This window comes from Xyrauchen texanus, chromosome 14 (genome assembly GCF_025860055.1).
Source record: "Xyrauchen texanus isolate HMW12.3.18 chromosome 14, RBS_HiC_50CHRs, whole genome shotgun sequence".
NCBI lineage: Eukaryota > Metazoa > Chordata > Actinopteri > Cypriniformes > Catostomidae > Xyrauchen > Xyrauchen texanus.
Window position 1 is genome coordinate 10,578,683 of NC_068289.1, and position 144,179 is coordinate 10,722,861.

A 144,179-nucleotide genomic window follows, 5' to 3' on the forward strand; every position below is an offset into this window, starting at 1 on the left:
GGCTGACGAATCTGATGTGTGTGCAAAATGTTATGAAATTTTAAGCATGCCAAGTGCCTCAAACACCCAACTATAGGAAGAAAGGAATAATAACAATTAATGCATTGCCTTGGCAACAGTATTTCAGATATCAAATATTCATTTACAATTTTACATCAGCAGTGTCTTGTCATAATTCCAAAGACTTAACTTTCAATGCTTGGGCCCTAATGAGATATTGTTATATATTCTCTCTGCGAGTTTCCTTGAAGCTGCTAGAAAATAGGGTTTTCTAAAATAAAGGTTATGAATCAGTTTTTTGTTTTGGAAAACATTTTATTATAAAGTATTTTTGTCCACAGTAGTTAAGACTTTGGCACCTAAAAAAAAACACAAACATAAAAACAGTACACACCCATAATCAGCATTCCATAAAAATGCATACATAAAAATGGATAAATAAAAATAGCAAACAAATGTTTACTTCTTCATTAACACAGTGCTTTCCTTTGTCTCCTGAAAGACACAGAGGCCACAGATTTAAACCAACCAATCAGATTAAAAAGGGGTGGAAATTACATCATACTACAAAAAGGTGCCTACAAGGCACAAAGGTTTTCATTGTGAGACAGTGCTTGTTTTAGAAAAGAACACCAATAAACGTTTTGATCACCGACAAAAAAAGTCACAAAATCATTAAACACATTGTTAACAGACAAAAGGCAATAATACTGAGATGTGAGATGTGTTGATTCTCTGTAGATGTTCCACTGATATGAGTTTAAAGCTGACCTAGAATGTGGCAATTATGTGCAGTTGTATAGATCTTCAGCAAGACTTTGGAATTGAAACAAATCAGTGGAATTTTGATTTATAAGAATGGTGACTCTCCTTTATATGGAAAGACATGAAGAAGCAATCAATTGATTGTCTGAGGACTCAACCAATCAGAAGAGTGAGAAGTTTTGTCTCCAGGCGTGATGTCACAGGTGGGCGGTGGGTGGAAGCAGCAGGACAGAGTTTGCCGTGTGGGTAATATTAGGATGGAGAAACGCTGACGGAGCGAAGTACAGTCTCTGGGGGGCGTGACCTCACCAATATTAGGGGAAAACTGATATACACATTTATTCTGGGCTCTGAGCATCTGCTAACAGGTCTGGTCTGAGGCACTCAATGGGACATTGGATGTTCTGTAGGGAAAAGTAAAAAGTGAATTTCATGGCCAAATCCTAAACATTTGCAAAACACCAAATGTTTTATACCTAAATGAGAACATGAAAACAAAGTTTATTTTCTTAAAGGGATAGTTCACCAAAAAAATGTAAATTCTCTCATTTACTCACCCTCGTGTCATCCCAGATGTGTATGACTTTTTCTTTTGCTGAACACAAACAAAGATTTTTAGAAGAATATCTCAGCTCTGTAGGTCCTCACAATGCAAGTAAATGGGCTGCAAAATTGTGAAGCTCCAAAAGCACATAAAGGCAGCAAAAGTAATCTATAAAACTCCAGTGGTTGAATCCATGACTTCAGAAGCGATATGGATAGGTGTGGGTGAGAAACAGATCAATATTTAAGTCTTTTTGTACTATAAATCTCCACTTTAACAGTAACTTATTTAGTTTTTGGTGATTTACATTCTTTGTGCATATCGCCACCTACTGTGCAGTGAGGAGAATGTATAGTAAGAAAAGGACTTAAATATTGACATGAAGACCAGCGTGGCCAAGTCATACACAGCAATGACCTCACAGAGTCCTTCCCAATAGTCAGTGGTGTAAATCAAGGCTGTGTCCTCGCGCTGACTCTCTTCATGATCTTCTTCAGCATGATGCTCCAAAGGGCCACAGTAGACCTTGATGATGAGGATGGTGTCTACATCCGATACCACACTGATGGCAGCCTGTTCAACCTGAGGTGACTAAAGGCCCAACTCATCTGAGAGTTTCTCTTCACTGACGATGCTGCTCTTGTTTATCATATGGTGACAGCTCTGCAGCATATAACATCCTTCTTCGCAGAGGCTGCCAAGCTCTTCAAACTAGAAGTCAGCTTGAAGAAGACAGAAGTTTTCCACCATCCCGCATCTCAGAAAGATTACCACCATCCCCACATCATCATTGGCAAGTCAGAGCTGAAGACGGTCCACCAGTTCAACTACCTGGAGTGCATCATCTCATCGGACATCAAGGTCGACAGAGATTCACAACAGACTGGCAAAGGCAAATTGTGCATTAAGCAGACTGTACAAAAGAGTCTGGAACAACAAGGACTTGAAGAAAGGAGCAAAGATCAGTGTGTACAGAGCTGTTGTACTGACCACCCTCCTGTACAGCTCTGAGTCGTGGGTCACCTTCAGTCACCACCTGTGACTACTTGAGCGCTTTCACCAGCGCTGCCTCCGCACCATCCTCAACATCCATTGGAATGCCTTCACTACCAACACTGAAGTCCTCAAACTGGTGGAGGTCAACAGCATCGAGGCCATGCTGTTGAAGGCGCAGCTGCGCTGGAAAGTGCACATCTCCAGGATGGGGTATCATCAACTATCCAAGATGGTGCTGTATGACAAACTCACCGGGGGGCACCGAAGAAGAGGTGCAAGGACTCTCTGAAGAAATACCTTGGTTTCATATTGACCAACAGTGGTTTGCTTTAGCCTCTGAACACGAGGCCTGGAGACCATTCACCATTCCTCCTTTGAGAGGTCAAAAGAAGGTGGAAGAAGAACTGTGATACTGCAGCACCAAATCTAGAACAGACATTCCCTTGTAGACGCTGCGGCCAGATCTACCTGTCCCGCATTGGCCTCGTTAGCCACCAGCGAGCCTGCAGCAGACATGGACAACCCCCTTCCTAAATCTTCATTCGCAAAGCCAAGCCATGAATGGATGAATGTGCTTTTTGGAGTTTCAAAATGTTGGTACCCATTTACTTGCATTGTATGGACCAACAGAGCTGAGAAATTCTGCAGAACCTCGGTTTGTGTTCTGAAGAAGAAAGTCAGTCATACATATCCTGGATGGCATGAGGGTGAGTAAATGATGAGAGAATTTTCATTTTTGGGTGACCTATACTATGACCTATGACTTTAATGCATGCTCTTGGTCAATCAGTGCTTGTTATTCTAAATGAAAAACTGTTTGTCTTAATAATCCTCTATCATAATGTATTGTAATAACTCAAAATATAATCCTTTAATAAAATATAATTCCTCTGCCTCTAAAAAAAATGAACGATCAGTTTTACATCTCAAATCCCTTTTACTTTTTCAATCCCTCCCCAAAAAAACAGCTGGCTCCATTCTGGTATGTGACACCACACTTTTCATGATCCAATCAATTCCAAATGGACAATATCAAGTGCTTCCCTATGTTTGTTCAAACTGTGTTTAATGTCGACTTATAGCCACAAGTGCAACCGCTATAACCAAAAATGACTCTTATCTAAGATTAAGTTGAATCTTCTTTTGTACATATTTTTTTTTTGTTATTAATTTGTCTGTCAAATGTTCCATGAAAAACTCACAAGTTTACGTAGGGCATTCTCTCTGTAGCGGTTGAAAGCATCCGTGTGCACTGGAGGCTGAATGAGGTCCATGTCAACTTCAGCACCAGGCCGATGGCAGTTCTCACAACGCCAGCCCTGGGGAAACAGCATGGTTATACATACACTATAAAATCCTCATCCACAGACTAACCCTAAACCAGACTAACCCTAAACCAGATACCAACTAAGACCACCCCCACACACAGGCATAAAAAGGGAAAATAAATCAGTGGAAAGGTTTGCATTACCTGTTGTCCTCCATAACAAGTACAAGTGCAGATGGCTCCAAGATACTCCTTCTGCCATTGGTTCCCAACCTGGTACAACTTCCCCTCATCATAACACGTGGACTCATCTACAACAGAGCATGTTGAACAAGTCAGTGAAGCAACCAATAGAGTGTGATACAAATTTAGACACAACAAAACACTTTCTGACTTACGGGGTTCACACTTGAACTCTCCTTTCCCATTGCCCAGGCAGGTGCAGCTCATCATGTGACCATTCTCAGCATGGCGGTCCCACTTCTCGCCAATTCTGTAGTTGTGGCCATTGTCATTGCACCACTCTGCAGATTGAGAGATGTTTGTTGGTTAGTATTTATACTCAATACCAGAGAATTCCTCCTTCACACACACTCACAGAATCATGAGGTCTTGCTTCATAAAGCTTACATTCAAACAGTGGTTGAAACACATGGTAAGCTGGTCTCAGAGTTTAATAACATCATGTTACAGGATGACAAGACAAATCTAAGACATAAACCACCTTCTCTCAAGCTGTCATGTTTGATTACATCTACAAACATGTCAAGAAAGACTAGCATGGCAACAGTAAGGAGTTTTGTTCAACAATTGTTTCACTCCAGTTTTGTTCTGAAGAGTATTCCTAAAACAAAGATACAGTGGGGTTCAATATGAAAATGCTTCCATTTTGCATTTTTCTTACTGAATACAGTTTCTTTTTATTACAAATTATATTATCAACATAATAATTTGAGTACAAAATTTATGGAATTCTTTATATTTAGTGGTATTTGCTATGTTCCCTTTTTGACAGCTTCCACTCGAGCTGGTCACATATTTTCTTCTTTGTTTAGTGACCTAGAAATAGTGCAGAATCTGTTCTGCTAAATATTTCAAATTAATTTTACATATAATTATCAAATATTTATTTGTAATCCTTAATGGGATAGTTCACCCACAAATATTATTTCTCTCATCATTTACTTACCCTCATGCTATCCCAGATGTGTATGATATTCTTTCTATTGCTGAACACAAACTAAAATATTTAGAAGAATGTCTCAGCTCTGATACCATGCAATTGAATGGTGGCAAGAACTTTGAAGATCCAAAAAGCACATAAAAGGCAGCATGAAAGTAATCCAAAAATTTCAGAAGAGATATTATAGGCGTGGGTGAGAAACAAATCAATATTTACATCATTTTTTCTACTATAAATTCTCCTCCCTGCCCAGTAGGTGGCAATATGCATGAAAAATGTGAATCGCCAAAAACAAAATAAAGTGGAAGTGAAAGTAAAAGTGTAGATATATAGTAAAAAAAGACTTAAATATTGATATATTTCTCATCCACACATATACAGCTTCTGAAGACATGGATTAAACCATTGAAGTTTTATGGATTACTTTGATGCTGCCTTTATGTGCTTTTTGGAGCTTCAATATTCTGGCCACCATTCAATTGCATTGTATGGACTTGTGATATTTTTCTACAAACCTTTGTTTGTATTCAGCAGATGAAAGAAAGTCATACACATCTGCGATGGCACGAGGGAGAGTAAATGATGAGAGAATTTTTCGTTTTGGGTGAACTATCCCTTTAAGAAAGTAAACTTTGTTTTCATATTTACATTTAAGTATAAAACATTTGGAGATTTGGAGACCAATTCTAGATATTCAGTGTGGAATTTTAAACCCAACATGAACATGAAAAATATGAAGCATAAAAATACAATATTTTTAAATATATTGTTGCCCATGCTAGAGTGAGGTGTGGTTTTGCATGTAGCACACTGTCCATTCACTCACTGGATGAATCACATCTGAAATGGCCACTGCCGAGACCAAGACACTTGCACCACAGTTTAAATCCTGTATCCGACATACGCTCCCACTCCGTGCCCACCTCATGGTAGGTGGCAGTGAATGTGTCATGGCATATATCCCTGGCTGTGGGGATCACTCCAGACCCTGGAACTAAAGCACATGAGGGACACATTTAGAGGGGTAAAAAACAAGCATATGGGCATGAAATCAGAGAAGATTATGAACCGTGGTTACAAATTAGTTTGGTTAGCAGAGGCATTACCACTGTTTCCGACAGTCACAACATCTTCTAGGACTTTCTCTTTTTGGTCTCTACTGACAGACTCCACAACAACATTGTAAGAGGCACCAGAAGTGAGACCGATCAGTGTTGCACTAGTAGCAGTTCCAGGCAGACGCATCTGAGTGGGAACAAAAGTTAAGAGGTTGTTGTCTAACTTAATAGTCACTGATAATGCAATGCAATGAAATAAATAATTTAACAATTCACCATCTAGAAGTTCCATTATATACACTGGGGTTAAATGCCGCTATTTGGACTTTTGTTTGTAATTTAATAAGAGTTTTTTCCCCATATTATATTATAACTGAGTGAAATGTTGAATTGAAAAATTAACATGAATTTCAGAATTTCTCAGTATATGGTATGCCCCCTTTTGCTTTAATGACAGCATACACTTAAAGGGACAGTTCACCCCAAAATTAATAATATCAATATTTAAGTATTTTTCTTTTACAATAAATCTCCACTTTCACATAATTTTTCTTTTGTTTTTGGCAATTTGCATTCTATCTATATATTTCTATTCCCCTACTGGGCTGGGAGAAGAATTTATAGTAAAAAAAAGACTGATCTGTTTCTCACCCACACTTATATCGCTTCTAAAAATATGGATTTAAACTACTGGAGACTTATAGATTACTTTTATGCTGTCTTTATTGGCTTTTGGCACTTCAACATTTTGGTACCCATTCACTTACATTGTGAGGACCTACAGAGTTAAGATATTCTTCTAAAAATCTTTGTTTGTGTTCAGCAGAAGAAAAAAAAGTCATCCACATCTGGGATGGCATGAGAGTGAGTATATGATGAGAGAAGTTTCATTTTTGGGTGAACTATCCTTATAAGCTGTCATGGATTCCACAAGCTTGTGCAAAACATGATTTAACCATTTCCAAAGAGTATCTTGTGTGCTTCAATGAAAACAAGGAAATCTGAACTTTGTACAAAGGAGTTAACATGGTCAGTGTCACAAGGTAGAATTTCTTTGCTTTAAACATTTTAAAACACAGTTTAATTCAAGGCTTAAATTCAATTTTGAATCACAGATTTTTAATGTGGACTTTTTGAATGCCACTGTAATTTACATATTTTGGTAGGAAATATGTAACCTACATTTCTAAGCAGGTCAATTTGCAATTGTTGCTTTTGTGTTTTTATAGAGTCTTAAGTTTTGTTTCTGCATGCGTGTGTTTTTTTTTTTGGACACCTATCTGTTCATTTATAGGAGTACCCATGTCAGATATGATACATTTTTGTTCTCACCTGGAAGCTCTTCTCATTGACCTCTGTAACAGGACTGCATGACACCACATACTCAGAAGTGTGCGGCACTGGTTGCCATATAATTGTGGTCTGGGTCTGAGATTCCTGGGGCAGGTTTGTCTCATTGTAAAGGTCTCTGAAGGGGAAGCCAGGTTCAGGGCCCTCATTCACCTTCACCACTGGCACTCTCTGTCCATCTGCTCCTGGCATGGGAATGTACACCAGGGGCTCTCTGTGGTTTGGGGGGTGGGGCTGCTGGCCGTTGTTGCCCAGGCTGAGGCTCTGATATTCAGTGTAGATGTGCTTGCCCTGCTGCCCCAGTGTGTTGTGTCTGTTTGGACCCAGCATATGCACATGATTGTTGAAGTGGTCATTGTTCTCTGGCACATCCAGGACATCAATGTGTGGTCGACTGGGATCGGGGAGCTGGGGGGTCAGCTGGTGACTTTCCATATCTGGTGGGAAAATTGTGTTCAGAGCAAAGAAATTAGTAATGCAATAGCATATTTTTTTCCAGTAGAGGGCACTATATGTTAAGTGCATGTCATTTATTGCGATACAGATGTTCAAAAAGCCATAATATTGCTTTTAAGGAATTTTTAACAAGCACCAGGTTTGATTCATTATATGCTCTGTATTATATGGTGGCCGTGAAGTGCAAAACAATGCAACAAATCTAAACGGCAAATCCAAAGACAAAATACCAATTCAGAAACACATCAGCAAATCAGAAAACACAACGGCAAGACAGAAAACACAACAGAAATTCAGTCGAAACAGAAAGGGTAGGTACTTTAGCTTGATTGATTGGCTGTGTTGAGACTCCATAGTCCTTTCCTCAGAACTGGTTCTCTGTCCACTAGCTCAATAATTTCAAAATGATTTCCAAATGCTCCATTACAGAAAACTGTGTTGAGTTGTTTGTTACTCAGTTAAAACAGTAATGGGACACTTTCTAACACAGCGGGAAACGTTTTAGGTATGACGTTCATCTACAGGGACCGTCTAAAAATTCCACAAACTGTGCTTAAACGTCGGTGTTCAATCGTTCTCATTCTAAATGTTACAGTAGACTGCCGGCGTGATGGCTCACTTTATACATTTGAAGCCAGCATGTCCAATTATGAGTGCAGTGTTTTCTTTTTAGAAAAAAAATAAAATAAAAAATGGCTGAAATTTAAACAAGATTTTATTTTCATATTATAAAGGTTGTAGAAGGATGCTATTAGATATGCTAAATACATATACTTTATTCAATTATTCTTTACAATAATAATAATAATAAACAAAATAAAAATGTTAGTCATTCACACCACTGGCAGCCTGCTACAACCATTGTAATGTAAAATAATTTTAGGGGTGTTTTTCATAAAATAACTGAATACTGTGTCCATATAATTAGACATACATGGAAAATATATCCATTGGCAGCAACCGGAACCTTTATAATTGATTGATTGATTTTAAAACAACAGTGTTTAAAATGATCTAACTTAAAAAGCAAGAAAATGCAAGCTAGAATGAACACTTGGACACAGCCAACGTTTTAGCGCAGTTTGTGGAATTTAAGACGGTCCCTTACGCACTAAATGAACCAAGTAGACCATAGATGAACATCGTACCTAAAACAAACTTTTCCTGCTCGCTGTTTTTACTCTCGGTGTTATAAAGTTTCCTGTTACTGTTTTCCAGAGAGATAAAACACTCCAAATTATTTTATTTTTCTGCCAGTGACCTTTTGGCATGGATTTTGATATAATCAGAGAACCAGTCCTGAGGAAAGGACTAGGTCTCATTCACACAGCCAATCAGCGAGAAGCTATAAAACGTACCCTTTCTGTTTCAACTGATTTACTGTTGTGTTTTCTGAATTGCTTTTGTGCTTTCTAACTTCTTGTTTTGTTTCTGGATTTGGTGTTGTGTTTTATGATTTGTTGATGTGTTTCAGAATAGTTATTTTGTCTTTGGATTTGCTGTTGTGTTTTTAGATTTGTTGTTTTGTTTTGCACTTCACGGCCACCGTAGTATTAACAGCAAACTATTATAATATATAACATATATACATATAAAAAATATAACAGTTCACTGAGAATAGCACCACCAAAGGACTAAAATTGTAGAAAATCAGGCAAAGGACCCTGCTACATATTGCATAAAATGTGCTGGCCAATAAGAATATGTGTATAGTACCATAATAATATATTTACATACTGTTATGTATACATGGCAAAGCCATTAAATTAATCATTATTGATGTAGTTACAGAGTCACCTACTTGCACATTTTAATTTTATTTAATACATTTTAATGTGAGATGGACAGTGAAATATTTTGCTAACTTTATTACTTAAGCTAAACTTTTTTTTTACTTTAGCTTTGATTAATCCTAAAATCCATTGGCTTTTGTAAATGTTATTACATGCCTCGGGTCTTTAGCGGCCCAGCAGTTACAGTATATCTATCACAAATGGATCTATAAAAGCCCAGTGAGTGTAAAACATTTCAAAGCATTTTTAAGACAATTCTAAAATAAAATTACTAGAATATATGCAACAAAGGAAAGAACGGAATTCATTAATTACATGCTAAAATTGTATGACACTCAACTGGCTGTCACACACATACTGTGTACACACACGTGTGTTTTGTCAGGTGCTTACTATGTCCAATTAGACTTACAGAATTTCAGTAGTACACCCAAACAGCAATAGACATATCATACTGTTCATGTGATTTACTTGCTATAGTTTACTTCTTATAAGTTGTGTCTTCTTCAAATAGTAATGTTAAATATAAATCAAGTCAATCACTAAAACAAAAGTGCCACATAGAGTAGTAAATAACATTAATAATATGTACAGTATGTGACACATATATGTAATACTGATAATTCACCACCATTGCTCAGAAAATTGGCATGATATAGTAGTAATTTGTATGAATATGGCTCTCATTTGACTTGTAATAAACAAAGAAATACATATCCTGTGATAGTAAACATAAATAGATATTAAAAAATCATAAAAATATTATTTATATAAGTGGAAAATTTGTATCGGAAATATATATTGTGACACTATTACATATCTCGGTTCACTAAAGACCTCTACGCTATTGGTAATTAAAAAATTTTAAAATATATATTTTTTGCAATTTTCAATTTTATTTTTTTTTATTGTCAGACAGTTCATTAGAGAGAAAGGTTAAGGAATATGAAAGAGGTGGGGGCATAACTAAAAAAATAAAATGGATGAGAAAAAGGAGGCAGAATGAGGTCCCAGGTCACCAAAGACCAGAGGTATGCATTTAAGTGTTAAAGGTAAATTACTATTGACATTTTTCTAATGAATATTTTAATAATAAAAAAATAAATTGGTTTGAGATCAGACTGAACTCTGTTGATAGTTCATCAAGAATGGTGACTGAGGCTAACTTTATGCCTAACTTCTCCCTTTGTGTTGCACAGAAGAAACAAACTCTTCTGGGTTTGAAACAACATAATCTTGAGTAAATGTTGACAGGATTAAACATTTTGTGTGGACTATCCCTTTACATTTGAAAATGTAGTGGAAATATAGAAATGTTCATAAGGATGTACTTACGAGTTCTTGCCTTTCCAAGCAGCGGAGTGCTTCTCTGAGCATTATTTAATGCAACGATCTTGATAACATACTCAGTGTCTGATTTCAAACCTACACGTAAAAACAAAAATGCTTATTAAAAAGGATGATCCAATGGCGAAATCTTGAAGAAGCACGAGTATAAACAAGGAGTATAAAATGAGTGTTACAACAGAAACTTCAATACCAGAGATGGAAGCAAAGGTCCTGCCAGCCTGAGGTCTAGGGGTCAGCTCTTTGGGAATGTCCCCTGGCTCCCCATAGGTGACATAATATCCAGTGATGGTGCTGCGTGGAGGCTCCCAGGTGAAGGACATTGTGGTAGGAGTCAAAGATGTGAATTGGAGATTGGAAGGAGGGCTAATTACTGGTTTTACTGAAAAAACAAGGCATATCATAAAAATATTTATTAAATGGACCTCTGAAATAGTTGATTATGACTGGTCAATCATGGGATTCTTTGGTCAAATATTGCTTGTGTCATTTTCAAACAACTTTGAGTAGTTTTCCATTTCTTTATTTATTGGGTAGGTCTAACCATGAAATTAGCAGGATAATTTACAGTTTCCTGGTGTTTATTTCAAAATGAACTCAAGGTTTATTTTGCAATAATGACTGGCTGTCTGTACATTATTTCTTAAATATGTTTAACATCAATAACCAAACATTTAAACAGTCACCATGAATGGAAGAACAGGCAATCAATATGTACAAGACAAGTTTCAAATTTAAATAGATTTTTGGCATTTGTAGTTTGAAAAAGGTACCTGTAGTGGCTGTAAGGGTGAAAGGCTCACTGCGTGCATTTCCATTCAGTGTATAGATATTGATCTTATAAATGGTTCCTGGCTGCAAACCTATAGGAAACAGATTCATATGATTGAATCTCACTATAGATGCCCTCTTTAAAACATATATTATTCGCTAAGCATGGCTTAAACAAGTGCTTTAAAATAGATATGATACTGCCTTTAGTATAGATTATTATAGCTGAGTGATGTTGTACCAGTAATCGTGTAGGTGCGTGAATCAGGTTCAATTGTCCTCTGAATAGGATTATGGCTGCCAGTGATGGGTGTGGCTTCTACCAGGAAGCCGGAGATAGTCTCTGTCTTAGAGCGCCAAGTGAGAGTGATGGAGGACTCTTTCACATTGGATATACGAACACGTCGCGGTGGGCTGATGTCTGAGAAAATGAGATCTGTAGTGAGTTTTTACCAGCACATTTAATGGAGAATAGTTGGTACGAGTCTGATTCAGAGAAGTTTAAGAAAGATGGCTTACTGTCAGGTGTAGTGACTTGGCCTTTGACACGATGGCTGGTAAGAGAATTCTTCACACCATAAACCTCTACTTCATAATCAGTGCCAGCCTATAAAAACACATACAGGACAAAACTAAAGAAAAGCCAACAGAATCTGCTCCACAAATGCACCATATAATTTTCAGAAACAATCTACGTAAGGCTTAAATCTTTTGATCTACCCACTGAGCAAAATTACAAGGTGTGTTGAACAATCAGTGAATTTTGAGAGAATGGTCTTCGGCTGTTTGAGATGCTTACTCACCATGAGGGAAGTGGCGTGGAACTCAGTGGAGTCCGGGGCAACGATGACCTCTTTAGTGGGGCCACTCTTTCTTTTGGGGGTGATGGCGACACGGTAACCTGTCAGCTTAACGTTGGAAGCAGACCAGGAAACAGTGAATGAAGTTGGACCCACCTTGGAGAAGAGCAGATTGGTAGGCCCAGGAATAGCTACACAGAGAAAAGAGAAGATTAACCAAACATGAATTACTTTACTAGACTTTACTAGAATTTTCTGAGTGGCGAGTTCTGTAAAAGCGAGTGGTGCTTTCCTGTGCAAAACTCGCCTCCATGATGCGAGGGTGTATTGATTTTAAAATGTTATGCACTTTTAAAATGGAAAGCACTCTTGTCAATATTTTCTTTTGTATTTGGTTGACAGCATATTACAATTTTTTTTTCATTAGAATAAAATTACATTTAAATTTATTTGAAATTTATTTGTAGTCTTTAGAAAGCAGAATGAAACACTAATAGTGTCAAATCAAATGTCTAATGATGTAAAATGTTAAAATTAGTTTCTCTGAAATTTTATAGCATCTCCTTGTGGCCCTCTCTGGGGGTTGATTTAAAAATCTGGTAGTTACTGATATCTTGTAGCTTTTTCCCCCAACTGAACTGAGAATTTTAATGCCATTAAAATTCAAATATAATATTTCTTTCGTAATTCGAGCAGTATTATATGATTAATAATCGCAATAGTAACAGACATGGAGGCACCACTAATTATAACTAGTTATTATACATTTTTTGAAAATTTTGAATATGAGCAATTTTGGTGTCCCTGATATTTAAAGAGTAAACGAGCAGTTGCTTAATGTAATACCTGTTGTCTGAGTTCCCACTAGTGGAGGACTGGGTGTCCGGTCATGCAGAGCAATGACTTTAACTGTGTATTCTGTGCCTGGTCTGAGACTATAAAGCACCGCAGACTCGTCATCTCCACGTGGGGCAGGGAATAGCTCTCTCTCTCCCTCTTCTGGACTGTAGTACAACACTCTGTAAGAGGAGACCATGCCATCAGGACTATCCCAGGAGATGCGCATGGAGGTTGAGTCCACGTCACTGAAGGTTAGGTCTTTGGGTTTGTCCACCGCTGAGAGAGAGAAATATTTGAAACTATTGAGTTCATCTATTTCAGGTATACCTGATAATATGAAAAGAACTGAATTGATTTGTGAAATCTAGTAAGTTATCTAGTACCCATGCTAAATATTTGACGTTCTTTCAAGTGTCCATATTATGCAAATGAACAATTGCACCATGTTGTACTGTCTGAAAAACATTTCAAAGAACAGATCTGCTGGATCTGTTCTGTTACCTCTGGGAGGTTTGATTCGATGCTCTCCCTGCTTTTTCCATGCATGGCTGCATGGATGGGCAGGGAGTTTCTGCTGAGAACAGAAACATACCACCAACACCAAGAGATTGCTTTAGAGATAAAGTGTTCATTTGGCGAAAGTGGCTATTTCACATTTTTAATCCAAGTCGGTGTAAAATTGTCTTAACGTTAGGCAGTCCAATAAATCAGGAAAGATGTTTAAAAGTAGAAGCTGATATTACTTGTTTCATAAGTTACACTGGAAACGTAAGGGCTAGTCAAGCACATTGCGTTATTGTGCACAGTATGCCCTGTTGTCAGGGTTGCCAGATTGGGCGGGAATTGGGCGGTTTTGCAATCTTTTTTGCGGGCAAAAATGGGTTTGGGCGGGTGGATAAAAATTGACTATCATGTGTTTGAACGAGAAACCATAGCGAGAAACAAGCCAAAACAAATTTGGGCGGTTTTTTGTGCATTCTCGCAGTTTTTGATGAGGTATTGGGCTGGAAAACCTTGCTGGCATCTGGCAACCCTGCCTGTTGTACACTGCACATTTTGGCAAATGTAGTAGTTCATCTGGATATTCCTCGCAGAAATGCAGAAATTCTGCACATACTGTAGTATTCATTACGTACTATATATAAATTTTTTATAAAAAATAAAATAAAATAAAAAAATAGTACAAGAAGTTTGGAAATGGTAAGATAATAAAATTTTTACACCTACTTGTGACTATAGTTTCGACCAGAGGGGGCTCTCTCCATCCTGACCCAGAGCAAACACACTGACTGTGTACTTTGCTGTCGGCATCAAGCCAGACATAATAATTTCAGTCTGGTCTGCAACACATAAAAGACACACCATCTTAACTCTTGCTTTGACAACATTCCTTATGTACTCTGTCAATAAAAATGTACATTTGATATAAAAATGTTATGCATTACCTGGAGCCACCACTTCAGAGAAGGCAGGTCCCTGTCCATTGAGTGGCATTCCTGTGACACGATATCCTGAGATGGGGCCTGCTGCTGGGCTCCAGCGCACAGTAATTGTGTTGTCTTTAACGTCAGTCACTTCCATCTGTGATGGCGACTCAATATCTATAAAAAAATTATTCCATTATTTATACTCTCCCTTTCCTGTTATGCAGGCATATTTAGCCCAAATCTCTCTTTTTCTCTATTTCCATAAATTATATAAAAGTTTGACTGAGTCAGCAAAGACCTAAAAGGCACATTCAGGTGCATTTGTGGTGTACCTGTTCTGTGTTTAACTTTGATTGGCGTGCTGGAGGCTGGGCTGTCCCCTCTGCCGGTCACAGCGTAAACAGTGATGGTGTAATCAGTGCCTGGACGCAGACCCTCAATGGTGGCAGTTGACTGGGAGCCAGGGACAGTAAATTCCTGAGTAGTGTCAAAACCTCCTGAATGAGAATATTCAGAACAAGATTCAGCAAACATAAGGCAAAAAGAGAAGCATCATGTCACTCAAATACATAAAAATATATTTTTGTTTTATCAAAATGTCAAAGCTGCCATTTTCCATACAGCAAAAATGCATGGGGATGTCTGGCAAATCAACAGTAAAATTCATTGCAATTTTGTTTGGTTTATTAAAAATATCTACATACATAATATACAGTATATTTCATTGGTCAGATTTTGAACCTGGGTCCTCTTGCACACTATATGAATGACTGTTCTGCTAGACTAATGAGTCTTATAATTATTTATTACATGGTTCTCTGGAATACTCAATTCTGACTGATTAAAAAAAAAAAGTTTTTCCCATTCAGGATTGAAGGGGTTGATAATACAGGTTTATTTTGTGATAATAACCGGCTGACTGTAAATCATCCAAAAAGGGATAGTTCACCCCCAAAAATTTATTTACTCACCCTCATGCCATCCCAGATATGTATGACTTTCTTCTGCAGAACACAAACATAGATTTTTAGAAGAATGTCTCAACTCTGTAGGTCCTCAAATAAAATGCAAGTAAATGGTAACCAGATAAAAGTAATCCATTATACTCCAGTGGATATATATAAGTGTGGGTGAGAAACATATCAATATTTAAGTCCTTTTTACCATAAATCTCCACTTTAACTTTCAAATTATAAAACAAAAAAAATTCCTTAAATCTGTTCCACACCTATCATATATCTTCTGAAGACACAGATTTAACCACTGGAGTATAATGGATGTACTTTTATGCTGCCTTCATGTGATTTTTGGTGCTACATAGGTCTGGTTACCATGTACTTGCATTGTGAGGATCTAAAGGGCTGAGAAATTCTTCTAAAAATCTTCTTTGTGTTCAGCAAATTAAAAAGTCATACACATCTGAGATGGCATGAGGTTGAGTAAATAATGAAAGAATTTTCGGGTGAACTATCTCTTTAAAAAACTAATACGTTGTTAAAGTGTTAATTTCTTTATCCTGCCTAGTGAAACAAGTGAGCCAGGACTGCCCCTGGTGATCCATTCACCCACCTGACTCTCCATGTGTGATCCTGTAGTACCTCACAGTGACAGAGGGGGCATCCCAGCGAACGGTAATGCTGGTTGGCGTTGAGGAGATAACCTCCAGATCAGTTGGGGCATCTGAGACTAAAAGAGAAATAGTGATAAGAGACAAGAAGTACTATTAAAACAAAGTGAGCTGTAGATATCCAGGTAATACACTGAGAAGTCAAAAAACAGGAAGTGAGGTTACAGCATGTAGTTATAATGACAAACATACTGGTAGACTGAGTTCCAGTCAATGGCAGACTCTCGCGGGATCCGCTAACGGCATAGATGTTGATGCTGTACTTGGTCTCGGGGGTCAGGCCTGTGAGAGTGAAATGGCTCCTGGATGGAGGCAGTCTCTCATCTTTAGAACGCCCACCACTGGTCATTTGATAGCGGATACGGTATCCTGAGATAACGGCCTGTGGAGCCTGCCAGCGCACGGTGAAGGAGTTGGTACCGATATCAGAGAATTGCAAACCGACAGGAGCATCAAGGACTGTTGAGTAAAAGGATGCATGACTTAGTCAACCACCGCAACTGCAAGTTCAGAGTTAATAGACTTATTTGCAAGGTTGAACTTGCTTATTTTTTCAGTTGGCAGGAAATGAAAATGGTTCTGGAGTTTAGAAAATATGTCCAACTCCTTTTAAACCAATGAATTTTCATAATTTTTCCAATCATTTGTGAATATCACTAGATAAGGGTTCCCAAAAATATTTTTTATAGGGATTGCACTCACAAAGAGCTTTATCTATGCAAAAGTTATTATTCTACAGTTTCAGGCAAAAACTCACCAGTTCTTTTAGTGCCAATTACAGGGGAGCTCTCTCTCTCCTCATAGACACAAAGCACGCTCACCACGTACTCAGTATTGGGCACGAGATCTAAAAATAACACAGAAGGACCACATATTTTAGAGTGGGGAAACCAAATATAATTATTTAATAAACAGTCATTACAAAACCCATATCGGTCCATATCAGACCACTAATCAGAACACTACTCTAAATATTAAGGGGGGCATGACTTCTTCAAAAGCCGCATTTCCACTATCGGGCCAAATGAGGGCCTGTTAGTGCATGCCAGGGCCAGTTGTGTTCCCACTGTCACTTCCGGGGCTTCATCGTGTCTCCTCAGGTCCAACAGCCAAGCGCCCTGGCCCATTGATTACCCTTGGGCCAAAGAAGGCCAACTGGGGATTAAGGCAGGGTTTCGCTGACTCAGGTAAGATGTTTCAGTACACACTAATTTTCCAATGTTTCATATCTTGCCACTAGCCTACCTCAGCAGATTGATCGATAATGGAGAATTGTCAGTACTGTTTAGTAGACTAAATCAGGGCTCTTCTGAATATTTGTGCTGATGAAATTGAGCAACATCAGATTGACGGCATCTGCCGATACGAAGATGTGATTAAGGATATTATTGCCAAACTTGCCAAGTGGTGTATCCAGTGCACAATGGTACAGGTTCGGGGGGAAAAAATTCGAAAAAAGTACAAATCAGTGTTCATTTCAAGGGCTAGCTAGTCTCCGGAGTCTGATACCTCAGCTTGAGTTTCCTTCTTGCCTGTGAAATGGGAGGGATGTGTGACGTTGGCACCATGGCTCCATATTAAGTGCGGGTTTTTGGGCAGCGCTGCGTGGCTATTGGTCTGATGGTGGGAATGCAGATCGATTTAGGTCTTGTGGCACAAGGTCCTGGCTGACCAGCTTATGCTGGTCCGATAGTGGACAAGAAGCTAATATACAGTATATGGTAGTTATGGCCCTACTAATGAGTGTTCATTTGAGACAGTAAAGCTGGGACAGGAAAAATAAATATGGATAAATTCTGCTGTAAGTTACATACTGCGAAGAACGACAAATTCTGAATTTCCATTCAGAATGCGCTCAGTGGTGTCATCGTCGTCATCAACTGGGTGGTAGCGGATGATGTAGCGGTCAATATCAGAGGGTTTGGGCACCTTAGGGGCATTCCAGGTCACCAGCATACTGTCTGCGGTCACGTCCCCAAATGACAGACCAGATGGAGCAGGGACAGCTAAGAGAGGATGACAGACAGGAAAAATTTAATTACATTTGAAAGAAATGCTTAATTTTCTTCAACTGCGATATCAATCTGTGCCACATTTGCTTAAAGAGTTAAATATGTGAGCACAATGAACCTTTGGTTTTACAGCCTGTTTAAACGTAATGGGGTAAATCCACTGGTGGAGAAAAGAGTGAGAAAATGAGCACCATCTTGAAGCATCCGACTAAAAATGTGTTTATGTGCAAAAAGTAAACTTCATAAAGACTTATGCTATGTGAGAGTACATGTCAGTTTTCTTCATCCAAAATAGAGACAGAGTGAGCGCCCTAAATAAGATACAGCTGCTAGTCTTTCCTCAATCAGCATTCAAACGAGGATATGGCTGCCATATGTACTGGGACTACGAAATATTGTAGCAACAAAGAACAGGAATGTTAAACAAGTTATGAAGTCACAGAGTTACTGCAGATACAACTAGGCCAACAGTTCATTAAGTTCACAGATCTTACATATCTAATCCATGTAGATTGTTCAAAAATTTTAAATACAACAAACTTTACAATGTTCGATTTGTGAGGCTGACAAGCACTTAATTTTAGGTACACCAAGTAATTTTATGTTCATGTTTCACTGACTGATACGTCCAAGGTGTTGGACTTTACATTTAAAATTGTAAATTTAGTGTTTACAATCAGCAGAAAAGCAAACATTTTGGTTTCAGGTGCCCCTTTAGAGCGATATAAGTATAAAAGGCAATTTCTATTGTTCTTCAAATATGCTAATATTAATTATTATAGACTAACCTTAATCCTAAAATCATCAGTATCTCCTGTGTATGCGCACAGTCATACGAAGTATACTTTGACAGGCTCGCGCTCGACTGTACGTAGATGCTAGGCGTTTGCGTCAAAATGTAAGTATACTATGGCCTAAAGATGTCCTTAAAGAAGGTTTTATTTTTTAAGGTTTAGGGGAATAGGGATTTTTTCAGCAATGTATGGTTAGTTTATATACAAACACACCCAGGCACACATACACGGTCTTACCTGTTTGCTGGGTGATGGTGATGGGCTCACTCTCTCCATTTTCTGTTACTGTTGTGATGGTGATGTTATAATCGATCCCGGGCTCTAAACCATGCACAGTGTAAAAGCCTGTTGTGGGCTCCACAAATTCAACAAAGATCGGGACACTGTCCCCAGCGGCCAACACAGTGACGCGGTAGCCAGTGACAATGGTAGAGTTAAGAGGACTCCAGGTAAGGCCGATAGTGGAGTCAGTAATGTTGATAAAGTGAAGGTCAGTTATTTTGGGCACATCTAGAGGACAGAAAGTGCCAGAAGCCAAACACAAGACAGAGAGGTGGAGGTTAGTCATCTCTCCAGAGAATAGATCCTTCACGGTTCATATTGTGAATGATACTGAACCAAGGAGATGTTCGTAGAAGACATTTGGGATATGAGAAAAGCATATTGAGCTCTCATGTTCTGGTTGCCAACATTAAAAGCACAGGTAAAAAATATATTGTATATTGAGTTAATCTACTGAATAGGAGGCTGTTAATGTTGACAGCAGAAACATGTTGATTATATTGTTGCTTCACATTTCTTTTTATTGATTAAAAAGCAATGTGTATTCAGTTATATGCACGTTCTTTGAATTTAATGTCTCAAACCAAACAAAAATAGACATTAAAAGCAAGTACTGCAATTTTAATGCACATACTTTCACAGTTTATGCATAATTGTTGATCTTGAACATCAAGCAAAAAAAGGCAAAGGAACCAAGAAATGTTTACTATCATAGATATCAAAGATAGTGCATCTTTACCCCTCATGTACAGTAGATTGAGACCAAACATATTCTCTGACCCCAAACCCTAACATGACTACTGATTGAATCCATTTCCTGTTATAATTAAGAAGCTTCTACACCTACCTGGCATCATGATGGTTGATACAGGGGTGCTCTCCATGTCATCCTTTACTGTAAACACACTAACATTGTACTCCACTCCTGGACTCAGGTTATCTAAAGTGCATGACTTCTGTCCTGCCTTCACAAACTCCTCCACTGAGTTCCCATGCTGTCCTTTGGTGGGGGTGCAAGTCACTCTGTAGCCAGTGATGTCTGAGGAAACAGAAAAAGTGTTGCCAAGTCAAGACCAAGCAGTCCATTTTCATAGTGAATCCTCAAACTTAATCCTTCTCTGCCTTTCTTCGAGTTCACGCTTTGGTTACATAATTATGAAACAAAAGTCAGGTTTTCATCGATGTTGCAAAATTAATTTGTGCAAAATCGAATATCAAAAACACTAAAGTAGAATATCCATTCCATGTGTTCAAGTGAACATAATCGTCACTTTTTGGGAAATTGGCATAAAGGAGAAATGGATATTGTAGCCACTAGGCATGTGACGGTATCAAATTTTCACATTACGATAATTGCTGAATTGCTTTTATCACTTTATACGGTATTGAATTTCATTTAAAAAAACGGGTTGAAAGATAAACAAACTTTTTGGTTGTTCTCTTAATAAGTTTCATTATTTAAACTGGGGTGGCTCAGGTGGTAGAGTGGGTCAGCTGCTAATCGCAGGGTTGGCAGTTTGACTCCCGGCCCACACGACTCCACATGCTGAAGTGTCCTTGGGCAAGACACTGAACTCCAAGTTGCTCCCAATTGCAGGCTAGCGCCTTGCATGGCAACTCTGCCACCATTGGTGTATGAGCGTGTGTGTGTGAATGGGTGATTGGGACACAGTGTAAAGCGCTTTGGTAACCTCTGAGGTTAGAAAAAAAACACACGTATAAACACATTTTTGAAAATAAATATTAAGTCAAATGTCACCGTCTTAAAGAGCAAAGCTGCAAACATCCCATATGAACAACTGCCACATTGCCATTATTAATTACAGGAGTATTAGCTGATTACAACTGTAGTTTAGTTGTTACTACAAGACACAAATGTTACTGTGTAGCTAGCGGAGTTTTAGTGAACTACTCTTCGGCCACTTGAAAGCAAGCTACACATTATCTGCAAATGGCAATAACAGGTGACTTTCTTTGTCATCTCAGTTGTCACTTAGTTAGTTTGACTCTCACTTTGGAAAAACGAGCAGAGCTCTCACTATATACTATTGTCTATCTGAATTGCATGTGATGATTGTCCTGCAGATGAGCGAACACTTTGGAGGTGTTCCCGTGCTTTTTTGCCACATGTTTTAAACAGAGGGGAACATCTTTGACCAACAATCCCTCTGCATTTTTATAGAACTCAAAATACTTCCATAATTCCACCTTAACCCTCTTAGATGGAAGATAAAGTTTCGGCTGTATTCCTCTTTCAGCCATGCTTCTCGTCCATGTTGATTTTGTTTACATCAGAGTGTGCATGTGCCATTTAAGACGAATACATGGGTGTTGTGAATCTCGATTCATTGATGGGGAAAGAAACTAATGTGTGATAAGAAAAATCTAAACAAGTTGGCTAAAAGATTCTCTAGAATTATTTAGAGGATTTTGAAGTGTCCATGATAACAATATTGTGCATGTTAATTACCATGATATACCGTGTACCATCACATGCCTAGTAGCCACTGGGAAAGCCACTATGGCTGTTTATTAAATTTAATAAATTAATTTTTAGTTTAGATGGCTTGTAAAATAACATGGAGTTTTGATGCACATCTAGGAATTTATTTGGTAAATGCATTTTCATCATAGTGTGTACATGTCTTCTTACAGAATAAACATTATTGTTCACCATAGGCAAGTTTATTTTAAAACAAATTTTATCCGCATATTGAAGTTTCCATTTAGCATGTTTTATGCGATAACCCTAAATTCTAGTAAAAATATGTGGATGGAAACCCAACTATAAAATGTCAGGTAGTAGTCCACATCAGTGCAGGCTTAGTAAATTGAGGTTGCATAGCACTTGTGAGCAACCTCCTGAATTATAAAATGATGAATGGGACACCCATTCCAAGTCTGCAAGTACACATCAACTGCATCATTTGGAAAAGGCCTTTGAGAGAGGACTTTGCTTTCATCAAATTAACCGTTAGCAATTTCACAAATTTATGATGAAGTGCATGGTGCTAACCTTGATTTTTGGCATCATTCCATTGAACAGTCACTTCTCCGGTGTTTGGGTTGGACTTCAACTTCAGATCAGTAGGTGGAGAAAGAGCTGTAGACAGATAGTCATAAGACAGCTGCACAACTCTGCCAGCAGTGTGAGAAACCTACCTCTAACACTCCCAAATCTTTATTAAATCAGTTCAATATCAAAAGAACAAAACCAAACTTACGAGTGACCACACGTCGTGTGATGGGTTTGCCGTGCTCATAACCATTTATGATGGGCTGGACGCTGTAGGTGTACTCAACTCCAGGGGTTAGACCTGAGATGACAACATTACCAGACTCAGAGATCACATCCCTAGGGGCTTCTCCACCTTGGCTTGGCCTCACGGTCAACTGCAGATCAGAATTAGAGTGAATACGATTGTGTATAGAGTAGTATAGAGTGATCATGGATGAAAATGTATGAAAAAGAATGTGAAATGGAAGAATGTCAAAAGTCAAACAAGATATAAGGAGAGAGATGGACTGTTCCTCAAGAGTACTTTCACATGTCACGCAAGGCCCATTAAAGCTAAGAGGGATGGCCTGAGCTTCAGTGCTTATGGTATGTTTGAACAGTACCTTGTATCCAGTTCTAGACAGAGGGGACCAGGATATAATGATTGAAGTATCTGTGACATTAGTGCTGAAATGGGGAGCATTTCCTATTGGCTGAACTGAAGGCAGAAAATGCAGTGATCTCACTTTAGTACTTGTGCTTTTCTTTAAACATAAGCAATGCTCAGGACAATTAAATATATTTTAGAACTCCATATTAATTAAGACTATCAAGTATATGGTATTTGTAATGATATAAGTGCAATGTTTTTGACATCACTTGAAAGTAAACTTTTACTTAAAGGTGAAGTGTGTGATTTTTCAGTGTAAAAATACCTTTTACAGCATTATTTGCAGAGACAACTATAAGTAACCCATTCATAGGTTGATTCCCCAGAAGAGTGGAAACACTATGACACTAACATTGCTTATTTGAGCATCCCAACTGGCCTGACACAGTAACATAGGCTACACCAGTGGTGTGTGATTGGGGTGGGGCGACTAATGGCAGAGGTGTTTTTGGGAAAACCCCAAATACTCTTATTTGAGCTATTCCATTGGGTTACTTTAGTGGAGCATAAATTACACACTTCACCTTTATATTCAAATTTAAAGCATGAACTCAAAACCGTCGACGACATGTCATGACTAAGTTTGAAACTTACTTGTGGTGAAGGTGGCAGAAGACCCCTTGCTAAGCACGTTGCCTTTTTCTGCATGCAGAGTGGCAGTGTACTCAGTATCAGGCTGCAAGTTGAGGAGGGTGTACTGAGACAGGCGGGCAGGAATACGCAGCCGTTTAGGGCTAAAGCCCTCAACAGTCAAGAAGAGCCTGTAACCTGTGATCTGAGCCCTTGGAGGGGACCAGATGATCATAGCACTGTCTTCAACAACATTAGTGAAGTGGATATTGGTGGGTGAATCAGGCTCTGTGCAGAGAAAGATTTACAGGGTTAGTGCAAATTGTATGGCCAACAGTAATGGAATAAAGAGCCAAGATGTTTCATATTGTAAAAATTATCAAACTGCTTTGAGAGCATATTGACTGCATATTGATTAGGCAAATATTCTTGCTGTTCCAGACTCTATGATTTACTGCAGTTTTAAACACGGCACTGCAGAATACTTGATTCTGATTGGTTGAAAGACATTCCATGGTGTTGATTAATTTTCTATAAATGAACAGCTATGAAGTAGATCCATGTTACAGTTCCACATTACAGATCAATATCACTACGCCATGTCTTTCTGAATTATTAGAATGTTTCAAATAAACAGGACTTCAAAGAGACATACAGTCTACTATAGCAAAGGAACAAATAAAAGACACCGAACAAGTACAGCTCGGGTAAAGCTTTTTGGCCTGTAATGGTGTCTTGGGCTGTTTCTAAGCAGGAGGGTGAATCAGTGGTGTAAGAAAAAGTTCCACACAAAAGAGCATTTTTGTAATGGAAACCTGAAAAAAGGAATGTCTTACAATAATACATTTATGTGGTAATCGTGGTATAAGCAGAATAATTGAGCCCTGACCATCGAGGCCACGTTACTACTTTGGGTGCGTATTCATTTTCAACTTTGCCTGGCTTGACAAAGCCTTGTCTGAAACTTTAAACTAGTTTTAAAAGTTTGAAGTTTGATGGTTATACAGACATTACCCAGACAGCACACATACATCTCAGAGATGTCTGTTTTAGATCTTTTCATCTGAAAAGCATCACATTTCAATTAGCATCTGCTAAACATCTTAAAATGATCAACTTTACAAACATTCTAAATCATAAACATCACATGCTACAAAAAAACAAAAAAAAAGATTAGGTTAAGATACATTTATCGTTACGATTTGCCAGTGTTGAAGTATTGAATTTGTTGTATTCTTAAGAAAATATTTAAGAACTTCAGAATTTTTCAAGAATTGCACATAGGAACATTCTTAAAAAAACTTCATATAATTTATTGTAAAAAGTTTCCCTTTTTCTTTTTTTTTTTCTACCCTTTTCTCCCCAATTTGGAATGCCCAATTTCCAATGTGCTCTAAGTCTTTGTGGTGGCAGTGAACAAATCCCAATTGCCTCCACCTCTGAGACGGTCAATCCACACATCTTATCACGTGGCTTGTTGAGCGCGTTACCACGTGTGGAGGCTTCAAACTATTCTCCACGGCATCCACGCACAACTCACCACGTGCCCCACCGAGAGCAAGAACCACATTATAGTGACCATGAGGAGGTCCCCCCAGTGACTCTACCCTCCCTTGCAACCAGGCCAAATTGGTTGCTTAGGAGACCTGGCTGGAGTCACTCAGCATGCCCTGGATTTGAACTCCCGACATCAGGGGTGGTAGTCAGCATCAATACTCGCTGAGATACCCAGTCCCCCCACTAAGAAGTTTCTTAATTTTTCTTAAGAACATTTTCATGAATCCAGCCCTTGGTATTGGTTTAGGGGTTTTTAAAAAAGTATGTTGCCAACATAATAATAGTCAGTATATTACTTTTTTCTTGATTGAACACAAAACGGTGAGAGATAAGCATTGTAATCAATAGGTTGTAGTTTTTAATATCTTTGTTCGTACCATTATGCCAAAAGAAATCCAGTTGACCGAAAACTCCACAATACACAGGTTGTGATTACAAGATGCAATTTAGAACATTAAGATAGTACAACCCATTGACCCGACTTTACATCTATCCCTCACAGGTTAGTTTTCAATCATGAAAAAGTACTGTATGGCCTATACCCTAACTAAGGTCAATTTAACAGAACGTCATTGATTATTCCTTATGCGTCTTTGCAAATCATCTTTGGTTATTTCCACTCTTTTCCACTCACTTGTAGCTTGTTCTCCAACCAGTGGCTCGCTCTCCTCCTCTGATTTGAGAGCAAAGATGAAGAAACGGTAAAGGGTTCCAGGCTGGAGGTGTGTTGCCTCAGCGTAGGTGTTGCGGGTTACTGGGAGCTGAATGTCTCTCTCTGTCAGCCCGTCTGAACCTAACTTAGCCACAGACACACGGTATCCAGACAACTCTGTGGATGGACTGGTCCAAGTGATGGTGATCTTAGAGTCAGATACCTCAAAGAACTGCAAATCAGTTGGAGAGGGGACTTCCTCTGTGGGTGGAAAACATTATGTCACCACCAAACAATGTTTTTTATTCTTTCAAGCTTTAATCAGTCCTCAAAGGATTTACGTTTCGATTTGGACTATCCAATAAAACAACCGGCCTGACCAAGCCTGTTAGGATGGATGGTTTTGATGGTTTTAGAGAGATTTTGGGCACTTGTAAAGCTGGGAGACTTACTGACTAATAAAATGTCAGCCTGGGCAGGCTGGAAGATCAACAATTCCAGCTAAAAGACAACTAGGACTACCACACTATCTTAGGTTATTTTTTATTTTTTTCAGCAGGGCACTAGGACATCCCAGGACTTTAAAGAAACATATATTCAAGAAACAGCATGTACTTCTCTACTAAACATAATTTTGACCTTATTCTATCTTCTGAGTCATCAAAAAAGATTTCAGACTACACTAAGCTATATCCAAACAAAGGTTTAACATATCGTAGCTCCTCATGCAAACATGGCAGTTTGGTTGTTTAATATTTTGTAAAACTTGCTCATCTGTGTAACGGAAACCAGAAACCCTACTGGCAAACCAGCCAGCATAACAGGAATAAGAATAACATGATTTCAGACAGATTGTTTGTTTTAGACCAGTCATAATATATCAGCAGACATCAAAAACGTCATTACATGGGAAGCTAGTCATAATAGGAGCTGAACTGCTTGTTAAACAATTTTTGTAGCATTTGCACCATCGATATGATGCAGCGCAGAAGAATTAGAATAAAGGTCAATGTGGGTAAAACCAGATAAACATCTCTTATCATGACTAAGACTAAAGTTTTCTAAAGTGTCTAAATTCTAAGTTCTAAATGTTTGCTGATTTGCTAGATTGCTATGAAACAGACAGACCTCTGATGTTCTCCCAGCCAGTCTCCATAAAATAAAAAAAAAAAACACACACTCTCAACATATTACCCTATAAGGATTCACAGGCAGTTGGACTTCTAATAGCTGACTCAACTAAAATGTGACCTTATCTTTGGACTGCCAGACAAAACACCTAAATCTACTCAAAAGAAACCAATAAAATACATTTATTGCATGATGACATCATCCTATATTTCAGAAATCAAAACTGTTAGAAGCTATTATATTCATATGTGTCCCAACACAATGATAGAGGTAAAGTGATGATAACATTTCCTTACTAACAAAAAAAAAATGTGTGCAAATTTTAAGGTAGCACCCTATGTATCCTTCCCAGTTGTATCAAGAAGGTAACCCCCCTGTAACCTAAAGTCACGCAAGGGCAGCATTGAATATTCCCACAATGTGTTGTTTAAGCTTATTTAGATTCATACAGAAACCATACACCTACACATACCCCTAAACCTAACACTTACCCTAACCCTACCACTTAATCTAATCCTAAACCTATTTTAGTAACAGAGAATGAGACTCTTGCAAGACTTAGGCTGCTGGGAGGTTACCCTCTAGACACAGCCATCCTTCTCTTGGTAGGCGATTCCAGAATGCACCGCAATGAGATCGACAGACAAATAAATCCAAGATATCACAGACAAAGTGAGATACATTTGGATAATAAATATACTTATAATGCAATCAATACTGAAAAGTAGAGTTAGAAAATTGGTTAATATCATAGAAACTGACTAATTTACCTAAAATGTGTGTGTAGTATTCATATTTATGCTGATTAGAGTATTGTGTTGTTCCTCTCGAATCACCTCTATTAAAATAATTTGTTATGAGTTGAGACTCATAAGTGCCAGAAGAGTGCTATTTCAATGATGTGCAAAGCTGCCACCTATGCAGAGCATTCCAAATCACTCTCTTTAGAGGCATCACTTTAATAAATATGCTGCCATAGAAAACTGCTGCCTATGTAGGCAGGAGACAGCAAGGCATCTCACTAAGTTTCGAAACAGACCCATGTTGTATGTGAGTCTCACGAAAGATGTCAAGATGTTAGGGTTGTTTTTCACCTCAAAATTAAAATAAATTATTTTGCTAATAATAAAATTATGCCAATTTTTAAGACCATCTTTAGCATTGTGATATCATTTTCTTGACAATCAAATACACTCCCTACTATTGTAATGTCTTAAAAATGTCTCATTACTGCAATGCAAAAAAAAAAAAAAAGGAAAGTTTGTATATTATGGTAGTATTAGTTTTACTGCCATTAATTTATAATTTACGCCGGTTTAAATAATAATTTTGATGTTAATCATGTGATTTAGACTTGTTTCCATGTAAAACCCATTTAGTGATTCTCTACTCTGCATAGTACCTGTCAGTGGTTTCCCAGCAGTGGTAACCTGAATAAATACAGGCTCACTCTCCAGACTATCTTCCACCGAGTAGATACTGATGTTATAGAGCAGACCAGGGCGAAGATTACCCAGGGTCACTGAAGTGGCAGTATTGGGTAGATTCAGCTCAGTGCTGCCAGAACTACCTTCTTCAGATGGTGTGTAAACCACACGGTAGCCTAAACAAACAAGATTTATACTTGTCAGCATTTGTCTTCAGTGTAAAATTTGTGTATAGGTGAAGGTGACATAATGTGTTGTGTTTCTAAAGTAGGCCGTGTTTACCTGTGATAGAAGCCAGAGGTTTAGACCAGCTGATAAAAATGGCTGTCTCCCGCACATCCTCCACTTCATAGTCAGAAGGGGCATCAGGAGCTATGGAAACAGACCAAACATAATCCAACAAGATTACATCAGAAGATGAAATATGATACAGTCAATTACTGTTTGTAAGAGTAAATGTCAATGGAAGATGCTGTCAATGAGTGTTAAGACAATATGAAATTAAAATGGACCCTTTTTATTTTCTCAATTTATGTAGCTGTTATAATTGTGAATAATCATTGCACGTTATTCCAAAGAATTAATGTGTTTTCATAATCTTTCATCCCAATATTATAACTTTCTACACTTCTGAAGCAACTTCCACTTTAATGCTGGCATACTCAAGGCTGTGTGGGCAGGGAAATATAATATTATACAATAGTATAATAAATAAAAAAAAATCCCTTTGATTTTGATGTAAATTGCATGACCTGGACATGTTTATTGGTATAACACATACAGTGATTGAGTACTGTACCTGTCAGTGGTTTCCCAGCAGTGGTGACCTGAACAAATATAGGCTCACTCTCCAGACTCTCTTCCACCGAGTAGATACTGATGTTATAGAGCAGACCAGGGCGAAGATTACCCAGGGTTACTGAGGTGGCAGTGTTGGGTAGATTCAGCTCAGTGCTGCCAGAACTACCTTCTTCAGATGGTGTGTAAACCACACGATAGCCTAATCAAACAAGATCTATACTTGTCAGCATTTGTCTTCAGTGTATACTTTGTTTATAGGTGAAGGTGACATTATGTTTTATGCTTCTAAAGTAGGCCTTGTTTACCTGTGATAGGAGCCAGAGGTTTAGACCAGCTGATAACAATGGCGGACTCCCGCACATCCTCCACTTCATAGTCAGAAGGGGCATCAGGAGCTATGGAAACATACCAAACATAATCTAACAAGATTACATCAGAAGATGAAATTTGATATAGTAAATTACTGTGTGTAAGTGTATAATTTGTGTATATTTGTCAATGGAAGATGCTGTTAATGAATGTTACGACAACATTAAATTAAAATTGACCCCTTTTATTTTCTCAATTTATGTAGCTGTTATAATTGTGAATGATCATTGCACGTTATTCCAAAGAAATTTGTATTTTCATAATCTTTCATAACAATATTATAACTTTCTACTAATAACTTCTGAAGCAACTTCCACTTTAATGCTGACATAACGTCATGGTTACTGTTGTAACCTCCATTCCCCGATAGAAGGAACAAGATGTTGTGTCGATTGTAGTGACACAAGGGGTCTCTTCTGAGAGCCTCATGTACCTCTGAACTTGAGAAAAGGCCAATTTCAAGTTGGCAAACAAAATTTGCATGCCCCGCCCCTGGACATACGGGTATAAAGGAGAGCGGGCGAGCAAATGTCAGACAGGTTTTCACTGAGGAGCCGAGAATAAGGTTACGGTGAATTACAGTGGTAGGGATAGTGACGTGGCAAGGAGAACACAACGTCTCGTTCCTTCCATCGGGGAACAGAGGTTCCCCGATGACGTTCCCCTTCTGTCACTCACTCGATGTTGTGTCGATTGTAGTGACACAAGGGGTTCCACTTCAAAACATCATGCACTACCAGTGTTACGTGACTGCCGAGCCAGGTGCAAGCAGGCTGCTGCGTGCTAGAAGCAGCAGGCTTGGCTGCACGTAACCCTCCCCAACGCCCCCAATGAAAGGTGTCATATATTGCTCTTAGGTTCCCAGCACCCATACGGGAACAGGCGACATGACTTGTATGGGAGCATGACTTGTAACACCCAGTCGGCTGTTCCGTATTACCAAGTTCTACTGGCTCGGACCTGACAAAACACGGGACGAGACCAACTCAACCCTGAGGTTGTAGAATGTAGCAAAGGTCTTGGGAGTTGCCCAGCCCACTGCTCTGCAGATATCTGCTAGGGAGGTGCCATGGGCCAGTGCCCACGAGGATACCACACTTCTCGTAGAGTGTGCTCGAACCTGCAAGGGGGGTGGCCTGGGTGTGATAGGCTAGGGGATAGCATCAACCACCCAATGAGCTAACCTCTATTTGGAGACGGCGTTCCCTTTCCGCTGTCCGCCAAAGCAGACAAAGAGCTGCCCGCCAAAGCAGACAAAGAGCTGCCCAGAGCATCTGGAGCCCAGCTTGCGGTCCACATGGATACTGCACAGCAAGGAAGAGGCTGGGTCTGCCTCCTCCCGGGGCAGCTTCGCTTGCAGGTTCATGACCTAGACCCTGAAGGGTGTCGTAGGAACCTAGGGCACGTAGCCCGGTCGTGGTCTTAGGATGAGGTGAGCATCTGCCGGACCGAACTTCGTTTGAGGGATGTCTTCAAGGAGAGGGCTTTGAGCTCGACTGAATCAAGTGGCTCGAAGGGGGGTCTCTGAAGGCCTGAGAGGACCACTGAGAACCCTGGCCGGGAAGGGTTCAACCTCCGGGCGCCTCTTAAGGAACCTGATAATGAAGTCATGCTTATAAAAGGGACTTGCCATCCAATGTGTAGTGATGGACTGCGATAGCTGCAACATACACCTTCAAGGTGGAGGGGGACAGCCTCCCCTCCAACCTCTCCTGCAGGGTCTTCAGATCTGGAAGAGGACCAATTTGTGAACAGACGCCACTTGAGGACGTTAATCTGCCTGGGGGAGCTCTGGCTCGGTTGATCGTATCTATGACTGTAGGTGGTAGACTGCTTAAGTCTTCCGCCTCTCATCCAGGGGCCAGACATGAAGGTTCTAGAGGTCTGGGCGTGGTACCAGAGGGTGCCCCGTCCCTGAGAAAGGAGGTCCTTCCTCAGGGGAATTTGCCAGGGAGGTGCTGTCACGAGGAGCATGAGATCTGAGAACCAGGTCCGCGTGGGCAAGTAAGGAGCCACTAAGGTGACCTGTTCCTCGTCCTCCCTGACCTTGCACAGCACCAGTGCAATAAGGCTCACTGGGGGAATGCGTACTTGTACAGCCCCCGGGGCCAGCTGTGTGCCAGCGCGTCTGTACCGAGAGGGGCCTCTGTTAGGGAGTACCAGAGCGGACAGTGGGAGTTGTCTTGGGAGGCAAAGAGATCTATCTGTGCCCTGCTGAATCGGCCCCAAATCAGCTGGACCACCTGGGGGTGGAGCCTCCACCTTGGCAATTTATGTACGCTACCGTGACAGTGCTGTCTGAATGGATCAAGACGTGCTTGCCCCGAATCAGTGGGAGAGACCCCCGCAGGGCAAGGAGTACAGCCAGCAATTCGAGGCAGTTGATGTGCCAACGCAGGTGGGGCCCCGCCCAGGAGCCAGCGGCTGGATGCCGTAGCACACAGCGCACCAACCTAGTTTAGAGGCATCTGTGGTGACAACGACACATCTGGACACCTGCTGTAGGGGGACACCTGTCCACAGAAAACAGAGGTCTGTCCAAGGGTTGAAAGTCTGATGGCAGGAAGGGGTGATAAACACACGGTAGGTGCCGCAGCACCATGCCCATCTCGGGACTCCAGTCTGAAGCCATTGCTGAAGCGGCCTCAAATGCATCTACCCGAGCGGCGTGACTGTGACCGAGGATGCCAAATGCCCCAGGAGCCTCTGGAACTATTTGAGAGGAGCCGCTGTGCCTGGCTTGAAGTGAGTGAGGCACTCAGCTGTGAGGCGCACTGATATTGAGACTGAGTCTAACTCCAAGCCAGGAAAAGAGATGCTCTGAACCGGAGAGAGCTTGCTTTTTTCCCAGTTGACCTGAAGCCCCTAACACCTGCTCCCTGTGGGCGCATAGTAACTCTCGAAAGTGTGCCAGGGTGAGCCAATCATCGAGGTAATCGAGTATGCGGATGCCCACTTCACGTAGCGGGGCAAGGGCTGCCTCTGCGACCTTGGTGAAGATGCGAGGGGACAGGGACGAACAGACAGAGAGGATCTTGTACTGATACATTTGGCCGTCGGACGCAAGCCATAGGGAGGGTCGATGCCGAGGCAGAAGTATGCATCCTTCAGGTCTACCACTGTGAACCAATCTAATGTAAAAGCAGGTTATAATTTGTTTCAGCGTGAGCATTCTGAACGGGAGTTTGTGTAAAGTCCGGTTGAGAACTCGCAGGTCCAATATTGGCCGCAACCCACCGTAGGTACGATGAATTAAGGGCTGTAGAGATCCTTCTCCATCTTGGCTGGAGGGACAGGCACTAACGCATCTCTGAGTGGCAGGGTTGTAACCTCTGTACATTAGGTGCTGGCATTTCCGTCACACATACAGTGCAGCGAATACCGCCTAGAGCTTCACGGGTCCTAGAGGGGTTCCTGAAGACGGGGGGCGTACACCGCCTATGGGGAGCTCGAAGCTGGGGCTGAGAGCTGGGCCCGTTTGAAGTGAAGCTGCCTGGTAAAGTCGCAGGGAGGCTGCGTTCAGGCAGCAGCGCAGCATGTTGTGAGATATAGCTTCCATCTGTCTCTTCATCGCCGAAAACTGCTGGGCGAAGTCATCGGCGGTGTCTCCGAAAAGGCCGAACTGGGAGACGAGGGCGTTGAGAAAGCGTACCTTGTAAATGTCGCGCATCTTGACCAATTCAGCCACAAATGGTGTTCCTGGACCACGAGGGTGGCCATCGCCCACCTGAGTGCTTGCGCTGTGACCCTCGTAGCTCTGAGAGTGAGGTTGGAGGCAGGGCGCAGTTCCTGCAGCACATCAGGATCAGGACTACCCAGGTACAGATCTTTAAGTACCTTGGCTTGGTGAACTTGCGGGAGAGCCACGGGGGGGGGGCGTGGCTATGAGCGGCGCCCTGGCCCAAGGAACCGATCAAGTAACCGTGAGGGGGGTGGAGTTTTCCAGTCCATCTCGAGCTGCCACCGGCCCGGGACAGCATAGCGGACATCCGTGCGTCATGCTTAGACTGGGCGAGCAGACCCGAAGGTGGCAGCCTAGACGAGTCATTAGCATCAGACTCCACTGTAACGCTCTCCGATGCAGCGGCGAAATCGTCATCCAATTCTGGGGGCTTGAAGGAGAATGCCACACTCATCCCGAGTTCAGACGGAAGCAAGTAAGCCTGCCGGGGGGCAGGTGGTTCGTGGAGTTTTACCCGGCGCAACCGAGCCAGTCGTCATCCTCGAATGGCCTTCAACGCCAGCCAGGTCATCCTCAATCCCGTAGGAAGAAGGAACGACACAGGGGGTGGCTGAAGTGGCTTTCTCTCGTGAGAAAAGAAAGCCGCGACCGCAATGTTGCCATGGCTATGTTCTCGCACTGAGAACATGAACCATTCATAAAACGCTGTCTGCGTGTGTTCACAGCCCAGGCACACAAGGCAGATTTTTATGACCGTCAGAAGTGGATAGAAATCGACCGCATCCAGGAACTACACAGAGACGAAAGGGCATCTTGAAAAAGATGCATCCTGAAAAGGACGTTCAACGCCTGCTGTGTATTGCTCTTTTATGAGTGGAAACTCAAACTCTTTTAGAGGAAATAAACTCTTTTAGGAGGAGAAACACTCTTTCGAAAAATGAAAGGGGCGTTGGCTGCACAGCGTGCAGAGAGGAGAAAGCTGTTGGAATGCGCAGTAGATCCAACAGCAGTGCATATAGCCAGTAGAGGTGAGTGGAACAGTGGTGAACTCAGCTTTGCTGTTGCACAACCGCTTGCGCTCGCCCGCTCCCCTTTATACCCGTATGTCTGGGGGTGGGGCATGCAAATTCTGTCTGCCAACTTGACATTGGCCTTTTCTCAAGTTCAGAGGTATGTGAGGCTCTCAGAAGAGACCGCTTGTGTCACTACAATTGACACATCGTAGAGTGGGTTACAGAATGGGAACCAAGGCTGTGTGGGCAGGGAAATATATTATTATACAATAGTATAATATATAAAAAAAAATTCCAATTGTTTTTTTATGTAAACTGCATGACCTGGACATGTTTACATGCATAACCCATATAGAGATTGTGTAAAGTACCTGTCAGTGGTTCCCCAGCAGTGGTGACCTGAAAAAATATCGGCTCACTCTCCAGACTCTCTTCCACCGAGTAGATACTGATGTTATAGAGCAGACCAGGGCGAAGATCACCCAGGGTCACTGAAGTGGCAGTATTGGGTAGATTCAGCTCAGTGCTGCCAGAACTACCTTCTTCAGATGGTCTGTAAACCACACGGTAGCCTAAAAAACAAGATCTATACTTGTCAGGAAATGTTTTCAGTGTATAATGTGTGTATTGGTGAAGGTGACATAATGTTTTGTGTTTCTAAAGTAGGCCTTGTTTACCTGTGATGGGAGCCAGAGGTTTAGACCAGCTGATAACAATGGCGGACTCCCGCACATCCTCCACTTCATAATAAGAAGGAGCATCAGGAGCTATGGAAGCAGACCAAACATAATCAAACAATATTACATCAGAAGGTGAAATATGATAGTCAATTTATGAATATAAGAATATGTGTTAAGACACCACAAAATAAAAATGGACCCTCTTTAGTTTCTCAATATACAGTATATTCCTGTTACTTTTGAGCACGATCATTGTACATTATTCCAAAGAAATAATGTGTTTTCATACATTTTCACTACAATATTGTAACTGAATACACTTTTGAAACAAATTGTGCTTAAACACTGACATAACCAAGGCTGTGTGGGCAGGGAAATATTACATTATACAATAGTATAATATCTAGATTTTTTTCTTTGACTTTTATGTCAATCGTGTGACTTAGACATGTTTCGAAATACAGTTGAAGTCAGATGTTTACATACACATTAGCTAAATACATTTCAACTTAGTTTTTCACAATTTCTGACCCAATCATTGAAACATTCTCTGTCTTAAGTAATTTAGGATCACTACTTTATTTTTAGGATGTGAGATGTCAGAATAATAGAGAGAATTGTTTATTTCAGCTTTTATTTCTTTCATAACATTCCCAGTGGGTAAGAAGTTTACATACACTTTGTTAGTATTTGGTAGCATTGCCTTAAATTGTTTAACTTGGGTCAAACATTTTGGGTAACCTTCCGCAAGCATCTCACGATGAATTTCTGGTATTTTGGCCCATTCCTCCAGACAGAACTGGTGTAACTGAGTCAGAGGCCTTCTTGCTCGCACATGCTTTTCTGTGCTGCCCACAAATGTTCTATCTGACTAAGGTCAAGGCTTTGTGTTGGCCACTCCAATACCTCGACTTTGTTGTCCTTAAGCCATTTTGCCAAAACTTTGGAGATATACTTGGGGGTCATTGTCATTTCAGAAGACACATTTGCGACCGAGCTTTAATTTCTTGGCTGATGTCTTGAGATGTTGCTTCAATATATCCACATCATTTTCCTTCCTCATGATGCCATTTATTTTGTGAAATGCACTAGTCAATACTGGAGCAAAGCACCCCCACAACATATTGCTGCCACCCCCATGCTTCACAGATGGGATGGTGTGCTTTGGCTTGTAAGCCTCACCCTTTTTCCTCCAAACATAATGATTGTCATTATGGCCAAACAGGTCCATTTTTGTTTCATCATACTAGAGGACATTTCTAAAAGAAGTAATAACTTTGTCCCTATGTGCACTTGCAAACTGTAATCTGGCTTTATGGCAGTTTTTGAGAAGTGGCTTCTTCCTTGCTGAGCAGCCTTTCAGGTTATGTCGATATATGACTTGTTTTACTGTGGATATAGATACTTGTCTACCTTTTTCCTCCAGCATCATCAAAAGGTCATTTGCTGTAGTTCTGGGATTGATTTGAACTTTTCACACCAAACTAGGTTCATCTCTAGGAGACAGAATGCGTCTCCTTCATGAGCTGTATGATGGCTGCGTTGTCCCATGGTGTTTATACTTGTGCACTACTGGTTGTACAGATGAACATGGTACCTTCAGGCATTTGGAAATTACACCCAAGGATGAACCAGACTTGTGGAGGTCCACAATTGTTTCTGAGGTCTTGGATTATTTCGTTGGATTTTCACATGATTTCAAGCAAAGAGGCACTGAGTTTGAGGGTAGGCCTAAAAATATATCCACAGGTACACCTCCAATTCAGTACATCTATAAGAAGCTAATTCGCTAATTGTCTAAAGGCTTGACATAATTTTCTGGAATTTTCCAAGCTGCTAAAAGGCACAGTTAACTTAGTGTATGTAAATCTCTGACCCACTGGAATTGTTATATATTCAATTAAACGTTAAACAATCTGTCTGTAAACAATTGTTGGAAAAAGTATGTGTGTCATGCACATAGTAGATGTCCTAAACGACTTTCCAAAACTATAGTTTGCTAATATGAAATCTGTGGAGTGGTTAAAAAATGAGTTTTAATGACTTCAACCTAAGTGAATGTAAACTCCTGACTTCAAATGTATAACCCATAGAGTGATTGTGTACTGTACCTCTCAGTGGTTCCCCAGCAGTGGTGACCTGAACAAATATAGGCTCACTCTCCAGACTCTCTTCCACAGAGTAAATGCTGATGTTATAGAGCAGACCAGGGCGAAGGTCACCCAATGTCACTGAAGTGGCAGTGTTGGGTAGATTCAGCTCAGTGCTGCCAGAACTACCTTCTTCAGATGGTATGTAAACCAAACGGTAGCCTAAAAAACAAGATCTATCCTTGTCAGCAAAGGTTTTCACTGTATAATTTGTTTATAGGTGAAGTTGACATAATGTTTTGTGTTTCTAAAGTAGGCCATGTTTACCTGTGATGGGAGCCAGAGGTTTAGACCAGCTGATAACAATGGCGGACTCCCACACATCCTCCACTTCAAAATCAGAAGGCGCATCAGGAGCTATGGAAACAGACCAAACATAATCAAATAATATTACATCAGAAGGTGAACTATGATACTGTCAATTGCTGCATGTAAGAGTATTTGTCAATGGAAGACACCATAAACAAGTGTCAAGACACCATGAAATAAAAATGGACCCTCTTTAGTGTCTCAATATACAGTATGTAGCTGTTACTTTTGAGCATGATCATTGCACATTATTCCAAAGAAATAATGTGTTTTCATAAATTTTCATTACAATATTATAACTGTATACACTTTTGAAACAACTTATGCTTAAACGCTGACATAACCAAGGCCGTGTGAGTAGGTAAATATTATATTATATTGCATTTTTTTTCTTTGACTTTTATGTCAGTCGTGTGACTTAGACATGTTTCCACATACAGTTGAAGTCAGAAGTTTACATACACATTAGCCAAATACATTTAAACTTAGTTTTTCACAATTCCTGATATTTAATCATAGAAACATTCCCTGTCTTATGTCATTTAGGATTACAAATTTATTTTGAGAATGTGAGATGTCAGAATAATAGTAGAGAGAATTATTTATTTCAGCTTTTATTTCTTTCATAATATTCCCAGTGGGTAAGAAGTTTACATACACTTTGTTAGTATTTGGTAGCATTGCCTTTAAATTGATTAACTTGGGTCAAACATTTTGGTTAACCTTCCGCAAGCTTCTCACAATGAATTGCTGGTATTTTGGCCCATTCCTCCAGACAGAACTGGTGTAACTGAGTCCGATTTGAAGGCCTCCTTGCTCGCACATGTTTTTTCAGTGCTGCTCACAAATTTTCTATCGGATTGAGGTCAGGGCTTTGTGATGGCCACTCCATTACCTCGACTTTGTTGTCCTGAAGCCATCTTGCCACAATTTTGGAGATATACATGGGGTCATAGTCAGTTCGGAAGACACATTAGCGACCAAGCTTTAACTTCTTGGCTGATTTCTTGAGATGTTGCTTTAATATATCCACATAATTTTCCTTCCTCATGATGCCATTTATTTCGTGAAGTGCACCAGTCCCTACGGCAGCAAAGCACACCCACAACATAATGCTGCCACCCCCATGCTTCACAGATGGGATGGTGTTCTCTGGCTTGTAAGCCTCACCCTTTTTCCTCCAAACATAATGATTGTCATTATGGCCAAAGAGTTCCATTATTGTTTTATCAGACTAGAGGACATTTCTCAAAAAACAAGACTTTTGTCAGTATGTGCACTTGCAAACTGTAGTCTGGCTTTTGTATGCCAGTTTTGGAGAATGGCTTCTTCCATGCTGAGCAGCCTTTCAGGTTATGTCGATATATGTCTTGTTTTACTGTGGATATAGATACTTGTGTACCTGTTTCCTTCAGCATCTACACAAAGTCCTTTGCATTTGTTCTGGGAATGATTTGAACTTTTCGCCCCAAACTATGTTCATCTCTAGGAGACAGAATACGTCTCCTTCCTGAGCTGTATGATGGCTGCGTGGTCCCATGGTGTTTATACTTGTGCACTACAGGTTTTACAGATGAACATGGTACTTTCGGGCATTTGGAAATTGCTCCCAAGGATGAACCAGGCTTGTGGAGGTCTACAAAACATTTCTTGAGGTCTTGGCTGATTTCATTGTATTTTCCTATGATTTCAAGTAAAGAGGCACTGAGTTTGAGGGTAGGCCTAAAACTATACCCACAGGTACACCTCCAATTCAGTACTTCTCCTATAAGAAACTAATTGGCTAATTGTCTAAAGGTTTGACATAATTTTCTGGAATTTTCCAAGCTGCTTAAAGGCAGTTAACTTGGTGTATGTAAACCTCTGACCCACTGGAATTGTGATATAGTCAATTAAAACTTAAACAGTCAGTCTTTAAACAATTGTTGGAAAAAGTATGTGTCATGCACAAAGTAAATATCCTAAACGACTTTCCAAAACTATAGTTTGCTAATATGAAATCTGTGGAGTGGTTAAAAAATGAGTTTTAATGACTTCAACCTAAGTGTATGTAAACTTCTGACCTCAACCTTATAACCCATATAGTGATTGTGTACTGTACCTCTCAGTGGTTCCCCAGCAGTGGTGACCTGAACAAATATAGGCTCACTCTCCAGACTCTCTTCCACAGAGTAAATGCTGATGTTATAGAGCAGACCAGGGCGAAGGTCACCCAATGTCACTGAAGTGGCAGTGTTGGGTAGATTCAGCTCAGTGCTGCCAGAACTACCTTCTTCAGATGGTATGTAAACCAAACGGTAGCCTAAAAAACAAGATCTATACTTGTCAGCAAAGGTTTTCACTGTATAATTTGTTTATAGGTGAAGGTGACATAATGTTTTGCGTTTCTAAAGTAGGCCATGTTTACCTGTGATGGGAGCCAGAGGTTTAGACCAGCTGATAACAATGGCGGACTCCCGCACATCCTCCACTTCAAAATCAGAAGGAGCATCAGGAGCTATGAAAACAGACCAAACATAATCAAACAATTTTACATCAGAAGGTGAAATATGATACAGTCAATTGCTGCATGTAAGAGTATTTGTCAATGGAAGACACCATAAACAAGTGTCAAGACACCATGAAATAAAAATGGACCCTCTTTAGTTTCTCAATATACAGTATGTAGCTGTTACTTTTGAACAAGATCATTGCACATTATTCCAAAGAAATAATGTGTTTTCATAAATTTTCATTACAATATTATAACTGTATACACTTTTGAAACAACTTATGTTTATATGCTGACAAAATCAAGGCTGTGTGAGTAGGTAAATATTATATTATACAATAGTATAATATATAGATTTTTTTCTTTGACTTTTATGTCAATCGTGTGACTTAGACATGTTTCCACATACAGTTGAAGTCAGAAGTTTTCATACACATTAGCCAAATACATTTAAACGTAGTTTTACACATTTTCTGACATTTAATCATAGAAAGATTATCTGTCTTATGTAATTTAGGATCACTAATTTATTTTTAGGATGTGAGATGTCAGAATAATAGAGAGAATTATTTATTTCAGCTTTTATTTCTTTCATAACATTCCCAGTGGGTAAGACGTTTACATACACTTTGTTAGTATTTGGTAACATTGCCTTTAAACTGTTTAACTTGGGTCAAACATTTTGGGTAACCTTCCACAAGCTTCTTAAAATGAATTGCTGGTATTTTGGCCCATTCCTTCAGACAGAACTGGTGTAACTGAGTCAGAGGCCTTCTTGCTCGAACATGCTTTTCTGTGCTGCCCACAAATGTTCTATCGGACTGAGGTCAGGGCTTTGTGATGGCCACTCCAATACCTTGACTTTGTTGTCCTTAAGCCATTTTGCCAAAACTTTGGAGATATATTGGGGTCATTGTCATTTCAGAAGACACATTTGCGACCGAGCTTTAACTTCTTGGCTGATGTCTTAAGATGTTGCTTAAATACATCCACATAATTTTCCTTAATTCATGATGCCATTTATTTTGTGAAATGCACTAGACCCTACTGGAGCAAAGCACCCCCACAATATATTGCTGCCACCCCCATGCTTCACAGATGGGATGGTGTGCTTTGGCTTGTAAGCCTCACCCTTTTTCCTCCAAACATAATGATTGTCATTATGGTCAAACAGTTCCATTTTTGTTTCATCATACTAGAGGACATTTCTAAAAGAAGTAATAACTTTGTCCATATGTGCACTTGCAAACTGTAATCTGGCTTTATGGAAGTTTTGGAGTAGTGGCTTCTTCCTTGCTGAGCAGCCTTTCAGGTTATGTCGATATATGACTTGTTTTACTGTGGATATAGATACTTGTCTACCTGTTTCCTCCAGCATCTTCACAAGGTCCTTTGCTGTTGTTGTGGGATTGATTTGAACTTTTCACACCAAACTAGGTTCATCTCTAGGAGACAGAATGCGTATCCTTCCTGAGCGGTTTGATGGCTGCGTGGTCCAAAGGTGTTTATACTTGTGCACTGCTGGTTGTACAGATGAACGTGGTACCTTCAGGCATTTCATCTCTAGGAGACAGAATGCGTCTCCTTCCTGAGTGGTTTGATGGCTGCGTGGTCTCATGGTGTTTATCCTTGTGCACTACTTGTTTTACAGATGAACGTGGTACTTTCAGGCATTTGGAAAATGCTCCCAAGGATGAACCAGACTTGTGGAGGTCCACAAATGTTTTCTGCGGTCTTGGCTGATTTCTTTGGATTTTCACATGATTTCAAGTAAAGACGCACTGAATTTGAAGGTAGGCCTTAAAATATATACAGAGGTATACCTCCAATTCAGTACGCCCCCTACGAGAAGCTAATTGGCTATTTGTCTAAAGGCTCGACATAACTTTCTGGAATTTTCCAAGCTGCTAAAAGGCACAGTTAACTTAGTGTATGTAAACCTCTGACCAACTGGAATTGTGATATAGTCAAATAAAAGTTAAACAATCTGTCTTTAAACAAATGTTGGAAAAAGTACTTGTGTCATGCACAAAGTAGATGTCCTAAAGGACTTTCCAAAACTATAGTTTGCTAATATGAAATCTGTGGAGTGGTTAAAAAATGAGTTTTAATGACTTCAACCTAAGTGTATGTAAACTTCTGACTTCAATTGTATAACCCATATAGTGATTGTGTACTGTACCTCTCAGTGGTTCCCCAGCAGTGGTGACCTGAACAAATATAGGCTCACTCTCCAGACTCTCTTCCACTGAGTAAATGCTGATGTTATAGAGCAGACCAGGGCGAAGGTCACCCAATGTCACTGAAGTGGCAGTGTTGGGTAGATTCAGCTCAGTGCTGCCAGAACTACCTTCTTCAGATGGTATGTAAACCACACGGTAGCCTAAAAACAAGATCTATACTTGTCAGCAAAGGTTTTCACTGTATAATTTGTTAATAGGTGAAGGTGACATAATGTTTTGTGTTTCTAAAGTAGGCCGTGTTTACCTGTGATGGGAGCCAGAGGTTTAGACCAGCTGATAACAATGGTGGACTCCCGCACATCCTCCACTTCATAATCAGAAGGAGCATCAGGAGCTATGGAAACAGACCAAACATAATCAAATAATATTACATCAGAAGGTGAAATATGATACTGTCAATTGCTGCATGTAAGAGTATTTGTCAATGGAAGACACCATAAACAAGTGTCAAGACACCATGAAATAAAAATGGACCCTCTTTAGTGTCTCAATATACAGTATGTAGCTGTTACATTTGAGCACGATCATTGCACATTATTCCAAAGAAATAATGTGTTTTCATACATTTTCATTACAATATTATAACTGTATACACTTTTGAAACAACTTATGCTTAAACGCTGACATAACTAAGGCCGTGTGAGTAGGTAAATATTATATTATACAATAGTATAATATATTGAATTTTTTTTCTTTGACTTTTATGTCAATCGTGTGACTTAGACATGTTTCCACAAACAGTTGAAGTCAGAAGTTTACATACACATTAGCCAAATACATTTAAACTTAGTTTTTCACAATTCCTGATATTTAATCATAGAAACATTCCCTGTCTTATGTCATTTAGGATCACTAATTTATTTTGAGAATGTGAGATGTCAGAATAATAGTAGAGAGAATTATTTATTTCAGCTTTTATTTCTTTCATAATATTCCCAGTGGGTAAGAAGTTTACATACACTTTGTTAGTATTTGGTAGCATTGCCTTTAAATTGATTAACTTGGGTCAAACATTTTGGTTAACCATCCGCAAGCTTCTCACAATGAATTGCTGGTATTTTGGCCCATTCCTCCAGACAGAACTGGTGTAACTGAGTCCGATTTGAAGGCCTCCTTGCTCGCACATGTTTTTTCAGTGCTGCCCACAAATTTTCTATCGGATTGAGGTCAGGACTTTGTGATGGCCACTCCATTACCTCGACTTTGTTGTCTTGAAGCCATCTTGCCACAACTTTGGAGATATACATGGGGTCATAGTCAATTCGGAAGACACATTTGCGACCGAGCTTTAACTTCTTGGCTGATGTCTTGAGATGTTGCTTTAATATATCCACATAATTTTCCTTCCTCATGATGCCATTTATTTTGTGAAGTGCACCAGTCCCTACTGCAGCAAAGCACACCCACAACATAATGCTGCCACCCCCATGCTTCACAGATAGGATGGTGTTCTCTGGCTTGTAAGCCTCACCCTTTTTCCTCCAAACATAATGATTGTCATTATGGCCAAACAGTTCCATTTTTGTTTTATCAGACTAGAGGACATTTCTAAAAAAAACCAAGACTTTTGTCCCTATGTGCACTTGCAAACTGTAGTCTGGCATTTTTATGCCAGCTTTGGAGAATGGCTTCTTCCATGCTGAGCAGCCTTTCAGGTTATGTCGATATATGTCTTGTTTTACTGTGGATATAGATACCTGTGTACCTGTTTCCTCCAGCATCTACACAAAGTCCTTTGCATTTGTTCAGTGAATGATTTGAACTTTTCGCCTCAAACTATGTTCATCTCTAGGAGACAGAATGCGTCTCCTTCCTGAGCTGTATGATGGCTGCGTGGTCCCATGTTGTTTATTCTTGTGCACTACAGGTTTTACAGATGAACGTGGTACTTTTGGGCATTTGGAAATTGCTCCCAAGGATGAACTAGGCTTGTGGAGGTCTACAATAATTTTTTTGAGGTCTTGGCTGATTTCATTGTATTTTCCCATGATTTCAAGTAAAGAGGCACTGAGTTTGAGTGTAGGCCTAAAAATATACCCAGAGGTATACCTCCAATTCAGTACTTCTCCTATCAGAAGCTAATTGGCTAATTGTCTAAAGGCTTGACATAATTTTCTGGAATTTTCCAAGCTGCTTAAAGGCTGTTAACTTGGTGTATATAAACCTCTGACCCACTGGACTTGTGATATAGACAATTAAAAGTTAAACAGTCTGTCTGTAAACAATTGTTGGAAAAAGTATGTGTCATGCACAAAATAGATGTCCTAAACGACTTTCCAAAACTATAGTTTGCTAATATGAAATCTGTGGAGTGGTTAAAAAATGAGTTTTAATGACTTCAACCTAAGTGTATGTAAACTTCTGACCTCAACTTTATAACCCATATAGTGATTGTGTACTGTACCTCTCAGTGGTTCCCCAGCAGTGGTGACCTGAACAAATATAGGCTCACTCTCCAGACTCTCTTCCACAGAGTAAATGCTGATGTTATAGAGCAGACCAGGGCGAAGGTCACCCAATGTCACTGAAGTGGCAGTGTTGGGTAGATTCAGCTCAGTGCTGCCAGAACTACCTTCTTCTGATGGTATGTAAACCAAACGGTAGCCTAAAAAATCAAGATCTATACTTGTCAGCAAAGGTTTTCACTGTATAATTTGTTTATAGGTGAAGGTGACATAATATTTTGTGTTTCTAAAGTAGGCCGTGTTTACCTGTGATGGGAGCCAGAGGTTTAGACCAGCTGATAACAATGGCGGACTCCCTCACATCCTCCACTTCAAAATCAGAAGGCGCATCAGGAGCTATGGAAACAGACCAAACATAATCAAATAATATTACATCAGAAGGTGAAATATGATACAGTCAATTGCTGCATGTAAGAGTATTTGTCAATGGAAGACACCATAAACAAGTGTCAAGACACCATGAAATAAAAATGGACCCTCTTTAGTTTCTCAATATACAGTATGTAGCTGTTACATTTGAGCACGATCATTGCACATTATTCCAAAGAAATAATGTGTTTTCATAAATGTTCATTACAATATTATAACTGTATACACTTTTGAAACAACTTATGCTTAAACGCTGACATAACCAAGGCCGTGTGCGTAGGTAAATATTATATTATACAATAGTATAATATATTGCATTTTTTTTCTTTGACTTTTATGTCAATCGTGTGACTTAGACATGTTTCCACATACAGTTGAAGTCAGAAGTTTACATACACATTAGCCAAATATATTTAAACTTAGTTTTTCACAATTCCTGGCATTTAATCATAGAAACATTCCCTGTCTTATGTCATTTATAATCACTAATTTATTTTGAGAATGTGAGATGTCAGAATAATAGTAGAGAGAATTATTTATTTCAGCATTTATTTCTTTCATAATATTCCCAGTGGGTAAGAAGTTTACATACACTTTGTTAGTGTTTGGTAGCATTGCCTTTAAATTGTTTAACTTGGGTCAAACATTTTGGGTAACCTTCCGCAAGCTTCTCACAATGAATTGCTGGTATTTTGGCCCATTCCTCCAGACAGAACTGGTGTAACTGAGTCAGAGGCCTCCTTGCTCGCACATGCTTTTTCAGTGCTGCCCATAAATGTTCTATCAGACTGAGGTCAGGGCTTTGTGATGGCCACTCCAATACCTTGACTTTGTTGTCCTTAAGCCAATTTGCCACAACATTGGAGATATACTTGGGGTCATTATCAATTCGGAAGACACATTTGCGACTTAGCTTTAACTTCTTGGCTAATGTCTTGAGATGTTGCTTCAATATATCCACATAATTTTTCTTCCTCATGATGCCATTTATTTTGTGAAGTGCACCAGTCCCTACTGCAGCAAAGCACCCCCACAACATGATGCTGCCAACCCATGCTTCACAGTTGGGATGGTGTTCTTCAGCTTGCAAGCCTAACCATTTTTCCTCCAAACATAGTGATGGTCATTATGTCCAAACAGTTCAATATTTGTTTCATCATACTAGAGGACATTTCTCAAAAAAGACCTTTGTCACTATGTGCACTTGCAAACTGAAATCTGGCTTTTTTATGGCAGTTTTGGAGCAGTGGCTTCTTCCTCGCTGAGCAGCCTTTCAGGTTATGTTGATATATGACTTGTTTTACTGTGGATATAGATACTTGTCTACCTGTTTCCTCTAGCCTCTTCACAACGTCCTTTGCTTTTGTTCTGGGATTGATTTGAACTTTTCGCACCAAACTTCGTTCATCTCTAGGAGACTGAATGCGTCTCCTTTCTGAGCGGTATGATGGCTGCGTTGTCCCATGGTGTTTATACTTGTGCACTACTGGTTGTACAGTTGAACGTGGTACCTTCAGGCATTTGGATATTGCTCCCAAAATGAACCAGACTTGTGGAGGTCCACAATTGTTTTCTGAGTTCTTGGCTGATTTCTTTGGATTTTCACATGATTTCAGGCAAAGAAGCACTGAGTTTGAGGGTAGGCCTTAAAATATATCCACAGGTACACCTCCAATTCAATACTTTTCCTACAAGAAGCTAATTGGCTATTTGTCTAAAGGCTTGACATAATTTTCTGGAATTTTCCAAGCTGCTAAAAGGCACAGTTAACTTAGTGTATGTAAACTTCTGACCCACTGGAATTGTGATATAGTCAATTAAAAGTTAATCAATCTGTCTGTAAACAATTGTTGGAAAAAGTACTTGTGTCATGCACAAAGTAGATGTCCTAAATGAATTTCCAAAACTATAGTTTGCTAATATGAAATCTGTGGAGTGGTTAAAAAATGAGTTTTAATGACTTCAACCTAAGTGTAAGTAAACTTCTGACTTCAACTGTATAACCCATATAGTGTACTGTACCTTTCAGTGGTTCCCCAGCAGTGGTGACCTGAACAAAAACAGGCACACTCTCCAGACTCTCTTCCACTGAGTAAATGCTGATGTTATAGAGCAGACCAGGGCGAAGGTCACCCAATGTCACTGAGGTGGCAGTGTTGGGTAGATTCAGCTCAGTACTTCCAGAACTACCTTCTTCAGATGGTGTGTAAACCACACGGTAGCCTAAAGAAAATCAAGATCCATAGTTGTCAGCAAAGATTTTTACTGAATAATTTGTGTATAGTTGAAGGTGACGTAATGTTTTGTGTTTCTAAAGTAGGCCATGTTTACCTGTGATGGGAGCCAGGGGTTTAGACCAGCTGATAAAAATGGCGGTCTCCCCCACATCCTCCACTTCATAGTCAGAAGGGGCATCAGGAGCTATGGAAACAGACCAAACATAATCAAACAAGATTACAACTAATGATGAAATATGATACAGTAAATTACCATGCGTAAGAGTAAATGTCAATGGAAGATGCAATCAACAAGTGTTTAGACAACATGAAATAAAAATGTACCCATTTACTTTCTCTATATATGTACATGTTATAATTTTGCATAATAATTGCATGTGATTCCAAATAAATAATGTGTTTTTATACATTTTCATTACAATATTATAACTTTCTACACTTCTGAAATAATGTATGCTTAAACACTGACATAACCAGGGATGTGAGGGCAGGGAAAATATGATATTATACAATGGTATATAATATATTGCATTCTTTGATGTAAATTGCATGACCTGGACATGTCTATTTGTATAACCCATACAGTGATTGTGTGCTGTACCTGTCAGTGGTTCCCCAGCAGTGGTAACCTGAACAAATATAGGCTCACTCTCCAGACTCTCTTCCACCGAGTAGATACTGATGTTATAGAGCAGACCAGGGCGAAGATTACCCAGGGTCACTGAGGTGGCAGTATTGGGTAGATTCAGCTCAGTGCTGCCAGAACTACCTTCTTCAGATGGTGTGTAAACCACACGGTAGCCTAAACATACAAGATCTATACTTGTCAGCATTTGTCTTCAGTGTGTAATTTGTGTATAGGTGAAGGTGACATAATGTTTTGTGTTTCTAAAGACAGCCTGTGTTTACCCGTGATGGGAGCCAGAGGTTTAGACCAGCTGATAACAATGGCGGACTCTCGCACATCCTCCACTTCATAGTCAGAAGGGGCATCAGGAGCTATGGAAACATACCGGACATAATCCAACAAGATTACATCAGAAGATGAAATACTGTCTGATACAGTCAAATACAGTGTGTAAGAGTATTTGTCAATGGAAAATGCTATGTGAAATATAACATCATACTATATATATATATAAATATGTGTGTGTGTGTGTGTGTGTGTGTGTGTGTGTTTCTCCCTTTGATTTTGATGTAAATTGCATGACCTGGACATGTTTCCATGTATAACCCATATAGTAATGGTCTACTGTACCTGTCAGTGGTTTCCCAGCAGTGGTGACCTGAACAAATATAGGCTCACTCTCCAGACTCTCTTCAACTGAGTAGATACTGATGTTATAGAGCAGACCAGGGCGAAGATCACCCAGGGTCACTGAAGTGGCAGTATTGGGTAGATTCAGCTCAGTGCTGCCAGAACTACCTTCTTCAGATGGTGTGAAAACCACGCGGTAACCTAAACAAAAAAGATTTATACTTGTCAGCATTTGTCTTCAGTGTATAATTTGTGTATAGGTGAAGGTGACATAATGTTTTGTGTTTCTAAAGTAGGCCATGTTTACCTGTGATGGGAGCCAGAGGTTTAGACCAGCGGATAACAATGGTGGTCTTCCCCACATCCTCCACTTCATGGTCAGAAGGGGCATCAGGAGCTATGGAAACAGACCAAACATAAGCCAGAAAGATTGCATTATTAAAGTAATCTGCATTGCAAATGAAATTTCATTTTCACTGTGTGAGTTTATAAAGAAATAGAGAAATAAAGAGAATGGTAGGAGACAGGGATGTCGAAATAAGTGGTATGTCAGTACGAAGTTGATCCTAAAGTTAAAACAAAAAGGTCTTTCTACAGTATTGATAGTTCTTTATTTTATTACTGACTGTTTACTTGAATGATAATTGACTTCCATGTGGTAAAATTCTTCTATAGTGTTACAAAGAGGAAGGGAGAGAGCAGAGAGAGAGAGAGAGAGAGAGAGAGAGAGAGAGAGAGAGAGAGAGAGAGAGAGAGAGAGAACAAGAAAAGGCAAGAATGAGAAAGACAAGAAGAAAAATAGGCTCACCTGTGGTCTGAGAAGTGGTAAGGATAAGATTAGGCTCCCCTTGGTTGGTCACTTCATACACATTTACTGTGTACTTCCTGCCTGGGAGAAGCTCACTGATGTTCACTGATGAAGCCGTATGAGGCAGATCTGCAAACGGATAAACAATTTAGCAAGTAGTACACCAAGACTAATTTGGTACATCAAGTTCTACAAATCAATTTAGGCTGAAGGTAGATAAATAAATAAAAAACTTGTCTGACTAAACCATTGACACCACATTTCAGATGCACATACTGACCCAAGACCATGGGCTGTCCAGTCTGCCTTCCCTCTTCGCTCAGCTCATATTCCACCCTGAAACCTGACACTGTGTCTGATGCAGAAATCCACGAGATGACAAAGCTGCTGGAGGTGATCTCAGTCACAGATTCGGAAGTGTCCACCACAGGAGGGGGCTGTGTGGTATCTCCCTCAACGATTCCCACTAGAAAAGAGATGGAAAAGAGAACATTAGTGAAACTGCTATGAAACAGCAAAATTGAGATGGTTTGCGAATACTGGACAAGCATTAGTATAAAATGCATATATATTGATTCATTCTGTATTAGCACAAATACCTTTTCAACATTTGTACAATCTTTGCACTACTAAATATTTTTCTAAATAATAAAATGTTTAGTATTTTTTTATTGTATTGTATTGAATAGTTCTGTACTGTATTGTCAATTTCCTCCAAAGGATTAATAATGTACCATCCTATCCTCCTATTATATCCTAAGCAACATCATCAATAAATGTGATGACAAAAGCCATTCACAAAGGTGGATGACTTACATGAACCATAGGTAGTGGTGAAGTCAAAGCGAGTGACTTCTCTACGTCCAAAGTGCAGGATGCTGATGAGTTGACCCTCATAGGTGATTCCTGGTTTCAGTCCAGCGATGGTATAAGAGTTCAAATGGCCAGGAATAGTGACCTCCATCCATTGGCTATGTGTGTTTTTCTGTTCAGAAATTAATAAGATGCAGCTCAATAGACTCACTAACACAGTCACATTCTATTGTTTTGGCACAGGAATGAATTAGGTCCAAAATTGCACAGAAGAGGCTCACCTGTCTCCATTTGAGTATGTACTGTGTGATGTGTGCAGAAGATGGGGGATTCCATTGGATGGGGTGGGAGTTGGGCTGGTTGCCAGATTCTGTTATAAGCACCTGGACTGGACGATTGCCACCTGATATACAGTATACAGACATGAGGATCTAAATCACTATAATATTACAGGGCACTAAACAGGTTCCTAAAATATATTTTATATTTAAATCAAATTTTCAGCCAAGAGCTCCTGCATTTGTAATCTGTTTTCATAGGACACATATAGTGTCAGCCACACATGAGCTGCCCACACTTTGTTCACTGAACGCCTGATGCATTTTGCTCAAAAAACTGTTAAGACTTTGAGTACATGTTAAGCTCTACTCTGATTGGCTGACTTCATACAACTTCAGGAAATAAGGGCACACAAGGTTTTTTGTTTTTCTTTTCTTTTTTCTTCAGTCCATCTGGAAACAAAGCGGAGTTTAAAAGGTTTCAGGTTGATTCAAGTGCTTTTGAGGATGAAATTTCACTTTATTTATTCCAATATTTACCAAGTTAGTGGCATCAAATCAGAGTTTTTTTTTTTTTTTTTTGAGGGAAGTAGAAGCAAGTTTCTGTGAAATATACTGTAATTTTGGATGGGCAAAAGTATCACAGAGTATACATTTTCAGCAATATTTCAGTGTTTTCTGTATAATCATTTGTAGAGACTGCTGAGCCATTACTTTGTTTTTACACTGCAGCCTATTATAGTGGTATTATCTTTTTACAATAAACCCACCCATAAATGGAATTTATAAACAAATGAATTAGTTGGTCACTTAACATGTCAGTCAGTTGGTCTCTTCCATTCCAAGTAGGCAGTTCTTGGCCGAAATAAGCAGCAATGTGGCTTTATACGGTTCAGCAATGTGGCTTTATACGGTTTAGGTCTGGCTACGCAAAACTATAAAACACCATGCAATTAACTCTCAGTGCTAATACTATTAAAACAACAAATACTTGTTATAATACAACAGAGAGTATCTGAACAGTGTTTGCATAACAACTGGCATATTGAGAACAAACTTAGATGGTTACTGAGTTCAAAACTGAATTAAGGATGTCAAAGGTGTTCTTAGAAAGAGTAAAAAAAAATTGTAGCATATAGTGTGTTCTGTTCCTTTTTGGAGACACTGAAACGGGAAAGTTAACACTTTTCTTCTTACTTCAAACTCTGGGATTCCCCCAATGTATGAGTGCATATACTGTACAAGAACATAAGGGACCATCAATATTTTACAGTGGTGTTTATAAATGGGTATAGTTTTTAGTGTATGTGCTTTTCGCACCGTACTCACAGAAATGTTACATTCTTTCCACTGTGTTGATTTTTTGTAGGACTCCATCCTATGAAGTTTGTTATCTGGTCTGTCTATGCACATACGTACTCCTCAAAAACCAGTAAGAATGCTGCTTATGTATTAAAATGATCACAGTAAGCCATGTTCTCCTGGAGAGACATGGGTGTGTTAAACTGCTTTCTCTTATTTCCTTAAGTGGTAAAAGGAAATCAGCATTCTTGTTTACATAACATTACAGAAAGCTTGAAATCCAGCAGACAAACCTCATGTTATTTTTCTGAAGTAGCACATTTCTATATTCATATTATATTAATATAGAATATTAATATATATATATATATATACCCGCAACCCGACTTCGGATAAGCGGTTGAAGATGGATGGATGGATGGATATATATATATATATATTCATATTATTTATCAAACACATTTCCCAACACTATATTTAAAACTAATTTTACTTGAAGTGCCTCTAGCCTCATATGGCAATATCAGCAAATTGCCTCTGATCCCAGGCTTTCATTTCAATCTGGTCGCCATTTCTCCCAATTAATGACAGCCCACTGGCAGTGTATTCTGTTTACAGCATTTAAAGCTCACATAGTCTGCAAAACGTTCCGCCAGCTTGCACCAGCCTAACCCCCACTATTCCCAGCCCTCTCACAGCTGGGCGTCATTACTAAGTGTTATTGCCTCTACTCACATAGAGGAAAGGGACCACATATGACCAGTATAAGCTTTCAGAATTGGAGGGAAAAAAATACATTATAAATGTGCGATCTTCAAGGGGGAGTGTTGTCCTTGTGTATAAATTCATATAAAAACACAAATCTCACTTCTGCTAAATGTGACTGGATTAAGACAACCAGCATAGCAGTAATTTGCAAAACAAATTTCTCTACCAAAGTTCATGTCATTAACGATGGAAACTATATAATCGTTGAATGACTTTACAAATGCCGTGGCAAGGCAAGCAGAAAAGTAACAGGTTTGGTTGAAATTAAAGTAAATTGACCTCACAGGCTGAAAGAACCTCAAAATCAAACAAATAACACCAAAAGGGCTGTGGGGGGTGATTGAGACAGCTGCGGGTGTGTGTCCAGAGAACTTCAAAGAACAGACAAAGTCACAGACCCACCCAAATCAAGGTGTGGATTAGGACATCTGAAAGCCAACATCCTTGACACTGCCAGATGATGAGCATTTGTTGAAAGTTGTAAAATAAAAGATCACAAGGAAGAGCAAACACTAATCGCTACTCCAGAAAAGCACCTGGGAGAAAAGACAAACAGCACCCTTGCTCTCAGTAAACATCTGGAAGCCTTTGACTTCCAAACCTCACCCCTCCCACCCATGCCCACAAGACTACTTATAGAAGTGCACAGCTTGACCCACATACACGAGTGAGAGAACATATGTCCCATAAAATATCACCTGAAAAGATGGCGTTTACTCACCAGGGAAAGATTGTTGAGGCTCGCATCTTAACTCTCCAACTCCATTTCCATAACAGTAACATCTGTAGCGGATTCCCTGAATCACTTTGTCCCAAGACTCTCCGATCTGATAGAACACCCTAGTCTCCGGCTCCTGGCAGTGATCTGAAAATGGAAATCAGAGTAACATGGTCATTATCTAATCATTAGCTCAAGCATTCTAATTGTTTCAAGAAATTTTCATTTAAGCAAATGTCCCATTTCCTCAATGGCTTCCTCCTAATTCCAGTGCCCACTCTAAATTAGTTCTACCTCTTTTCTAATTACTAATACTGTAGAATAAATCATATGAGATAACTGATGGCTCACCGACAGCGTCACACTTCCAGCGTCCACGGCCTTGACCGAAACAGGTGCAGTTCATCATGTAGCCTTCATTGTGCCTTTTAGTGAAAGTCTGGTTTACTTCGTAGGTCAAATTATCCACAATGCACTGGTCTGAAACATGAAAAGACACTTACATAATTCTTCACTACTCATCACTAGACTTCATCACATCAAGAATTGTATTTCCTCTCCTTAATACACATACAGCTGTGACCTCTCACCTTTGAGTTGCGAGTAGGCGACGCAGCTCCATTCTCCACGGCCATTGCCCACACATGTACAGCGCATCATGTGACCCAGAACATCGTGGCGTCTGTCCCACTGATCACCCACATGATACATCACACCCTCATTTGTGGTACACACCTCCTCGTGGGCTAATGGAAATAAATCAACATAACCATTTACATCAGTCATATCAAACTATAAACTTGAAGAAAATGCTACTACTCCTACGCTACGACAATGTATACATTTGATCAATACTTGCCAAACTAAAATTGAAGTATTTTTTAATTATACAATTATTAAAAGCCCCTGTGATAATTTGACAATTTGCGTCACACATACTGTGCACAGAGCAATCCGCAACACAGATACCAGTATTATACTTTGGCCTTAAGTCCTTCTAACAAGAAGCATTAAGAATTGTGGGAGCCATTCCAAATTAATTGGAACTTGAGGTACTGAAGTGGTTCTCTTGAGAATGAGAACAAATCAGGGTGTGCTAAAAGATCAAATAACTTAAATTTAGTATGTAAATGGCCAATAGATTTCAGAATTAATAATCTGCTATACAAATTAGGGGGTCAATTCAGGCAAAACAGCCAAAATGAATAACTATCACAAAAGGCCTTATTGTTTTAACTGGGATATAAGAAAGGGATGAGAGTGGGTAAATAGCTCCAATGTTAAGAGTGGAGGAGGCTGCTCTGAACACAGCTGCCTTAGAGGCCAGCCAGACGTATATGCTCCACTGCCAGCTAGACTTTGGTCCCAAGTCAACTGCCCTGCACAGCTGAGGGGCCACGGCTATCAGAGATGGACAGAAATGTGTGCATAAAAAAGACAGCTGCTTCTAAAGTACAATTGTTAAAATGTGCTCTTTAACAATCACTAGACACATTCGGTAAAAGCTACAGTACATCCAGTGGCCACAAATTGTATTACACCTATGACACGCTGTGACACACAGAGAAGTTTGTCAGGTTTACAAATACAAAAGATATATTGATAAAAATTAAGACACAAGTTTTAGACTTACGAAGACATTTTAGTTGGGAACCGTTCGTGGAACATGTCCATAGTAAATGTGATGAACTATTTTACACCTGTTTTGTGTAGCTAGGACACCTGTGTGAACTTGAGGGGAACTGACTTCATACATCCACTTAAACTTACATCGATACCAGTTGGTTAAACATAGCTAAGAAGAGTAAAGTCAGTTCTGAGAAAAGGCCTGCCAACATTTGTCTGCGAATGCCACTTGGTCTGATATTTGTATGAAAATTGTCCTTCTGCTTAGGGATAAAAATCTGTACCCCTGACAAAACTGACATCACATAGCAACACAAAGAGCAGCCCCACCTTCCACATATTTTCAGTCACTGAATCTCAGCACTATCGGTTAACTCTCTAGGGTTCACCTAGCCCTAACTGGCACCTTTGTGTCAGAGACATCCATCAATGCTTATTCAGAAGGAGGCATTTATGTAAATATGGATGAATAGGTGCTGAGTGATCTTTTGTTCTACATTGTTAACATCCTCATCTTAACTGTTACCAGATCACCTCCCACAAAGACTACAAGGTTATTTAAAAGTCTGTGAGACATTGTACATAATGACACCTTTATCCTTCTAATTTTGTTCTAATATGCATTTACTGTAGAAAGGGGCATGGGAGGAAAGACAAGCAAATATTTAACAGACCTAGACTACAGCCTCTCGCAGTAACTTGGAAATGTTGAAGATAAAATGTTTTTCTCAAGGTTATTCATATCCAGAACAGCTGAAGGCTTAAAATGCTTTCATAATATTAACTCTAGAGCCACCTTTGGGCCAAGTTCCAGTCAAGTCCTGGCCCACTCCAACATTTACTGGTAGTGTAAAACCAGCACTTACCTGCCATGGGGCAAAAGCCAAAGCGCTGCTCTCTGTCATATTCATACGTGGTGCCACACCATTTCATGCCATCTCTTCTACCATCATCAGTGCAGTCAGTGTAGTTACGGCCATTGAAGAGGAATGGGATGTGGCACAAGGCACCATTTGAGTTTCCTCCTCTGGTTGCCACCAAAACTAAAAGACATAAAGATATTTACACATCAGTGAGAAACAAGAAAAAAATCGGTTAAATTAACAGAAACGTTTTTACAAAGCAACTATGAGTATAGTTATTATGTTTACAATCATCCTAGAGCAAACTGGGGATAAGTGCTTTGCTAAAAGGCTTAATTGTCATGGCTCATGGCTAGAGGCTCGAACTAGCAACCTCTTAGTTACCAGATCTGAGCCTTATCCGCACAAACCCACACCAAATCTAGCCTCTTAAGGATAAATAAGAATCAACATGACACTTGCCTTAAATTGATAATAGAAAAACCACGTGTTCACACAAACAAGTTTTTGCATCCATCTACGCAGTTTTTCAATTGTATTTCTATGTGAACATGCATCAGACTGATGTTTTTTGACTGTTGAACGACCACTTGCTGATTTTTTAGCATCTCGTGAAGGTGCGCCTCGTTTTTTACACTTTGTGTCAAATTAAAAAGTTTAGAAACGTTAGAAACTTTTCAAAATGCGTCTCAAGACACCTGAGTTCTATTTTGTGCGCTGGGTCTAGCTTTTTTTAGCACAAGAATGCATTCAGTCTGAAAGACCCCTAAGGCTACTGATATGACTGGAGTCTTTATTCATGTGAAAAATGTTTTAAAGAGAGAAACATTACTGAGTGCACCCTTAAGCTATGAGTGGACTTTAAACTAGTCAAGAAAATCAAACTAGTAACTCTGAAAACCATTTTTTTTCTCACCATTATTCCCAGTACATAAGGAGTACTTGTAGTCTTTCTCGAAGTCAGATGAGGTGCTACACCAGAGCTGTCCATCATTTCGGCCCTCAGAAGTGCAGGAGTAGAACGTTTTTCCCATGAACACAAAAGGGAACACACAAGGCTGGCCATCCGAGCTACCTCCATACACCTGAGACTGGCCCTCTGCATAAACATAGATTGAATTTCACACAATGAAAAACTCAGATATGCCAATTCAGTCACATACATCAGCTGAAAAATGTGATGAATGAAGACACTAACCCCAATCTTCACAGCTTACACCGTTACCCAAGCAGGTACACAACAACTGTTTGCTGCCTTGGGTCTTGATCCAGCGCATGCCTAGGAAGTAGGAAAGACCCCCGTCTGTCAGACAGGTTCCCTCTGCAGGGTACTCTGGTACTGCCACTGGGTGCAATACTGCAGTCTGTGCATTGGTAATCACTCGAGACCCAGTGCCTAGTGTACAAATAACAAGAATAGAGATTTTGTCTCCAGATTCCTCCATGTGTCTTTGGCGAGTAAAGTAATAGTTCATCCAAAATGACAAATAATAATTTACTCACCCTCATATAGCTCCAAACCCATTTGCAGTTATTCTTTCTGGTAGAACATTAAAGGAGATCTTCACGCATTTTTTTTCATACAATGACAGTTCATAGTGACCATATTTGACAGACTTTTAGTGAATTATTCTTGTGTGCTTTATATCAAGTCTTCTGAAGTCATATGACAGCTGCATTTTAGGTGCCATAATAAATTTGAGAACTGCATGGGGGAGGGGGTGGTATTTATCAGTGAATAATGACTTAAATACTGCTCACTTTTTATTTTGTATGAATGGGGCCTCACCCGGGATATGAATCTGGGACCTCTCACAAGAATAGGAGCACTACATAAGATGGCTTTGACCCCTTTAAAAGCATGCTGACAGTCAACAGACCATACGAAAGGTTTAGACAGATTTAACAAACAAGTGAGGAGGTGGAAAACTGTGGAGAAATTCATACAGAAACTGCGATTATAACCAGCCATGCATAGAAATTTGTGCGACTTGCGTCTGGTGGTGGGAACAAGAAAGTCGGCAATGGCTGTGACCACAGGCCAAATTTGACCTTACCCAACATCTTTACCCAGGTATGTGACTGTCACTTGTATGAACTCACGTTTTGCCAAATTTATAGTCAGCTTTTGCTAGGTATAGAAGTGAGATGTGTTATGACCATTCTGATGAGTATACTAAAAGGTCATCTACATGTGCATTGCAATTAGGCACACTGCAATGCACACATCCAACACCAAATTGACCAGATTGTCTTTGAAATGTCAAAAGACTGACATGGTCACTATGAACTGTCATATGGAAAATAGCACCAAGATTTTTTAAATTCTCCTTTTGTAATATACGGGTTTGAAACGACATGATGTAGTACATTTTCAAGATTAAAACTGAATTATTTTTCCTTTTTGGGTGAACTATTCCTTTAAGAATAGTATTGATGTGAGTTTCTTACCCAGGCTAGTAGAGTGCATTGACACATGTCTCTCACACTTCCATTCGCCACGTCCATTACCAGTACATAAACACTGTAGCACATGCCCTTGAGAATCTGTTTTGCTCCATGTGTCTCCGATACGGTAAGAAGTGCGCATTTCCTGGTCATTACAGCGGTCTGTGATGCACAACAAACAATATCAGATGTTTCTCACCTGCAAAATAGCTCACCACAACTGTGCTGCTATTCTTGAAAATAACAAAATAATTGTTAAGTACACAACTTAAAAAAGCAGAGAGGTGAAAGTTTTTCCCTCTACTTTCCACTTTACAATGTCCTTGCTCTGATGCCAGAGTGTTTAACTGCACTGGTTTTGAGTAGATAATTAAAGTGCAATCCAATTGGACAGATGGATGATTTGGATTGGAAGTATGTGTGGTTTGGACTGTTCCACTACTCTTAAAAGGGTGAAGTGGTTTTATTACTTTTAGATGTGCATGTGATGCGTCCATTTCCTTCCCCTAGACAGGTGCAGTCCACGATCATCCAGCCTTGGTAGGGTTTCTCCCAAGTCTCACCAACCACATAGGATGTACCAGCTGAATTGTCATAACAACGCTCCGCTATCAAGCAAAGTAAAAAGGAGGAGAAATGGATTTAATATCTGTACTGGATTATCTTGAGAGTTTCAACTCTAATATGATGCATTTCAGTTCCATTCCTTCATTCCCAATCCCACATTAATTAAATTTAAAGGGATAGTTTATGCAAAAATGGAAATTCTCATGTCATTCCAAACCTGTATGTTGTTATAATGCTAAATAGTGACAGAATACATGTTCTTTACATTAAAGCTATCGTACAGCTTCAGAAGACTTGGAATATAGTGCACAAGTTGTGTGGACTACTTCATGACATTTTTTTTTTTTTTTTGTGTGTGTGTGCTTTTTTTGGAGCATGATAGCCCCCGGTCACCAATATTAAGATTTTTACATTTGTGTGTGTGTGTTTTTTTTTTTCATGTGGAACAAATTACAGGATAGGGGGTTGGAACCAAATAACAAAATTTTCATTTTTGGGTGAACTGTTCCTTTAACAGTAAAAGCTCACCAACAGCTTTGCAGGTCCACTCTCCTTTCCCGTTTCCTAAACAGACACACTCCAGCATGTAGTCTCCAGTGTCATGCGGTCTCCTCCAGGTGTCTCCAATCTTGTACGATTGCCCTCCCTCATGACAGCGGTCTACAACAGTGGCCAATTAGATAAACAGAAGCACAACTGCAATACGAATCATTCCCAAACTGCAGCAAAGTACAGTAAAGGAAAGTTCCAGTCTACTCACTTGCAATGGTGCAACTGATTTTCCCTCGACCAGAGCCAATGCAAGTGCAGTCCCAGATCATCCCATCTTTGGGCCTCTCATATGTCTCTCCAACTCGATAGGAGCGGCCATTTATTTTATCATAGCAGGTCTCCTCAGCTGGTAACACAAATGCACATTGTTCTTCACACTATTCACTATTAACACTCATCTTAAAGATGTTGTATGCAATAACCTGTTTATAGTCGTCAGTATATGCTTCCTGTATTTGCAAAATGCAAAAAAAAAAAAAAAAACATTATAGTAACTAGTACTTCAACCGATTCAATAATCGTTCTTCACCACATCATTTGGCCAATACATTTCCATTAAGTTTCCATGATTTTTTCAAAATCTTTTTGTGATTAATATTAAAGCTCCACACAATGGACAGTCAGTCATGATTAATTTAATCCATGTGTGAATTAAAGTGTCCGATATCAGGGCTTTAACTAAGATTAAGAGAATACTATTTGGCTGGTTATGTGATTATAACATGGCCGCCCCCATAAGGGGACCCTCTCCAAGTGGAATAAAACTTTTATAAGGTCACTGATATGACTGGAGTCATCGTCTCATGTGCATGCACATGAATTTATACATATGTTTCAAAATGATTGGTAATTTCTTTAGGAGTAAAACTTTTTTAATGAGGAAAAAATTACTGTGTACGCCTTTAAGGACTATTTTATAGAGATTGCACTCAAAAAGAGCAATTTTCTTTGCCAATTAAATAGTTCAGAGCTGAGCATAACTAGAAATAATAAGTAAATATAAAAATTTATTTCTACAATCCAAACTCCCATGACATTTTAATACTTTATTAATTTCCATTACTTTCCAGTTCCCTGATATTAGTCATGGAAAACCTGGATCATACAGTCGAGTTTCCCAAAAGTCAGAACAAACATGGAGGAACTCACCTTCGGGCTTTGATTTACACTTAATACCAGAGACTCCGTGACAAGTGCAAAGCAGAGTGCTGCCCCGATAACTGCGCTCCCACTGCTGTCCAACTCCATAAAACTGATCATTCTCAACACAGCCATCTGCAGAGGACACAATAGCACCCCCTGAGCTCTAAACATTCCTAAACAACTTTCTCATCAACAAACTATGTAAAAATAAATACAAATCAGGAAGCCAGATGTGCATTTGCCAGCTTTTAAAACATAAGACAAAGATAAAGTCATAAGATTAATTCATTTTTTTTTTTCATTTGGTTTATTTGTAAGAGCAAATCCCCAAAGATGCGACTAAATGGTCCATTCTCTCAAAGAACTTCAAATGTAAACACAAGCAGACAAACGGTTGATCGCACCTACCTTGGGATACGGATGACACCGAGTGTTCCCGAGCTTGTCTCCTATGTTTACCCGTCGCTTTCGGCATACACTGCACAGCGCAGGCGAGCAAAGCCACTGCCAGCGCCGTGCCCAAAGGGCCACCGGACATTTTCACAAGTGAGATGAAACAGCAGTTGTACAAAAATAGTTAACCCTTCTTTTCTTGGGGGCTTGAGTAGACGCACTTCACTTGCTGAGTGTTTCAGGCTCACCGCAGCTTCTCCAAGTTTCCAAGTTCCCTCTGAGCGTTGCTCTCTTTCTGTGCGTCCTGCCCCTCCAACTCTCTTGCGCACCTCTGTGGAGAGCACAGATGTGCGGAGGGCTTTTATTTGACCACCACTTTCCAACCGGGAGGAGGAACATCCCTTACACACGCGTAGGAGAGCGTCACTAGCTATAAAGTAACCCATTTTAGCCCGATTCTTCTTCTTTGTGCATAAAGTTTTTATGTAAAGCTAACAGGCACTTTCAATGCAATTCACTCACTTTCTGTTTTAAATTAAAAAAAGAAAAATCTGCATTTGATTTTCCAGTTTCACTCCAGTGTTCAATAAGTGACCATTTCGAGTCACAGTATTTCGTAAGGAAATGTTTGACTACTAATCCAATAGAGATCATGCTACAGTTGAAGTACATGGACGTTCCATGTCCCATTCACAGATGGGTCAGGGCACTACACCCATATGAAACCAATTAGAGAACCTCTCAACTTCAGTAATACTTTAATTACTTAATTAAGTAAGTTTATTCTCAGTTTACTATCACCCTCAGGGAAATAAAGAGTGAGAGATGAATCATAAGGCAGATGCATGTGGTAAATATACGATTAGCCTAGGTTCTAGTTACAAATGGCTATGTCACTTTCATATTCAGTGTGTTTAATAAAGCAACATTTTTTTGTTTTTTATCTTTTCTGTTACTCATAGATAGGTGGATCTATAGAATTATAGATATAGCTGATTTATAATGTGTCTATGAACTTTTTTTTTTGTTTGGCAAACTCACAACTTTGTTTTCATGTATCAACGTCTAAGGGGAAGTGTATATCTTCGGTCCTGTAATGATTCGAAATTTATTTTATGAGTTTTACCATATTTAATCACCTTTTATCATCATGAACTCGTTTAAAATTTTCATGCATTATGGCAAAAGTACAAATATGCATTCTTAGTAATTTCACTAGAACATTATTACTGTGGCAAAATGCTTTTTAAAATAATTTTAGATGGATATCACACCACAGCACAATTAAGCTTTTCAAGAGTATTTCATATCAGCTACTAATTTCCTATCTCTAGCGATGATCTTGCAGGTCATTCATGAAAAGCTAGGGCTGATGTCAGCACCCTCTCATAAAACTGTACTCACTCCTCTTGCTCTATGAATGGAGGTCACTGTGCTGACAGATCTCCCATTTAAACATCATTAGACTTTTTAGAAACTGCATTCTGTGCTTTCTGTGCTTGTAATAAACATACCATCACACATGTATTTCAATTCTTAACATGATGATATGAGACAGATTGCCTCTTAACAAATGATTCAGAGATTTCTGTCACTAGTCCAGATGTTTGGTTTGACTCATGCATGCTTTATTCTACATGCCTGTCTCCCCTGTGATCTCTCTGCAGTCTGCTCCTAACTCCTTTCTTTACCCGCCCCCAGGATCAGGGTAATCTATGCTTATGAGCTGATATGCAAGATATCGTGCTCTTAAAAGGTTTATAAATACTGTTGTCCACAAAGTTTTTAACGACATTTGCTTCCATTTAAACAGCTTAATTCCAAAATCCCTTTAAGGCAAATTAGTTCACTCTGCGCCCATCTTGGTAATTCCCTTGGGCAGCTGTTTTCTATACAGGCTATAGGCATACAAGTACAACTACTTGTATAATTAAGTACTCTACTTGAATGAGGTACACTGAAATAACCAAAACTGACTTCAATATTTCAAATCAGCCATAAAATCTGACAACAATGGTACCATAAATTGAGCTTTTTGTGCTTCTTTAACTCTGTCATGAAGCTTCTTTTACTGAAAGCTTGAACTGCCATTGCTATAATCACCATTTTCTATTACAATTTCTCCCATTCATTTAGTCTATGAGAGATCTGTCTCCCCATCATTATATTGTCTCTGTTAATATTCTCCTCCTTATATTGTCTCTGCTATATTTACAGGACCTTAGTTTTTCCTGGTTTGAATTTGGTGACTATGTCAACATGTTGCTTTGGTTATTTCTCAATTTAGCCCACCTTGTCATCAATGAGGTATATAGTCTTTATGAATCAGCTTTGCTGTGCTTAAAAGTTACATTTTTTATGGGCACAGATGAGGTTGATCTTCCTGTCCATTATTGGTTTCTCAGTCTCTGAAAACCACTGGTAAGTGGGGGTGGCAAAATATTCCTGTTTGGGGGATTTTTGTGGAGTGAAGAAAAGTTACAGAGCTCAAATCGAGAGCTGATGAGTCAGGAAGGTGAGATCTGACTCCTTTATAAAGTTCTTGATATGTGAGAACAAACATCTGGTTTTCTGTCTATGATACAGTCAGTTTCAAATACTTATGAGAAGATCTGTAACTATCAGATTGTGAATGCTCTATTGTGATGTGATGAACAACAATGACAGTCTGGACCATGCAATGAAAATTAATGGAAGAAATCGCAATGCTCTGTATTGTGGCTGGAGGAGTTGAAGTCCTGCCTTTCAGTTAAAATAACCAATTGGTTTTTTGATAAAGGCATTGGCTGTTTATTTAAAACTAATCTCACTGTGATTTCTATGACATTTCTTCAGCTGAAAATAGTCGGTGCTTACCGAAATACAAACAATTGCCACCAGGGGCCGAAACCGGAAGTGTTGTTGAATGTATGAGGCAGAGATTCAACAGAGTGGTGCCAAAAGTGATGTAAAACAGTCAACAGGAATGCATATATATTATCTCTATGCCCTAACCCATCAACCAACCCTAAACCTAACCTCTTAGAGTAAAAATTTAATTTAAAAGGGGAAAAACAAAGTTTGTATTTTACTTTTATTTCCTGGTTTCCAGGGGACCAGGACTTAGGCTCTGAGGCTGCTCAGTAGTGCTACAGGAAAAGGTAAACATGTTGGAATTGATGCAAATATGGGGTCAATGTCAGGGTACCAGAACATTCGGTAGCAACACGTTGATTTCCCACGTGATCATGTTGCTTATTTACTATAGAATTAGCATTAGTTGGACCAGCCTGAAAAATACAGTTATGTTTTTTAAGTTAAAGAAGCAATATTTATCATATTAAGATTCATTGTTTAAGATTTTATTGCTGCTTCAACTGAAACAAAATCTTGGCAAACAATTTTGGATAATTCAGTCTTCAAAACTAGGAGCTGTAGGCTACTTATGCCTGTTGCCTAGATAGAAAGTAGTTTACCGGAGGCATTCCCAAGATGGCAGCTGAGTGAACTGATTTGCCTTCAAGGATCTTTGGTAACAGCTAGTCTAAGCTGCTTTGTAATCTCTACATCTCCGCTCAAGTGTATGACATCATTCTCCCAGAGGACAGGGGCGGGGTACAGCTGCAACCCCCATCAGTTGACTCAGACTCCACTAAACTCCTACAACCCCCATTGAATCTGCAAAATCAGCTCAAATCTAACTACTCCTTTCTGCCCCTCAACTTTATCACTATTTAGACCATCTTAACTAGTTCTAGCTTAGTAGTAGTTGCTTAGTGCCTATTGTGGACTAAAGCCTTTAATAGAAAGATGTGTGTATTAGGTCGATTTAAGTTTATCAATTTCAAAGTATTTCGATCCCAAAATATTTGTTTGATCTAACATTTATAAGACAAGTATGATCCCAAGATTTGTGAAGTTGTCCTCCAAGCAAAAATCAAATCTGAAAAAAAAGAAAAAAGAATCATAGCACAATGTTTGTTTGGTTGTAGTTATCATGTATAGATCTGCCAGAAGTACTCTCAATGACCGTAGGCAAAGGAAGCCACAAAATGATAAAGTTACTTGCTAGAGGAACCAGAGGAAGTTTCAAGTCAGTTATTGGACACATTAGAGGGGTGTGTGCTTATCTTAACAATTTGTCCATCATGCCAAAGTTACTTCCTTTACAACATCATTATTTTCTGTGTGTCTCTGTGTGTGCTTGTTTTCATGTGTGCGCACATATGCACATGAGCTTGTGTGTATGATTTTTGAGGGGTTACTTATAGAGCTGCTGAGTGGTCAGAGTGTAAAGGGGGATTGCTCATCGAAGTTCTCATCACATCTCACTACTACATATACACTTTGGAGCAGACTCAATATAGTTTAAAAATCTTGCAGACATAGGCACATGCATTGGCCCCAAAAGGTATTTGGATATATTAGGACACTTAAGTCACTCAAAATGTATGCATTTAATTGCAATACCCTGTTTCCCACAAGTTCACACAGCTGTTCAATCAAAAATGTAGTTAATCACATTCATCATATGGACATGTTCCACAAACGTCTGACAACTAGAGAGTAGAGTGTCCAAATATCCTTCTTTTGCGAGATAATTTGCTTGAAAAGTGAGCATTGTGCTATGTTTTTTTAGTATAAATTCCACATAATGCAAAGATATTCATACATTTTTAAGTGTGGCTTAAGTCTTGTGACGAGGAGGAGGGCGGGGTCGGGCAGTGTCTATGCACGCGACTAAGCCCCCAATCGGCCTAATCAGTCGAGGAGAGGGATAAGTGCACCGGGATGCGGCAATTAGAGAGAGAGAGAGAGAGCCACACGTAGCTGCCATGAGTGCATTTATGTTTTGTGTCTTTTTGTTTAAGTTGTATTAAAATATTACTTTGACTGTTCAGCCGGTTCTCACCTCCTCCTTTCCCATTTTAACCTTGTTACAAGTCTCCAAATACTTATACTGTATCAGGCCACTCTGTACTAGCTTTAGATACAGTCTTGTCAATGTCGTAGCCAAGAACAGAATCAAGTTTCATCACCATGACAACCCATATTGTGCATATAGTAGGTTCAGTGATGTCTCAGAATGACCTTTCCATAGCTTGCTCAGTGAAATGAAATGTTGCACTGAGGAAGGAGGGTATCCCTAGTTACATCAAAACACACAAAACTTCAGCGACAGGAATGCTTACTAAGTTGTTGAGTCACAAACTGGACATTTTTAGCTTTGGTGGAAGATGACAATTTTTTTCCCAGAGAAAACCTCTTACGGCAAGAGAGTGTGTGATGTTTCTGGGTGGAAGTTCGCATAATTCAATAAAGTTTTGCTATTAGGCAGCACTGTACAACTCCCCTGAGATTTGTGTGAATCAGAACAAAATCTGGCTGTGATTTGTGAACATGCCATGGTAGGCATACTTAAATACATAGCTTGTTGGCCACTTTTAGAAATGGCTGGGAGAGAATAAGCCAGTGAATAAAATTACCTGATAAAACCTAGTATACTTCACTTGTTTGGTCAACTTATTACTTCACCTTAATCAATAGTCATAATTGCAGGTCAGACTCTTTCTTTTTCCAGAACAATGTAGTCTGTTAAATTGTTTATATGTAAGAATTTTTATACAGAAATGCACATGTGACTGTAGCTCATAGCTCATTTGTATTACAGGTCTCTTTTGTCTAAAGGTCATAATTACAAAAGGTCATGAAGAAAAAATAGTTTTAAGTATAAGGTGAAGTGATCAGCAATTTGTTCCATAACATATTATTTTCATGAAAAAAAAAAAATTTATACTTGCTAAAGCAGAAACAATGATGCTAAAGTCTCAAGTCTGATAATGTTAATGTTAAATTTGAGGATGATAACATTAAAACTTGTAGTATAATAAAACATTTTCCAAGACCATGTAATGAATTCTGGCCACGTATAGCATTAGCCATTTGGATTAGTGCCATGAATAAACATTACACATTACACATTATCTAATGCATATATATTACTTCCAAGCAGCTGCTTTTACTGATTTCACATGGATGCCATTCATAGAATGAGGCAAAAGCAGATTATTTGTAGAATATCCAGCGTGCAGCAGATGACAGCTGTGCTGCTCTACTGCAGTGACAGCTCCTGAACTGTCAATACACATATAAAAATACCAAAGACCGCTTGGAAAATTCAGACAAACCATATATTTTTGTAATCATCTATTTGTTTACAACATGTCTCATCAGACAAAACATAATTTTGGGGCATTGAGGTAGGCATAATCAGAGACTATTTAGCCGGTGACGGAGCACTTGTATTTAAATTAATGGGAGAAATTGGAACGCCCAATATGGTAGATGCAGTAAAGGAAGTCCCTCCTTAGATGTAAAAGAGCCAGTCACCATTTAAATACAGAAAATGCCTCTCAGTTAATTTGAGAATGTGCATTAGCTGTACCAGCCTGAATAATAAAAATAAAACAATCTTTTTTAATTTTTTTTTTGCAAGATCTAAAGGTAAAGAAGCACACTTTGTGATTCCATTGTTGACAGATTTTATTGCTGATTTAATCATAATCTTTATCCACTGTTCTGGAGATACTTTCATTCTGCTTTTATCCATAGAAAATGGCTGCCTGGGAGCATTCCTTAAGATGCCCGCCAAGTGGAATGTCTTACCTTGAAAAGGAGTGCTTCTCCTTTCGTATAGTCCCCGTGAAGTGCCTCAAAAAGCACAGCTTTCATTGGTCTCTTGATGTCTTTTTTACTGAAACATGAAAGTTGGGACGAGACTTGTTGAACAGCTTGTGCCTTTTTTAAAAATAGCCAATATGCTTAAGTTTACATTGCTGTCAACACAAACACATTTCCCCTTTCAACCGTGCTGCTACTAGAGAGTGAAACTGGTTCAGAAACTGAGAAGCAATCTCAATACCGAGTCCGACCGCTTTTCCACTGACTTGAGAACCGAACAACGATCATACTGACCACGTTACAACATAAACAGCCCACAAACAAACTTAGCACATTGTGGTCTCACAACGAGGCTGGAGCCGTTGTGCAAGTCTATACAGATTAATGAGAAACAAGCAAGTAAAACATCACAATATACCAGTGTTTTGAATCACAATACACTATACATAAAGAACAAAGAACTATTAATTTAGCTGTACAAGATACCTCCAAAAAATGGGTGGATTAAAAATAAAATCCAGACACTTTCAAGTGTAATCGCTGTGAGTGCATTCCAATCAGAAGTGATCATCACTATGCCCTATTCCCTTTGAAGACAATTACCCTACATTTAGAGGGCTTCAGAAGGCTGAAATGTGATTACAATCAGTTCAAACTCTCTTTTCAAAATATTATTTTTGGGAAATCTGTTTGGAACGACCCTACAGCACGGATTGCACTCCCTTTAAAAAGCCCAGCAAAATCATCATCTATGCCAGTTAGAACACAGCCATGTGTGCTGAACAGTTGTAGGGAGAGGATGCATTCTCTTTCTGGAAATCATTTGACTGGACCAGGTTTCTGAACCTCTTTGTGATGTCATGGATGTTCCTGTGTCTTTTGTATCTAGAAGAAAGAGACTACAGATTTTAAATGCTTATATCTTCTGAAAAATAATTTTGTCAACGTTTAGAATTCACCAGCATATAGATGACCTTAAAGCTAATAGATGTGGACTAAAAGCAGCAAAACTAAATTTTTTATTGTACAGGGTCTTTAAATTGTGCGTTCTTGTTTCCTCGTCCCTCCAGCTTCCAGTCCGTTACCCTGAAAACAGTTAAAGTCCGCCATCATATAGGATGCATAAATTCTCTAAATGAATCCCGAGGACACTTGCGTGAGGAATCACAGGCGGAGGAACTGACACACATAAATTCTCCTACCCCTTCAAAAATAGCACAGCAGTTTTGGGATTCAAGTTTCACTTTTGAAGTTTAAATAAAACATAATTGTCTATATGACAATTATATATCTATATTGCAACAGTGCATCTAGAATTATTAGCATTTATTAAGAGTATATTAATAAATCAAATTTGAACAACATGAAGTGATGATCGAGTGAGGAAGAAGAATACATTTTTCAAATACATCTTGCTTTGTTTCCTCAATCCTCTTTACCTTTTCTTGTATCCTTTCCTTTTTTCCTAAGAGGGTGGAACAAGGTACAGAGGCAAGGTTAGGAAATGAAGTTTCAGAAGTTCAGAAATGAGGAGCACCCAGGGGACTTTGGCATAATGTATCCTGCTTTCCAAAAGGCCTAAATGATACCTCCAGAGGGCACTTCGAAGTGAGGTCATTCCAAACATAATTTCTAATAAAAATGACTTTAAAATGAGTTCCAAATTACTGATATTTTTGAACCCCACTCTTTTCAGCACTCCACAGCTCTCACAGTGGATGGTAAAGTTTTTGAACGGAATAGCGTTTAGCGATGATCACTTCTGAATGTAACGCACCCATAATAGAGCTGTTCAGGTAACCTGAAGGAGAATTTGACATGATTCCCTCTGGATTGTCCTATGAGTTTTTATAATGGGGTTTTTTCACTTAAGAATAAAATAAGGTCTGAGGTAAACATTACTTGACGATACTTGGACGTTTTGTTCTATAACATAAAATATACCTCAATTGTGAATTTTGAAGCCTTATTGATTTTTTCCAAAAAACATACGGCAGCTTAAAAATTTACATTTGAGGTATGACTATGCATAATTTATATTGTAGAACAAAAAGTCCACACATCGTCAAGTAATGTTTACAACAGACCTTATTTTAATCATAAATTGAAAAGGCCCATTATAAAAACCCATAGGAAAATCCTGAGGGAACCCATGGCAAATTAGTCTTCCTTAGTATGGTATTATGCTATTCCAGACTCAGCAAATGATTACTTTCTTATTCTTTGACCGTTTTTAGAATGAGATATGCACGTGAGCACCCCCTGGCTTCCTGGGTGAATGGGACTTGCCCCGAATGAGATTACACTGCCTAGCCAAAAAAAGTTGCATAATCTAATATTTTGTTGGAATGCCTTTAGCTTTGATTATGGTCCAAAATCGTTGTGGCATTTCAACAACCTTATACAATGTCACACATTTATCTCATTTCAGAGTTGCATTAATTTTTGGGCGAGATCTTGTATTGATGACAGGAGAGTTGAACCACTCCATAAAGTCTTCTGCAGCACATCCCAAAGACTTTAAATGAGATTAAGGTCAGGACTCTGTGGTGGCAAATTCATGTGTGAAAATTATTCTTCATGCTCCCTGAACCACTCTTTCACAATTTGAGCCCAATGAATTGGCATTGTCATCCTGGAATATGCCCGTGCTGTCGGGGAAGAAAAATCCATTGATGGGATAACCTGGTCATTCAGTACATTCAGGTAGGCCGCTGACTTCATTTTATTGCTGCATAACATTGCTGAGCCTAGATCTGACCAACTGAAGCAACCCCAGTTCATAACACTGTCTCCAGAGGCTTGTATAGTGGGCACTTTGCATGACGGGGCATCGCTTCATGTGGTTCCCTTCTTACCCTGATGTGGCCATCACTTTGGAATAGGGTAAATCTGGACTCACCGCATGACCTTTTTCCATCGCTCCACAGTCCAATCTTTATGCTTCCTAGCAAATTGAAGTAATTTTTTCGATTAGCCTCACTAACAACTAACTTTTTAGTCCCAATCCTGTAAATTATTGTCACATTGTGCTCCTATCTTATCTTTTCTTATCTCTTATCTTCACTGTTAAACATAGGAGTGAGTTCTACTGTCGATTTTGACAGTAGATTTTCTACTGAAGATTTTTTTCCGACCACATTGCTTTCGCTAAGCTTGAAGTTAAGCTCACCACTATCCTTCCAATTTGAATAATGCGTTGGACAGTTCTTAACCCAAATCCAGTGATTTCAGTAATCTCCTTAGTTGTTTTCTTTGCTTGATGCAGGCCAATATTTAGCCCCTTCTGAAACACAGAACATCTTTTCCATGACCATGGGATAGGTCTTCCAACATGGTTGTTTAAGAAACGAGAAGCTACACACTGCGTCATTTAGGGTTAAAAAATTGTTGCCAGCTGAAACATATGCAATAATGATCCAGTCATAAGTATCTGCTTATTTAAATCCAAACAGCCACTTTTTTTGGCCAGGCAATGTATTAGTGAAGCTGATATGGTCCCGATCCACAAGAAGGGCAAAGACCGAGTGAAGGTGAACAGCTACAGACCCATCAGTCTCACCAGCTACATGGGCAAGCTCATGGAATGGCTGATCAACAACAGACTCACTTGGCATCTGGAAAATAATTACATAATTTCTCCAGAGCAGGCTGGCTTCAGGCAACATCGTTCGACTGAGGACCAGATAGTGTACATCGCCCCGAAGATCGAAGATGGCTTCCAGGACAAGAAACACACTCTGACAATCTGGATTGACATGAAGAAGGCCTTTGACAAGGTCTGGAAGGAAGGGCTGAAGCTGAAGCTCCAGAAGAGTGGTGTGGCTCTCTTCCATATGTTCCAGTGGATCTGCAGTACTTGAACGAAAGTAAAAGGAAAAGCAAGAGTCCATGTAAACGGTAAACAAGTACCTTGATAACCCAGGCTGGAGTAATGATGGAAGACCCCAGATACACTGCAGTGTTCCTGGCATTGACAAGAAAAACTCTCTGAGCGATGCTGAAAAGAAGTCCCTAACCATGGAACATATATATAACTCTATGGCAGGGCGTCCCCCCTCCTTCCCGGATTTTGGCACCAGTGTAACGTAGTGCAGACGGGCAAGGAGGAGGTGAGTACCGGCTTGACAATATAAATAATATTTTAATGAGAAACTGAAACAAAAGTCACAAACACACACATGACGGACATGTCCGTAAACGGCCTTTATCCCACTCGGAGGCTTAATTAGCCAGATAAAGGACTGGGTGTGTATAATCACGACCCGGCCCGCCCTCCGCCCTGCCACAAACTCCTAACCCCAACACAACTGGACTAATGTTTTCACCGACTGGGTTTTTGCTGTCAGAAGTGGTGGTGCCGGAATCTACATCAGGTACCCAGGAGGTAGAGAAGAGCGCATCTCCCTTGCCACTGGCCTCTACTCCACCAACTTCAAGGCTTAAGCAGTAGCACTCAAGACAGGTGCAGCCCACATCTAGCACAGTCCATTCTCCTTTAACAACGTTGTGTTAGACTAGGGAACGACCTCCGTGAACGTGAGCACAGGCAGAGACTAGGGAACGACCTCTGTGAACGTGAGCACCAGGCAGAGACTAGGGAACGACCTCCGTGGTCGTGAGCACTGGCAGACACTGGGGAGAAGATGCCCTCATCCTTCTCTTTCTCCTTCTGCCAACAGGCGTGGGCACTGGCTCTGACCGTGGTCACTACTGCCGGCTGTGGCAGGGAATCAACCACCGGAAACAGGATAGGATGAGCCTCCCCCAAAAAATTATTTAGTGGAGTTACCTTGGAGACTGGGGCCGTGGAAGGCTTGGAAACAGGGGCAGTGGAAGGCTGGAGGATGTCCACTGTGGGAGGAGATTCAAAGTCCTCATCCTACACACCCACAGTGAATGGTGAGCCGCAAAGTTTCAATGCCACCTCCACAAAGTTGCACAGCATCCGGTGAGGACCCGCCGGAGGCATCTGCTCCATCAGCGTACTATTCAGACCAGCTCTGAAGAAATAGAACAGAGAGTGGTCCTCATAGTGCACCAAATTCGCAAGATGGAGAAACTCACGCACATGATCCTCAACTGGAATATCTCCTTGTTCGAGAAGGTGGATTCTCATGGCTGGTATATCCATTTATATGGTCAGTCCTTCTGTAACGTTTGGTGCCCAAGGAGTGGAAGAGGAAGAGAGGTACTTTAATCACATAAACAGGATCAACATATGCTGGAGTGGAACAGATGCTGGAGTGGAACAGACAAAAGGCTCAACAATACAAATGTAACACAAATATCAGACTTCAAACATAACAATTCAAGGACTGACAAATACTAAACAAAACTAGAGGGTATATATACACATGGACACTAATGAGGGAATGGCATACAGGTGGGGATAACAATGAAGTGATTGGGGTAGTTGATTCTGGGAAACGTATTGCTGGGGAAAACTTCAAAGTAGAGTCCTTGAATACAGTGGAGACAAACTATGACACTTGTGAGGGGCCAGATTTGGCCCCTGGGCTGGACTTTGTGTATCACTGTGCTATGGTCTGCCCCTTCATTAATTTACCCTCATGTTCTGTTCTGATTGACTTTTGGGGTCCCGTAGACTTTAATGATGTTTATGTAAAATGTATAAAATAATTGTAATTTCAAAATGAACCTCTTATATTCTCCAGATTAGATTGTTTGAAAATGTTCCTGTAACTCTCAAATTAGGCATGCACTTGTCAGAAATGTGACTCTAATCCAACATAGTAAAACAGTTAAAACTGGGTAAATTTGAACCCCAAAAAAATCATATACATTTTATACCTGGAGGATGTATGAAGAGTGTTATCAAGATTAAATGTGTTTATAGCTGGTTTTTATAAGATTGTAAAAAGTCAAAAAGTACTTTTTTTAAGTAAAAAAAGTAAAAAGATATTTTTGAGTATCACAAGTTATCATTAATGTTGAGTATGTTACTAAAGTTACTAGAAAGGTCTTGGGGTCTTTCACACTCCAAACAGAACATGAGCGTTAATAAATAGAGGATTAAATATAATTGGTTGATAATATATTTCTTCTTACTAAAGAAAAGTTGCCTAACACAAAGTTCTTTTGTAGGGGTGGAGTAAGCAAACCACAAATACAGTGTTTCACAACCATGGAAATGTTTTGTGGAAAGAGGAATGGGCGGAGGGGGAAAATAGCTCCAATGTGGCCAGGGTGAATCCAACAGAGCCCCTGCTGAGCTGATAAAGTGACCCTTTATCCATAATGAGGGGCAACTTCACCACTGTTCTCAATCTCATCCCAGGCTGCCTTATTTCTGAAACAATGGCAGGTAATTTTTGTCCTGTTAGATGATCTGATTTAGGCAGGTCACTCTTATCTGGACCCAAACCTACCTGCCTCCAGCTGGGCCAGCCCCAACTATATGACCCACCTTCCACCAGTGCTGCAAGCTGAGCAGTATGAGGTCTCAGGGAGGGTAGAAAAAAATTCTGGCAGTATTTGGCTGTGCTCTCCCCTATCCTGTTTAATGAGACTAATTCATCCACAGTTAAAAGCATGGGAGACAGTCTGTGTGCATTACTCTGGTCCATCACTGAAAGATTGTAGTGATGTTTGCCCATTTAAGGCATTGATCACACTAACAGTGATACATTAAAAATTACTTTTAATAATCCTGGATTAACTTTAATATACATCACATAAACAAGAACATCTTCACCATATATTGTACTGTGGCTGTGCTAATCTGATACCAGACTTAGAGAAAAACCTTTCAGGGGTAGCATTTATGAAATTCACATTGAACACCAAAAGTTGATATTATGCACAGCAGTAAAAAACTCTTTCAAATTGTAATATATAATTTAGCTTGGGCTGGCAAAGACAGGTTTTAAACACTTGGTGCTGTAACTTAATCATTGGCAACTGTTTATCAAGTTTGTGTTTAAATTTGTGTTTAGATTTACGAGTGCATTAACTCATGTTAGTTCCTGGCATGCAGTATGGAGAGAGTCTTCATTTGTTATTGTTTTCCAGATCTTCCTCTAGGTTTTTACTGGATCACGAACAAGTTACATTTTAGGAGAACTGGCAACATTTTTAAAACAAAAACAATGCACTTTCAAAATAGATAATTAATAAATCAATACAGATTCAGGCTCATAAAACCCAACCAACTACACACACCATTTAGATGAAATATAGTATGTGGATGAGTGGAATTGTTATTCTGTACTATAATTATTCAAAGTTATGTCATAGTACAGCAATGGTGGGCAGTTTGAGTGGAAACCTTTAGACATCTGGCACGTCATTCCAGATGGTGCTTCGGAACTCCAGCGTTAGTAATGAGAGGATTTCCTTGCTTTGGAAATCCAATGGTGTAGAGTGACAGGCACACAGAGGAAAACTTGTGGAGTTCTTTATTGCTGAGATACACTCAACCACTAGAATATTACACATTTTCTTTCACCACCAACAAGGGTTGGAGAGGCGAGGGTTGGAGAGTTACAGAACATAGAGTCTTAATGCCATTCCAAACTCATGAGTAGAGCCAATCTTCTGAGTAAACATCTGGATGTAGCTCCCTCAAAGGCACTTAATTCAAAATGACAAAAAGGTGGTTTATCTTGTCAAAGATGCACTCTACTGTATATTTCATTGTACAATAAGGGAATGACATCATGTCAGTAAATGGTTTTTGTGTAGAGTCAGAGATAGTCATAAATCTTGAACAGGGCTCATAGAAAGCTTGACTACCCTATTTCTTTATGTGTCTCACAATTTGATGGACAATTTCATCAAGTGTGAACATCACAAAATTGTGCTCTTATGCCAATAAACACAAAACAAATGTATTTTAACATGAAATCCTATATCTTATTCACTGACCACACGCGATCCAGCTTAAACAGGCGCTTATATGCAACTCATAATTTCATTTCATTTAAACTGACTGATCTCAGTTTAGGGGACTCTGTGCTGTCAGTAAAGGATTAAACTTTCAACATATGGAGTCTTGTGACAAAACAACATGGCACTGATCACAGCGGAGTTTGTCTGTGAGTAACGGCAACAAAACTACATTTGGTAAAAAACCTTCTTCAGTTTTTATATTGAAAAAGATGATGTTTGAACCACTCAACATGTTTGGCAGACATGGAGATTGGTAATCAGTACATAGATTCAGAATTTATAATGTATAATTTTATTTAAACATGGTTGGTAGTGATTGGACAATGCTGGCCATTACTTGTATCAGAATTAATTATGCTAATTTTTGATTGGTAAAATGCTTCAACATTGGGTATCATTTGTTTGTTTAACAGTGCAAAGAGAGAACATAAAAATGGTGTTGCCATATTAGAAAAAAGTATTTTAACATAAAATTCAAATCAAGTCACATCATTTTTATTTGTTTATTTTTTTCATTTTTATTTGTGCTTTTCCTAATACACATTGTTCCAAACAGCTTTACATAAAATAAGCTGTAATGTCAGTAACATGTCTCAAAAACATGAATAACCAGCACTCCTGGAAACATTATAAACAATTTGATAAAATAAAAAAAAAATCATGCTTTCTATAGCTTAGTATTTTTTTAAATGTCACAACTCAAATGTGGACAACAATTTTAGGGAAACTATTTGGTATATATATATATATATATATGTATATTATTATAAAAAAAATTTTTTTGCATGTTTATTCAGTGCTAACAGTTACAAATCAAAAAGAGAAATGGAAAATGTATATAGCAGTCACACCCAGGTCTCAAAAAGTCCAACTAAGTCATTTCTATGAAAATGTTGCTTTCAATGGAACGTATCTTATTAACAAAGCTCAGGATTATTTGAATGGCTCAATTAACATTGCTCTATTTCTAATCTGCTTTTACATTGTACTATTATCTATACTATTTTTTATTACTGAATTTGCATAAGGAGCTGTCAAAAATGAGATTTTAAGGTCTGTATATATATCATATCTGTTATTGATGGAAAAATCCTCCCTTTCCTTTTGAAAATCTAAGAATCTGTTTACTCACAATCTCTGATTGAGTCTTTTGGTACTATTTCAGTGTCACTTTGGTCTTGTAGTAAGTGTTTTTTTGTTCTCAGACAAATCAATCTTGTGTGCAAAATTTTACCAAAAAGCTGAGAAAAAAAAATCATGAGGCCAACTAAAACAAATCCCACATGTTTATTTTATCATTGTCAAGTAATAACCTAATAGAAGCACAATGAATGTAGTTTCACAACCACATTTTGGATACATTCTCAGTAGTTTCCCAGGAGAGTAAACTTTGACTTTCAATTATGTTTGAAGCCTTTGCAGCTACTTTATCCAAAGCTAACTATAGTGACAGTTTAAAAGAAAGTTTGTATGAAAGGGAAGGGGATCACCCTTACTTTTCCACCTTCCATCCTAACATTTGGCACCTGCGGTTTTTCCAACATTATTCACCTCAACAAATGATCCAGTCAAGTATAGACTGCCAAAAAAGTGGCTAAAGATATCATATAACTGAGAGATTGCCCCAACTGTGTTACTTGTTTATAGATCTGGGTCTCTTTCAGACAGAATTTGCCATGTGGCAGTTGGTATGCTACTAGAGAAGACTTATGGAGTCCCATTGCCATGGACTACTTTTAAGATAACGTTTTCTAGTGAGTCACAATCAATGTGAGCATCTTTGTGATATTTTTTATTTTTTTTTGCAATTTGTGGTCTCTCCTGACCACTTTGATCAGATCAGCCGATATGAACATAAATACCAGGTGTAAAAAGGGCCTAAGGGTCCTAGGCTAACACACCCACCAAGTCTACAAAGCAATCTCACCAACCTGTCTGTAAGATAGGCAGGCCATTTTAAACCCTCTTCCTGTTTAATTTATAACATGTTTGGTAAGGTGCTTGCAGATGAAAGGCTCTGTTATGTTTTATCGGCATGTGTTTGATGTGTGTGTGTTTGTGCGACTGAGAGAGATACAGAATATACAGACAAAGGGCTGAGGTGTGTGTGTGTACAGGTTTGGGTGGTTTACGAGGACAACTTTTTTTAGGTTACAAACTGGTAATTACAAGGGTATAATGCTATAAATGTGGTTTATAGACATTTATAGTGTCGCACCAACATGTGTGTGTGTATGTTTGCTTCCTGTACAGAATTCTTTAGCATTAATCAGTATGGAAGTAAAGTGCCCTTTTTTTAAGGGTGCGGTCTGTGTTGCAATCACACAGATGTACATATAGTTAGGCGGTCGTGCGGATCTAGGCTGATAACTGCTAGGTTGCAAGGGGCAACGCAAGAGTCATCAACGCCATTGTGCCCTTGAGCAAGGTGCTTAACATCAGGTTACTTCAGGGAGATTGTCCCTGTTATAAGTGAGTTGATTTAGAAGGATCAGCTAAATTACTTATATTACCCCCAATGAACAGACTAGTTGTCCAGCCTTCATCATTTAGGATGAACGAAAGCTGGCCTCTCTATATTCTCTTAACTGTGGGAAAAAAAAAGAAAAAAAAAACATTCATAGTTTTACTTCCACAAATGTAACATTTTGTGTATATGTTGTAATCAAATATTGCTGTCATGGTTTGTTACATCATTCATCATGTCAGTTGTCTTTAATGAGTTAAAACATCCACATCTGGCAAATTACATTAAGCCTATTACCCTGGACAAGCAAATAAAGGTCAAAGGTGAAAGGGAGAAAATGCTACATAAATACTCATTGGGAAGTTCTCTTGCATTATGCAAATTATTTATTTCTGTCTGTTTGTTTCTATGTTTCCAACATGATGTGATGCAGTTTCAAAGCTCAGGTCTGGTAGTTGGAAAATTGCTTGTTCAAGCCCTGTAATGTGTGAGCAACCTTTTACCAATGCTATCGTTGAGCAAGCACTTGTTCCTTTTAGTTGTAAGTATTGCAAGTTGCTTTGAAAAAAGGTTCTGCTAAATTACTTCTATGCACCCTGCTGAAAATAAACATTATAATCAATCTTAACCCCTTAAACTCTCCAAAGGGGGGGGGGGTAAAGCTGGTTCATTACCAGCCAGGTTGAACTGCGTTTCACATCCCTGATCTCTGCTTCCATCACCTCGGTCTATTGATGGACTACGATCTTGAAATAGAATGCATAGACTAACAATTGCCAACAAAAGCCTTCATCAGCCAATTAACAAGGACAATTGCATCTATGTGAACTTCTGCAGTTAATCCAGGAAGGACTTCAAAGACATTAGTCATTAATGTTACAGTTCAAACAAAATCGATGTTTTAACACTGACCCTTAACACTTACTTAGTTTAATAATTTTAAACCATGACTTTAACTATACATAAGTAATATTTACATTATATTCATGATGTTAGCCAGAGGGGAATTGGCCCCCACAGTCAGTCTGGTTTCTCCCAAGGTTATTTTTCTCCATTAATTAACATCTTATGGAGTTTTGTGTTTCTTGCCACAGTCACCTTCAGCTTGCTCACTGGGGTTATTAATACAATTATTATTTAATTACTTATTTTTAAACACGATTAACAATCGTATTTTATCTAATTACACAATGATGATTCATCGACATTATAGACATTACAGTTTTATCGTCTGTTAATGCCTAATCTTCTGTAAAGCTGCTTTGAAATGATGTGTGTTGTGAAAGGCGCTATACAAATAAAATTGACTTGACAGCGCTTCAATTTTTCCACATTTTGTTAAGTTACAGCCTTATTCCAAAATTGATTAAATTCATTATTTTCCTCAAAATTCTACAACAGTATCCCAAAATGACAAAGTGAAAGAAGTTTGTTTGAAATCTTTGCAAATTTATTAAAAATAAAAAACGATAAAAATCACATTCACAGCCTTTGCTCATTACGTTGTTGATGCACCTTTGGCACCAATTACAGCCTCAAGTCTTTTTCAATCGGTTTCAAGTCTGGGTTCTGGCTGGGCCACTCAAGGACATTCACAGAGTTTTCCCGTAGCCACTCCTTTGTTATCTTGACTGTGTGCTTAGTGTCGTTGTCCTGTTGGAAGATAAACCTTCGCCACAGTCTGAGGTCCAGAGTGCTCTGGAGCAGGTTTTCATCAAGCATGTCTCTGTACATTGCTGCATTCATCTTTCCCTCGATTCTGACTTGTATCCCAGTTCCTGCCACTGAAAAACATCCCCATAGCATGATGCTGCCACCACCATGCTTCACTGTAGAGATGGTATTGGGCAGGTGATTGGACAGGTCTGGAGACTGGCTAGGCCACTCCAGGACCTTAATGTGCTTCTTCTTCTTTGTTGCCTTGGCCGTGTGTTTTGGGTCATTGTCATGCTGGAATACCCATCCACGACCCATTTTCAATGTCCTGGCTGAGTGAAGGAAGTTCTTACCCAAGATTTGATGGTGCATGGCCCCATCCATCATCCCTTTGATGCGGTTGAATTTGTTCTGTCTCCTTAGCAGAAAAACACCCCAAAGCATAATGTTTCCACCTCCATGTTTGACGGTGGGGATGGTGTTCTTGGGGTCATAGGCAGCATTCCTTCTCCTCCAAACACGGCGAGCTGAGTTGATGCCAAAGAGCATGATTTTGGTCTCATCTGACCACAACACTTTCACCCAGTTCTCCCAATCATTCAGACCCAATCATTCAGATGTTCATTGGCAAACTTCAGATGGGCCTGTACATGTGCTTTCTTGAGCAAGGGGACCTTGGATTTCAGTCCTTCACGACGTAGTGTGTTACCAATTGTTTTCTTGGTGACTATGGTCCCAGCTGCCTTGAAATCATTGACAAGATCCTCCCGTGTAGTTCTAGGCTGATTCCTCACTGTTCTCATGATCATTGCATCTCCACAGGGTGAGATCTTGCATGGAGCCCCAGACCGAGGGAGATTGACAATTATTTTGTGTTTCTTCCATTTGCGAATAATCGCACCAACTGTTGTCACCTTCTCACCAAGCTGCTTGGCGATGGTCTTGTAGCCCATTCCAGCCTTGTGTAGATCTACAATCTTGTCCCTGATATCCTTTGACAGCTCTTTGGTCTTGGCCTTAGTGGAGAGTTTTGAATCTGATTGATTGATTGCTTCTGTGAACAGGTGCCTTTTATACAGGTAACAAGCTGAGATTAGGAGCACTCCCTTTAAGAGGGTGCTCCTGATCTCAGCTCGTTACCTGTATAAAAGACAACTGGGAGCCAGAAATCTCTGATTGAGAGGGGGTCGAATACTTATTTCCCTCATTAAAATGCAATTCAATTTATAAAATTTTTGACATACATTTTTCTGGATTTTTTAGTTGTTATTCTGTCTCTCACTGTTCAAATTAACCTACCATTAAAATTATAGACTGATCATTTCTTTGTCAGTGGGCAAATGTACAAAATCAGCAGGGGATCAAATACTTTTTCCCTCACTGTAGCTGGAGATTTTAGTCCACTCAGAGGCTAAGAGATTTAACGAAACAACAAGTGTGGTGCTTGAACTGAAAATTAGACTGAATATCTATGGAGGAGCACATCCATGAGGGCTAAAATGCATTAGAGTGCCACCTTCATTTCAGATCTGTATATTGTGATGGAATGTGATAGAGAATAATATTTTTTCTTTCTGACACCTAGTGGAATAAATTGAGACTTTTCAAAGATAAGTTGAGTAAACAGATCCAGAATTACATGTTTACAAAGTTAGGACAAAAAAATTAAAAAATTAAATAAATTATCCACAGTATGTGTGAATAGAGAGCTTTTAAAAATGAGTGTGAAAAATGCAGGTGGCAGCCCAAAAATCTAGTTTAAAGGGCCATGTAGCAATTACGTAGAGTCAACCCACGGAAGGCTGCTGGACCAGACAACATTCCTGGCAGAGTGCTCAGAGGATGTGCAGACCAGCTAGCAGATGTTCTTACCGACATCTTCAACATCTCTCTGAGCAGCGCCGTCGTTCCAACGTGCTTCAAGGCCACCACCATCATCCCCATGCCAAAGAAGTCTTCAGTGTCCTGCCTCAATGACTACCGTCCCGTCGCACTTACACCCATCATCATGAAGTGCTTCGAGAGACTCATCATGAGGCAGATTAAGACCCAGCTGCCCCCCTCACTAGACCCAATGCAGTTTGCGTATCGTTCAAACCGTTCCACGGACGATGCCATCACCACAACCCTCCATCTGGCCCTCACCCACCTAGACAATAAGGACTCATACGTTCGAATGCTGTTCATAGATTTCAGCTCAGCATTCAACACAATCATTCCCCAGCACCTGATTGGAAAGCTGAACCTGCTGGGCCTGGACACCTCCCTCTGCAACTGGATCCTGGACTTCCTGACTGGGAGACCTCAGTCAGTCCGGATCGGGAACAGCATCTCCACCACCACCACACTGAGCACTGGGGCCCCCCAGGGCTGTGTGCTCAGTCCACTGCTGTTCACTCTGCTGACTCACGACTGTGCAGCAATGCACAGCTTGAATCACATCATCAAGTTCGCTGATGACACGACCGTGGTGGGTCTCATCAGCAAGAACGACGAGTCAGCATACAGAGAGGAGTTGCAGCGGCTGACGAACTGGTGTAGAGCCAACAACCTGTCCCTGAATGTCGACAAAACAAAAGAGATGGTTGTTGACTTTAGGAGAGCACAAGGTGAACACACTCCGCTGAACATCGACGGCTCCTCTGTGGAGATCGTCAAAAGCACCAAATTCCTTGGTGTTCACTTAGCGGAGAACCTCACCTGGTCCCTCAACACCAGCTCTATCACCAAGAAAGCCCAGCAGCGTCTCTACTTTCTTCGAAGGCTGAGGAAAGCACATCTCCCAACCCCCATCCTCACTACATTCTATAGAGGGACTATTGAGAGCATCCTGAGCAGCTGCATCACTGCCTGGTTTGGGACTTGCACCGTTTCGGACCGCAAAGCCCTGCAGAGGATAGTGAGGACAGCTGAGAAGATCATTGGGGTCTCTCTTCCCTCCATCAAAGACATTTACAAAAACACTGTATCCATAAAGCAACCAGCATTGTGGACGACCCCACACACCCCTCACACAAACTCTTTACCCTCCTCCCGTCTGGCAAGAGGTACCGAAGCATTCGGGCCCTCACGGCCAGACTGTGTAACAGCTTCTTCCCCCAAGCCATCAGACTTCTCAATACTCAGAGACTGGTTTGACACACACGTGTCCTGAGTTGCACTTTAATTACTGTCACTTTATAACTGTCTGCTACCTCAATAACTGCTATGTGCATAGAACATTATCTCATAGTATGTTATGTTTACATTTTTAGAAACTGTCATCTTTTTGCACTGAGTACTGGTCGGCGCTGCACTGTCTATTGTCCTGTTCATTGTCAGAAATTTGTTGTACTGTCCTGTACTTTTTGCACATGTTTGCACGTGCACTATATATAGGTATATATAGGTTTTTTATATAGGTATTTTATTTCACTGTGTTGTCTCATGTGGTCCTGTGTTGGTCCTTTGTTGTTTTTATGTAGCACCATGGTCCTGGAGGAACGTTGTCTCGTTTTGCTGTGTACTGTACTAACTGTATATGGTTGAAACGACAATAAAAACCACTTGACTTGACTTGACTACTTTTGTCGATGCTTGTAATGCGCTGGGAAAAGTGTTAGCAATAATGCAAAATGCTGTTGCAATCACCCTTTACAGAGGTAGCAAAACTATTGTACAAAAGTTGAGATTATAACCAGTAATTCATAATTGTCTGAATTTGTGCAAGAAGACATTTTTAAGTCTTTGTGTGTTCTCTAAAATGACTTATTGTGTCCCTGGCACACATCACCCATTTGCTCCTTCTTTCTTCCCAGGAAATACCCCACTGAGTCTATTTACCCACTAAGAGGACTGCATCTGCTGTGACTATTTGTTCTGTTAGTTTGTTATAAACATAGAAGAAGAACTTAAGGAGACAGAAGAGGGAGGGAGTTTTTTGGCACTGTTTGTCACGTTCCAACATGCAAATCTGATAGACTGTTGTAGATAAAGCTGGGGTGGGTGGTATCCTGCTCTTCAGGGAATAAAAAAAAATCTTTTTGGCACATCAAATTTTGCCTCATTTTCAAGGGCCAGTATGGGCTCATAGATACGTTCTTTGCTATTGCTGCTCCCCAGGGTATGAAGCTCCACAGGGATTCTACCTTATCAAGTTCCTGCCCTATTTCTGCTAGAGAGGCATTTTTGATGATAAATAAACAAACCTAGCTATTTACCAGTGCAAATTTGACTTCACATTGGTACAGAAAGCTAATCTTATAGCTGCTTAGGAGGTATCTTAATCAGTGATATGTTAGTTTGCTTTGAGAATTTGTGGCTTTTACTCTGTCTTCAAAAGTAGGCTAACTATTGTTTATCACTTTCTTTAGTGAATGGGAAATTTCACTTTGGTTTGTATTTATCTGCTTTGTGCAATCCCCATGCAGAGATAAACATGTAAATTAAAACTACATAATGGGCCTCATACATCTTAAAAACACAAATAAGACTTTTCTCACAGGAGACTCTCTCAGGATCCGTGCAACATATGAATCTAATTTCTTGATCTCTACTTTTAAAAGGTAAGTTCAACCAAAAATTTTAATTCTCATAATTTTCTCACCCCCTTGCCAACTCAGATATGCATGACTTTCTCCTACTGAACCAAAACTAAGAGTTTTAGAAGAGCATCTCAGCTCTGTAGGTCCATACAATGCAAGTGAATGGTGATCAGGCCTTTGAAGGAGAAAAAGTCAACATAAAAGTAATCCATATGACTCCAGTGGTTTAATCAATATCTTCTGAAGTAATTCAGTTGGTTTTGGGTGAGAACATATTAAAATATAATTCCTTTTTCACTATACATCTTGACAGCAGTCTCCTTAGTGATAATGATTTCAAGCTCAATTACAATTGTAATCAGGCTTGAAATCATGATTATGCCTAGAGACTGCAATGGCAAGTGAAAAAGCAGTTACTTTTTGGTCTTTTCTCACCCAAAATCAACTGGATCGCTTAAGAAGACATTGATTAATCCACTGGAGTCATGTGGATGACTTTTATGCTGACTTTATCTCCTTTTTGGAGCTTCAAATGCCTGATCACCATTAAATTACATTGTATGGACCTACAGAGCTGAGATATCTTGGATGGCATGAGGGTAAATGATGAGAGAACTAAAATTTTTGGGTGAAATATCCCTTTAACAGTAGCCTACCTCTGCCTCCAGTACTGGCACAGATATAAATTTAAAGACAGGTTTAAAATCCCAAAATGAAAATTCTGCTAAAATTTATCATCATGTCAGAAAACCCAGTCTGAATCATTCATTCACAAATGGAATGGGTCCGCTTCTCAAGTTCTGTTTCTCGAATAAACAGATTACTGAAGGGGAAGATTATCTATAATGACTTATATTTCAGTCTGTTTCTCACCCAAGCTACTGTATAGGTTCAGAAGACTTGGATTATAGTGTAAAATGACATGGACTACTTTTATTATAACTTTATGGTGCTTTTGCATCCTTTTTGAAGCTTGAAAGGCCCAAACCCCATTCATTGTAAATGCATGAATAAGAGCAACCAGTGTATATATATATACTTTTGTTTTGCTCAAATCAAAGAAAGCTACGCAGGGTTTAAACGATATAATGGTGAGTAAATAATGACGGAATGTTTGTTTTTGGGTGAACCATTACTTTAATGCTTTAACTCTGGCTGAGGAAGAGATCAGCTGAGCATGTTTTCCTCTGGCTGTGAAGTTTTCCATGCCTGATTTACGAGAATGCTAAAACTTTTTAAGGGAACCTTGGAAAAAACAAAAGATGGCTTAGATATTGGATTACAAATGCAGTAAGTAGTGCAAATGGAGACCCTTTCAAATGAAAAAAGCAAGCAAGAAAGAACAGATCTACATTACAGGGAGAAAGAGACAGATGTAATTGTGCAAGATGAGCTATGAGAGGTGTTTCTCAGAGGACGTAAAGAGTGAAAACACACACCACTCAATATCCTTTCCTGGAGAACACAGTAATTACAGATGTTTAAAATCCATTCAACAAGGGACAAGTTGCTACATGTTAAAACACAAAGTGAACTAGAGTACTAAGATTCAGGAATCAGTGCTCTCTGTTAATAACCCTTCTCTAATGCTCTCTCTTTATTAATCTTCTGTTCTTTCTTCCCCAAATGTCTCAGTGTGTCCTCTGACCTTGACTTGCCTGACAAAGCCATCTTGTTTCCACCCCCAATGTGAAGCTGTGCAAAGAACACAAAGGTCAACACACTTATTTGATAAATTAGCATCTGGACAGCCAACATGTTAGCGGTCTAGCATTCAGATTCCCACGTGGAATCTACAACAGTCAATAGAGCCATTGTTAAAACTAGTTAGGGATGTGACAACCCATATAACTTTATCATGTGGCCCCATGAAACATTCTGGAATAATGTATGGGATTTGTGTGCAGTGGATTAGTTTAGAACTTCAATGAAAGTTTATTTTTTGGGTGAACAATCACTTTAACATGGCTAAGTGCAATAAAAGCTATCAGTTTCATGGATTTATGTGTATGAATCGCTGATGAACAATGGGGAAAATGTTTTTGTTTGTACCTCTGTCTGTGAGACTGTGTGAGGATTTAAACGACCCAATTGATGCAACATTTTGTATATTATTGGGGCTATAAAACAAGCAAAGTTTGGGAGTTATGTTACATCCAAAACAAGCACAATAGAAAATAATTGCTGATATAATGCACTTAAATGCAGTCAGAGAAAACAAGATTTTCCATGGTAGATTAGGACAGGAAGTCCACCAGACATATGCACAGTAACCTCTGTGGCTTTTCCACATTTGGCAAGACTTAAACACTTGGTGACCAACTAAAAAAAACACATGAATCATATGAGAAGCTCACTTGAACATTTTAGTGGTCCAAGAATGTTGAGAAAATGCTAGCTGATGCTAAATGGTATTTTTGTAGTGGATGCTTTCAAGGGGGTAAGTGGATAAGATACGGAGTGATAACAAGCTCTGCGTGACACAGACCACGGTAAGAGAACAGGAAGCGAGCAGTTCCTGATGTCCATCTTCAACACCCCCTCAGTCTCCATACAGTTTTCCTTTACTGAGAAACCTACACCATGGAAAGCACTGGTTTGTCACTGGTTTTCCCCTTTGGAGCTTGTGACCTTCAACTTCTTCGAAATAGCATTTTCTGTTTTAGAAAGTACCTTTATTTACTGTAGAATAAGAAGTGAAATAAATTTTTGTTTCTGTTTCTTGCACCCCTCCCCCACATAATATTTCCATAACGATGAACTAATGTTGAACACTTTGTTTCTAATAACTCAGTACAGAAGTTGCTGTGCTTCTCTGTAAAATTATTCCTCTGAGAAAATGCTATTTTTATACTTTATCATTGTTGAAGGCTGTGTCTTCAGTTATTTACACATTAAAACTGTTGACAGCATTTACAGTAAGCGTACCTCAGTGTTACACATTCCTCTTCTGATTTCTGGGGCAGACCAAAGACCTGTGGAGTGTCATAAAACAGGCATAAAATGTCAGTTATCGGCACACAGGCATGGTGAAGAGATTTTCGCACTACAGTAGTGTGAAGTAACAGCATGCAGATTGCTTCTAATAAGGTAAAGCACGCGTCCTCTACAGATCACAGAGGGGGAAATCACCAAGAATGAACTGTGTCGTTTATTTACATGGACTGTCTGTGATGTTTGAGCACCTGGTTCACAAAAGGAACTATTTAAATCAGGTAATAGTGCAAACAGGGCAAAAATTTGTGCTGAATGGAATTTGCACTTCACAATTCCCCAATTTTCAGGCCAGTTCTCAGTGCTAGGTAATGAAGGTTCCAGCAGACTACCACAATCTGGCAGCCTTTACTCCACTGCGATCAAGACACCTGCATCATTTCTTAAAAGTCCACTTTACTGCATGTTGCATCTAAACAGGCCTATACAGTATAGTACCGGGCGGTAATAATGCTTTTCAACATACAGAAATTCAGTCATGATTACATCCGTCAAATTAATATTTTTATATAATTTGAAGCAATCTGTTGGTCTTGGTGGTATACACCCATCCAGAGATGGAGAGCAGCTAATCTCTGTCTTAATTGGACACTTGATAGAACTTGGAAATTGTTAAACCAAGAACATGGTACGAAAACACATCGAAGATAGACTTACAGTTGACTGCCAGATTGACAGATGTTAAGGGAAGCATCCATGCAAAGGAAAGGTAGATAAGTGTATGAATTACTGGAGTATTTCAAAAGAACTGCCCTGATAAGTGTTTGAATTGTACTGGTAGACATCATGGGCAGCTGAGTGGTCAACCTATTTCAAGCTCAACTAATGTGACTTGCCTGAACTAACACATTGCATGACTTTTCATTGTTTGAAGAATTACTGCTGCCATGATCACTAGAAAATGTATACAGAAGTCTCTTCTAAACAATTTTGTCTTTTAAGGCACAAATCTATAACAAGCTTAATTTGGATAGAAAGGAGACATGTTTGTGCTGAAAAGAACAACTAAGACTTTATTACATCCTCCGGCCACAATGCTATTCCAGCAGAGATGGCACTTGGTTAAACTAGATTGCGGATGAATAGTGGATAATTTCCATTGAAATACCATGCGCAAAAGTAACAACTCTTTTGTGAATTCGCTCAGAGAAACAACACACACACACACACATAACCACACAAAATGACTTACACATGCACTCACACACGGCTGTCACTGCCTTGCAGTATTGTTTATGGAGTCTCTGTAATTTCCCACACCATTGCAGAAGACACCATCCTGCATGCTTCGTGTCTTTGGTGAGGTTTGTGTGTGCACAGAACATTCCGTATTCTGCCCCTGATGTGTGCTGGAGAGTGAAAAGACAAGGCTGATGTCATACACAAAAATATCTTTGGTTTGTATACGTGTAGTTTGTAGACGAAAGAAAAGCAGCGGGATGGTTTGCTCAACAAATAACGAAATATAAGCGTGAAGGCCTGATTGCTGGCACAGATGATGGCAAACTCATCTCTTTAATCGATTACATACAGGCTGCATGATGAATGAAACACAAGCAGGGGCCCTGTCTGCATATCTACACAGAGAGAGAGAGAGAGAGAGAGAGAGAAAGAGAGAGAGAGAGAGAAAAAGAGAGAGAGAGAGATGGGGTGGGGTGGGGGGTGGGAGAAGAAAAGAAAACATAGGCATAAACTAAGATGAAGGAGTATGAGCGGTAAATGAAAAGAGGCAGGAAAACTACATGGAAAGTGAGAATTAAAGAGGCAAGAGATGTTGGAAGTGGAAAGTTTGGATGGATGGAGCTGGGCGGAAGTTAAGCTCATGGCCCCTTTAAAATCGCGGAGATTTCCTTTCTCTTCCGTTTTTTTCCCTCCGGCATGGTATGCAGGCTGCGTTCTTTTGGGTCGCAAGCGATACCTATGGTGCATTAAACCTTGAGCGTGGATTAAGTGCCGTAGACCTGCATAAGCGGAAATTCCATTTGACTTTTGGCGTGGGCCTGTGGATGATCAATTGCATATTTTAAGGTATGTTACTGCAGTGAGATGTTGTATTCATTTGAGTAGTGCCGTTTTTTTAATGATGACTCGTTTATAGCGTGATCAAGGCAGTATTGGTGATTTGTTCACCGTTCTTACCGGAGGCCAGTTAATTGTGCTGCAGGTAAGTTTTTTTATGGCATCTTGTAAATTGTTTGTTAGCCAAAAACAAAACAAACAACGCAATCTTTGTATGTGTGATTGATGACCAAATGGGGTAATTATTTTATAGAAATCTGCCTGCTGTTGTTTTGCTGCTGTATGGTGGTTCATTACGGCGACCCGTGGTGCGGTGCTGTGGAGACTGGAGAGGTTGGGCGTTGCGCGTTCAAGTCCCGCTGATTATTGTGATCTAGCAGCACACGGTTATGTGTGCAGGGTTTTTATGTGAGTGTGTGTGTGTTGATGTGAGCGAGTGTTGATGAGAGCCCATGTTTGTGTGAGCACGAGTTTGAGGGAGTTCGTAAACGCGTGTTGGTTGTGTGTGTGTAAATGTGTTGAGATTTCTTTGGTATTGAATATTATTTTTGTTACATTGATTGATTTCATTGTATTTTTGTTGTTTGTTAATTGGGTTCTGGAGTACTGTGAGTGGGTTTTGTCACCGCTCCCACCTACTGTCAACTTGTTTATCACCAACAAGGGCCATTAGCTACTGGGTCGGGAGGACTTACTTTATTTATACATTTGTTTTGTTTATTGTGTGGGTTGTGAATTTGGTTATAAAATTATAGGATAGTGTGAGTTGAGGTTGTTTGAACTTAATTGGTTTTGGATGTTCTTTTTTTTCCTTGTTTTCCTCCCATCTAAATGCTGATTTATCCCATGGGATATTGACGGGTTAATATCCGACTTTATAGGTGATCACTGTATGACATCAGGATTCATTTTTCTTGCTTTTGCGAATGTTATTGTATTTGTAAATTGTGCATGTTTCCTTGACTGTTTCTTTGTATAATTATATTTTTATATTTCTGTGTGTCGAATAAAGATTGTACACATCTCTGCTTGTTCTTTCCATTTGTTTGGAAACCCTGTAGTGGAGAGTATTTACAGAATACACTATACATCTTAGGTGGCATGTGCCTCCGCCCACAATTGGCGTAGTCGGCAGGATATTTTTCAGGCAGGGGTGTGTACTTTCAATCTTGGCACGCTTTGTTGTATATGTTTGAAATTTGGGGGTGTATTTGTGTATTTTATTTTTATGTTTTTGAGTGAGTGTTTATTTTACAGCGGCAAAACAACAGCAGGCAGTGATCAAGGGAAGCTCTTTCGAGACTGGCAGTTTGCCAAATTACCTGTAAGTACGTTTTTTTTTTGTTTGTTTTTTTGTGCTGGGGTAGTTTACTCATGGAGAGCGAGTTGGAAGAGCTGCGAAAGCAGGTTCAGTCCCTGCAGTCAGAGAATGAGCAGTTACAGCGTCAAGCTAGTTCTGCAGCAGGGCCCTCGGTTAGTATTAGTTCTGCCTCTGATACACCTGTTCGTGTCTCTGGTGCAGTGGATGCCCCCAGGCCCATGCCAGAGCGTGTTATTTTTGTCCCTAGAGAAAGACGATGTTCCATGTTCAGTGGAAGGGATGACGAGGAGGTGTTTGAATGGGTTGATGAGATTAAGAGTAATTTAAGGGCTCGAAATTTATCAGCAAGGGAGGAAGCTCTGTTTATCCTTGACCATCTAGGGGGATCTGCCAGAAGTGAACTTAAGTTTAGATCAAGGGAAGAGAGGGAGGATCCAGAAAGGGTGTTTTCTGTGTTAAAGGAGCTATATGGGTGCATGCACTTACAATGCGCTCCAGATGGCGTGCCTAATTCCGCTACTTTACTTAGGGATCAGTTTGTAGAACACGTGATCGATAACAGTCTATGCCGTGAGCTTAAGCGCCATATCCGGCTCCATCCACAGTCTACCATTTTGGATGCAAGGAAAGAGGAAATTAGATGGGTTGCTGAGGGTTGCCGCCCTGATACACGGGAAAGAAGTTACTCTGTTCCATCTCTTGCTACTCAGTATAGAGTTCAAGGGCATAGTTTACCCTCCCAGGGTCGAGAAAATCAGTCTGAATTGGCTGGATTGAAAGAGATGTTGAGGGTCCAACAAGAGCAACTTAATCGACTCACCCAAGGTTTACAGCAACTGCAGTCGCAGTATGCTTTTAATCAGTCTAGGTGAGCCAACTCTATTATTTGCAGACATTGTAATCAGACAGGCCATATTGCCCGCAATTGTGTTTTGGATTTCCATAGATACACAGAGCAGCAGGCCTCCTTGTCAAAGCCAGGTAGCTCCCTGAATCCTAGTAGGCCGACAGAAAACTTCAACCCCCTGAATTGATGGGCCGCACTTCAGGAGGGGTAACAGTTGGCTCTCAGCTCTCTGAATTAGGTGGGAACCAGGCCTTTTTTAAATTATTAGGTAATTGTCCTTCTGTCACTATTACTATGGGTGGGGTAGAGGTTCCCTGTTTATTGGACACCGGGTCGATGGTGACCACTATTTCGGAGAGGTTCTTTTTCCAGCATTTTGAGCCTTGGGGTAAAGAGAAGTTGCTTAGTTGTAGGTGGCTACAGTTGCGGGCTGCAAATGGCTCAGATATACCTTACCTGGGTTATTTGGAGTTAGATTTTGTTGTTCTTGGGAAGAAAATCCAGAGTGAGGGGGTACTCGTGGTGAAAGATCTGTCCCACTCTTCCTTACCGGGTGGGTTTCCTGGCTTGTTGGGTATGAACGTTATTCAGGAGTGTTATAGGGAGTTGTTTAATCAACATAGTCATAAGCTTTTTGACCTTCCCTTGGTGAAGGAGACTCCTGCATGGCTTTCTGCCCTACAGTATTGTAAGACTGAAGCTGATGCGTATGAAACCACGGAACGACTGGCTAGGGTTGGGGGCCGAGAAACTGTGCGAATCCCTGCTGATTCATTGCGTTTTTTGCCCGTTACGTTTTCTTTACCGGCAGGCTCTTCACCTGTGTTGTTGTTTGAGCCTTTGGGGAAAGAGAATTTGCTCCCAGCTGGCCTTTTGGCCTCGGTATCTCTTGTACCAATTGTCCGAGGGGTGGCTTTTGTACCTATAGTTAATGTAGGGGAACAGGACGCCTTATTGCAGCCTCATGTCGTGGTGGGAACATTGTGTAAAGTTGAGACTGTCTTGCAGTCAGAGGGGCGTGATGTTGTTGTACCATCAGAAGAACAATTCTGTCACCAAGCCACTATTGCATTGCAGGCAGTCGAAGTGGATAGAATGGAGGAGGCCATCCAAAAGATGGATTTGTCTCCGTTGCCTCAGGATAAGCAGGCTGAGGTTAAGTCCCCTTTGTATACGTACAGATCTGTTTTTTCAGCTCATGAGGGTGATTTGGGCTGTACTAAGCTCATTACCCATGAGATTCCCCTGCTCGATACTGGGCCAATATGGCAGAGGTATCGACGGTTGCCCCCTTCAGATTATGAGGCAGTTAAGCAGCACATTTACCAACTGCTGCAGAGTCAGGTGATCAGGGAGAGCTCCAGTCCGTATGCCTCTCTGATTGTAGTTGTGAGGAAAAAGGATGGTCAGATTCGTCTTTGCGTTGATTATAGGCAGTTGAACAGTAAGACACAGAAGGATGCTTTTCCTCTACCCCGGATCGAAGAGTCCCTGGATGCCCTGTGTGGAGCCCAGTGGTTTTCCACGTTGGACCTTGCCAGTGGCTATAACCAGGTTCCGGTGGCGGAGGGAGATAAGAGTAAGACCGCCTTTTGCACACCCTTTGGGTTATTTGAGTTTAATCGAATGCCATTTGGGTTGTGCAATGCACCTAGTACCTTTCAACGACTTATGGAGCGCATGTTCGGTGACCAAAGGTTCCAGAAACTGTTGCTTTATTTAGATGACATTATCGTCTTCTCAGCTACCATTGCACAGCACCTGGAGAGGTTGGAAATGGTTTTTGTCTAATTATAGCAAGAGGGACTTAAGGCCAAGTTAGAAAAATGTTGCTTTTTCCAGCAGGATGTAGGCTTTTTCCAGCAGGAAGTAGGTTACCTGGGGCATTTGGTGTCTAAAGAGGGGGTATCTTCTGATCCTGCTAAGATCAACACAGTGGCAGAGTGGAAGCATCCAACTAATGTGACTGAGTTGCGGTCGTTTTTAGGATTCGCAAGCTATTATAGGCGTTTTGTAGAGGGATTTGCTCAGTTAGCTTCCCCGTTACATCGGCTTGTTGCAGACTTGGTAGGGACAAAGAAGAAGAGGGCTTCGGGGAAGCCCATTGAAAGCTGTGAAGCAGCGATTGGTGTCTGCTCCTGTTTTGGCATATGCAGATTTCTCCCTCCCATTTGTGTTGGAGATTGACGCTAGCCACTCCGGGTTAGGGGCAGTGCTTGGGCAGAAGGATGGGAAGATGAGGCCAGTGACATACGCTAGCAGGGGACTCAGACCCACCGAACGTAATATGCAAAATTATAGCTCCATGAAGATGGGAGTTATTGGCATTAAAATGGGCTCTGACCGAAAAGTTTAGGGACTATCTCCTAGGACAGAAGTGTATAGTGTACACAGATAATAATCCTTTGAGCTATTTGAAGACGGCCAAACTTGGTGCTTTGGAGAAACGCTGGGCTTCCCAGCTAGCTGCGTTTGATTTCGATATTCGGTATCGCCCTGGCTGTGCCAATGGTAATGCAGATGCATTGTCTAGGCAGTACACAGTGATACCTTCTCCACAGCAAGAGTGCAGAACCGCTCTGCCGGCCGCTCTGGTAGAATTGTTGGACAAGGGGAGGCTAGTAGAGGCAGTACAGAGTACAGTCTCTGCTTTTTCTACCACCCCTAAATTAGACTTGCGACGGGCACAGGAACAGGATTCAGTTATTGGTCCGATTCTTGGGTTTTTTTCTTCTAAAGTGTATCCAACTCAGGACCAACGTCAGTCTATGTCCAAAAGATGTTTGGAATTGCTTTGTCAGTGGAGCCGGCTGCTCCAGAGAGATGGCTTGTTGTATCGTCATCTAAAATTACCTGATGGGGGAGAGGAGGTGGACCAGTTGGTGCTGCCTGAGGTTTTTCAGCTAGAGGTTTTTCAGCTGTTGCATAGTTCTCATGGCCATCAAGGTAGGGAGCGTACCTATGGGTTGATACGTAGCCGGTGTTATTGGCCGGGGATGGAGGCTGATGTCAGGAAGCAATGCCAGGAGTGTAGTCAGTGTGCTATTGCAAAATCAAATCAGCCACCAGCCTGTGCTCCAATGGGCCATTTGTTGGCATGAAGACCAAATCAGATCTTGGCGATTGATTTTACCACTTTGGAGCCGGCTAGTGATGGAAGAGAGCATGTCCTTGTTATAACGGATGTGTTCTCGAAATACACTCAGGCTGTGCCCACACGGGATCAGAAAGCCACTACGGTAGCTAATATTTTGGTCCATGAGTGGTTTTATAGATTTGGTGTACCGGCGCAAATTCATTCAGACCAAGGTCGAAATTTTGAGGGTGCCGTGGTCTCCCAGCTCTGCCAGTTGTATGAAGTTCAGAAGACTCGCACTGTCCCATATCACCCCCAGGGAAATGGGCAGTGTGAGCGCTTCAATCGAACCCTTCATGATTTACTTCGTACCCTGTCCGTAGAGCAGAAAATGGTCATGGACTTGTCATATAGCACAGGTATGTTTTGCATATAATACAACCCCTCACCAGACCACCGGTGAGTCACCCTATTTTTTGATGTTTGGGCAGGTCCCGAGACTTCCAGTTGATTTTCTGCTTTCAGCAGTGGATGAACCTGCCAGTCGACGGGTGCAAGACTGGGTGATGGAGCATGGAGAGAGACTTAAAACAACTTATACGAGAGTAAGGGCTCGGCTGGATAGAGCTGCTGAGCTTCGTAAAGAGCGCCATGACCAGGTAGGAAGGGATTTTGTGTTGCAGGAAGGCCAAGAAGTTTATCTGCGAAACCATGGTGTCCGTGGTCGTCATAAAATACAAAATCATTGGTCTAGTATTGTTTACAAAGTAGTTCAAGCTCCTAGGGGTGATGGTGGTGTATATACTATAGCACCGGTAGATAACCTTTCCTTAGTAAAACAAGTGCACAGGTCTCACTTAAAGTCAGTACTACCCGTAGCATGCTCTGGCCATATGGCTGATCCAGGGTTGGGGGTTGTCAGATGACAACTTGGATGAGGCTTTAGCTTCCCCAATGGCAGTGGAAGAGTGGGATGTAGCCCTTATAGATGTAACCCCTGCGGCCTTGAGTTTGGCTGAAGTAGATGTACCACTGGAGCCAGAGATGTTGGTAGAAAGTCCTGTTGAAATGGGGATTGAAGGTCCTATGTTTATTGTTAATCCCCCAATACAAACAGGGGAGGTGAGTCGGCGTCAAACCAGTCGGGCTACTGCCGGTAAACATTCTAATCCTTATCATCTACCAAGGGCGACAGCAATGGTTCAATTTGTACATTTGGATAGAGGGCCTGTGAATACTCCATTTCAACCTGGTCAGATCCAGGGTTGCCCTTTCCGTCCATGGATGTAGATTGGTTGTATCATCGGGACGATGATAGAAAAGCCAGGGGTAGAATGTAGTGGGGTGACCCTTTTTGGGGGGGTCCGTTCTGTGTGGGTGGATGGAGCTGGGCGGAAGTTAAGCTCACGGCCCCTTTAAAATCGCGGAGATTTCCTTTCTCTTCCGTTTTTTTCCCTCCGGCATGGTATGCAGGCTGTGTTCTTGGGTCGCAAGCGATACCTATGGTGCATTAAACCTTGAGCATGGATTAAGTGCCGTAGACCTGCATAAGTGGAAATTCCCTTTAACTTTTGGCGTGGGCCTGTGGATGATCAATTGCATATTTTAAGGTATGTTACTGCAGTGAGATGTTGTATTCATTTCAGTAGTGCCGTTTTTTTAATGATGACTCGTTTATAGCGTGATCAAGGCAGTATTGGTGATTTGTTCACCGTTCTTACCGGAGGCCAGTTAATTGTGCTGTAGGTAAGGTTTTTTATGGTATCTTGTAAACTGTTTGTTAGCCAAAAACAAAACAAACAACGCAATCTTGGTATGTGTGATTGATGACCAAATGGGGTAATTATTTTATAGAAATCTGCCCGCTGTTGTTTTGCTGCTGTATGGTGGTTCATTACGGCGACCCGTGGTGCGGTGCTGTGGAGACTGGAGAGGTTGGACGTTGCGCGTTCAAGTCCCGCTGATTATTGTGATCTAGCAGCACATGGTTATGTGTGCAGGGTTTTTATGTGAGTGTGCGTGTGTTGATGTGAGCGAGTGTTGATGAGAGCGCATGTTTGTGTGAGCACGAGTTTGAGGGAGTTCGTAAACGCGTGTTGGTTGTGTGTGTGTAAATGTGTTGAGATTTCTTTGGTATTGAATATTATTTTTGTTACATTGATTGATTTCATTGTATTTTTGTTGTTTGTTAATTGGGTTCTGGAGTACTGTGAGTGGGTTTTGTCACCGCTCCCACCTACTGTCAACTTGTTTATCACCAACAAGGGCCATTAGCTACTGGGTCGGGGAGGACTTACTTTATTTATACATTTGTTTTGTTTATTGTGTGGGTTGTGAATTTGGTTATAAAATTATAGGATGGTGTGAGTTGAGGTTGTTTGAACTTAATTGGTTTTGGATGTTCTTTTTTTTCCTTGTTTTCCTCCCATCTAAATGCTGATTTATCCCATGGGATATTGACGGGTTAATATCCGACTTTATAGGTGATCACTGTATGACATCAGGATTCATTTTTCTTGCTTTTGCGAATGTTATTGTATTTGTAAATTGTGCATGTTTCCTTGACTGTTTCTTTGTATAATTATATTTTTATATTTCTGTGAGTCGAATAAAGATTGTACACATCTCTGCTTGTTCTTTCCATTTGTTTGTAAACCCTGTAGTGGAGAGTATTTACAGAATACACTATACATCTTAGGTGGCATGCGCCTCCGCCCACAGAAGAAAAAGGCGTGGCAGAGGGGAACGAAATCAGAAATAAAGCGGAACTTACCCTCATTCTGGCTATGGCAGCTGTGTGTGTGTGAAGAAAAAGATAAAAGGAGAACTCTCTGTAAAAGGATTACTTACTTTAGTAATGGACATTTTGCAGACTTTGAGAACTTTTTGCAGAATGTAAAAAAACAACAACTCAACAGACAGACATAATATACAGAGAAAATATTTGGCTCACTGCCTGTTGTCAGATAAATGAGTAAATTAATTTGTTCCCCATTTATGTGAGCTATGAATTGTGATGTCGGTCACATAATGAACTTGTAAATGTCCATCCCAGAAACATCAATAAATTACATGCAAGAAGATGCATCCAATTAATTAAATTAAAGAGTGTTGTAGCAACAGTTAAACGTGCTGTAATTGATTTTAGCCATTCTAGAATTTACACAAGATGAGGTGTTGAATAAGCCACGCCCCTCTTTCTAAAACCTGGCACTTCAAAGATACCATATGTGCTTTATTGAGACCGACATCAAGCAGAAACGGTTGTCAAAAATAACTACAGCAAAATAGCACCCTCAACTGACAATTGATATGAGCAACATGACATAAAAATGGCATTAAGCCTCAATAATTCGCTGCAACTACAACACTTTGAGAATGCAAAAAATTTATTGACAGGCAGAAAGTGAAAGACTGCGGATCTTACACATTTTTGTTTGCTGTTTACAGAGTCTAGTCCTGTCATAGAGATTGGTGAGATATCTAACAACTCTTACTTCATTAAAGTCTTTCATGGTGTAGGAATTACACATTTTTGCATACCTTTCCATGAAACATTTGCTAACAGCAACTTTAAGGAAAACTCAATCCTTATGAATTCACTTTATACTGAGACTAAAAGCATGCAAACAAAAGGCTCTAACGTAATGTCTGTGCACTAGTATCACAAGAATGAATAGCAAAATAATGGCTGAGTTCAGAATTACATACTACTATAACTAAGAGTAAGATTAGGCCTAATTGTAACAGTTGTATGGTTGTATGCAGGGGTGTAAAGTAACGAATCACAAATACTCACGTTACTGTAACTAATTTTTAAAAGTAGTTTACATTTTTTATACTTTTTACTTGAGTACATTTTTTGTGCTGTAACTGTACTTTTCCTGCGCTATTTTCCCACCGTCTGTCGCTACTCCCATGTCCTGATTTTATTTTTATCTATCAAAGTGATTGGCAACGAGAGTCCCGTGACTCCCATCAAATCAAATCACACGTAAAAAACTTGAACGGCAGCTGCAGATCTGGCGCCAACTGTTATGGGTGTGGAGAATTCCTCAAGTACAGTTTACAGCTGCACACCACAGCAGCACCTGGAAGGGCTTTTCGCAGAGAAAAAGGCCAATTTCTTGATTGTGTCATGTGAGTCTAACTTGCTCAAGCCAGATATCAGCATTAAAACTGCCTCTAATTTTAAGAAACATATCGAGGTAAATTTCATATTTCTGCTTACTAAATTCTGTGTCTATAATGTAGCTTGTAATTTAACTATCTATCACTGAGATTATTGGGCTGCTGTGAGAGATTAATGCAATGTTATAAATGGGCTGGGCAATAAAATGATCTATATGTTTATATGAAAAAAGAGAGATGTCCTCAATCAAACTTTTGAACGATTGTTTATATTTAGCCTGTGTTCTACATCTAGAACAGCGGTGTTGATTACAACGATCATGATAGCAGGACATCATGACATCACTGGTTGGTTGATCTAGATGAAATATAAAAGATTGACTTTTTATTTCCTGACGTCTTTCGCTGCATGTTGTTTGATTGACAGACGGCTAATGTTTGTGTGCTAATTCAGGTTTGCTCCTAAATAATCAAATACACTTATATACACTTATAATTATAATTCCGCAAATGCCTGTCTTGGTGAGGATTTAATGTAAAAGCAGTCGTTTATGTCTAAAGTGAATTTAAACAGTGAGACAAAAAGCGTATTTGCATCAAAATGTCGGACTTGAAGTGTACTTGTAACCGAATTGAGCACTGTCTAGTACGCTATATAATATAAAGGCTATTAATCAAACAACATTAACAAGGAAACAAGAAAACCAATCAATAATTTTGGCTGAATAACTTGAGTAGCTTTAAAAGTATTAATGTAATAGAATAAAACAGTGACATTTTGAATAATAATCTTAAAAAAAAAATTGGTTTGTTTTTAATAATACTGACCCCTGATGTAGAGAGTGCTAATTAGTATAATAAATTACCCGAAAGTAGAAATTATAAAATAATTTATAATTATGATTAGCCTTTATAAAGATAGAAAAGTATCAACATTTGCAGGGCAATACTTCAGGCAGAATATTCCACCAATCACAAACTTCAGAAATTGGCTTAGAAGATCAATGTTGAACATTGTGTCTCAAAAGGAGGACAATGTGGCCCCCAATGCACTACTTAAAGAAATAATTCACACAAAAATGAAAATTCTCATATCATTTACTCACCCTCAAGCCATCTGTCTATGACTTAAATTTTTCTTCAGAACAAAACTTAACATTTTTAGAAGAATATTTCAGCTCTGTAGGTCCATTCAGTGTAAGTGAATGGTGACCAGAACTTTGAAGCTCCAAAAAGCACATAAAAGCAGCATAAAAGTTATCCATAAACCTCCAGTGATTTGACAGGTGTGGATGAGAAACGGATCAATATTTAAGTCCTTTTTTGTTAGAAATTCTTAATTCTGCCCAGTAGGTGGTGATATGCATGCAGAATGTGAATCACCTAAAACACAAGAAGAACAATGTGAAATTTAAAGTGGAGATTCACTGAGCAGGGAGGAGAATTAATAGTAAAAAAGGAATTAAATATTTATCTGTTTCTCACCACATCCATCATATCGCTACTGAAGACATGGATTAAACCACTGGAGTCACATGGATTAGACTACTTTTATGCTGATTTATGTGATTTTCTGAGCTTCAATATTTTAGCACCGATTCACCTTCATTGTATGGACCAAAAGAGTTGAGATATTCTTCTTAAAATCTTAATTTGTGTTCTGCAGAAGAAAGTAAGTCATAAACATCCAGGATGAGAGAATTTTCATTTTGGGGTGAATTATTCCTTTTTAAGCGTGATGCAGCCCATGTACCAAACAACTTTTCCCATGCCTGCTCAACCTCCTCTATTGTGCAGGACATGGCGTGCCAAGTAATCCTGCTTAGTTAGCATTTTTTGCATTCCTTGCACAGTTTGAACATGTTTTATGCACAACAATAATGCTCTGTCAACATTAAGGGAAATGTAGACCCTACATTTAGCATAAGTTTTGCAACGCCGTACACAATACTCACTACTCATGAGTACTTTTAAATGAGCTACTCTTTTACTCTTACTTGAGTAGTTTTTAGGACAGCTACTTTTACTCTACTCACACAAAATGTTTCGGGAAGTAACAGTACTTCTACTTGAGTATGATATTTCAGTACTCTTTCCACCACTGGTTGTATGTGATTCTGCACAAAAAACATTTTCTCAACCACTTCCCCATCTTCTATTGGTTGGCAAATAGACAGCTTCGCCCTAAACCCATGCCATTGGTTGAGCCAATGTTGCTATGTTGGGCTGGTTAGGATGCTCAGACAAACAGAGCAAATACTTTGATAGCACAGAGCCACAGTGCATATACTTTTCAAGGGAATCAACCTTCAAACGGCTTACTTATAGTTGATTCTGCATTCTGTTTTAAGCTGGGATATAAGACCGTTTTTTTTTTAAATAGACTGTTATTGAGCTTTGTGGAATATTTAAGGTCTTTACATTGTAAATGTTAGGAATCTTCATATTTCTTTTTTCCATTGAAATTAAATTACCTTTGACAACACACTACCCTTTCATCAACTACTGCTGCCTTAGCAACATGGGTGTGTCTATATAACACACACAGACATACAAACTCACAGCTGCATGATGGGGAATTTTGGCCTAACTTTTTTGTCTCACTTTCATTGGTATTTATAGATCAAACTTAGCTTAACTGTGGGTTCAGTTCTTGGCTAATGTCTGAGATACTCCTAAAATGTGGTTGATTTTTAAACATAGAGCTCTGCAGGCTCTCTAAACATCTCCCCGGTCCCATCAGACTGGAATTTCTGTCACTCTAATAGGACCAAGAACTATCAATGTAGGGCCTGGCTATGGCCATGTAAAAATGAATGGTCAGGCATGGTTATGTGTTTTCCCCCTGATGTCATTGTGACCTGAGTCAAAGACTATTTAAGCAAGCCAGTGGTCAGAGTTTATAGGGTAATGTGTGTAGCGGATGTTTTAAGTAATGGATAAAGTGACAGTTAAGATGGGTACAACAGGATCATTGTCTGGACAGTCTAAATAATGATTATGGGATGTGTACATGTGGAGGAAACCAAGAAAGTTTATATGAAAGGAAAATTCCAAACGAGATCTCTATTAATGTCTCAATTGTTTCTCAAAGACAGTTAGATAAAATGAAGAGCAAACTGAGAGTGTTAAATGTTATATGAAAAAGTCTTGACCACAGGATGTGGCTTGGGTATACCACCTGAGAAAAATGCTTCCTTTAAAATACAAAACGAAATAAAAATGTTATCTTTAATATCTCAATTGTTCCTAGACTGTGATTACATTTTGTGGAGACCAAATGGAGACTTTCCTGCTCCTCAGATTTTCCTTGATAAAAAGACCCTAGTAATCATGTCTCCTCCTGAGTTTAAGAAGAGATCTCAATAATGTCACATACTTGCTCAGATTAGCCAAATACCAAGATATGAAAGTCTGCAATTAAAAATCATAAATTTGAATATGAAAATGTCTTAAATTCTTCCAATGTAGCTTCATACACCTACTGTATGTCTTTTATTGTCTATTTGTATTTCTTCTAAGGAATTTTAGGAGAAACACCTGAGACAATGTTGATATTTAAATAGAAAAAATGACTGAGAACTCCACTTTGTCTCTTGGGCTATGAAAGAGCAACCTCTGAAGTAATAACATTTTCCTCTGGGAATGACACAGGGATGTTTCTATTACGTTCTTGCTCACTTGTGTGTTCTCTGAGCCTCAGACTGGTGATGTTAGTGTGTGAGTCAGTTTTTGACAGCTCAAGGTAATATAGAGCAGTCTAGAAGATAAACATCAACAGGTAACAGTCATGGAGCAACTTTCTAAATTGTGCTTCTATCTATCCCAACATATGCTCCTTGGTTACAGGTCACAGCATGGAGATTACACATAGCTGAAAGACATGTCATGCCTTGTTATAAAACCTAACCAGTCTATGCAATCATTGTCATTTCCAGTAAAATACAGAACCTAAAATTACTACCCATCTCAAACTCAAGTTGTTGTCCAAAGTCAAGATACTGGCTTTTACCAAATCAAAGCAAAAAATCACAGTAAACCTTTATAGAACACTCTAACAGAATTAATGCTGCAATAAATGTCATCCTATCACATGTGATTGATTTTGTAATTAAACAGACATTGCGTTTTCCTATGATAGCAGCAGTAATCTGTAGGGTATTACTGTAAAGGATGCACTCACGAGTCTTTGCTGAGTTTAGTAATTATCTGACTGCACCATGCAGTCTTTAATGTGTGTCAATAAATCATGCCATAAAAAGGGAGATTCCTGCTCAATTACTGCCTCATATCGACCACACTGGGCTGCTTTAAGACCAACTACTACCAGTCTGCCAGTCTGGGCGTTCTCCTACAAAATAAAAACAGATGTGTGTGTGTGTGTGTGTGTGTGTGTGTGTGCATATTTTAATAGCTTGAAATATGCAAATTGATATTTATTCCAAAAGAAAATGTACCTCTTGTACATTACTTCAACGCTTTATCATGTAAGCGGGTAAATGTATCCTATAGAATTGCATAAGTTTACATTAGATAACACAATAGTTAACATGCAAATTAACAATGCGTTTACAAAATTTAAATAATGTTAGTTATGTATACATTAAAAGTTGTATACGTCAACATTACTTATTACACAGGTCTCTGTAATACTCGATTTTGATTAGTCATTGGTGCCAGAGCGGTCTGGTATTTCTGAGGGTGTGTCTCATTACGAAGGCTGTTGCTAGGTAGGACACGGAGGATACCGAGCTTCCTCAACTTAGAAGTAGCTTAGTTTAAACTAGATGGCATTCGTTGGACAAACGGAAACAGATCAACCTGCACAACAGCTCTGAATGAGAAGGGAATTACTGAGGAAAACATTGGGAGAGTTATAATGGTGTAGAGAGAAACGAAAATGGATTTTGAAGCTGTACTTTTATATTTACTTTATGATACTTTATTTTACATTATATATTATTATAATTTTACATGTTATATATTTTACTCCCGTCTAATGAGGTACTTCAACTTGGGAATTAACATTACTTGCAAATGAACATCCTATTTTGGGTAAATTGGCATAATTTTCTCAGAGATATGTACTTTTCCGCTGATGCAAAGAATTGTGGGTTGTGAGTTCCAAGGACGGATACATCTATTGCACTCTCTGAAATTCTGTGAAAGAAGTTTGCATTCGAAGGTTCAATTCATAGTGTCCTGTTTGCTTTCCTCAAATAAGTCAGCCTCGGTCACATATGTCTGTGACATATGTGGCTGACAAATGCAACCTCCAGAGTAACAACCACTTATCCAGGGATTTAAAAATATCAGACCGGACATCCAGGTATTGAGAGTCATCTTTCCTACTTCTTGTATCACTTTGGGATTTCTACAAGTAAGCTAATAAAATAATTTCAACTCATATAATGTTTCATGTCCATTTATATATTTATGCGGCAAGTAATATTTATGTGGTAAATATTTAAGTGGTTAAGTGCTTGTGTAACAGGTGTGTTTTCAGCTGGTTCTTGAATGTTGAGATGCAGAGGTGGGTAGTAACTCATTACATTTGCTCCGTTACATTTACTTGAGTAACATTTTGGGGGAAAATGTACTTTTAGAGTTGGTTTAAAAGTGGGTACTTTTTACTCTCACTGAAGTACATTTCGAATGATTTTTTACAATGTGTGGCGTTACTGTCATTACATTACTGGGTTTAATTTGAATTAATGTGTAATTAATTGAGAGATTATTGAATGGGACTTTTACGAGAGCGGAAGTTCACAGCTGAGCGCGATGAGACACTCCCACTTGAGTGATTAGACTGTATAATAAGTGGGATAATATAGGCTACAGTCAGCCAATTGTTGTAGCAAATTAAATCGGTTGAGGGTGATACAATATCCCTCCGCTTCGCATCGGTGTACTGATCACCCTGTTGAGGTTTAGTAGTATATTCATAAATTAACATTAACCATGATTAATACATGCTGTGCACATATTGTTCACTGTTAATTCTTGATACCTAAAGCATTTACTAATATTTTTGTAGAAAACCTTATTGTAAAGTGTTACCTTCAAGTGTACGCCTAGATTAGAAGACATTTTGGATTCTTCTTTATCCTGTTATGTGGCAGCCTGAATATCTCTCTTTCTGCACACGCTCTCTAACTGTTGTCTGCATGATGTTATTGTAAAATAGAAGGCTTTGGTATTTCAAGGTCACAGTCACTTTAGGTGTGAGCTAATTTTTCCATTTACACACATGCCATCAAATGAGCATAATTTTCTCAGAGTTACAGATATAGTCAGATAAACATAGCATAGATGAACATGTTAATATTTTCTTTCAGCTGAAGCAGAGAAGACCTATTCACTTGTGTAAAGCTTTCTCTTCTGTACGTTTATCTCAATCCAGAGGGCCTCTCTCTTAAACAAAACTCTCTGCTCCCCTCTCTCCCCAGCACTTTAAGTCATAACTGCAAATTTCACCCTCCAAGAACATCTGGATTTCAGCTCTGCTCCAAAGGGATCGTGTCACCCCTCAAAGCAGTTTAAACCAAACTGTTTGAATCAGTGAATAGCATCCAAAATGTAAAACTGTACAAGTCGATGCCAGTTTGCGTATGTGCAAATTTGGATCCAATGATGTCCAGTCACACAAGAACAAAGCATATTAGTTTAATTTGTGGGCTATGTCAACTGACCCAAATAAGTCTAATGTTTCAAGAGGGGGTTGAGTGAGCCTGCGGACTTAGCCAAAGGGGTCAGTTTAAGTTGTGAAGTGTCTTGTGGTGAGATAAAGCAGAGTAGAGGAAGGCTGTAGATAAGGGCACAGCTCATGATTCAAAACTGGTTAACCTACTTTTGTCTGGTGTCCTGAACCTTGTGTTGCATATAGGAAGGAAACAGCAAAGTACATTTAACATGGTTTATGGCCCCAAAAAATACTTTCAACCAAATCTGTATGCAACAGGATTGAACTGGACTGTCTGAGCGAAATGACTGCAATGGATATTGATCTCATTCAACTTAAGTCAAAATTTTACAAAGAATGTAGTACTAGAGAACTTTTTTGAAAGTCTCGAGTTTGATGGAAAAATGACTGTACATTCAAGTGTGTCTGAAAGGCGACAGACACAACTAAATCTATGCAAAATAACTCTGTGCTCAGTCATCGAAGAACTGTCTGAAGATTACATTTTTTAAGTTTAAAGATAAAACATTTTTAATAAAAAACATCTGCTTCCAATTACAAATAAAATACATCCTTGCTCTCATAATCTCAGTATGATGATGTTATGAACTCATTTAAAACAGCAGGGAGGGGTAAAATAAGCAAAATTTTGAATGATTTACACATGTGATTTGAAGCATTACCTACAGTGACCTCTCACCTTTTGCCCTGTGAAGTCATATATCTATGTATGTGATCCAACATGCCTGGGGTTACATGCTCATCTTTTATACTGCAACTAACTCTCCTCATTCTGCTCTTATTTTAAAAGAATAGAGAAGTTACCCCAACCTTGTTAGAGCCTCATGAGAAGGACAGTGCATACAGAAAGTCCAACATCCACTTGAATTACTGCATTACATACATGGCTAGTCAGTCCAATCATTGTTGGCAACAAGCTGCAGAATCAATTCCCTCAATAGGAAAACAGAGTATGGCCTCCTCAGAGCAGAAGCAAGTATCATATATTATATACTTATTTCCCCTCAAGACCAAATTCAACATAAATAACTGTTCCTTGCTCTTGCCTAGAAATCCAGCCTGACATAGTAAAATGTGTTCAACCAATAGGTCTGCTGCACACTGACTCAGTACACTGATTAGGTCTAAATCCATGGAACAACTCATGAATCTTGTTCCTAAACAAAAAGAAAATGACCTCAGATGATAAACAGCTGTCTCTAAGACATTCAACCTGAAGGTTGAACCTAAAACAGAGGTATCACACAGGGTTTTCCAACAGAAACCTTGTGTAATAAAGAGCTTTCATTTAACAGCCTTTAATACCTTAAATGGCAGCACTTGCGTTTACGAGACATTTCAGAATGCCACGTTCTGCAAAACCCCAGAATAAATAGTTTTCTTATATGCATGCTAACTTGGTCAAAATCTTGACAGAATGAAAGATATAAAGTATATGGAATAAAGATATAGAAGCATCGGAGAATCAAATGATGTCCACACAGCAAACTAACAAGGAACCATGCTTCTCACCACAGGTGGAGAGCAGTACTTCCAACCACACAACTTTGCGATGCTGTTTACAAATGTTTGTTGAAACTCCGGTTTCGAGAAACACAAAATTGTTGAGGTAAGGATGAAATTTGCGGCTATATTTGGCTAATTATGCTTTTGGGAAATGCACCCCAGAACGAGATTCATAATAGGGGCTAAAATATTTTCATTTTTAAAATACTTTTAAGTTTAACATGCAGAGACAACTATAAATAAGACATTTGTAGATTGATTTCCAGCCTGTATCTCACATCAAAAAATAAAATAAAATAAATCGGCATGTGTGATGATTTTTCTTTAGCCATAATCGGTATACATTGAACGAATTTGAAAACACTGCCTCCAGAGGCTAAAACGTTAAGATCCCCGTATGTCGCTCACTTTGACGTTGTGTCGAAGAAGCGACACTAGGGGTCTCTCTTCAGCGCCGAATATGCCTCTGATCTATGAAAAAAGGCCAATGAGAAATACTTCCTCGCATGGAGGACCAGTTCAATCCCCATTCATGCAACTGACACAACACGCTACCAGTCATGGCAAGACGGAGAGTAAATGTTGTTGAGCCGTTCCAAATATGACCAATGGGAGATAAGGCATGTCAGTGAGTCGGCATCCTGTTGCCGATCCTAGGGTTATTACTCGACCCCCTGCGTAATGTCATTAACGACAGCTCTATGTTGTTGAACCAATGTGGTTCGAACGATGACTGTGCAACATAGTTACTACAGTTTCGAGAAACAGTAGTGATTAGTTAGTTAATTTCTCCAATGATGCTATGGTGGTTAAGCTGTGAATTACATCATTATTTGGGAAACGAACTCATGGTTGTGATGCTCAAACAAACAATTTAATGTTTTGGAAGTGCCACAGTGTTTACACTTTTCAGGGAAATCACAACATGATCACACGGGAGGTCGGCAAAAAAAAAATTCAGTGGGCAGCGGTTTATTCGTGCTGTGTAAATGCTACAATTCTTGATACTTTCATTATGATCCCTTGATCTGCAGCTGAGGCGTATATCGCACTACAATTTCTCACAAGAAGTAAATCGTCAGACTCTTTCCAAGCTTCACGCATTGGCTGTTCGTGGCAAACGTCACTCATTCGTGTGCATGCACCACAGTGTTAAGCACGAACTCACGATCAAAATCTGAGTTGACAGAGAATGTTTATTGTGAGCAACTTGAGATCATGAACCCCATCTAAACCGGTTTGTCTCTATCTGGTTTTGTCAATCTCAAACTCACTCAAACTTTTACTAATGATTATTCAACTAGCTTCATACAACAGGCCTCTGAAGAGCTGAGTGTTTGGGAAAACCATTTGAATAGTGCTTAGGTGATGCTATATCACACAAACATATCTTTAATAGTTTTTGTTGCATTATCAAAATGAAAGAGTTAAAACATTTTAACAATGGTTTTCCTTAACTAGATTTCATGATATCTTTACTGTAACAGACTGAATCAGAGTTTCAATAGTGGTCTGGTTCCTGGTCAGGCTGGCTGTTGAAATGAAAAGAAATTCTGTGAGATTATACAAATTTTCTTTAAACTACAAAATTATGCTGCTTAAGCTGATCTCTCACATACAAATTACTGGGGCAATGGGAGAGATCTCTGGCTCCAGGCATGTTTTACCTCATAGGGCAACAGAGTAGGGAGACAGAAAGACAGAACAAACTGCACTCCCTACTAAGAGTTCTCATGATGAGAGAACCATTCTTGCCTCCCCCATTCTTACTTAAATAGGAGCATATTGGTACAACATATTAGTGCTTTTGACTGGAATTCAGGTTTTAGCACCATTATTTGAACAATGAGTCTCTGGTTTTGGTGTTGGGCATCATAAGAAGTGAAATGTTGACACAGTGACAAACTGTGTTCGCAATGGAACATTTTGGTTTTCTGTAAATAAATAAAGTTTCTCCACAGTTAGTCAGTGAGGATATACATGGTTTGAAAGTTAGTATATATTACTCACTTGAGCAAATTACATCAATAGTCATGCCCTGTGGTGTGGTATGACAAGCAGGCTAATGTCAAAATCAGAGCCCAGATGGTACATTGCATTGGTCTAATTCAAATAAATGTTTTATTTTGTGAACCTTTAAACGGTCTGAAATTAAAACTGGAAGCCATTTCATTTCTGTAATAATTTAGTAATGCAGCATATTTCCAGTCAGGCTATTCTGCTGATGTCATTAAGCTAGCATCAAAGAAAGAGATGGACACTCAATTTAGACTTTATAAGACTCTACATTGCAATTTGTCTCTATTGTGGTCCTACCTCTTTTCTATGTTTGTGTGTATCCATTCAGATAGGAGCTAGGCAACTGGAGATTTTCTGTAGAGAAAAAGATAGATTTCTAGTAACTAAATGATATGCCAGGAGTAACTTGAGCAACACAGCTGGAGAAATGGGGAAACGGTAAAAAGAAAGAAAAAGGAGGCAGGGTTGAAAGGGTAGATTGTTAAGAAAGAGATTTAGAGTTCATAGTAGTTCATCCAAAAAAAAAAAAGTTTTGTCACCATTTACATATTACTTTTTTTGTTCTGTGAAACACAAAAGGAGAAATAAGAAAAGTAGCAATTTCCAAGTTGTATATTTTAAATAAATCAGTTTGTCACTTTCACAAAACCGGTCTGAATGATTAATTCATGATTTGGACTGACTCAACAAATTGACTTGAGTTAACAGCTCAACTGAGGGGAAGATTATAAGTGAATAACAACTTTGGTCGGTTTCTCATCCAAGAGTGCATTTGATAAATAAAGGACAGGTGCCCTGCTTTACTTTATCACTCAGCCTGACCCAGTTTTATAGCTGACATGAAACTAGACTCCATTCAGTAATTATAGTCATTATGAAATGCAATCACATACTCTGGGATATAGTCTCTCATTGAGAGACTATTTTTCCTATTTTGCTCTGTCTGTGAGGAGTTGAATAAGTGCAGATCATCTGTCATAGACAGACCCTGAGATGATGTTAACTTTAGAGAGTCATTGTTCTGACTTTGGTCATAGAGAACCTGCTAGAGGGACATGAGAACAAAGCCAGCACTGTCCCACATATACATATAACACACTTGCACACAAACAGATAAATACACACATAATTAGAACAAGGTGTTCTTCAACAATGCAAGAGAGCCAAGCTTGGAGACTGAGGAGATTTATAATAAAGCCCCTCCTCCACCTCACACTGCTCTCTCTCTCTCTCTAACTCTTCCACATCTGTGTCTGCCTGGCCCCTTAGAGTAGGCCCAAGAGAACAAGATATAGGTCAATGTGCACAGATGAAACTATGACCACACTCACTTGTTGTCTGATAGAGGGACATAAAACAGAAACACTTGGCATCATGCCCACCATCAAACAGAGAGTTACAATACACACTGTGGTCAATCATCATCATGAGATATGTCATTTCAGATATTTAGTGATCTCACATTGGCCTGCTTCTGGGGGGTGGAGGAGTATTTTTAATATAAAGATTATGCTGACCTCTGTTGGTGAATTTGATGAAGTACATGGAGAAATTCTATTCATTTACAGATAATTTTGGGTAATTAGATTTAGCCTGTTAAGACTATAGATACAATTTTCCAGACAACTATTTTACACAAACTTATCAGAGTAAAACCTGCCATTTTACCACGAGGTTATATTAGTAAAAAAAAAAAAAAAATCGAATTTAGCTAAATAAATCCATAACTATATATTACAATATGGACTTTCTTTAATTCAGTTTCAGACATAAACACCTTCATTTGAAGCTATATTTACTGATCATATAAATATTAATAAATGAATGCTGTTGCAATGCAATACAGTATATATATATATACTGTATATATGTGTGTGTGTTTGTCTGTGTGTGTGTATTTTGCATCTAACATCTGAAATACATTTCAAATGATTGTTAAAAAAGTGATTTGAGGATTGAAAGGGATGTAAACTTACAATAGTGGCTCTCATCAGAAAAGTTCCATATTTCAGAAGTAAACATTACTCATTGTCTCTTCCACAGGCCAAAACATTGATGAGTTTAGATCAGGTTAGTACTAAAAAAGTATCTGCAGAATAAGTATCTACTATATACAGTATGATGGTGAAGAATTAATCAAACAATAACACTAGTGGGCAGTCATTATAAGTTTTTCTCTATGTCATCATCCCCCGTGTCTCTCTGTACTATGTGTAGAGGCTAAGGATCAGGAATGTTATTGGTTATATAGAAACTGGTTTACCATGACAAAGAGGTATCTTTCATTAGTGCCCAGCCCACAGGGGAAGAGGCCCGTCTCCTCTGACACTATGCGCAGAAGTTCTTTGGCCTTCTCCAAATTCTCCCAGTCACTCAGAATTGTCTGTCTGTTTACTGTCAGCAAGGAGTCGACCTCCCTCTGGTAACCTGGATAAACAACATCCATGCACAATTACACCACACCACAGCCATAGGCAACAAATAAGGGTCATGTTTCACTTGGTATGCTGTTACAGTATGTAAGGCTGGCATTGTGCAAAAGCACATCAACATAAATAAGTAAAACATTTAAACAAAAAAAGTACATTGTTCTTGCAAGTCCTGATAATGCCTATAGCAGAGGATCTCAGCTGATTTTGTTTACGGAACCATATTGTAGCACACATTGGACATTTAGGGAAGACCCTAACACACAACCAAACATAACTTAAAGTAGTCGAGGATGAGGACATATTGGCATCTGCCTAATGTGGTTAGCTTACAGCAAGTGACAGGCATTTTTGTACTAAAATACCAAAGAGTTTAAAGGGAAGCACGGACTGTGACACCAACAATAAAAGGGATATGGGAAGCGCTAAAGTGATATGATTGGTGTGAGCGAGAAGACCTACCAAGATTAGATATTATTCTAAAAAGCTTTGTTTGTGTTCAGCAGAAAAAACAGTCCTACACATCTGGGATGGCATGAGGGTGAGTAAATGTTAAATTTTTCTCTTCTTAAAAGTTGATAAGCCTATTCATTTTGCTATCATAACTATGATAGTATGTTAAGTTGTATTTTAAGTGCAACATGGCATACAGTATAAACACAAAATTAAAATAGAGAAATGAAAAATAAAAAGATAATTTAATAAATACTATACAGTCCTCGCCTAACTGAAGTAAGATCTTCTTCCAATGTGTACAAACTTCTCACAAGCACATCTCAGACTGTGGCTATTATAGTTCAGCTTTTCCCATTCCTAATACACGCGCACACACAACTAATGATCTGTGCTAATGACAGGAACTGAGAAAAACAAGAAGAGCAGTCAAAGACTATGGCAATAAATGTGCAAGGATTTCTGCTCTGACCCTGTAATAGTGATTTACAGAATAAAGGGATGCAATTTCTGTTAATAAAAAAGTTCTTAAGCAAATGATTCTAATACTTCTCTTCCCTTCTTGATCAAAGTTTATTGCCAAATCAGTGTCGTCACATCAAAGGTAGTCTCTGAAGTGAACTCAGGTAACATCACCACTTGTCTTTCTGGTACAGCCAAGTGAACTAAATTACATTTTGGAAAATTGGCAAATTACATCGGCCTAGATTCCAACTTATTTATTTAATCATGGCCAAATTCTGCTGGAGTTGCAGAAAAAGTTAATCTGATTTGGTAAAGAAGTCAAAGTCTGTTCTAAGGTTCTGAAGCATAAAGCATCAAAAATGCCAGGATGTATGGACTTCAACTGGTTCAGAAATGACAAGATTGCTGAAGGAAACCTTTCAAACCTGTACAGTAGAAAAAGATTCCCTTCTTCAGTCTGGTTGGAGTTGAATTAGGACAGCAGTGCTTATGATTGCATTAGGAGGAGCAAGCAGGACGTGTTAAATGCATGTACAGCATGGGCAGAGAGGGTTCCTGTCCTTATATTAGTGCCAGTTGTGTGATCTCTAAAAACATGTCATTGACCAACATTGCAGCTCCAAACCTCAAGAAAATTGACCAGAATTTATATGAAGTTAATTTGTGTACAGTATGGCTGTCATTTTAATGGGCATAATAAAAAAAAAGAAGAGTTCATGAAAACTTGTGATTAAGAGAACATTTGAATCATTTCAGAAGTAAAAAGCTTGTTAAAAATCCAATACACTATATTGTGACAGACGCAAGTTAATAAATAGTAAACCAATAGTTAGTAATCTATTGGTATATATAAGAAATTGTATATTTAAGCAAAGTCCTGGTTAGATAGGATGCATAGTGTCAGAAACACAGCTGAAGTACTTCTTGAAAATAGCTTAACTCAGTTCTGGGACTGTCATAAAATGTGTGTAAATGTGTTTCTCAACTCAATATCTTTATTTACTTGGTTCCTCATCATGATGAATGTGTGTAATTCAGTATCTGATTCCCCTTCAGTCGTGGAGATGGTTTGATGACTGCTCCAGACTTACCCTTCCTTCTCAGTTCCAGATCTACTGTCCTGCTGCTCAGGACTCACTGCTGTCTCACCGCCACTAGACATACTCGTCCTGGTGGAGCAGTTTTACATATTGTGTAATTTTAGGAAATTACACATTCTTTAAAAGAAATGACTGCTTTAGAACATTTCAAATTAAATTATTAGATTTTTTTGGTCTTTGCCAATCAAAGTCACTTACCTTAATATACAATCTTTCTCCTCAGTTTCATGAATAGGACAGCAGCCGGAATAAAATGCACCCATTTAGAACATAATATATATAGGATATGTATATTATATACATATAAATACACACACACACACACACACACACACATATATATATATGCACACACACACCACAGTTAGTTCCTGTCCTGGAATCTGATTGGACGAGAGACGTTTCATGAGCACTGATGGTGTGACAGCATCAGCAATCAGATGCTTCACTGTCTGTATCACTCCACGTGTACAAAAGGCCCAGATGCCCTTAAATGTCCTGGACGATTTCGACCAATCACAGCGCACAAGGTTGCTATAGTGACATTCGTGCTGAGGCGAACTGTGAGGGAGAGAGAAGAGGCATCACAAATGTTAATGAAAATGCTTGATAGTTTCAGTATAGTTAATCTCTAGTGTTCGACGATTATTCAGCTGGTATACATATACATTAAGTCGCTGTGTGCGTATATGCCAAGTAAGTTCATATTTCCATGTTTGTTCCGTTAGTATTCAGAAACTGCTCAGTCTATGTTCATCAGCGTGAGCGGTAGCCGATTAGCATAGATCGGCCTGTATTACTTCCTATTCGGAGTTTCTGTATGTTACTTTATGTTTATGTATTAGACATTATGTTATTATTGGTTGTACGGTTACTTTGGAAATGATTATTATCACGCTGTGATCAGTGTCTTATCCTGGGCATATGGCATGCCTAGTTAACGCATTTACGTGTGATTAGCGCCTTCTTGTGGCGATGTATAGAATAATTATTCTGTCTAATAGGTTCCCTTCCGAGGGAACTCGCACTGCGTCGTTGAAAAACGACTCTTTGGGGAACGCTCCTTAGCGTGCGCCTCTGAATTATGAATGAAACTATTCCAATCTTGATTGGTGTTGCGTCATGACGTAACATGTGACGGCATAACCGGATGCATAAAAGTGACGCCGGCACACAAACACATTAGCTTTCGCTCTTCAGCAAGCTCTATGTGTATTGTTTGTCTTATTTGGTGTTGTTTGTCTGATTTAAAAATATTATGGCCACCCAACAGTTCATGAAGTGCGTGCACCCCTGCCCTCATTTCATTACGGGTAGGGACACGCACGCTTTATGTGTGAATTGTTTGGGAGCGCTTAGCACGCACAGGCAGCTCTCGAGGGATCTGCCTGTGAAAGTTGTGAAGCACTACTCATGAGAGTGCTGTGCTCCGGTTGGCGTGCTTTGATGATCACGGTCAGGCTCGCGTTCCCCACGGATCTGGTCCCGCGTCTGTTGAGGCAGCGGCGGTTGAGATCGTGGGGTTCGCAGCGAATCTTGCAGATGAGAATGAGACTGCTGCGGCGCTTTCTCATTCTTCGTTTGAGGATCCCGAGCCTACTGTGAGTGGTGCAGAAGCCAGCGTCGCGCTTCTTCTGCCCACGATCAGGTCCCAATGCTTGAGCTCTCTGCTTCGAGGAAGTGGATATGCTCAGCATTGATCGCGGAGCGACCGTGATTCAAGCACGCCAGTTTTCGACCAAGCTTATGAGGAGCTGATTGAGGTTGTGGCGTGCCGTGGCCAGACTTGATATCAGCTGGCCACAAAATGAGCAGGAAACGCAAGTTGAAAGACAAATTAGATGAGCGTTTCCTGCGGCACAGATCACAACCTCAGCGCCGGGGTTTGCTGTTTTTCCCCGATCTCCACAAAAAAAATAAATAAAAAAAAATAAAATAAATAAATAAATAAATAAATATATATATATATATATATCTCGAGATCGTGGGGTAAACCGCATTCGTCCCATGTCTCCAGCCCCAGTGTGGTGATTACAGACGATGTTTTGGGGGCACGGGATATGGGCTAAAACCCCGGCGCTGCCTAGTAAGTATTAAATACATCTGCTTTAATAAGTAGGGCTTACATGGCGGCAGGTCGGGCTGGTTCTTGCCTGCACTCAATGGCTATTGGCCGCTCTATGGCAGCTATGGTGGCCACAGAGAGGCATCTGTGGCTGAATTTATCGGGGATAAAGGAAAAGGTTAGATCTTTTCTGCTTGATGCTTCCCCCGTAAGGTAAGTCTATATCGAGTAGGGCAAGCAGATCAGCCCCAGCCATCAGTCAGCTCCTCGCACCACAGAGTTCCCCCCCGCTGCAGAGCAACCGAGGTTGTTCTGCAGCGGCGCCTCAGGGAATCGGTGTCGGTTTCCGCCGTCTCTGACGCTCGGGCCACATCAATTTCCAGCGAACGCACACCGTGCCGTTTGTGTCAAAAAAACAAAAAAAAGTATTCATTGTGGTCACAAGAACCGTGATCGACTAAATCCTGCCGGTCTCTCGCTTCAGGAAGTCGAGAACAGTGCTCGGAAACACCGAGACCAGCCTCGAGAGGCTGGTTCCCTTAGTAGAAGCTTGGGAAGGAGGTCCTACCAAGGTGGTAGAACCTCGGAGGGCTGTCCCCGCTCGCGAGAGCAACCGAGGTTGCTCTGCAACGGAATCCTCAGGAAATCGGTGTCGGTTCCGCCGTCTCTAACGCCTCGGGCCACATCAATTTCCAGCGGACGCACGCCGTGCCGTTAGTGTCAAAAAATATTAAAAAAATAAAAAACAAGCATCAATTGTGGTCACAAGAACCGTGATCGACTAAATCCTGCCGGTCTCTGCTTCAGGAAGTTGAGAACGGTGCTCGAAACTACCGAGACCAGCCTCGAGAGGCTGGTTCCCTTAGTAGATTTTGTAGAGGCATGGAATCATCTTCCCAACATATCTGCATGGGTCCTGCATATAATAAAATCAGGGTACAGACTGCAGTTCGGGCACCGCCCCCAAATTCTCTGGGGTGGTGCAGACTACAGTGGTTCGGAGCAGACTCAGGTGATGGAACAAGTAGTGCAATCTCTGCTGCTAAAGGAGGCCATAGAGCGTGTTCCTCATGCAGACAGGGAGTCCGGATTTTACAGCCGGTACTTTATAGTTCCAAAAAGGATGGGGGTTGAGGCCGATTTTAGATCTCAGAGTTTTGAACCGGCCTTTGAGGAGGTTCAGGTTCAAAATGCTTACTATTCCTGCCATCGTGAGCCAGATCAGATCCGAGGACTGGTTTGTCACGATAGATCTAAAAGACGCCTATTTTCATGTATCCATCCTTCCATGTCACAGGAGGTTCCTGAGGTTAAGCTTTGGGGTGAAGCTTACCAATATCGGGTTCTTCCGTTCGGCCTAGCACTCTCTCCCGCACATTCACCAAATGTATGGATGCAGCTCCTGCTCCTCTGAGACTTCAGGGCATCCGCATACTGAATTATATCGGCGATTGTCTCATTCTCATCCCAGTCTCGAGAAATGGCGGTTCGGCATCGAGATGTAGATCCTGGCCACATTCGAAGTTTGGGGTTGAGACTCAACACAAAAAGAGTGTGTTACAACCATCCCAGTGCACAACGTTTCTGGGTGTTGTGTGGAACTTCGGTTATGATGCAGGCACGCATGTCTCCTGCACGTGTCGAGTCCATTCTGGCGATGGTGTCGGGTTAAAGCTAGGCCAGGCCATCACTGTAAAGCAGTTTCTAAGACTGCTGGGCCTCATGGCGCGGCATCCAACTTTATACCTTTGGGCCTTCTACACATGAGGCCCCTCCAGTGGTGGCTGAAAGCCAAGGGGTTTTCCCCAAGGGGAATCCATTTAAGTAAAATCAGAGTAGCAGCGCAGATGCCTTCGTTCTCTGCTAATATGGAAGAAACCTTGGTTCCTGTCCCAAGGGCCAGTGTTGGGAGCGTCATGTCGCCGGGAAACCGTTTCGACAGACGCCTCCCTCACTGGCTGAAAGCGGCGGTCATGGACGGCCGCTTTGCCAGGGGTCTGTGGCAGGACCATCATCATTCTTGCCACATAAACTGTCTAGAGATGTTGGCTGTGTTCAGGGCTCTGAGGAGCTTCCTTCCAGACATCTAAGGTTACCATGTCCTAGTACGTTCGGACAATACATCAGTGGTAGCTTATCTGAACCGACAAGGGGGACTCAGATCGGCCCTCTGTGCAGACCGGGCATCAGATAATTTCTTTGGTCCCAAGGGAAAATACTGTCTATCAGAGCATGTATGTTCGGGGGTTCAGAATCAGGGAGCAGACATCCTGTCGAGGCAGGGGCTGATGCCCGTGGAATGGAGACTTCATCCAGAGGTGGTGAAGTTGATATGGGACAAATTTGGACCATCGAAAGTGGATCTATTAGCGTCTCGAGGCGTCCCACTGTCCATTTTGGTTCTCCCTCTCACATCCAGCCCCACTGGGGTTGGATGCCATGATACTGAGCCTGGCGAGGCTTAGCCTGTGCGCATTTCCCCGATCGCTCTGCTCCGGGAGTCCTGGAAAGGGTCTGCCAAGAGGGCATCAGTCTACTTCTGGTTGCCCGATGTGGCCGGCCAGTATGGTTCTCAGACATAATCTCACTCCTGATAGCTCACGCAATGGCAGATTCCTCTGAGGAGGGATCTGTTGTCTCAGGCAGGGGCACAGTTTTCCACCCTGCGTCCAGAGCTGTGGAAACTGTGGGTCTGGCCCCTGAGGGGGTTCAGTACCTAAATGCTGGTCTATCAGCGGGGTGGTTGAAACCATACTTAACTCTAGGGCTCCGTCTACTAGGAGATTATATGGCCTCAAGTGGAATGTGTTCTCCACTTGGTGTAGAGAACATGAAGTAGATCCAGTTAACTGCCCGGTGGCTTCAGTTCTGGAGTTTCTTCAAGATCGTTTCTCTCGTGGTCTCTCCCTTCCACACTTAAGGTGTGCGTGGCTGCCATTGCGGCTTTCCATGCACCATTGAGTGCTGGGCCTCTGGGGAGGCACCAGCTGGTCATTCGTTTTCTCCGTGGTACATGGAGGATGAGACCGACAACCAGGTCCAGGGTTCCTGCCTGGGACCTGGCGGTGGTTCTCGAAGGGTTATCCCTGGCCCCCTTCGAACCCCTTCAGTCGGCCTCGCCCAAGGACCTGACGTTCAAGATGGCTTTTCTCTTAGCTATTACCTCTCTAAAGAAGGTGGGAGATCTTCAAGCCCTGGCAGTAACACCAGCTTGCTTGGAGTTTGCCCCTGGTGGAGTTAAAGCCATTCTGCACCCGAGACCTGTCTTTGTGCCTAAGGTGCCTTCTAACACGGCACGATCTACGGTCCTGCAGGCATTCATCCTCCACCTCATGTGTCGGCAGAAGAAGAGAGGCTCCATTTGCTCTGCCCTGTCAGAGCTTTGAGCGTTTACCTCGAGAGGTCCTCTTCTTGGAGGAGGTCGGACCAACTGTTAGTGTGTTTTGGGTCACCTAAGAAGGGGCTCCCTGCTTCGAAACAAACCATTAGTAATTGGATTGTTCAGGCTATTATCTCGGCCTATAAGGTGCGTAATTTGCCTTCACCTTTGGCCATAAGGGCTCATTCAACTAGAGGCATGGCGTCCTCTAGGGCTCTCTTATCAGGAGTGCCCCTCCAGGAGATCTGTGAGACAGCCGGTTGGGCTACCCGCACACTTTCATCAGGTTTTCTGCACCTCCCTAGTACGCCTGGCGCGCGTGTGCTCTCGTCCTAGCTGAGTGCCTGAGTTCAGTTTCACTCTAGGGCAGGCCTTTTTGGTAGCGTGGCCTAGTGGGCATTCGTTCCCCAAAGAGTAATTTTCAACGACGCAGTCGCGAGTTCCCTCGGAAGGGAATGTCTCGGGTTATGACTATAACCCTTGTTCCCTGAGAAGGAGCGAGACACTGCGTCGTCCTGCCACGCCCTCAATGCCTGAGAGCGGCTTGCTTCATCGCTAGGCTAATGTGTTTGTGTGCGGCGTCACTTTTATGCATCGGTTATGCCGTCACATGTTACGTCATGACGCAACACCAATCAAGATTGGAATAGTTTCATTCATAATTCAGAGGCGCACGCTAAGGAGCGTTCCCCAAAGAGTCGTTTTCAACGACGCAGTGTCCCGTTCCCTTCTCAGGGAACAAGGGTTATAGTCATAACCCGAGACGACTTCCTTAATGGGATTGTATATAGCCTGAATGCTGTTAATAATGTTTATGTTATGTATAATGTTTATGTATATTAATGTTTATTTCTTGTTTGATTTGTTATAGAACCACACACACACATACATACCCATGTAAATCTACCAGCTCTTCAGTAAACGAGTGAAGCTTGAACCTGCTTAGTGTGTCTGTTCAACCAAGCGTCAGCTCATACAGTTCTGACAGACTGCCTGCTGCGTTTCACATCCATTTAAAATTAGTCTACAATTGAACCTCTCCATTTCACCACGTGTGTTCGTGCTGTTCTAAACAAAGTGTAAGTGTAGTGCATATGTGTTATGAGTTACTGTCTTTATTTTTGAAATTACATATGTTAGCCAGCAGGTGGTGGCAAAAGATAATTTTTGTGTATATGAGCCAGTTGGTGATGTAAAGGGAATCCGTTAGTCATTGTTTACATAGAACAGCGCTCTGTGAGTTTCCACATTGGATACATACTGTTTAAAATGGCAGAGGACATCGCTGTTTCTATAGTGAATGACATTTGCGTACTGGCTACCCCAAAATAGAGAGGAATACTCCGCTTGGATGTCTATATTCCACTAAGAAAGCTGTAAGCATCTCTGATTGGGTGTGGCAACAGGTGATCGCACACGCTCCCACACTCACTCTCTCTCTCTCACACACATACACATACACACACACACACACACACACACACACACCCTTGTTTATCCAATGACTAGTTAGAAACAGCACAAGCTGTGATACTATTCCTGAAGTGAACATTTTGAATTACTAATGGAGGCTTGGACACATCATTTGTTTTTTGAACCAGCAACAGCAGGTTCTGATCGGTAGTGTAATAAAGTAGTTCCATGCACAAATGCGTTTTTATGACCATACCTAGTTTTTCATAATTTTTTTTAAATGAAATTTATCGAATCACAGCAGTGCTGATGTAGGGCCATTTCGCACTCTTGCTCGTGTGATATTGCTTAAATATATATATATATTTTAATTAGCTCAAATTCAGTGTATCGTTACATAGCCTTCTAAAGTCATCGTCCTCCCTGAACCAAGACAGAAATTCAAGCTACTGAATTTATTTCTCTGCCTTAACAATATAATGTGTAACTATGGCCATGTGACTACACTGTTTACATGCCTTGAGACTAACCAATGCCCTAGTCAGGTCTATCACAAATACAAAACACTGCAAACAGTAGCTACCTCACACATAGAAAAGTAGTTACTTACTGGTTTGAACAGTTAGTATAACATTGAACATCATGTGACACATTTGTAGAGTTTATTTATTTATTTATTATTAACCAATTGCTTTAAAATTCAAGGCACTCTCAGACATTTTGCAACAACATTGGTACATTTAACATCCCACCAAGAGAATGTGTTTTGCTACGACAGCATTAGTAGAAGATGTGGATGAAGTCAATTAAATTACACTGAAGTTTGCCATTTTGAATCCAGTTTAATCCAAATCATTGTCATTAATGTCATTCAGTGATACGGAGTTGTAGTTAAAAGAGTTGTTCATTGCTGCTGTGTTTCCAGGTTTGACAGCATAGCTGAGGTAGGCATGCATTGGCCTGGGCTGGTCAAAAGGGGTGCCTCTTATTCTCTAAATCAAGATTTGGCACTGAAATGTCTGTTGGAGCTTAGGTCGTTTCTCCTACACATTAATAAAGTTAGAAAGTCAAGTCTTGGTTAATACCTCTCCAGCCAATTAAACAAGATAGAATCTGAAAAATGTGTTGTCCTGAGGAGCACTGCCACTTGGATGGATTTGTTTGTTAAAGCTGAAGTACATAATTTCTGTGACACTACTGCCACCGAACTGAATTGCAAAAATAAACAAAGTTTTCAAAACAGCTTTCCAAATGCACCCCTAGTCTGCTGTTGTTAAAAGAGTCAGACAGTCCCATCCCCAACTAACACAATTAGTTGAGTAACGTTGTTGAGAGGGGTCTAAGCAGGTCGCTCAAAACAGAGGAATTTTATAGCACCACAGAGACACATTTTATGAGAAGTTTGAGAAAATTTGCCCATGAATGGCTTACTAATAGTTGTCTCTGCATTTTAAGTTTGGATAAAATAAAGTATTGCAACACTTTAAAGTTACATTAGCTTTAAAACACTAATCATTTTTTCAAAACTGTAAGGTAAAGTTGGATTAATGTAGAATGCAAATGTTACCTGGAAGAGCAAGGTGGAAGAGCGATGATTCATGGTCATGATGTCAGCACCAACTCACCCAAGAAAGCTTCCATCATTAGGTTCTGCAAGGTATTGAGCAAAATATCCTTAATCAGATCCCAAATCTCAGGCAACATTGCAGAAAAGCAATGTGAAAGAGAGAGAACAAGGATATGTTGTTGAAATGGTGACTAGTTGTTCCTTAAAGGTGTACTCAGTAATTGTTTTGAAGTATGTCAAAGTGGCTTACCTTAGCTTACACCGACACCTAGTGGCCTGGATGCTGCATCATTCAAACAGTAGTTTTTAGTTTCCAATTCCTTTGTAGAAATCCACTATAATCCTTACATAGTCTGTAAACCAGGATTAATTAAATCCATGAATGTAAGTGTCCAATAACAGGGCAGTTACTAAGATTAAGCGAGTAGTATTCAGCTGGTCATGAGATGCTAGCATGGCAGCCCCCATAAGTTGCTCCTGCCCCATGTAGAACATGTTTAAAAATTATTATTCATTTATTAAGAAGTAAAACATTTTCAAGAGAAAAAAATACTAATTGAACCTTTAATGTGTTATAAGAGTCAATATTTTAAATGGTTCTAAACAAGTGGTCAAGGAAATAATATAATAAACTCAGGCGACCTTGCAGAAAAAAAGAGAGTGAGAAAGAGAGAGAACAAGGATTAGTTGTTGAAATGGTGTCTAGTTGTTCCTAAATTTGTGATAAGTGTAAATATTGTAAATGCTCCAAAACAGGGGTCTAGTTTAGTCCCTGCTGTTAGTTGTGGTTACAACACCATTTTGGGGGCAAAGAAAATCTATCTCAAATGATGGCCATACAAAACTAGCATTCAGTAAAAATAAGATGTTTTGCAATTAACATTTAAATCACTGAAATTGCATTAAACCATAGAAGATGTTTTGCCAGTGCCTAATTTTTTAGAGGAATCTTTAAAGCATAAAATTAACTTTCCTTTGACAATGCTCATGATAATCGCCAGAGAAGGGCTCAGGGAGTGCTCTTGTGGTGGCAGCACCAAAACAGCATAGACATGACATAATTTTCCTGCATTTCTAGAATAATTAATCACATGACATTGAAGGCTCAGGTGATTGACTCAATTTCAAAACCTGAGGGTTGCAACCATTGGATACTGTAATTCCAGGGGTTCATGCGCCACCCGAGCAGGTACAACTAAGATGAATGGGAATCCTAATATAATGCTTACAGTTTTCTCCAGGCACAGGCACCAATCCCATGGGTGCTTGGGTGCTCGAACACCCATGTGAATGGCCAAGCAGCCACGGAAAAGCACAAGATATTCCCCATAGGCATTTCAAAAAAATATTTAATAAATATTTTCTCAGCTCAATTATGAATTAACAACATTAAATGGTAAATGGTCTTCACTTATATAGCGCCTTTTTAACCTTAGCGGTATTCAAAGCATTTTACACTGCGTCTCATTCATCCATTAACACACATTCACACACCAAATGATGGCAGAACTGCCTTACAAGGCGCTAGCCTGCCATTGAGAGCAATCTGGGGTTCAGCATCTTGCGCAAGGACACTTCGGCATGTGGAGTCGTGTGGGCCAGGAATCGAACCACCAACCCTGTGATTAGTGGCCGACCCACTCTACCACAAAATGTTAAATTAAAAATTGAATTGAAGCAAATAATTTCTGAAAAAAAAAAAAAAACGTGATAGGTAATTGGGAACTTCTCTGGTTGGTGGATCTCACTTCTGGCAGGAGATCTGGAACTAGAGGAATTATTGGATGGATTTTACAAGACACAACTGCATATTGAACTCTTGAATATGATTTTTGTAGACTGACTGTTTAAACTGCACGTTATATGTGGACAGATTAGATTTGTTTTGCTTCTGACTGCAGTCGCTTTTGCTAGCACATTCACATAAGTTGTCATAAAAACAATGCAAACTTGCTTATGTTCCCCATGTGTGAGATTTTATGGATTGTTTTCAGGAGGGCATCCAAATATTAACATTCATCTCAGAAAACTGCTTAGAAATTGGGAGAGGTGGCATATGAAACGTTTATTGCTGCTAAGGTTGACAACTGTCCCGTTTTTGCCAGACTCCCTATATTTCATCCCATACAGGAAAATAGCATCCCATTGAAGGCTTTGGTTGTTAGGGCACCCACCGACAGAAACATAAATCGCCGCCTGTGTCTCCATGTATTATAGACCTCCTTGCTTTCTCATCAGCCCTGAATCCACCAATAAAAACCTTTTGCTGCATATCAGATTAAAAAGTGAACTAATGTTCTGTCAGTTTAAACAGTGGTGTAGTGGTGCCTGGAGAAGTGGGTATACTCTTAATGTATGCCCCCATTTTTTTTTTTTTTCAGCTGTTCACAAACAGAGTCATGGCCTGCCTCGCCAAAAGTGATTGGCTAAAATTTGCTGGATTGACACTACCCGACCCACATTTTTCACTCAGAGCTACAGTCTGTGGTGCTAACGAATCTCTCACAGGGCCTAATTTAACAAGACACCATGTTTATATAGAATTTTTTTTTTAAATGAATAAATACTACCTACTGTAGCTTTAACAATTTCATGTTCTAACCATTCTGAAAAGCAGGGTAAAAACTAGGGATGTCAGTTTCAGCTTTTTATCTTTTAACGTTACATGAGAATGCTAACGATAGCTAGCTAGTGAAGGCGTAAGCAGTGTAACGTTATGCCAATTAAGCTAGTAACGCTAACGTTAATTTATGTTAATCATCATAATACTAACGGCAGTAATATTATCTGTTTGCTCTTGTACACTGATGATGATAAATTGTGTGTCGGGTAGTGTATAAATGCAGTAGATACATTTAATGTTAGTTAACAACCCTCTACGATCATGTTGGAGAAAAAAATAAATCATCATTGGCTAGTAGCCTATATTTTTGTTTTCACTCGCCAGACCATACGTTTGACCTCATGTAAGCACAATGTAACAAAAAATTATAAAAAGCAAACTAATAATTGCGATTATGAGGATTAATTGCCTGTTTTAGGTGTTTCACGAATATGATGATTGATTACCATACAAACTCACTATGACCTACCTGTATAGCTATTATATTATATTGTATTGTATTGTATTGTATTGTGCAATAGTACAATATATCTGCCTTAAATTCTTCACTTTCACACATTATTTAAGGCTCTCTGATTAACTCACAAGCCCTTATTTCTCATGAAGGAAGACTTTGAGATTGTGTTTCTTGCATTTGATAATCTCCACAGAAACAGAGCAGGACATCTCATCTGTCTCACTGCTGCACTGCGTGAATAAACCCCATTTGCATTACATGGCCGTTAATTGAAACTGGAGTCCTTTGCGTTCACAAAATTAATAAGTTTATACCTTGTTTATTTTTCACGGGAGTTTGGCGAAAGTCTCTGCAGACGGCGCGCACATCAGAACGCTTGAGAAGTGATTCATCTTCACAACTGAAAGACACAAGTGCTTTTTCCCGCGCTCATCAGACAGCATGCAGGGAAAGACGAGGCTGAATCCAGCTTCAACTGTTTGTATTCAGTAAAAGGGACTCGGTGTTCGAAACTGCACAACTCTATCACTGGCAGGTGAAATGTTAATTTCATTATTGAAAGTGCGGCATCATTTTATTATGCTTCATTTTACTTGTTGCCAGTGGCTAATAACAGACGTTTTTTGGTCGCACAGGGAGTAATTTACTTGCATATGTGAGTGATTTATTCGCAACGTAGAGGGCTGAGTTAACGTTACTTACCTCAAAGATTTGTCGTCGTCCGCTACCGAACGGAATACTCCAGTGCATATCTACTGGCGCGCGAGAGAGATAGCAAAACACAGCCTTTTAGTTGATGTTATTGTGAGACTGAGAAATGCAAAAATATTTTAGATGAGAAGTGTAAAAAAGTTTTTGGTTCATTATGAGACCGTGGCGGGGCAAATTAGACTAGTCAATTAATAGGAAACACTGCGATTGGATTACCTACTCATGTGCTGGACTGTCATGTTTTTAATGCAGGACACTACTGAATGATGCGCATCAGAGGGGATTTCGAAGTGGGTATACGCAATACAGACTTATAAAGAAGTGGGTATACGAGGTATACCTGCGTATACCATGCAATATACCTGCTCATCCAACCGCATGACCTTTTTCTATCGCTACACAGTCCAATCTTTATGCTCCCTAGGAAATTTAAGTTGTTTTTTCGATTAGCCTCACTAACAAGTTTTTTTATTTATTTATTTTGGGCCAGGTAGAGTACAGCTTTTTGACTTCTCGAGTCACTTACATAATTGTTTTACATTTCTGAGGACTGACCCGAAGCTGATTTTTTGCAGTTTCCAATGTATGCTTTTAAGAAACAGAGGTTTGGTGTAGGCCTACTCTAACCTTGGCTCCCAGACAAGCTCAGCCCAGGTCTCCTCCCCAAAGAAGCAGCTTTGGTTCTCCTCTGAGGGCCACATAACCATAGGCTTGAGACCTGCTTAAAACAAAATAAGCAAGTCAGAATCAATAATATAAAAAACAATTCTAATAATTTATTTCCTAAAAAAATATTGTATCATTATTTAATTTAACGTAATGTTGAATGGACTGTCCCCTTGAATTGTATGTATCATGTGAAAATCAGTGTACAGACAACTATGTAAATACAGCTGTGTATTTGGGATTTTACACCACCAGAGAGCAGTATACATCAGTGAATACATACATAAAGCCAGGGCACATCAGTCAATTTAAACAATCTTTAAAAAAAAACGTTCTACAAATCATAACAGAAGACATTAAACATGATTAAGTAGTCAGAATAACATAGAACAATAAATAAATGGAGACGGGCTGTTATCACACGTGCTATTTCAGTAGCTGTAAGGTTTTGAGTCCAATTTTCTCAGTCAGTCATTTTGTATGTCAGTTTCAAACACATTCTTCAAAATGACTTAGTCCTCTAAGCTAAAATTCCAATATCATCATACTTTTGCAATAGCTGTTGAGTAATCAAGTGTGCACATGTGCACAATGAACATTATCCTTTTCCTGGACAATACCAGTGGAGATGTGAAATAGCTTTTTGTAGCAATGACTTAATACAGTGACTTTTACTTACAAATCTGATGCACATTTAGTCAAATTTAAATAAACATGTTATTGGAACATTTCACATTCCTTATAAACACATGTTTACTCCTATTCAACATAACACAGTGGAAGCTTAAAGCTGAAGTATATAACATTTTCAGTGTTAAAATACTTTATTCAATCTACGCTTAATATGCAGAGACAAGTACACCGTAAGCCATAGGTTAATTTTCTTGAAAACTGTAAACACCGTGTCTCGTGCTACTATAAAATGTCTGTGTTTGTTTTGAGCGACATGCTTAGACTGCCCCAACAAGGTTACTCAATCAATGGCATGAGTTGGGGGCATGACTATCTGACTGTTTGAACAACTGCAGACGAAGGGCGTATTCAGAAAGCTGTTTTGAAAACATTGTTTGTTTTTTGCAATAGAGCGCAACAGTCTGGTTCCAGAAGTAAAAATCCCATTCATTTAACCCATAGACGAATTGATTTTCAAAGATAACTTATAAACCTTTAAAGACAGATCTACCGTTAGCTACAAAGTTGTTCATTGATGGTACATGCTTCTGTTGAAGCCATCCGTCTGCATTATTTCAACTTAATTATTTAAAAATCATGTTTGATGGAATTCATGGTAACCAACTACATTACCCATGTACCAGCAGAGAAAGATCCACCAATCAGAGATCCATGGCCAATGAAACCATAGACATAATAAATACATAGACGCCCTATTGGCCGCTGGAGCGTACGTCAACGGGCCGCCATATTGCGGAGGCAACATTCCCATTTCTCTCATAACGGGAGTTGAATAATTTACTATTTTTATTATTGTCTGTATTATTCTGCAATTAATATTACATTGTATTTGCTATTATTATATTATACCACTTGCGATTTATCAATCTATTATAGTTACGGTGTTAAATTATTGTACTAGTCACTATTTAACTTATTAATTTTTTTTGACTATATTCTGTAATTAATATTTCATATTCTATTGCTATTATTATAGTATTATACATAAAATATATGCTATTACCTATAATTATTATATTATTGTACATATGATATTATATAATTATACTATACATTACTATTTTATTTGCTGTATACTGTTTGTTTATTTTATTGACTATACACTAAACTATTTACTATTACTTCTCACTTTATCTTATATTTACTATTTGCATTGCACTGTAGTTGGACCGTCCATATAATATGTATTATCATAAAGGATCCATCAGTTATCTTTGTTATTGTATATTTGGAGTATCTATCTGTAAATATCCAATATTTTAGTGCTATAAAAATACAGAAAGCACCTGCATGTGTGATTTACTGATTTGTTTTATTTTCTCAATGGCTCAATTGTAAGCACAAGAGAAGCTAAAATCGGATTAAAGACAGAAAATGTTTTTTCCACAATAAGAAAACGTATCGTTACCTAACGTAACCTCGGTTCTCTCTAGATGAGGGAACGAGTATTGCGTAAGCTAGCTTACGCTACGGGAAAGATTCATCTTTTCTGAGATATTGAAGCCAAAAAATTATCCTTAATTTTTGTATCCATTGTCAACGCAGTGCGGCAGCTGCAGACCTTGAGCGGGCTAGCTAGCGAGCTCATAGGTTGCTCTGCGGCTACTGCTGCAGCCTATAGACGAGCATGGGGCGAACTCGCATCCAATGAGAGGCGTCCGCGCGCTCACTGCATCAAAGCCCGCCAAAATGGGCGTGACTTGAGTGCATATAAGCGTAGTTCGTAGGCTGGAACCCTGGTTTTCATTGACTGAAGCGAAAAGTCGCTCGTGGCGCGAGCACGGCCGGCTACGCAATACTTGTTCCCTCATCTAGAGAGAACCGAGGTTACGTTAGGTAACCGATACGTTCTCTTACGAGAGGTTCTCTCGTATTGCGTAAGCTAGCTTACGCTACGGGAACCCATTGTCAACGCCGTGTACGCCAAGCATCCACTGTATGAGCCCCAGGGAATTAAGGGGGGACCCGGGGGAGCCCTTATGAGTGGGGAAATAATATTTGGCCGGCAAGAATGCGGGTCATTGATTGTGTAATACATAAGCACATAGTGGGAAGGGAACGACAGAGCGGTGGTGCCGGTCTGTGTGGAATGTGTCCCATCAGTGCAGCTCACCAGGGGAGCTGTAGCGTATTAAACCGCTAGTAGTTTTGCCTGCAGAGCGGGCACTTCCATATTGTAAAATCTGACAAAGGTGGAGGGGAAGTCCATCCCGCTGCCACACATATGTCGTGAATGGAAATCCCGCTGGACCATGCCCACGAGGATGCCATGCCTCTAGTGGAGTGAGCCCTAATGCCCAACGGGCATGGCAGGTCTTTTGACGCGTATGCAGCAGCAATAGCGTCCACTATCCATCTAGATAGTGTCTGTTTCGAGGCGGCGAGACCTTTGGTGCGCCCTCGAACGAAACGAAAAGCTGCTCAGAGCGTCTGAAAGCGGCGGAGCGCGCAGTATACAATCTCAGTGCTCTGACCGGGCAAAGGAGATTGGCGTCGCGTTCGCTATCGGATGCTGGCAGCGCCGATAGGGAAATGACCTGTGCTCTGAAAGGAGTACCGATCACCTTGGGAACATAGCCGTGTCTAGGCTTTAAAATGACCTTGGAGTCACTTGGTCCAAACTCAAGACACGCAGCGCTGACAGACAGCGCGTGAAGGTCTCCCACACGTTTGACTGATGACAGGGCAGTCAGAAAACGGTTTTGAGTGAAAGGTATTTCAAATCCACGGATTGAAGTGGTTCGAAAGGGGGCTTTCATAGTTTCAAGAACTATAGAAAGATCCCAGATAGGAACCGATGGGGGCGCGGGGGTTCATCCTTCTAGCTCCCCTGAGGAAGCGGATGACAGCTCGTTTTTACCCCATGACTGGCCGTGCAGGGGTTCAGCGAACGCCGCAACGGCCGACACATACACTTTGAGCGTGGATGGGGATCTGCCCTTATCCAGCAGCTCTTGTAGAAATACGAGCAGCGAAGACACCCCACATGTCCGCGGGTCCAGGTCTCTGTCGGTGCACCATTTTGAGAACACAGACCATTTTGACGCAGAGAGTCTTCTCGTGGAAGGGGCTCTAGCGTGTATGATGGTGTTTATTACTCCTTCTGGCAGAGCGACGGGTAGTCGTTGATCACCCACGCATGCAGCGCCCAGCGCTCTGGGTGGGGATGCCAGATTGTGCCGCGAGCTTGAGAGAGGAGATCTGCTCTCACTGGGATGGGCCACGGCGCTGTCAGTGACAGCTGCGTAAGCTCCGGGAACCATGTCTGATTCTCCCAACGCGGGGCTATGAGGAGCACCGAGTGACGCGTTTCCCTGATCCTCTGCATTACCTGTGGCAATAGCGCGATGGGAGGGAAGGTGTAAAGCGGGCGTCTGGGCCAGTCCTTGGCCAGCGCGTCCTCGCTTCGAGAAAAATATTGGGCAGTGAGAGTTCTCTTTGGACGCTAAAGAGGTCTATCTCTGCTCTGCCGAATAGGTGCCATAACGTCTGGACTGTTTGAGCGTGCAGGGACCATTCCCTGGGGAATATTGTCTCTGGACAGTCTGTCCGGGCCGTCGTTCAGGTGGCCTGGCACGTGCGTCGCCCTCAGCGAGCGCAGGTGGCACTGGGACCAACTCAGTATGCGTTTCGTCAGATGGAATAGGTTCCTGGATCTGACACCGCCCTGACAGTTTAGGTAGGATACCACAGATCTGTTGTCCGAACGGACCAGGACGTGGTGACCCTGAATGACCGGGAGAAAGCACACGAGCACGTACTTGACCGCTATCATTTCCAGACAATTTATGTGAAGGAGCTTTTCCTGAACTGACCATAGGCCGAAAACCGGAAAGCCCTCGCAGACCGCGCCCCAACCCGTGTTGGACGCGTCTGTCGAGATGACTTTTCGGCGAGATACAGCTCCCATTGTCACTCCCCGCTGATACCATTCGGCCACTGTCCAGGGCTGCAGAGCTGAAATACAGGTCTGAGTCACCTTGATGGGCTGGCGGCCTGTGGCCCAAGCCCGGCGAGATGCGCGGGTGTTTAGCCAATGCTGAAGGGGGCGCATGTGCAGTAAACCCAGCTGAAGTACTGCTGCGGCTGAGGCCATGTAACCTAGCACTCTCTGGAATTTCCTCAGAGGCGTGAGGCTGTTCATCTGAAAAGATGCGGCTAGTCGCTGAACACGGCGCGCGCGCTGTGTAGATAAGCGAGCCGTCATTACCACGGAGTCTAGTTCTGTTCCAAGGAAGGAAATTGTCTGACTGGGCTGTAGTGAGCTCTTGGTCCAATTGACTGCAAGACCCAAACTGTTCAGATGGCTGAGGAGAACTGCTCTGTGAGACAGAAGCTCCATATGTGACTCTGCCATAATCAGCCAGTCGTCCAAATAGTTCAAAATTCGCAAACCCTGACTCCGCAGGGGTGTGAGCGCCGCATCCATGCACTTCGTGAAAGTACGGGGTGCTAAGGACAGGCCGAACGGAAGGACAGTGTATTGATAAACCTGGCCGTCGAAGGCGAATCTCAAGAATGGCCTGTGACGGGATTTATCTGAATCTGAAAGTATGCAACTTTCAGATCGAGAGAAATAAACCAGTCCCCTGGCGCACATGCGCGAGGAGTTTCCTGATTGTAAGCATTTTGAGCGGTCTTTTTGCAAGCACCTTGTTCAAAACCCTGAGATCTAATATGGGTCTGAGGCCGCCGTCTTTCTTGGGAACAAGAAAATAACGGCTGTAAAGCCCCGACTCCCTCAGAGAGGGTGGCACTTTCTCTATGGCCCTTTTGCACAGAAGGCTTGCTATTTCTGAACGAAGCATGCACGCTGCTTCCGTGTTCACAGTGGTTTCGAGCCAGCTCTGAAGCGAGGAGGGCGGCGATCGAACTGTAGCAAATAGCCCTGTTGTATTGTGCTTAACACCCACTTGGATATCCCTGGAATAGCTTCCCACGCTTTGAAGCGTAACGCTAGAGGGTGAATGGCCAATTCGCTCTGATTGCCGCACACAGAGCGCTGAACAAAATGTGTGAGCGCGTTTAGTGTGTTTATGCATGATTGCTCGCAGACAGCATGAACAGGCTGTTTTGTGAGTGACTTCCCGATTGGAATGAATGGGGAAAGAGTCACATCTGTTACGTGATGCACAAGCATAGTCATGGGCACCGGACTTACACACAGAGGAATGTTTGCTGACCGTGTAACAGAGCGGGCAGAGAATGGGCGCGCGCACGTATTCGTGGGCGCCTTTATTGACTCTAGCGCTCGAGCGGTTCGTAACCGCTTTATGTGAGCGTGCTCTGGTGGGGACATGAGACATGCAGTGCTTGTGTGTAGGGGTGAACACTGGGTTGTGGGCACATTTTCTACACATAAGACATGTTTGCTCTTTACAAGATTTATTTGGGTTGCCGTGAAAACGGCGTTTGAGTGCAGGCAAGCGGGCAGTGTCACCGGCTTGTTGGCTGCTAAATTCACCACTGCAGTAGCCTGAGAGAAGGGGACTGACAGGGGGTGAAGCTTTGACGGTGGTCCGGCCGCGGCGGGACTGAGCCGTCGTTTGTTCAACACAGTTAGGAAGACTTCGGCTGCTCGGGTTTCAGCGTTACCTTAGATCGAGGCCCGCGGGGGGGGGTGGCGGTCTGCGGCGGCTGTCTGAGCCGATCGAGGCGGCCGCCCTGTCGACGCTGAGAAGTCTGAGTTTGTTGAACTGGGCGCTGTGAAGAGGCTCGTGCAGGAGGCTGATCACGTGAGCGGCCTGCAGAGGAGCTAGCGCGACGCGGCAGGAAGAGGTTCATGGCTTGGGTGGCTTTCTGGACTTCTGAGAAGCGGTCAACAATGCCACTCACCGCGGAGCCGAAGAGACCGGTCGGAGAGAGCGGTGCGTTGTGGAACGTGGAGCGCTCTGCTTCTCCCATGTCGGCTAGTGTTAGCCACAATTGTCTCTCGGTCACAGTCAGTGAGGCCATGCACTTCCGTGGAGCTTGGGCTGCAGCTTTGGTAGCGCGAAGGGCGAGGTCTGTCGCGCTTCGTAGATCAGTAACAGCCTCTGGGTGCCTGCCTTTCTCATCCCACTCCCGAAGAAGGTCTGCTTGTAGGATCTGTAAAACGGCCATTGAGTGCAGAGCAGATGCGGCTTGGCCGGCGGCGGAATAGGCGCGGCCAACATAGACGGAAGTCGCTCTGCAGGCCTTAGACGGGAGCACAGGCTTGGAACGCCATCTCGCGGAGGGCGGACAAAGGTGTGCTGCTACCGAGTCCTCGACTGGGGGGGATGGAGGCGTAGCCTCTCTCAGTGGCGCCGTCCACCGACGCGAGAGAGGTGGAGACGTGGGAACGGGACCTGGCTGAAAAAGGAGCGTTCCACGACTTTGCAAGCTCCGTGTGTAATTCCGGCAGGAAGGGAGCGGCCCGGGCCGCGGGTGTAGAGCGGCGATGGCTTTGAAGAAAGCAGCCGTCGAGTCTGTTGGGTGCCTGCTCAGGGGGCAGTGACCACTCGAGCCCGAGGCGGTCGACGGCCTGTGTGAGGAGGCGTGTTAACTCCCTTCGACTCGGCGCGGGTCCTGCTGGATTCCTGGGCCGAGGAGGAGGCTTGGGAGCCTGACCACTCCTCGCTGTCGAAGCCATGATGGAACAGCGGCCCTTATCCTCCGCCTCGTCATCCGAGATGGCAGCAGTGCGGCCGCTCGGCGGCACTGCTGCCAGCGCGTCCCGGGGGGGGCGGGGAGGGTGAAAGCGATGCTCGAGGAGAGGCTCCGGCGAGGCAGTCGCTTCAACCACAGTTTCCGGCAGCCTTTGTGAGCGGCGCTTCTTCCTGCGCGGCTGAAGGTAAGGCGGCGCGGCGGTTTCTGCTTTGAGCGCTTCGAGTCGAGCCCGCAGGGTCGACATCGGTAGCTCCTCGCAGAAATCGCATCCGCCCTCAGTGAGCCCCAGTCCCAGGCAGAGAGCGCAGATGATGTGGCGGTCTCCTGTGCTGAGAAGGGAGCGACATGAGGCGCAAGTGGAGCGAGGCATCTTGAAAAAGACGCTCGTACTCTTTTGTGAATAGTTCGTGAGAACTAGCTTGCTGAATAAAAGGATACGTCGTCGGATGGCGTAGCTCGCAGGATGGCTGAAGGTGGCTGAGACGGCCGGCTTCTTCTAGTGCTGTCCAAGCTTGCTTGATGCCCCTCGAACGGCGACGCGGCTTCCAGGTCAGCGATGCGAAGAGCTTCGCTGAAGAGATGAAAATCAGGGTTCCAGCCTACGGACTACGCTTATATGCACTCAAGTCACGCCCATTTTGGCGGGCTTTGATGCAGTGAGCGCGCGGACGCCTCTCATTGGATGTGAGTTCGCCCAAGCTCGTCTATAGGCTGCAGCAGTTGCCGCAGAGCAACCTATGAGCTCGCTAGCTAGCCCACTCAAGGTCTGCAGCTGCCGCACTGCGTTGACAATGGATACAAAAATTAAGGATAATTTTTTTGGCTTCAATATCTCAGAAAAGATGAATCTTTCCCGTAGCGTAAGCTAGCTTACGCAATACGAGAGAGCCTCTCGTAAGAGAACTTTATTTCATTTAATATGAAAATTAAATTATATCTCAGTATGGGGGACTTCACAATTCTTATCCAAGAATAAAAAGTCAAATACATGACAAGCCTGAGCTTTGACAATTCCTTATTTAAAAAATAAAATGTTACAAGTCTAACTATCGAGATTTTATATAACTAGAGATGGAACACCATGTACGAACCACTGAAATCGGTTGATAAATGTAAACGTTATTTTTGTTTTTATCCAGAAAAACCGCAACTCCCCCGTTTACTTGCATTTGATTACAGCGCAGTCTTGCCCGCCGCAAAATGGCGGACGCGTTGACGTATCGCAGCAACATTCCAAAGCGGCCAATAGGGCGTCTATGTATTTATTATGTCTATGAATGAAACCCACAAAACATGCCAAAGAGTGATCGTGCTCTCCCATAATGCACTGTGAATGAGGTAATCGAGTTGGTCTCCCTTCACACTCAAACTACTTATATATTTGTAAATATCAAGATATTTTGCAATAAATGTAAAATATATTGTTTCTATACTTATGATCAACAAACTAAAATCAATAAGTTTTATTTTTATAATTTTCAATTCAATGACATCATTCGCAATGCTTCATGGGATTGTAGTCTGTGCCCTCATGAAAGATGATGTGATGTTGTGGTTCTCCTTGGAGCTGGTTGGTTTGGTTCATGGCTTACAACTCTTTTATGAAGGATTTTATAAAAAGTCTATGGAAGAAATAAATGGGGAAAATACTTCCGGAATCCAGACGGCTGAAAATGTGAAAGTGATCTGTTGAGCTCTATTCCAGTGGTTTTCAAACCCTGGATTAAAAAATGGGTCGCCAGTGATTTAAAATTAAAAAAAAAAAAAAAAAATATTTCGTTTTTTAATAATATTAATATTAATAATAATAGCTTTGATTAGAAGTACACTAAAAAAAAACATTCAAATTCATGCAAAATAAATAATCCACATGTCACCTGACCGGCTGACCGACCTACTCGTAGCCCTAGGCAACACAAAACAAAACAAAAAACCTTGTGCGCAGTGTTGTTGATATGCAGCCATTTTATTTTATTTTCCCATGAGATGATGAAAATATTCGGTACCGTAAAATTAGTAGCCCGTAATGAATATATTTTATGCTGAACATGAGCAAACCAAAGTCAAAAACCATTTATGATTTTTTTCACAAGGAAAAGAGGGTCAGAGTCCGAGACCCCTTTAAATGAAGCAGCAGAAAACGCGGTCAACCATCAAACCCTGCCGCGAACAGCGGAGATCAGCAGGGAAGATAATGAAGGCGATGCATGTCAACAGAGTAGCAGTACTTTCCCAGCAAAGAAAAAGCAGAAATCCGGAGTAAGGCCATATAAAGATGATTTTTTGAAGTTTGGGTTTGTCAACTGTTCGGACGCAGTCCATGCAGCAATACCAATGTGCGTAATATGTGGAGAAAAGTTGGCAAAATATGATAATAAAATAGTCAACTAATATAAAAATCACACTGCTCTGTTAAAATAGTCAGTAGTAGGCCTACAATTCGTAGCCTACTATTCAGCGTAAGCACGTACCGCTCCACGTGATGTTTCCAAGCACATTTTTGCGCATGTGAAAAGGATGATTTTTTTTCCTGTTGATATTGCAACGTGATTCTAATGAGAGAGTTACGTGAGCATAATGCCCCTTACTTTTACTTTCGCTTTAAATTATTTCGTTTTGGCTTGTTTAAAGTTATTATTATTTTTTAATTCTTGTTTTGTTCTGTATATAATGAATATTACATTTAAAGGGTTTGTTGTGGAATATGTTTTGTGTATTTTTTTAAGCATGCAGCAAACGATAGGCTATTATTTGGTTAACATTCCTGTATGTAGGCCTATAGCTTGATCAAATTATTTCAGAATCGACTTCAAGCAAGTGCACGTGCATCATCAAAAGTGGTTAAAAAAAGTGCTTTTTTGTTCTGCGCACAAGCCTATGGGTCGCGTCAAAAAAAAAAAAAAAAAAAAAAAAGGGTCCCTCTTGAAAAAGTTTGAAAACCACTGCTCTATTCCGTTCGGTGATGCTTGTGTCGCAAACATTACATCAGCTTTAATGCATGTAGTCTATTGGATAACGTCACCTTACATTATAGTCATCCAAATCATGATACAGAACTGTGCAGAACTCAATACTTGGTTGAAGACACAAAGACGGTAAAACTCAAATGGTCGTTGTTTTTATCATGAACAGGTTCAGATGTGTGCAAAAATATTGGCACCCTAGGTAAATATGAGCAAAGAAGCCTGTGAAAAATATGTCTTTATTGTTTATCCTTTTGATTTTTCATTAAAATTATTCTCAAAAGTCTATCCTCTAATTGATATCAAACAATTGCAAACACTGCACAAGTTTTTGCAAAAATGTAATTTTTTTTGTATAATATATGTGTGGCACAATTATTGGCACCCTTTTATTCAATACTTTGTGCAACCTCCCCTTGCCAAGATAACAGCTCTGAGTCTTCTCCTATAATACTCAATGAGGTTGAAAAACACATGGCAAGAGATCTGAGACCATTCCGCCATAAAGAATCTCTCCAGATCCTTTAAATTCCGAGGTCCACGCTGGTGGACTCTCCTCTTCAGTTCACCCCAGAGGTTTTCTATGGGGTTCAGGTCAGGGGACTGGCATGGCCATGCAGAACCTTGATTTTGTGGTCAGTGAACCATTTTTGTGTTGATTGTTTTGTGTGTTTTGGATCATTTTCTTGCTGGAAGATCAAACCATGGCCCATTTAAAGCTCTCTGGCAGAGGCAGTCAGGTTTTGATTTTTTTATCTGTTGGTATTTGATAGTGTTCATGATGCCATGTATCCAAACAAGATGTCCTGGACCTTTGGCATAAAAACAGCCCCACAACATTAAAGAACCAACACCATCTTTAACTGATGGGCATATACTTTTCCATATTGCTACCTCTCTGTGTGCGCCAAACCCATCTCTGGTGTTTGCTGCCAAAAAGCTCTATTTCGGTTTTATCTGACCATAGATCCCAGTCCCATTTGAAGTTCCAGTAGTGTCTGGCAAACTGAAGATGCTTGAGTTTGTTGTTTAATAAGAGCAGAGGCTTTTTACTTGAAACCTTCCCAAACAAATTGTTGTGATGTAGGTGATTTCTGATTGTAGTTTTGGAGACTTTCTGATCTTAAGACCCAACTAATTTCTGCAATTCTCCAGCTGTGATCCTTGGAGAATTTTTTGGCCACTCAAAACCATCCTCACCGTGCGTATAGAAAATATAGACATGTCCTCTTCCAGGCCGATTAGTTACATCTCCAGTTGATTGGAATTTGATAACTATTGCCCTGATGGTGGAAATGGGCATTTTGAATGCTTAAGCTATTTTCTTATAGCAACTTCCCAATTGGTGAAGCTCAACAATCTTTTGCCACACATCAGAACTATATACTTTGGTCTTACACATTGTGATGGATGACTAAGGGAATTTGGCCTCATATTTATATCCCTGTGAAACAGGAATTCATGGCTGAACAATTGCATGTTCCTAGTCACCTGAGGTACTAAAACATATAAAATATGAATGGGAATATACTTCAGATATATTTTATATATTTTGTGAATATTTTGAATGAACATTCAAAAGGATAAACAATAAAATCATATTTTTCACAGCCTTCTATGCTCATATTTACCAAAGGTGCAATATTTTTAGCCACAACTGTATATTCAAAAATTTACCTCAACTTCGCAAAACAAGAAGTTGCCAAACGTAACAACAAAATCAAGAATAAAAACGTTGTAAATAAATGTGCAAACAGTGAAAACATGCAAGCTCAGTCATTTTTCAAGCTCGGTGCATGCTGGGAACACCAGCTTCGAAAAGTTAAGTAAATGTTACTTCTTTTTTTTCCTTTGAAATTTACTCAAATTAGCAAATAAATATATCATATTTTCAATTTTGAGATTGACACATGATGACACATTGTAAAGATAACAAACAATTATGAATAATATTTACTCATAAGCTAGAGCATACATTTTTCATGCTTGAATTTAAGTACATATGTAGAATTTACTCAAGTTCATGCATGCTTTCATGTACTTATTTAGTGTAAGTAGTTAATCTGCTATATTTAATTTACCACAAAATATTTTTTCTGTGAAAAGTGTTGCCTTATATCTGCATGTAATTCTTTAAACTGCTGCATACGAAAGTGATATTGCCATTTAGTCTCTCAACTGTCCTCCTCTCCATTTATCAAAAAACATGGTCTGTTATGTGATGTCTGAGGTTAACTGAAGCAGGTGTAATTTATGACCCTGCCACTCATTTACCTCTCTATTAACTTAAGTGATTTGCCTAAAGGAAATCACTGACAGCAAAGGTGATTGCTTCAGAGGATTAAAAAAACAACAACAACTAAATGTTATTGATAGACGCAGTGGTTGCTCTGTTTTTACACTATATGCAAAGGCATTTTCGGTTTTAGTTCTCAAATATCAGTGGCATTTGAGGATGCTGAAGTTTTGTTTAATATGGAAATAATAAAAAAGAAATTTCAGTAAAAGCAGAAGTTGATAACTACCTAACTACCACATCTGTTAAAAATGAATCTTACATAATTTTTCTAAGCATTAAAACTATTTCAATTTGATAAAGCTATGCGCTTGAATTCCTTTTATTTAATTTAAAAATAATAGCTTACCACAGTATTTTACTTCATGTCATGTAGATCGATCTATCTATCTGTCTGTCTGTATGTATGTATGTATGTATGAAATGAAAACTGAATAGAAAACATGCTGAATTATATTGGTATTGTTTCCTCATGTTTAAAGATTTACTGGCAATTCAGTTGTGTATTCGACCTCCATGGAAACAGCTGAGGGACATTTAGACACAGTGAGACATTTGTCTGCGAGACACAAGTGTAATTTTCCAAATGCATGATAAATGTTTACAATTTGCCTCCTTGAGTACCTGATTTCCTTTTGGTTTGGCAAAGTATTTCCTTCACTGCAGTGCATTTAATCAACATATACAGTATATCCTATTCTAGCTTGGCTGAGATTGCATATTTAATTGTTGGCCTTACACCACACCCTGTTAAAATGCTCTTTTGGTCACAGAGGAAATTCATCTTTTCGTAAATTAAATGGCCCAGTGACATCAGCATAAGGAGTAGACTATTTTGCTTCTCCTTCATTAACTTAATTATTTGCCCATCAGTAAACCCCCCTGAGTAATTCATATTTGAGAGGCTGTGGTCATAAATATCAGGGTAGCCTACATTGTTTATAATGCACTGTAGATTCATCTGTGCTGTAATCACCATCTATGTCAGCTAGAGGTTAAAAAGGAGAGGAGAGTGGGACAATCAATATGTGGGGTAGGGGTGCCTGAGAGAAGGGATATTAATTTGGCTTTAAATCTTTCACTCATGTGCTAGATTTGTCTGTGCCTCATACACAAACACATTGATTTCAGTATAGTGTCTACCTTGAAGAAAATGAGGGTTCAAAGACTTCAGGTGAGAGAATGCCAACAGATTGATTTCTGTCTATACAAATCTTCAATGTTGTGTTTATTTCCCTTTTTCTTCAAGTACATATTTTAAAAGCAATGTTTGAAGGTCACACAATCCTTCAAACACAGTGCTGATCTCTTTCAGCTGCATAAATTAGATATAATCTATAAGAGTTAAATAACATTAAATACACCAACAGCAACAACATAACATAAACTAATGGACTAAGTAAAGCACAGTTTGCCCTTGTCCAATATTTGCTGAGGATTTAGCAGTTCCTCTGTGTTCCTCAGTCGGTGGTTACTGGAAGAAAGCTGACACAAATGACCTCTGCCTGTACATATATTGAACAAAACATGTTCAAGCAATCACAGAGATTCTTCTATAAACAGCTGTACAGCACAAGTGTCAGCCTTCGACTTTCAGTGCAAAGGCTTCCTCGTTTGGTTTAACACATCTGTCAACCAAAATGTCCATCATAAAGCTGAGGTATGTAATTTCTGTGACACTTGCGCAGCCGAACGGAATTGCAAAAATAAACAACGTTTTCAAAACAGCTTTCTGAATACACCCCTTGTCTGCTGTTGTTCAAACAGTCAGATAGTCCTGCCTCCAGCTTACACCATTGGTCGAGTAACGTTGTTGGGGTGGGTCTAAACTGGTCACTTAAAACTAACACCAAATTTTGTATAGCACCACAGAGACAATGTTCACAGTTTTCGACAAAATGAATCTGTGAATGGCTTACTTATAGCTGTCTCTGCATATTAAGCTGGGATAGAAGAAAATTATTTTATCACTGAAAAAGTTATATTCTTTTGCTATAACATAGAGGAAAGATCATGATGACATAAAACAAAAAAAAATAAAATTAAATAACAATAATAATAATAATATTTATATATATATATATATATATATATATATATATATATATATATATATATATATATATATATATATATATATATATATATATATATATAATGTGCAAATAAACTGGAAGACCATTTTCAATAATTACTTCAGAATGCCATAACTGGTTTTATGACTCTAAATGTCCTGTCAATATTCATTATAGAATGTGTCATGGACAATAAACTCATGGGGTCTAAGGGATAGTTTTGACATCAACAAGGTTGTAAAACCTAGATGTAGTTAGCTGTCCAATTAATTAATTGATATAGCAGCCATCAGTTCCTCATAACCCCAGTCTGATCTTTCTGTCTCCTCCAATCTCTTCGAGGTCATCATCAGAGTAAGAGCCATGCGAGCTGTAACTCAACTCTGTGCTGTGCTGCAGAAAGTCTGAGGGGCGAGGTAGACTCACACCTACGTTAACAGATTTTCTGAATTCTTCCTCTTCTTCATCATCTTCATCCTCTGCATCCAGATCCTCATCCTCATCATGTGCACTGCAGTTACTGAGGTCTTTTGGCTTGTTTCCTCTCTTGCCTGTCTCCATCTGTGCGGCTTGGTCTTTAGCTTTGCGGCTGCGTTTCCACTTCATGCGTCGGTTCTGGAACCAAATCTTGACCTGGAAAATGCATAAAACATCTCAATCATTCAACATGACGGTTGTTCCGTTGGATCAGCATCAAGAGTTTTCTGTATAAATTAATGAAGAAAATGATATTGTGTTTATGTTAGACTGGCTTGTTCGTGAGCTGATTCAATCTTGTGACCAACTTTCAATGTTCACAATATGTTTTGTTTCCCCTTTCTCCTCTTCTCCTCACCTGTGTCTCAGTCAGCATAAGAGATGTGGCCACTTCAAAGCGTTTGGGTCGTGATAGGTACTTGTTGTGTTTGAACTGATTCTCCAGCTCTAGTAGTTGCTGACTGGTGAAAGCTGTGCGTGGTCTCCGACATTTACCAATCAGACCTGACTGAGGTGCCCCTGAGAAGAAAGTTTGTTGAGAAAGGAAGTGCGAGACTTGTGCCAGATACCATGTAATGCAGACAAGACAAGACAGATAATGATAACAGCTTTACTTCAGTTTATTGTTGATGACAGGAGATGTTGTATTAGCAGGACAATAAAACACCAGAGAGCACCATTAACTAAATGAAAATTCAATAAATGCTACCAGAAAACGTTATTGATGAAGCTCAGACCGGTCTAAGTGTTTCTTTATAGTTTTCCTTAGGATGAAGGCAGTTATAATGGCATTGTCATTTATGATGCAATTAAAGACTGAAAATAAAAAAGCTAACATTATAGTTCCGTTAGCAGTAAACAGTGATTCAGTTGTGCTAGATAATATTTATAGCCCATGAACTGACTTTTTGTTTTTGCTGAGAGATACAATAGTGTGCATGAATCAAATCAAATGAATGAATAAACACATATTGCTAGGCAACTTAAATATTATTTATGCATTGTCATTTTTTAGTCTAATTAGTCTATAATGTTATAATGGCATTGTCTTGCCTGTCTCCATCTGTGCAGCTATATATATATTTATATATATATACACACACACATATAAGGGTCAGAGTATCCTATACATACCGCTGTATTCTGCGAGGCGAGGCATTATGAGCCCTGCCCGGAGCCAGTGTTCTAATGGGAATGAGCCGGCCACGGCTGCAGCTTTCAGGTGCTCCGGGTACGGTTGCGCGAAACCAGAATACGCGAAGGTGTGGTGCTGCGCACCAAGTGCCGTGATGGAGTACATAGGTGAGGGATACATTCGTGGCATAGACCCTTGAGAAAGAGACGGTAATCCTGGATGAGAAATATTTAGCATGTTATTGGGTATGACCCCTGTCTGAAGCTGAAAAGCTCGAGGAGGAGAGTCTTCTGACAATCTGCATGTCATGGACTCAATGTCAGTGCCGTCATTACACAGTCCCGGTGAATCCTCCCGTATCCGCTGAGAGCTCTCTGACAACAGAGCATCAATTCGAAAGTTCTTCGACTTATCCATGGACCCAAACTTTCAGTCTGAAAGTATTCACTTTGCTAATATACGTTATTAAAAAGTATCAAATATTAAAAAGTATCAAACAGTTTAACTATAACTAATAGCCTATTGTCTGACCATTCTTTAAGATAGTCTGTTAAGGATATGCCGTTGCTCAATAACTGCGGTCAATATATTTGTGTTTTCATTATGACTCTGTGCCCGTTACGCAACGCTATGCCAAGTGCACATGCAGACATCAGTTTTTGTCCGTCTCGCGCGCCAGCACGCTCCTCCTAAACACACTCTGATTGGTTCATTTGGACGCCTTTAGATTTGAGAAACTTTCGATGCATTTTCATTTAGCCTATTCATTATAAATTAAACGCATTTATTTCCGCACTCTCTTAACCTCTTACGAGTAATTGGCATTTATATAGGTCTAAATACCAAAATACAATGTAGCCTATACATCTTTCGAAATGTTGGTGTTTTAAAACGTTTTTGACAGTAATAATACGATGAAACTACAACAGCAACGACACAGAACTGTTAGGCTAATGTTATAACATCATAGTTATAGATTAATGTACGAATAAATGTATGGTTATACTTTTAATAAAAGTATAAATTATGTAGAAAAAATCTAATTGTATGCAATCGATGTCTTTTAAAGTTGCTAAGATAAATTCATAAATCATTTATAACTGTAAGTAAAATATTATATGTGCTATTACATTTATCGTTTCTTTTTTTATATTTAAAATGTATTATTTCATTGGACAAAAATGGTTTCATGTTTGGTGCAAGGATATTATGATGAATGACTAAATAAAATAATAATAATAAAAAAAGAGAAATTACACACACACACACACACACACACACACACACACACACACACACACACACACACACATATATATATATATATATTAAATAGGCTAGCAAGGTTATAATAGGCTAGCTAAATAATTCAGTAAATAATTTTGGCACCATAATCCAGAATAGAATAGAATAGAATAAATTCGGTGAGTAATGTAAAATATAAAGAGAGTCTAATCATGACATCAATGCAATCTCGAAACAGTCGATTTCGTAATGTCCACTCGATCGAATTTAGTTGTCCAGATTCCTTCTAATAGGCAGATTGCAATACAAATTTCACGCCTTTTGACTAAAGACCCAAATGCTTCAAATGAGCGAAGAGCCTGAGCCAAATGCCTGCCTATTAATGGCAGAGGGGAAGTAATATTAAACGTATTCCTCTCTTCTCAAAATTAGTGGAATAAAGTTTCTTGGTTCAAAAACATTGTCGAAACACTCACCTTGACAAAGTTGACTGACTGGTTGACCTTTTTCACTCTACGCGTTTGCAGGTGCGATGACACCTTGCTTTTCTCACACATTCAATACGGATTAAATACATGACCACCCGCTCACCCCTATTCCTTATCAAGTGCAAACATACACTAATGCACAAATAAATCATCAACCATGAAAGAACTTTACGTGCGTTGTACACATGCTGCAGGACTAATATTCCATCATTATCTGTTTGTTTATACGTGTTTTCTCAGTGACCGCTGGCTAGTGTGTTATACGGGCGAGTGTGAAGTTTGGCAGGGGTCAAACGCTCTGGCACTGTCCGGGGGTAACGTGCAAACATTGATGATAATGTAAAATCGAC

The 144,179-nt window shown here is 40.2% G+C and overlaps 2 protein-coding genes across 2 annotated transcripts; both read right to left on the minus strand.

Moving 5' to 3' along the window:
• Positions 1-302: 302 nt before the first annotated feature.
• On the minus strand, positions 303-60,982 carry fn1a (fibronectin 1a). The gene is given in 65 exon segments (XM_052142222.1): positions 303-1,169; positions 3,508-3,624; positions 3,777-3,883; positions 3,971-4,096; positions 5,582-5,749; positions 5,862-6,000; positions 7,146-7,600; positions 10,748-10,837; positions 10,953-11,141; positions 11,533-11,622; positions 11,772-11,951; positions 12,050-12,137; positions 12,334-12,521; positions 13,177-13,446; positions 14,398-14,427; positions 14,430-14,510; positions 14,616-14,771; positions 14,930-15,094; positions 16,167-16,283; positions 16,417-16,683; positions 16,982-17,071; positions 18,039-18,230; positions 19,268-19,540; positions 20,160-20,351; positions 22,329-22,415; positions 22,537-22,705; positions 22,934-23,028; positions 23,575-23,838; positions 25,742-26,020; positions 28,293-28,493; positions 28,600-28,689; positions 29,117-29,317; positions 29,424-29,513; positions 34,554-34,754; positions 34,860-34,949; positions 36,974-37,174; positions 37,280-37,369; positions 39,423-39,623; positions 39,729-39,818; positions 41,995-42,195; positions 42,300-42,389; positions 44,460-44,660; positions 44,767-44,856; positions 46,912-47,112; positions 47,221-47,310; positions 47,728-47,928; positions 48,036-48,125; positions 48,385-48,585; positions 48,692-48,781; positions 49,193-49,321; positions 49,473-49,658; positions 50,009-50,177; positions 50,287-50,408; positions 53,075-53,218; positions 53,423-53,551; positions 53,662-53,817; positions 55,564-55,740; positions 56,477-56,659; positions 56,759-56,956; positions 58,012-58,170; positions 58,479-58,616; positions 59,104-59,235; positions 59,336-59,473; positions 60,277-60,402; positions 60,679-60,982. Coding segments are annotated over 65 exon segments (10,056 nt in total). The 5' UTR covers positions 60,809-60,982; the 3' UTR covers positions 303-1,103.
• Positions 60,983-140,575: 79,593 nt separating this feature from the next.
• On the minus strand, positions 140,576-142,708 carry LOC127654717 (motor neuron and pancreas homeobox protein 1-like). The gene is made up of 3 exons (XM_052142016.1): positions 142,096-142,708; positions 141,320-141,480; positions 140,576-141,117 (listed from the first exon to the last, which is right to left on the minus strand). The coding sequence occupies exons 1-3, from the start codon at positions 142,511-142,513 to the stop codon at positions 140,782-140,784; spliced, it is 915 nt and encodes a 304-aa protein (XP_051997976.1). The 5' UTR covers positions 142,514-142,708; the 3' UTR covers positions 140,576-140,781.
• Positions 142,709-144,179: the final 1,471 nt, after the last annotated feature.

Coding starts and splice junctions, on each gene's coding strand:
- LOC127654717 (XM_052142016.1), bottom strand. CDS start 142,513: ATGGATAAGTCGAAGAACTTTCGAATTGATGCTCTGTTGTCAGAGAGC. Junction 141,481..142,095: donor TCGCCTCGCAGAATACAGCG/GTATGTATAGGA, acceptor CTTTCTTCTCAG/GGGCACCTCAGTCAGGTCTG. Junction 141,118..141,319: donor TTATGCTGACTGAGACACAG/GTGAGGAGAAGA, acceptor TGCATTTTCCAG/GTCAAGATTTGGTTCCAGAA.